At 38.6% G+C, this 144,179-nt stretch overlaps 1 protein-coding gene across 2 annotated transcripts; it reads right to left on the bottom strand.

The window, feature by feature from the left end:
• Nucleotides 1–30,942: 30,942 nt before the first annotated feature.
• Agtr1 (angiotensin II receptor type 1) lies at nt 30,943–74,180 on the bottom strand. Of its 2 annotated transcripts, none has more exons than XM_026406619.2 (3): nt 73,868–74,180; nt 64,685–64,769; nt 30,943–32,910 (listed from the first exon to the last, which is right to left on the bottom strand). In XM_026406619.2, the coding sequence occupies exon 3, from the start codon at nt 32,861–32,863 to the stop codon at nt 31,781–31,783; it is 1,083 nt and encodes a 360-aa protein (XP_026262404.1). In that variant the 5' UTR covers nt 32,864–32,910; nt 64,685–64,769; nt 73,868–74,180; the 3' UTR covers nt 30,943–31,780. The 2 variants fall into 2 exon arrangements, with proteins under 2 accessions (XP_026262404.1, XP_026262405.1); XM_026406620.2 differs by lacking the exon at nt 73,868–74,180 and adding an exon at nt 73,509–73,568.
• Nucleotides 74,181–144,179: the final 69,999 nt, after the last annotated feature.

Here is a 144,179-nt window from a genome sequence, read left to right as displayed (position 1 = left end):
GTGAGTGTGAGATGTACCAATGCTATGAGCAAGTGTCCTTCTTGTGGTTAAGTCAAGGTCATGGGCACTCTCAGTGTAGCACTTTATATATATCACATATATATTTTACAAAGTATATATTTTAAAAATACATTAAATTGTTTTTTAAATTTTTTGAAGAAGGAGAAGAAAACAGATTTGGCATAAGTTATGGGACAGCCACAACTGACGCTTTCTTATGTACGAGAGACATTGACAGTCAGCCCCATGTGGTTTAAGTAATTTGAGAATATAGCTTCAAAAATCGTATTACAGGCAGCAGTACTTAAGATCAATACAGAGGCCATTTACCTTTTTATTATGTATTTTATTAGCACTTACCAGCTTAATGTATAAAAAATACCTCTTGCATGTCAGAAGGGGAAGACTGCTATAATGAGTGACACAGGATGGTGACACCAAGGTCCTTTGTTTTAAGAGAGGAAGTCCTTGGAGGTTTTCTGCAGAGTGTGCCTTGCAGGTCCCAGGGAGGTGGTCTCCCAGGAAGGGCCACTTAGGAGGGTCAGAGAGGCCTTCCTTGGCAGGCGGTGGCTCTGGGAAGACCAGGAGAAGGAGTTTAGGAATGGGGTAGGAGGAAAGGGGCCCATCCAGACAGAGGGACCAGCTTCGGCAGAGGCCTTAAGCAAAGCGAGGCTGGCAGGTTGCAGATAAGCATAAGGGACAGTGTGGCCAGAGCCTCACGAACTGGGAGGAGCCTGGGGAAGACAGGAGACAAAGAGGTGTGTGGTTTCCTTCGTTGTATGAAAAAAATATGGTTCATTAAGCAAATCCTTACTTGTTAGGGAACTGAAAAGTTATTGTGTTCATAATAACATTATTGTTATTTTTATTTTAACAGAACAATCCCATTTCTGGAGACTCTGAGGATGCAGATTTATATATCTAGGCATGTTTTAATATCCTGTTGCTTTTCCTTTTCAAAGCAGACAGATTCAGTTTCATGGCTTCCCTCTTTGATCCACTCCCCTAAAAGACTGATCACGCTTTTGTTTTACTTACGGTTTCCCTTGTGAGTTTAGAGGATTTTGTTCTTTTTCTGTTTTGTGTTACTTTAAAATTTTTTTATGTGAATGCTTAAATCCTGAATTTGGATAGTACACTTGTCCTCCTCTTAAAATATATAAGGCTCTCAGAAATCCTTAACTTTAAAGTCTTCCACTTGTTTTCTTTGTTTTTATCCACCACTCAATTCTCTTTGTTTTAAACTAATTTTCTGTTGTAGGCTACAAATAATTAAATCAGCACTAGCTGTGACTGCTGTACGGTTGGCACTTTATTTTTAAAACTTTTTGGCTACATTCACAACCCTTTTCATTTTTTATTTCCAGACAGGGTCTCACTAAGTTGCTGAGGCTGAGCTCAACGTTTTGATCCTCCTGCTTCAGCCTCCCGAGTTCCTGGGATTACAGATGTGGGCTGCCTCACCTGGCCTAAGTTTTGTTTTTAGTATGAAATAATTTCAAACCCAGAAGAAAGCAGTAAGGATAGCATAAGGAACTTTTAGTTTCCCATCACCTTTGAAAGTTACTGGTTGAAATGATGCCCTGTCACTTTCAATGTCTCAGTGTGAATTCTTACAAACAAGGAGATTCTCCTACATTAAAATCAGGAGATTGACACTGGTACATGGCTGCCATAGAATCAGACTCCCTTCAGGCTTGGCCGGTTGTCTCCCATGTAGACAAGGATCTAGTGTGGAATCATGAGTGGCATGTAGGAACGTCTTCTTAGCCCTGTTGTTTGGAACTGTCGCTCTGACTCCCTTGACTCACATGTTGAAACTCAGAGTTGACAGAAATTTCAATCATGTCCTCCCTGAAACTCATAGGGTGGCACCTGATTCTGATTTGTCTCATTACTGATGATTATAACCATGATTAAAGTGATGGCTGTTAGGGTCTGTAAACAAGTCAGGATGGCGCCTGGCATTTTGCCAGAGGGAGTGGTTTGTGAAGTAACTCCAGCGAGCCATCAAGTGTGGAGATTCCTTATTGGTTGACTGCTGTATCTAGTTTATGTTAATTAAGATAAGCTGTGTGGAATGTATATATACCCCTCCTGTCCTACAATAAACAGCTCCCACTCCTGCTGTATCAATGTACACAAGTTGTTTGTCACCCCCCGGTTATTTTGCCCAGCCAGCCAGGCTGCTTCGGCAGATGGCCACTAAGTTTTTCCAATAGAAAGATATTCTTTATCCCATATCTGAAATTAATCAGGATTTTGTGGACAACTGCTTTGAATATACACAAAGATCTCACTCCCCATTAAATTTTCCCCAAGTAGCTTTAAAGTCAGTTGATGTCTCAAGGCAGAATGGATCATTACTCTCATCATTCGTAGTCTGCTGTAAGGAAAGTTTTTCTTTCCTCCACATTTAGATCTTCATTTATCAATTTATGTCAGCATGGACTCATGAAGTCCTATATTATTCAGTGGATCATAGTCTGTTGCTATGATTATTATTGACTTTTAAGACTTTCTATAGGTGCATGATAATCACATAGAATAACGAGTTCATTGTGCCATACTCCTACATGTTCATGACATAATTTGATCAGTTTCATTTCCTTGGACTCCTCTTGGCCTCCCCTCCTCTCTACCTTATCTCTTTCTTTCCTACTGGTCTCCCTTTTATTTTCATGAGATCCCCTTTACCCTTTTTTCCCTCTATGGCTCCTACATATGAGTGAACACATATAACCCTTGACTTTGAGTTTGGCTTATTTTGCTCAACATTATGGCCGCTGGTTCCATCCATTTTCCTGAAAATAACATAATTTCATTTTTCTTTATAGCTAAGTAATACTCCATTGTTTATATATACCACACTTTCTTTATTCATTCATCTGTTGGAGGGCTCCTAGGGTGATTTTCATAACTTGACTATTGTGAATGGTGTTTCTATAAACATGGGTATATATGCATGTGTCTCTATGGTATGCTCACTTCAATTCTTTTGAATAAATACTGATGAGTGTTATAGCTGCATCTTGTGGTGGTTCCATTTTTAATCCTTTAATTGATATTCATACAGATTAACTATTACATGAAAAAAGTATTCAACATCTCTAGTTATCATGGAAATACAAATCAAAACCACACTGAAATTTTATCTTGCTCCACTTTGAATAACAGTCATCAAGAATATAAATAATAAGTTCTGGTGAGGATGCAGGGAAAAGAAATGGCTGTACACTGTTGATGGAAATGTAAATTAATATAATTATTTATTTTGATGATCAAATTGTCCAAAATTTGGCTAGGAATCCCTTTACATTGCTATCTGTGATATTCTCTTATCATTCTTCCAGTGTTTTCTTACTTCCTGTTCCAAGATGATCTGGGTTCACATTATGTGTTCTGTGCTCCTGTCCTGAGAGCAGCTACTCTTCCACTTTTTAATGGAGGGTGGTTATTTAGAACATAAGATCTGACGTCAGGTGTAATCATTGCTATTGATCCCAGTCAGTCAGTCTGTCTATCTATCTATCTGTGTATCTATCTATCCATCTTTTCTTCCGGAACTGTGTATTGATACCCATGAGTGCCACCGATACCTCCAGTTCCAATCTATCTCCCCAGCAGTGGAGAACCTAGCTCCCATCATCCTCAGTGTATCTATTTATGGCACTAGTCCTAACTGTAGATTAATTTCTCACTTCAGTTATAGCTTCTACTCCTTGACCTCGAATAGTCACCCACCTTGCTTAGTTTCAACTAAAAACCTTTTGAACCAAATCAGCTTTAAAATTTTTATTTTAAAAAATTTTAAATAAAAAATAAATTTTTATTTCCAGAATTTTTCTCTCTTTTTAAAAAACCCCCATTTTTAACCTAATCTTCTGTTCTTGGCATGGTTTCTATTCTTTATTTCTTGGTCATTTGAAACGTGCTTTCCTATTTATTTGCAAGTTTCATTTCACTGTCTCTGGGTTCAAATAATCCCATTAGTTGCTTCTACTCACTCTGCTTCCGTGTGACTCATTTCTCTGCAGGGCTTATAATTTTTTGCTGGGAGTAACGCTTGTTTACTACAGAAGTCCTAGTGTCCTGGATTATGGACTTGTCCCTGTGGAGTCATTCCTGTGGAATGATTTTGTATTTGCCTCTGCCAAGGATTTCTGAGTCTTATTGGCTTAGACAAGCAACTCTGCTAATTTTTCATGTTGAGATTTCCACATCCAAGGAATAGGACCCTCGTAGCTCTGAATGGCACAAGGTTGGTGTTTAGCTTGCCTGTGGGTCATCCTTTTTAAATCCCAACCTTGCAAGCATGGCCCGCTTCCTTAGTTTCTCAGGTAGAAAGCAGAGCTCATAGAACAGGGTGTAAAGCCTTCCGTGGCTTCTGTTTTATGCAAAGCTTAGTGCTGACTCTCATGGGGATGACTTGTCTCCCAAGTCCTCTCTTCTGTTAAATCCAGCCTCCAGGCCCCATAAGCCTGTGGCAATTCGGATACCTCTGGTGAGAGGTTTCATCTTCTACTTAGCCTTAAGACTTTGAGTTATCTCTTTGCTTCCAGCACCTGAGAATTTCTCTGACTTGTTTTAAAATAGTTTTTTATTTTGATGTTTTTGATTATACTTCAGCGCACATTTTAATGTTTCAACCAGAGAAGTCTGTATTGTTTGTAACAATGAAATGCTATGAATTAAATGTTTAACAATAGTTGAATGTTGAGATAAATTATAATGTAGTTGTAAGATTAATAATATATAGCTACCATAAGTGATTTGGTTGAAATATAATAAAGTACATAGAAAACACTGTATAATAATATTAGGTTATGAAGCATGATACATAATTATAGGATGTTATAAAAATACAAATGTAGAGAAAAAAATCTGTAAGAATACACAAGAATGTTAAGCTCATTTGTCTTTGGTTTGTTTATTATTGAGTTAATTTTATTTTCTATAAAAATAAAAGAAAATGAATTTTGACAAATATTCTCAAATCATAGAGATCTTCAAAGATAATAATAACAATGTTGATGGTGGTTTATAACACCAATATTAGCTATTTGTTTGGTACTGGTTGAAATAAAATAAGGTTGGATTCTAGGGATAACTCAGAAATTAAGATTTGATTTGAGAAATAACTGATCTTATTTGGTTTTCAATTTTGATACTGTTTTAAAAACAATGAAAGTAAGGGAAAGAATATTCAATGAATGTGTATTTTCTAGTGACAGCTGAACTTCAAAAGTAAAAATACTTTCCAAGAGTTTAAATTGTAAGGTTTTTTCCCCTACTTTTGGGATTACAGAACATATTTTGAAAATGCAAATAAAATTTAAATTTGACAATAAAATTTTAATTTAAAATAATTATAAGCATTCACAAAAGGTTTTTATCACTAGAGTTCGAAGACTAATAAGAAAAACCTCATGTACTTATCTAAATTAAGTCTAAATAAATTCTCTGTAATTTAACCAACCTTTTCTTTTCCTTAGAGCCACAACAATTAGTGTTTAAATTTTATTCTCACCAAAAGAAGAATTACCACTAATGATCAGAACTTGGACTAATATTTGTTTTTGTATTCAAGCAAATTTTTATAGTAACCAATAATAAATATGTATTTTAAAAACCTGGTTCTGTAATTGAAAGCTTAAATAACTGTCCTGTTGGTGGTTTAGACTGAACATACACTGAAGGGAATGCAATTCCAAGTTTAAGGAAAAACAGCTTTAAGGAAAAACAAAAACAAAAAACAACGAAACCCAAACATTTATTTTCCTGTGCATTAGTATTTCTGAGATTTTGCCATCATTGGAGCACTTACCACAATTATTTGCCTGTTTTACTCTTAATGATATTATACCTGGAGATGCTCACCACAGTAACCTATATTTCTAATTATTATGTTCTTTTAAATAGACTGCATCTCCATCATCCTTTGAAACTAGGCTTTCAATGGCATTCTGCTCATCAGTTTGCACTCATTCTCAGGAGTCTTCCTTGTCTGTCCTCACAGACAGACTCTCTTGGTCCTTTCCATCTTTTTTCCTATGTGGAGAATCCTGTTTTTACAGGACGTGACAGGCAGGCGAGACTGCTTCTCCAGGGGCTTGAGCCCTGGGGGGACACGGTCTCGGATGCTGGCTCTTTTTTGGCACACTTGTTCCCTTGGCGGTGGCACGCTGGCTGGAAAACCTGGGGTTATTCCATCTTGCCCCTATTTTATTAGGATTTTGTTTACAGGATCTCAAAGTTCTCATAGGCATTCACCGTTTTTGCACTAAAACTTTAAAACTTTTCAATAAATGAATCTATGTTTAAAATTTCTAAGTTGTTTCAGTAATCAGACTGTCAAGTGCATTAGACCTCTTAAGAATGGTTACCAACTACATGTCACTTGTGCCCATTAATACTTCTAGCCCATTAAGTGAGTGTGGCTTCCCAGTGAGCTGTGGGGGATTGTGGCTCAGTGGCCTTGAGATATGAAGGGAACACGATCACCGGCTGAATCTTGAAGAAATTTCCTTAAATGCTTATAGACATGCACATATATTAAATGCTACTTTAATATGATTATATTTCCTTGTTCCTTCCTTCCACTCTCCTCTCCACCTCTTGCTTCTTTTCCCTTACCTTTCTCTCTTGTTAAGTTCAGTTTCTTGAGATATTAAGGTTATAAAGAATTGACCATAGGGTTGAGGGTATAGCTCTATGGCTGTGCTTACCCAGCCTGCAGGCATGCAGGAGGCCTGGCTTCCACCCAGCACTGACAAAAAAGAATTTGTCATTTATTTTGCTAAATCTTTCTTACACATCAGGAGTTATTTAGTTAATAAGGAAAGAAGCCATTCCAAGAACAACTCCCAGTTGAAAATAATTTCAAAACTGTGTTGTCTTAGAAAGGATGTTACCCTCTGGTCTGGAACTTGTGTGACAGATAAAAGAGGCTCTTTTGGGGAGGCAGGAAGAAGCAGTACCTACCCAGCCTTTCATACAGATATTCGCTCTTGCCGTTATTACATAACATGAGTTCAATCCTATACAAAAAAACATTTTCAGTTTTGCATTTTTTCTGCCAAGAAACCACAAATGGAACTGACCTCCTGATGTCTTCTGAGTTTTCTAATGGAATGTTCTTCCTTCCTTTATATGATTCTTATTTATCTTTCTAAATTTAAATGTTCTGGTTCATCTGTCTTCTTATCATATGTTCCTCCAAATTCTTTTTATGAATAAACAAGCTTGCATAAATGCGAGTTGGGATAAATAGATCTCAAAGGCAGCTTCAAACAAGGAATATTCTACTATTTAATCATGGGTGAGTATACATAGCCAATAGATATTCAAAGTTCCCTCCTCTCCTCTTTCCTATTGAGGGTGATTTGTCCAGTTGTATCTTATGACTTGAATCTTAATAAAAAATGCGTACAAATTTGCCTTCCTCTGAGACTGTTGCACTCTAAGTTAGAAAACATCTAATTTAAGGTTTTGGCTTCTATATGCATTTCACAAATTTCCAAATCTATAGGGGAATTTTTTTTCTGAGGGAAGATTATATACTTTATAACAATGATAAATTTAATTTGATTAAGGAAAAACTATGTAATGTTTTGAACAATTAATAATAAAAATAAAAAAATTAAAAAGTAAGACAAGAAAAAAAGGAAAAAATCATAGAAAAGATATAGTTTTTCAGGATACTTTTGTTCCATCTCAAAAACCCTTGTGCAAATTCCAGTTATGAAATAAAACGTTAGAAATCAAATTCTTTCTTTCTGGGTAAAACCAAGAAATTATAAAATAGTGGAGAGAACAGTAGGCTGAGGCCCAAGGGAATAATTTGAGGTAACTGAAATACATATTGGGCAAATAATCTGAGGTATAATCTTTGGAAACTGGAGTTTCAAATCCTGAAGTGTCAGGTAACAGCTTCAGGTAATTATACAACTCTTGGTTTCAGCTTTCTTCTCTATGAGAAGGAGACACTGGTTTTTACTTGGCTGGTTTGTTCGGAGATGTCAAGTACCTAGTTTAGTGCCTGGTACCTGGTGGGCTCCCCACAAACAGCAGCTGTTAATAATACCCAGTATCAACAATGCACAGTTTAAGTTCTGCTCTTGCTGTTGTGTGATCTTAGGAAATCACTTTGCTTCTTGATGAAGTTCATGAAGAAGGCAGTGAGCTGAACTGGAGCATCATGGCCTTTTTCAGTGTGTCCAACTCACGTGGTGATTAAGAGCACCAGGGATAAATCTTACTGCCTGTATTTGAATCTGAACTTTGACATTCACCAGGCATTTGACCTTGGGCAAGTTGCCTGACTTCTCAGATCACAGTTTCCACATTTGTCTTATGAGGATAATAATAGCACTGATCCTATAGGGTTGTTATATAAGAATCATAAAATTTAACATAGGAAAGTGGCGGGTATATCAGTGAATACCTAGTTCATATTCAGTACTAGTGATACTTGAGCCACTTTCAGGGAAATTATCAGTGCTTGTGTTAAAATTCAAGATAGTGGGGTACAGAGGAGGAGATATGGATCTTGACTTAAGACAGAGTAAGTCTCAAATATTTGCTGTTTCCCAGTCTTTTGAAGTTCAATTTCCTGTGTATTAAATGGCGGTTCTATTATAATGTTACCCTTATAGTGTTTGGTTGTGAAGGTTATGTGACTTCTTGACTTCTGGTCACAGTGGTGAGAAGCTTAGTAGGGGTAATTCTATTTTCTTGGTATTGGAAAAATATCAAGGAGAGAGTAACTTGGCTAGGAACTCACAGTCACTGTAACTGGAATATTTGTAATCTAAGATTCATATTTAAGATCTCTAAAACCACTCAGATGTGAATATTTTATTTCCTTACCCTCTACATTTGAGAAACCAGGAAGAGGCTCTCCTGCGTGAAACCTACAGTTATCATGAACAACACTAACATTTCCTAAGAGACTATATCAACCAAGAACTTCTCCAATACTTTGTGTCTCCCTATGTTTCCAATAATTCTGATGTTAAACAGTATCCTTAGTGATAGATAAGTAAACAGGGGCTTAGGGAGGAGAAGTGACTTGCTCAAGGTCACATGACTTATGGGTAATTGAACAAAGTCTTAAATGGCCCAATCCACTGCACCCCATGGGGCCTGTGCCCATCAGTTGCGATGTCAGAATACAAAAACAACACTTTGGCATTGACTTTATCTTGAAATAGGCAAACTTGCCTTCTAATTTGGAATCGGAGTGGACCAGGCTAAGCAGACTCTTTTTCAGGCAAGAGGACATTTAAATAAGATAGCAGATTTGCAGAGGCAGATCCCTGATCCCATAGCACTTTTTACCTGCATCTGCTTAATTCATTCCTCTGTGGCTCTGGAACAGACAGAGTCAATGGCAAAGGCACTCTCCAAATGGAGCTGCGTGCTTCCAAAGAAACCAGTGGCAGTCCAGAGAGTGACTAGAGGACTTTCATTCCAGATTTACATAGTGTGATGCCTTGGGTTTGCCTTCAGGACACTTCTGCCTGATGCTATCACTATGCACTTTTGATAACTGTTTACAATTATAAAAATTGCATTTTGTGCATGCGTATTGGGTAAATGAGTGCTTATTGTTTCAGTTTTCACGCCTGAGGCATTCTGACATTTTTATGTATGTCAGCCATGACTATCATGTTCAATAAGATTGAGGCAATTTTAGATATGGTTTTATGATAATACCACAAACTCTTTTGTCTGTGTGCAAAGTTTTGCAAATACTTAGCAGTGGAGGAAAAAAAATGTGATCTTTAATGGCTTATAATTGGTGGAGACATCTTTCATAGAAATACTAGAGTAGCATAATCGATGATTCATTTTATGTTGCATGAGCTGTAGTATCTCAACTTCAGACTTGCGACTTTAGTTCTAAATGAGACTCTAGGTCCTCTCACATGTACCAAGACAGGTTTGATGAAGATTCCATTCAGTATACAGGTTCACCATGTGTCACATTGCTGTACCCTTTGAGGTATCCTCTGCGTGTTTAAAAAATTATGTCTTTTTTTTGTGAATAATAGAATCACTGCCTTTTTTGATTCTTGTAAGAATTCACTTCCTGAATGAATGTACTGAATGACACTGAGCTTTTACTTTTAAAGGGTTAACTTTAGGTTTTGTGAGTTTTGCCTCAAATTAAAAATATCAATTGAGCAGAAAGAAGAGGTGGTACCAGGAATATTAGCAGGGAGAATATTTGAGGCCAGCAGCTACAGACAGAGTGACCGTGTGTATGAGGGTGGTGGCTAGCAGGGATGATGCTGGGGATGCTAAGGACACCAGCCCTGGTATCAAACTGCCAGATGTAAATCCCAGTCCTATCACTTCCTGTGGCCTTGGTAGGTCACCCAATACCTCCATACACCAGTCTTAGCCCCTGTAACCTGAGTTGTTAAAAGGCTTTAATAAATTAACTCCCATGAGGCACGTGGGGTAACATAGGTCATCACAAGCCTTTGATGATATTTCTTGTTGTTTTTGTCATTTTGTTCTGGTTGATTTTCCCCTCTGACCAAACCGTTCCAGGTTGAGCTATGTCAATGCGCTTTGTAATTTTATATCAATCCTTATTCTGCTGTTAAATGCAATCCTTGAATTAATTATGAATAACATCATCTTTTAAGTAAAGCTACCTCCAGATTCCATAAGAACCCTGAATTCCCTGGAACATTTTCCTTTCCCATTTCATTAGTTTTCTAAGACTGCATGACAAAGTGCCACAAACTAGTTGACTTAGAACAAAATAAATTTATCCCCTGACAGTTCTGGAGGCCGGAAGTCTGAAATGGAGGTATCAATGGGGCTATGTTCCCTCCAGACCTCTAGTGTAAGATCTCTCCCTGCCTCTTTAAATTTCTTGGAGACCCCAGTGTTTCCCAGAACCTTTCAGTCAAATTCTACTCTCTTGCTGTCACCTTCCTTCCATGCAGGTCAGCGTTTAAACTTCTCTCTTCTTGTAGGGGACATCATTATTGGATTAGGGGGACCCCTCCAGTATGACCTCATCTTACCTGATATCATTTGTAGTGATCCTATTTTCAAGTAAAGTACTGAGGTAGTGAAGATTAATATTTAACATGTCTCTTGGGGCCACACAATTCAGCCCAGAACACCAACCAGTCCCTATTTCCTTCCTAATATATTCATAAACTCCACTGATACATTTCTGTGGGTTTTTTTATAGGCCAACTAGCTGCTGGAACAAACTTGAGGGAACAGAAAATATCCCTTCTGGAGACACAGCTCAGTGTGATAAATGGTGCTCGGTACACATACTACCATGGTTTAGTTATATTTGGCTCCTCTGCAGATTGGGTAATCCCTACTGTTGCCTTCATTCTGCTGTTGAGCCTGTCACTGAGATGTTTATTTTGATTATTGCATTTTTTTTCAGTTCTAAACTTTCAACTCTGAACTTTGGTTTATCTTTATATCTTGTATTTCTTTGCTGAGAGACTTTCTATGTCTTTGCTGAGCCTATTTATTTATTTATTTCTTCTTTTTAGTTATACATGACAGTAGAATGTATTTTGACATATCCTATATACACAGAATTTAACTTCCTATTCTTGTGGTTGTACATGATGAGGCTTTTTATTTTGCACCTTAGATTATGAAACTCTGTATCTTATTCAAACCTTTTGTTTTATCTGGCTTTCCTCGACACTGCTACACAGGGGAAAGAAGGGTGCTAGCTTAGTGTTTCCAGGTACAGTTGGACAACCAGCTTCCCCACTCTGTCTCTTTGTAATCCTAAGTGAGGAAGCTGTTCCTTGCTGTTGGGCAGGAGGGTTCTGGCTACCATGGAGTCTCCACTGACACCCCAGTGGTTCCCCTAAGCTACAGCAAAACTATTGAATTTCTATTAGGAGAGATGCTCATTCCTGCTGGGGTAGGGCATGTGGAATTCCCAGCTCCTGTGGTCTATATGGACACCATGGGGGACCTTATTCCTTGCTAGTGGGGATGACAGTCACAGGTCCTTACTTGACTCCTTCTGACTCCACCCCAGAAAGACTGTTGGGGGGCCTTATGATTGATTGCCTCACAGGGTTGGGGGTGGTCAAAGTTTCTGCACTTGACTTTTGCAGGTGTGCATGAGGGAGAGGCCACAGGTCTGCCTGTCTTCTTCTTCTTCTTTTGTTTTTTCCTTCTTTCTTATTTTCTGTTGTATTTGGCTAGCAAAGAGCCTCCAAAGTGTTCTGTTTTTCAAGGTTTCCCCTTTTTGGTCCTTTGGCTAGATATTGCAAGTTTTTGATGGGCTTACTTTTGTCCACTGGTGTCTCGGGGCTGTTCTATTACTAAATTCCAAATCTGTTACACAAGAGGCAAAAAGAAAACCCAGGGACTTACCACAATGTCTTCCTAGGGTCCTGAGGTCCCTAGCTAGCTGGCTTGCTTCTCACCACCTTTCAGAGTCTTCTTGTTTTTATTTCCTATGTAATTTCCAGGATTTAAGTTGTGCTAAGTAAAAGGAATAGTAAAACATACCTTATTCCATCTTTCCAGAACAGAAATCAGCAAGACCTCTATTTTTATTATTATTTTTGGTAACTTTGTGCCAAATGCATATGTGCAGTGGCAAACATATAATGATTTTTAGGAAATAATATTTGATCTCTGTGATGCACTTATCAGTATTAACTAATTAATCCCTTCAAGAGGTAATTTTCTAGGTGTAGAGGATACCACAATGGCTTCCTAGCTGGTGATCTCTGTGTCTACCTAAGGTTTATTCTCCACATAGTAGCTAGAGTGAGACTTTTAAAAAATAAAGCAAATCATACCCCTAAAACACTAAAGAAACTCTTCTCTCTAACTTGATGCAGTGATTATCCATCATAATTTAGAATAAACCTAGAGTATTTGCCATGAATAATTCAAGTAAGAAAAAATATCAGTGTGAGGAGCCAGTAGGAGACCAGGAATGAGGCTCTAGAGCTCTGGATTCCAATCCTGGATCTGCTGCCAGGCTTCTAAGCCCTCAGGGGCTCCCTTCCTCTGCCTGTAAAAATAAGAGACCTTGGGGAGCCATTCCAAATATATCACTGTCCCTAATATTCTGTGAAGGTAATAGACATGAAGACTTATGTACCATATATATTGACTTATATTCTACTTACTTCACAAATCTATCCATTGTGTTATATTTTTTTTCTCCTTCTAAAAATTAATTTCTATGATGGTAGAAGTTTTCTGTTTTAAATATTTTTTAAATGCCATACACTCAACAATTTTAACAGTGCCAGGTGCTCAGAAATAACTTGGAATGAATGGGTGAATTTATGTTGAACTCTGTTGTCGAACCTCACCTTCTCCTTGCCAATGCCAAAGACAAAGCAAGGGGTGAAGGGCCCAGACCCCTCGCCAGCCTTCAACTTTATTTGCCTTCATCAGTGGTCTGACATGTTAAATCAGGTTTCTGAAGGTGCATTTTGTTTGACTATAGTACTAAATTAACAGAAAGAACCGGGTTCCAGTAGCACTTGGGTCACATGAGAATAGTATTTAGGAGAATAAAATTCCTAACACTATGTCTGTCTATGGTACCTACCAGGATTTTATATGTGGACATACAATCTCAGGCAAAATGAAAGCTCTCATTCACTCAGCATGAGAGTTGGTCTTCTGATCAACACTGGCTCCTTCATGTGGATATTTCAGCCTCCTGACTACTTTCAGTAGCTGTAGGTGTTTAGCCACTGGGGAGATGTGGAGTAGGCAGTGCAGAAAGCTCAGCATGGGCACACATGCATTTTCATGGACGCGTCCACCTAAGCTGCTGTCCCCTCTGCTCATAAGCATCGCCTTTGGGAACGAGTGGCTGATCCATGAGCCAAGAAGGACTCAAAGGGAGAGTGGAACTATTATAGTCTTGCTTTGAAGTGGCATTTGTCCCATTTTTAATAATACTAAAATGCCAAATGGAAAGGAGCATCATCTTTAAAAGAACAGATGACATAAATATTAAAGTTTTCAGTCTAGCAATGAATGTAGAATGTGGGGAACATGCAGCTTACGGATGTAAGAAAAAGGACTGCTTTGAAAGATCATAAATCTTGATTTCTTTTATGCCAATTTTTCTGGTGCGCTCCACCTTCACAGCTGGCAGTGCCTACCCAATGCTAGGTCTTATTATGAGACATTTGTAGAAAAATAAAGAAACTGAGGCCTGGAGGAGAATCTTCAATTTGCTTGGTGCCCACACTTATGGCTTCCTACTCTATTACTCTTAGTCTATATAGGCTTCTAGGAAGATTTTAGTAATGAGTGGGGCCTGACCTTTCCTCAGCCGATCCACGAGGTCAGTTTTCTTTCTTATGCAGCCTATTGGTCTAGTTTACCACCTAGTAAACCCCTGAGCAGAGAGCAAACTGCCCTGGACAGAGGCAGCTGCCCTGCTAATTTACGTTAGCACGTGAGTTGGGGTTGCAACATCTTCACTTTCTACAGGAACATAAACACTAAAAATAAAAAACCCCAAAGCCAAGAACTACCCCCACAAAAAGTCATCTTGCGCTTTCCCTCAGTCAGAAAGTAAAATTTTCTGCTTGGATTTGCCTCCTCTTGCAGGGCTTAGAAATTACCTTCTTTAATTCTATTGAGAACCAAAGCCTGTGGAAAATGCCATGCAAGAGGAGACAGGTTAGAAATGAAAGCCATCAGGCTCTGAAACATGAAATCCTGAGCCTGAAGCCTGGCTTAGAAATGTGTCCCCTTCTAGATAACCTGACTTGATTAAAATCCCACCAGTGAGAATCTCATGTACGACAGGGTGCGTTTATCACCTCTCAGGTCATTTTCTTTAGTTTCTTAAATGCATTTTTCAAACTGGTTTTAAGTTGATCCAACTGTCTCTAGCAGAGGACATTGAAAGTATAACTGCCCTAACTATGACAGATAGCTAGCAACAGCTGTTGAAAACCCAACCCAGCCCTGACTGGAACTGCCTCAACAAGGAAGTTATCCTTGCAAAAGCCACACACTCTGAGATCTTTGTGATAAGATTTCAACTGAAGTCGGTCCTGATAGTAACGTTGAGAAGGCCCAGCTTGCCATCTCCAATTTTTGAGCTATAAAGCTTTCTGAGAAGGGAGAGCAAACCAAGGATATCATATGTTTATTGATTCAGTTTCAATATTTCGACATTGACTCCACAGATAATTTTAGTTTTCTACACCATATGTCACAACATGACTCTTCGTTAGCCACTGATGACATATCCTGGGCTTCATTCATGACTTTTGTCCTGATGAACGTGTTATTTCTGTGTAGGTAGATGACCCGGCAATATATAATGATAAGTGGGTGTCTGGGAAGGAACAGACTTCATAACAATAATCTAATCCAGTGCAGTTATTTCGCAGCTTATCTCAGTGCTCTTTTAATCCAGGCTTTTTCTTAAATACTATATTTGCAATTTAAGCAGTGCCACATGCTGCCACCGCCGTTACAAAGATACATTAGATTGATAGAACGATGCTACATTCTTTATGACTGGAGATAATAATGACTTCCTCTGTTCTCTCTAATCATGTTTTTATGGTTTGTTTTCCAAAATACTGCATACTTGACCTTAAAAGGGGAAAAAGACTGCACATTTTCATTTAGTGAGTAATAAAAAGTTGTGCTCTCATTTTGCATTTAAACCTATGGGGAATGCATTTTACTATAAGATATTTTCATTATGATCCCCCGGTCTGAGGCGATTCTGGCTGACTCTGGCTGCTTGAGGACTGTATGTCTCTGTAATTGAAAATAGATGTAGTGCACTTTGACCCACTTCACTTTCCAAGTCTTCTAGCTGAAAACCGCTTTCCAGTCTTGCAGGAGTTAGAAAGCCACTGTTTCTAAATAGAAGGCAATGACAAGTTCCTGCTTCATTTTCCTCCTTCTTTACTAAGTTACCTTTTAATAGTTCTCCCATTACAAATCCTAGAATAATGGGTGATAATGACACTGTCCAATGCGCCTTGTTTAAAAGGTAGAAGACTTCTAATGAGCTCCTCTCAGAAAAGTGCATTATTGGAACAGTTCGCTGCTTTCCAGTGTGTGTTAAGGAAACTTGTCCTCTCCACATCTTTGGATCTCTTACATTAGGCAATTTGTGAGTCCAACATTATTAATATAAATGGAAATAACCCAAACAAAATGCCAAGGACTGTTAAAATAAAACTGTCTACAAATGTTATAAAAAGCACAATTGCTCTCTGTTCCTTTGGAAATGAAATAACAGTGTAGATAAGGCACAAACATATTTTGGAACTTGCCCTGTAGTTAGTTAATAACTTGGAATCTCCTAATTTTGGCTACATAGACCTTATTCCTAAGTTATGAAGTTGAGGGATAGAATAATTATTTTTTAAAGAGAGATTTACAAAATTTCTCACCAGTCAAACGTTTGGGCTGGTGGCTTTTAATAAAGCACATTACATTTGCCTAATGTAGTGTCAAAAGCCCTTCGAAAGTAATGTTGGCTAGCAGTGAACTGAAACCCTATAATTTAGAATTCCTACTTTTATTGTTTAAGATCATATAATATTCATCTTTAAGAAGTCTTACAGAATTTCGAGTAATATGCTTAAGAAAATGTATCTCTGAGAATCTGAATTCTTGATGAACTTCAACTTGCTGAATCTCTTTGTTTCTTTCATGGGCTGTGTGTAGGAGGGCATTCAGAGGTCTGTTACCCTCAGTGTGCTTCTTTGATCTTCAGGGAAGAATTGAGTGCATGTTCTTTAGCTTCTTTGCAGAATGAATTAGTTTCAATAAAACATGAAATAATCCTGATCCACCTAATACATTTCAGTGGAGAATTTGAAGTTCACATTGCTTTCCAACACAGTGTAGAAAAACATGCTTCACTTCTCATTGGGAGTTCATTGGCAAGTGTCAACTTATTTTCAAAATATTGAAATTGACCAACTTTAAAATGTAATTAGAAATAATTAGTGACTAAAGTGTTACTATAAATCTATACAGAATCAAGAAAATGTACTGCTGTTTTTTTTTTTTCCAATACTAGGAATGGAACCCTGGGACACTTCAGCATTGAGCCACAGTTCCAGCCCTTTTAATATTTTATGTTAAGACAGGGTCTCACTAAGTTGCTTAGGGTCTTGCTAAATTGCTGAGGCTGGCCTGGAAATTGTGCTCCTTCTGCCTCAGCCTCCTGAGTTGCTGAGCTTACAGGTGTGTGCCATCATGCCTGGCTTGTCCTGCTATTTGCTAAGTTAGTGTTTCAGTTCTCATCATGGGCATTCAATCACAGCTCACTCTACGAGGGAGGGCGAAGAGGGAAACACATGTGGAGGTTTGTGTGTAATGGAGGAATAAGAGTGAGAGGTGATTCTCTCCAGTGCCATGTGCTGAGCACTGATCCCAGTAAGCACACAGGTCTCCTTTTGCAATGTGAAGTCACACGTTTGCTAGGTACACCACTCCTCGACCGTCTCGACTTATGGCTACCTCTACTGTCACAGCTCTGATGGCTGTCTCCCTAGTTGCTGCTTACCGTAGGATGCCCAAGTAGGAAGCCATGGGGACTTTCTCATAAAGCAGTGGAAGGATTTACTTATAGCATCTTGGAGAGGCAAAGGATTTCAGAGCTCATCAGATCCAATCTCCTAATTTGATGAAAGAGGGAACTGAGACTCAGGAGGGTTAAGACACTTTCTCATGGACTCACTGCCACTAAAGGGCTCATCAGACTTTTGGACCCTTTCTAAGCATTCCAGGTGTTATTGGCATGGGTGTGTAGATTGTCTTTCCAGGGTCTGGGATCTTTGGATTAGGTGGATTTCCTTATCAGTTTTTATTGTTTTTAGGTATGCCCCCTTCTGCTTTCAGTACTTCTTGTTCCATTTCCTCTGGTGGGATCTGGATCTTTGCAAGTCTCTTGCTGCAGCTGTGTTCGGGCTGGGGGGGATGCTGAGAAATCAGACTAGAAGTTTGACATTCTGAGGCTCAAAAGAAAGTAAATTAGGATTTATCGAAACGTACACCAGGAAGCTCAACCACAATACTGATGGAAGGACTAAGCCCGAGTCCAGAGCTCTTCCTGTGCTGTTCACAGGCCATTCTTTCATGCCTGCATTACCTATTAAATTTCAGAAGCATTTTTATTCAAGCCAGAACCAGAAGAATGAAAAGTTTATGAAAGGATCAAAGCATCTGCTTCTCAATTTTCTTGAGCTCTGGCATGAATCCCTTTACATTGGTGAATTTATTCATAGAAGTACATGTTAGTCAGAGAAAAAGAAATCTCCCAGTCTCCTTTCCGTGAAACACTTAATTGTTTTTATCTGAGTTTGTGTGTGTGTGTGTGTATGTTTGTGCACACACGTGCGCATGAGTGTATTAGGGTGTGATGATGAATGATACCTTTCACAAATCTATATTTTATTTGGACTTGCTATGGCTTAACGCAGAACAAGACATCTTGAATTCAATATGAATATAACTTCCCCTGGACACTTTAACAACATTTTGTAATTTTTACTTCAATAACTATAGATATTGACAATATCTTGAGACAGTTTCCAGTTGAACAATTGGTATTAAGTTACAGTTAGATGGGTACAAGGAGCTCTAGTGTGCTATTGTATAGTAGAATGAATCTATGTAACAATAATAGACTATGCATTTAAAAAAAACTATAAGAAAGGATTTTTGGAATCTTTTACCACAAATAATTGATAAAATGTTTGAAAGCATAAATTTAACCTGATTTACACATTGCACAATGTATTGAAACATCATGTGGTATCTCATGAATACATGCAATTGTATGTACTTTCCTACAGATAAAAATAATTTAATTAGGAAAGAGACTGCCCCTTAAGATATTTGTTACAATGACTAAAAATAACCTTCTTGTCTTTTGACTTTCATCTTCATGAAGTTCACTTCTCTTGATGACAGCCGCAGGCACATTTGTGCCCTTTCTGGGTTTGAGTTTCTGTCATTATGTTACATAATAGGAGGGCTGCCCTCTGAAGCCTGTATGGGTACACTCAGTGCTGGTTTGGTTGACACAAATTAATTACAATTATAAATTATTACATAACTCTTCTATTCTTCATTGGGAGCTGTAGTTAAAGAGCTGGCACTGGCTAATTAACAGGCTTGATTCTGCCTTTTCTGTGAGGCTGGTCCATAAAGGATTGAATGCTTTCTTTCCTGAAACAAACACAAACAGCTTTGGAACTGTCAGAAATAACAGCAGCTCTTGAAGGCTAATCATTACCCCCTTTTGTCGTGTGGTTGTAATTGTTGCGTGAATTCCGCTTCAATCAGGGCAAAATATGCTTAAGTGCCAGTAAAAGTTTTTATGCTGCTATGAAATTTTGCAATTTATGGCTTTGTACAGATCAGCCTGTGTTACTAGGCAACACCCTATGTGTCGCTCACTCAAATTATTCCTTAATCCCCAGCATCGCTGTCAATTCCAGCTTAAAAGAATCCTAATGAACTATTAGAGGGTTAATTTCTGATGGAGAAAGTGAAACGGAAGTTGTGATGCTAAAAAAAGGAAGCAGTATTTTTTAAAAAATACACTTGATGGAAAACAATAAGAATATTTAGAGCTTAATTGTATTCACCTCAGGGGGAAAAAAAAAGAGAGAGAGAAAGAGAAGAAGAGAGTAGTTCCAAATGGATTTAATGATCATGTAGTTCTCTGATTGGCCATTAAGCGGCCAGGTTTTGGGTACTTAAGCAATCATCTTGGCGATGCTGGTTTTAATTAAGGAGTACACTGCAGGATGTTCAATGACCAGGGTAGTGTGGTATCGCTGCTTGCTTGCTGTGCGTCCATATGCATTCGAGAGAAGATAAAACCCTGAAAGAGAGAGAACAGCCCTCTCCATCCATCTTTAAATGTAGTCTGCCAGAGATGGCTGTACCCACCGAATTTTAGAATCTACTCCAAGCCTCGGCAATCTCATTTAAACGGGCAAGAAATTGTGACTTGTGTCTCCAAGCAAATACCAAATGAAAAGACAAGGGCAAGAACATGGACACATCAGGGGTGTCTGCTGACTCTGAACGATCAGAAAAACCCTAGAACCAGTGCTAGAATAGCGGTGGTAACCTTGGCTTGTGGCTTGGAAGTACTTTCTGGTTTGAATGCTTTTAGTGTTTTGAATTTCTGTTATTGCTCTTAAGCAGCTTAACTGATATTTTGAAAATAGCCACTAAGCCAAAAATAATACAAGTCATGTTTTGAGCGGAAGCTCCCCACATTTTATTTTAGTACAACTCTCCCATCTAGGAAATGCTTCCTAGGTGAGCGTGTAACAAGAGGGAGCTCTCCATCTGACCTGGCAGGAGGGGGGGAGATGTGAGTTCCAAAAAACTCTGCCTTGAAGTCTGACCTCAGGTACCAGATCTCATTACTCAAAGTGTGGACCAAGTAGCAGAGTTGAGAGGATCCCCTGGGGCTTGTGAGCCACACAGCCTCTAAAGCCCCACCCCAGATCCACCGCTCAGGCTCTCACCCCCATCTATTCTCAGGTGAAGCAACCTAATGCTTTTGGACTTTGGGGAGCAGTGTCCTAGCAGCACAGTGCCAAAGAGGGGGTGACTTCCTCCTGCCACAGGTCCTTTGCATTAGAGGCTCAGTGTCCCTCTGTCTGGGAGGTGTGATCCCTGGGGCTATGGAAGTTATCACTATGAAGAACTGAAAAGAACAAGCTGCTACTGAGCTGGGTTCAGCTTATCAGAGGAGCTCATACACGAAATCCCAGGCTCTCTCCTAATCACCTGCAAACCCACCTTCCCCTTTTCCCCTTGGCCATATCCCCGCGGGTCACTGTCATTTCTTCTAATTGCCTTTGCTATTCTCAGGGCTGGAGTACCATGTGAGTTTAAGAGCCCTAGAAATATCTTTGGCTCCAAATCTTTCTCCTTTGTCTGATTTTTAGAAATTGTGATTCGACCTCCAGTCGTTGCGGGGTGGGGTCCTGTGTTAAAACACAAAGACTCTGTCTTGGGCTTAGTTCACCTTTCGGAGCTCCAGAATGGTGGGGCCAGCTATGGGGGTGTGGGGGGGGGGTGAAGACTATGTCCTTTTCCTTTCCTAAAACTTATAATGTGTAAAACATTTTTTTAGAGCCTTTCAGAAGAAAGCCTGATTTGATAAGGAATGAAGGGTAGAGACTTATGCAGGTAAATTTTACCTTAAGTAAGAAGTAAGCCAAGTCCTGCCATTTTGGCTGGTGAAGAGGGTTGGGAATGTGGGGACAAAGGCTGCAGGAATGAAGGCCAGGGATTGGACTGAGATCATTAGAATCCCCCTCCCCCTCCTCTTCCTCCTCCCTTTCCTCCTCCTCTTCTTCCTCCTTCCTTGTCTTCTCCTCCTCTTCCCCCTCCTCCTCCTCTTCCTCCTCCTCCTTTTGTTTCCTGAGTCTGTAGGAAACAGGAAAACCACTCCACCTCTTTTAATTTCAACTGCTTTCTATTGTACCCTGTGTCCTGTGTTTTCTCGTGGACAGCCTGGTTTTCAAGTTTCAGAGAAGAATCAAAAGCCCAAGTTAAGCTGCTTAAGAGGGGACCTGGGGCTTCTGTGGGCATCCAGGATGGAGGTGAGAAGTATGGAGGGTGAGGGGAAAATTATAAAGAGGACCTTGTGCTCCAAGAAGTTTCAGTCCTTTTGTCCTTCTCGAACTGATTGAATGAAACAGAAAAAAAAGTGCTTCTGAATGAATTTCTTATGAAGGTAAGCTTTGTTTTGCCAAGGTGGAATAGAGCATGGATGCAGTTTGTGCTTAAGGAAGAGCCCAGGAGGAGCAGGGGGAATAGGAATGGGAAGAGGAGGAGGGAGGAAGGTGCCAAGCACTCCTTCCACCTGAGGAGGACACCAGGGAGCTCTGCCCAGACCCTTTCTTAAGGGCTGAGACCTAGTCCTCCAGGGCCTAGGATGCTTGGCTGTCAAAACCTCTCAGCTGAGTTTGTTGCTCTGGCCAGTGGTTCTTTGCTGCAGAGAGCCATCTAGGTCTTCCAGAGGACAGAGCACAACCAACAACTGGCCAGTGTGGGGCCTTAAAGGTCAGGTCTTTTGCCCCAGTTTGATGTAACTGTGCAAGGCTATTCGAGCTCCAGAACTCCCTGAGGGATTATCTGAGAGCTTCATTGAGACTGTATTTCTGCATCCCAACCTCCTCTTCTTCCCAGGCCTGCTTCTTTTCTTTCACATAATTCTGCAACTTGCTGTTTGGCTCCAGACAACATAAATGAGCTCCAAATGTATCTAGGTATTATATCCTACACTTATTCTGAATTTTCTGGTAGCGATATTCTGGAATCTTTAATAGACTCACCAGATTCCATAGTGCTGGGCTCAGATAGAAAAATTGCAGATTTTACTTGAAGTAAGTTATATCTTACATAATAAGATAACATTTTTACCTTCTGGAAAAAGTATTCAGAGGATGGTTTCATTTGATCCTGACTTAAAAAGTGGATTCTGAGCTCTTAGAATGGCAGAATGCAAATGATATCATAAAAACACCCTTTATGAATGTTTCTGGTTTTACTCTCTCGTATTAATATACTTGAGTTAAAAAAAACAGGGAAGGAGTTGCAACCTTGGCATAATTGTCCTGCCAAGGTCCAGATATGGCCCTTAATAATCAGAAGATTATGAAAGAACATAGAATTCAAGGGAGCAAAAATCAATCTCTAATTTCTGTAAAATTAGCCACCTGCTACCAATATTTTAAAGAGTATGAGGTTATATTAATAACACTGATAATTTCCATGCTTACGTGTAGGTCAATGGAGAAAATCATTCATTAAAACGGGTACTTCTATGTATTAGCTACATAATGATTTGCATTTTGAAAAAAAGGCATTGTTTTAATATGTTTAAAAATTCTGCAAAAATAGTGGAACACGAGAACTTCATAAAAGGTAAGCCCAATGATGTGTTACATGAATATAACAGGGAATAGGTGAGAAAGTGGCTGGACTTAGGCATCTGCTGGATGGATCCCTGAGTGTGCCTTCACAAGGGACTGCCCACACAGCTCAGACACTGTGACACAGGAAGAACTGGATGGTCCAGGGCAAGTGAGAACTGCGGAAACAACACATCAGACTAGCAGGAAAATCAGGAGCGCTCATGAAGCATGAATTTTGAAAAAATCAAATTATGAAGGTGCTCTCTACTCCATGGAGGAACTTCTGTGCTTCTCACCATTAGGACTGGACATTACTATTTGGTGAAGTGTGTGTTTTTTTTTTTTGGTGGTGCTGGACATTGAACTCAGACCCTTGTGCATGCAAGGCAAGCACTCTACCAGCTGAGCTATATCCCCAGCCCATGGACATTACTATCTGGGAAGCATGACTTGTCAGTGATAGAGGAACAATTCTTTACCTTAGCAGTATGGAATTTCTCCTGCAAAATTTCTCTAAGGAAAAAGCCTGACAATCTGCTTGGGGGAGAAAATGGATCTCTGCATGGTTGACATTCAACAAGGGCCACTCCTGGGATGAAAGGCTGGGATGCATTGTGTGAGAAACTGAATACAGGATTTGCTTCCCTAAGAGAAGTGGTGATTAAGGAAGAATGTGGGTAAAGAGGATGATGTATGAGATGGGAGTGCAGTTTGGTACTTCCATGAGGTCTCCAGGAGAATTGTCCAGAAGGACACAGGACTTTTTGAATCAAGGGTGTCTCTTCATGACACAGCATGCCATGTGCTGTGTCTGCCTGTTTGTGTGTGTGTGTGCAGGTGTGTCCAACATGGAGGTGACCCCTGTCTGTGTCACATAGAACAGGGGTGTCTTATAGCCTGTTTGGAAGGATGAGGTCATCTCTAAACTGAACAGAAGGCAGATGGTTGAAACTAGGAGAGATCAAAGTAACATCAGCTCCTCAGGCTTCTGCAATGATTATCAGAGATCTTGGGCTTTCTCAGGGAATCTGAGCAGATCTCATCTAAGGTTTCAGTAGACTCAGAGGTTCCCACTCACAAAATAATGACATCATTACCCCTGTGAAGTGCTCTGCAGGATGACTCATGCCATCGTACTGGATGTCCTTCCATCTTGGTGTCACGTTCTTGTCATTTACAGAAGAATATTGCAAAAGAACCACACCTGAATCTGGTCTAAATGAAAAATGATGCTTAAAATTATCCATTATGTGACTCTCTGTCTCCATCCTCAATACCATGTGGGAAAGTTCATAGGGAGTTCCGTGCTGAGCCCATGGTTGGGGGCCCTGGTCTGCTCTTGCTTTGATAAAAAAGGGTCGTGAATTTAGCGACGCCATCTTTTCATCGTAGCTACAAGAAGCCTAGAATACAGTGTTTTTCTCCATCACAGCAACTATTTCTCCCAAGCAGCCAGTGGTTGTGCTTCTCCTTTCTATGGTTCTTTGGTCAGATTTGTTTTGTATCTCCCTGCTTTAAGGGGCTCGTCACAGAAAGCCACTCCAATCACCTATGGAAGCATTGGGAGTAAAAATAAAACCACCTTTGATTTTGTTCAATAAAAGTTTTCATTAGAATCATGTAGATGCTAAGATACTGCAAAGTGCCCGGTGGAGCTGCCAGCAGCACCACAGGCTCAAGTGTCCTTTCTGCACTTGGCATCTTGTCTTCTCTGAGGATTAGCTGCTCACTGGGAGCTGCACCTTCCTTTTTTTTTGACCCCCATGGGAATGGGGATTTATCCATGGAGCTTTACGTCATGCTGCCAGCTGCCTTTCCCCTAATATTTGCAAGTGACTTTGTAATCTATCACTCTGCACAAGTTTAATAGATCTGCCTACTTAGCCCCAGGAATAACACTGTTTGTTTTTCTGCCATTTTTCCCACAGAGTAGGCTATGTGGACAGGGTTTACATGCAATACAGTTTGAGAAGGTGAGAGAACAGAGACAGGTAAGAGAAGCAGGAGGTGCATTAGGGGTTATAAAAGTTGAGGGACCAACATTTCATTATTTGCCACAATACACTCCAGCTAATCCATGTAGCGTAAGTCTATCTTTCCTTCTTCTTCTGGCCTAGGGATTCTCAACCTTACCATGATTGACATTTTGGACCAGATAGTCTTTTGTTGGGTGGGACTGTTCTGTGCATTGTGGGATATTTAGCAGCATCCCTTGGCCTGTACCCACGGCATGCCTGTATATCCTCCCCTAAACGGAGACAAGCCAATATGTTCAAACATTGCCAAATCCCCCTGGGAACGCACAATTGCTTCCGGTTGAGAATCACTGTTCCACCCATCTCCAAGCCACATCCCTGCTGGCAGATGCTTTGTGGCTGCTGAGCTTGAGTCATGTTGTGGTTCTTCCCTCAACCTGCTGCTGGATGGCCTTGCTTTAAATATTTTATGAGCAATGCTTTTTTCTGCATATTTTACAACCAGGAAGAAAAAAAGCCAAACAGCATGTTCTGCCTGTTGCAACTCTTCTTGCCTGTACTGTCTTGAACAGCATCCACTTTGGGGAGGTTCTCAATGATGCTGCTAGAACTATCCTCAGGCCTCAGCAGCTGATCTAACCACCTCCATCCTCCAGGCCTCTGCGTTGAAATAAATCTCATGTACGTTTTAATTATTCCCCTTCTTCAGCTAAATCTACTGCCAAATCTGAACTGTATCTCTTAAAAGGAAAACTCAGAATATAATTTGTCTTTCTTCAATATAATTTTTCAAAAGAACATCATTTCACTGGGCTGTAAGAAGGTAAAATTTTGACATGAAAATTAATTTAGGAATTTCCTTCCTGCTCTCATTTAGTAAATGCTATCCAAATTCTTGGCTGCAGAAAAGACCAGAGCATTTAACTAATCACTGTGACAGTGAACAGTTGTAGCCTGCTTATTTGCTAGACCCAATATGAACTCATCCAAAATCAAATTACAATAAATGTAAAATCTAGTACAATGGTGTTTAAGGTCAATTGGTGTTTTCCATTAGTGAGCTCTTTTCAAGGACAAAGACTATAGAAATCCTAGCTTGAAATCCAGTAAATGTGGCCTAAGACAAAGTTAAATATTATATTGATTTCAAATAGATAGGTACAAACTATATTTTGGGGGGTACTGACATGATTCATAACTCATGATGCCACTTTTGGGGCAGGGAGGGTGTGGAATATGGCAATATAATTTATCATGGAATTTGCAAGTAAATGGATAAAGCTGGAGAATACAATGCTAAGTGAAATTAGCCAATCCCCCCAAACCAAATGCCGAATGATTTCTCTGGATGCTGATACATAATATACTGTGTGTGGTGGGGGGATGGGAGGATTGAAGGAACTCTAGATAGGGCAAAAAGGAAAAGGGGAGGGAGGGGAAGGGAGGGGGAATGGCGGTTGGAAAGATGGTGGAACGCTATGGTCATCATTACCCTAAGTACATGTAAGAACACATGAAGGCTGTGATTCTACTTTGTGTACAACCAGAGATATGAAAAATTGTGCTGTATATGTGTAATATGAATTGTAATGCATTTTGTTGTCATATATAACAAATAAAAATAAAAAATAGCAATTAAGAGCACAAATTCTAGAGACACAGTCAAATTTCAACTCTTACATCTACCATTCACGTTCTGTTGAACAGATTATGCATAATTTCTAAGCTTCTTTTTGTCTCATTGAATAACAACTGAATGGACATGACGGGTTGTCGTGAGGACTGAATAATAGAATGCATTTAGGCAGAGACTTCTATGCCTGTTCTATGGTAGGAATTTGGTGAAGGATAGCTATCATAAATTCAAAGAAAATTGGGTTTGGGTGGGTAATTTTGATAGGAAACCCATGCTCAACTGCACTAAAAGTAAGCACCCATGTGGAAATATGGGGGCATTTCTAAGAGAAGATGGAACAGGACCACTCAAGGAATAGCTGTAAGGTGATGTCAGTGGAAAAGTCTTTCCCCCTATTTTCCACTTACTATATGAACAAGAAAGAATTGCAGTGGCATGGTAAGAGAATAGCCTGAATAGCCTCTGGCTAATGCACTCTGCTTCATGTTCATGGGTACTGCTCAGAAGCTTCTCTGCAGCAGCAGTGGCCATGGGTCAGAATGGGACCTCCACTGGGGGTCTTGTGTCATTCAGAGCTGGCTGACCCCCAGCTGGTCTGCTCAGCAGTCAGTGTGGGGGATGCTCTGCTCTGGTGACCTCTGGCACTGCTTCTCCCTGTTGCCTAACACCATCCTGCTTTCCATCTGCCATTTGGAGGATTGAACCTTATTTGTTTATTTCTGGAAAATTATCTTTTAGCAACAGTATGTGCCCATATGGCATAGCAGAGCTTTATCAGGCATGGCAAAGAAGTCCCACGAGATATATCCCAATTCATTTGGAGGTTCAGCCCAAATCTCTATTTTTTCATCTTGTTTAGTTTTTCAAAATAAGCTCTATAGGACTTGGAAAGAATCAGGACCTAGGCCTCAGGGTACACATGTCTCATCATCATTTAGATTCTTGAAGCAAAGTAATCACAATAGCAAACTAGCTTTTAATAGTTTGAAATTAACATCATTTATTCACCAAATTTATATCTCTTGTGTGTATAGATAAATATTTTTTTTTTATCACGCTGCTTGGAGGGTAAATCTTAAGGTCTTTAAACTCTTAGAGGCATATTTATTCAATGCTTCCTTGTGTATGAATGATTTAAAATGAACTATTATTAGAACTAAATTGTCTCATTTTAAGCTACTGTCTTTTGGGAAAAAAAAGGTGGTAGGGAGCACTAACAGGATTTCCGATTCTGATTCATTTTGATTATGAAAATTGTTTTAACCTCAGTTGTTTCATTTCCTAAGCAAGGGGGTTTGGCTTAATGAATGGATGGCTTTTTCCATTGAATTTGGCAAGGTAGAATGCTATGCTTGCTGGTTCTATGAGATCCAGAGAACTCCCAGAACCCTGTCTAGTGAGGAGGGTCCAGGAAGCAAGGTGTGTGGTACTCATTTTCTCTATTTTATGACTTCATAGTCTAAATCATTTTTACTATAATATGCAGGCAACAAAATAGTATTTCACTAAGGGGGAGATAATAGTAGGTATTGTAGTAACTTCAGTCCCAGCTGGGTATGTGTCCTTCTACATCACCACACCCCTTCCCCTGTAACACACACACTATGAGATATCCTGGCTTTTACTCTTTTACAAGGAGACATACGAAAAAGGGGTAGTCCACCTGATCCTTATTTGGGTAGAGATGGAGAAGTTTTGGGACTTAGACAATGTAACTCCTCCTGTATAGCCAATGAATGATGTGCTGCACACTAGAAAATGTGAATTCTTATAAATCATAAGCAGAAAGAAATACCTGCAGATCTTAGCTGTGGATCCCTCAGTTAAAGATGTGGAGGTTGGGTCCAAAGTAGGGGGTAGCTAGGGATACATAAGGGCATCAGGGCTCTTCTACCTTTTCTGTTCACTTCCCTCTCAATGCAGATTGCTTCTTCCATGCATGGGAGACATGGCTGCTAATACAACCTCTGGTTGGTTTGGGTTCAGACCCAACATAGCCCCAGGGCCCTGCAGCTCTCCCACGTGGTCTGAACCCTGGGAGACCTCCTGTTCACTCCTCAGTCTCTGTCTCACTTTCTCCTGATTTACCTTTTTTCTACCCTAGGGAATCTCATCTCCAAATATCTCAGGGTGGTTATTTTCTTTCATTTACCACTTTTATGACCTCCTTAAATTGGTTTTCTCTTCTCTGGATCTCCAGGTTGGCATGCATCCGTTGGAGAAAAACTACAGCAATATGCAGAGTAATGAAACTGAAAATCTGTGTTATCAAACTGTGCCAGTCTTTCCTTAGCTTGGCAATAAAGTACTTGTCACTTGGCTCTCTTTCATTTTGCCTGCTGCAGCTGATTGAAAGGCCTTGCACACATTATATGCTATGTGTGACACAACTCTATTCCCCCAGCACAAAGTAGGAAACCATATAAAAGTGATTGAACTTATGAATGATTCTATTGACTGAAAAGATGGATTTAGGATATACCACTTGAATCCTGCTGGGCATCTATCTAGATCTTTATGGAACATAGCCTTTTCTGCATAAACTTCAAGAATATTCCACAAATAAGAACTGTACCTAAACTCTACACATGTTCATGAAGAATGAATCATGTCCTCCTCTCCTGACAGTTTGGTAAGTGAATCTCAACTTCAATGTTAGGTGGTATTACTGAAAAAGCAAGAATAATCTTCAAGGTTATAAATATTTCACAAAAAGAGATGGGGGTAAAATGACAATATAATTTGATGAAATTAAAACAAAAATGAGATAAGCAATGTGAAATTCATATCAGTTACTAAATACATGAGCTGGAGGATATCTGAATACAACTACCTTTCAGAAATTGCTTCAGCTATAACCTATCAAATGGTTCAGCAAGTTTAAAGTACTTGCACCCCCTTGGATTCAAATAATTGTTGAAAAAAGGGTAAACTGTTAGGAAGCTGACCTGAAGGGATTTCAAATAGGACAAGCTTATACTATAATTTGGGATGAGCTGAAATTTAATTTTGGGAGTTAATCTCTTTATGAAAATAAAGAAAACTTGGAATGAGTGGCAGGCATTATGTTAGTGAAATTAAAAAATAATAGGCCTCTCTGAATGACCTCTTCACCCGGGGCCTCCGCCAGCTGTTTTATGGTCACCTGAATCCTTTGGCTGCAATTTATAGAACAGAATGAGAACACCAGCTTACCCCTGCCCCTGACCCCATGGGCCACACAGGAGCAGAGAGACAGGTGGAGAAGGTGGCAGCCACCCATGGCAAACTTATGTGACCAGGGCTTCTTCAGGCCCGGTTCCATCCCTACCCTTGTGGCCCACACCTGGATCCTTCCAGTAAATTTCTTGTTTTTGCTTAAACTTAGCACCCCTTGGTGCTGAGGCTGTGGTGAGATCCATTCACACACAGTTGGTGGCATTATAAATTATTACAAGTTTCTGGGAAATATTTGGCAATGTGTATTAAGAATATGAAAATGTTCAGAGTGTCTACTCAGTTGGGCCACGTTGAGGAGGGTGAGGAATTATCAGATTCATCGCTCAAGGGCTCATCTCAGTGTGATTTATGACACTGAAAAATAGTCTGAAAAAAGCTAAATGTTCCAATTTGGTGACTAGCTAACTACATCAGGGTGTGTCTGTATTTTGTAACATTGTGAAAATACTAAAGTGTTTTAGCAAATATTTAATGGGTTAGGAAACTACCATGCTATCATGTTAATCCAAAAAAAAAATTTGTACACAAAATTCTGTATGCATTATGACTCCAGTGTCATAATTATATATGTATATGTGTATGAATACAAAAAAGTAGAAGGAAGTAGGCAAAAACATTAAAATGATCATTTTTGAGTTGGGAAACTAAAAGATGACTTTTTTTATGCTTTTCTATGTCTTCTAAATTTCCCACAATGATCACATATGTAATTAGAAAAATCCCACTTAAAATTCATGAATAAAATTATGTATTATTATTATTATTTTGTGTGTTTATGGCTGGGGATTGAACCCAGGGCCTTGTGCATGCAAGGCAGGCACTTTACCAATTGAGCTATATCCCCAGCCCCAAATAATGTATTATTTAAATTTTATAAGAAATAAGAATTATTTTTGCTATTGTATGGAAAACTAAATTTCAACACAGTGTGTTTATTCCATGTTGTTCAGTAAGGGAACAATTTTCTTTGTCTTTTCAATGGTGGGATACAAAAATTGATACCTAGCGGAATTAAGCTATCAGTTGAGTGAAACTTTAAATGAAAATACAATCATTCTTATCCACATTTATCCTATTTTAAAAATAAATAAGCATCTCTATTAAGTAGTGAACACTAGATACATTACAATAAAATTATTTTATTTCAAGGTAAATATAACTTTTCCAGCTTTTAATCAAATAACAGCAGTTTAGAGATGCACATATATATGTAGAATATATACTTTTTAAAAAACAGTAAGGCATACTTTATGACATATAATCTTTTAACCATAAACTATACACATTTCTCAGATATGAAACAGAACTAACAGGACTAGGAAGACAGAGCCACCATGGATCTGGATAACAGCTTTACAAATAGTTTTAACTTTTATGCAATGACTTAAGTGACAACATTGTACAACGAAGCCATCTGGCTGGCACAGTTTTGGTAGTGTGGATCTCTAAGACACTGACTGAATTTCACGAAAGGTACTGAAACTTGATAACTACTGCTTAGCTAATCCTTGTTCCAAATGCGTAATAGCAGGAAGGAGTGACCACCGTTGCTAATGGCTAAACAGGCACCAAAGCTTCACTGCCCTTCGGAAACTGGGCAGAGCAACTTTGAACTCCCAGGGATCTTCTGTTGCTCTTCTGAAGGTTGAACATATTCTAAGTACCTTTATGTGGAAATAAAAAAAAAAAAATGACAGAACAAGAGGAGATGGGAGATTGCATTTCTGCCGGTAAAATCTTCCTAATTAACACATCCATCCAGTTTGTGATATTGTTCTGGGAGCAGCGGTGATCTGTTTAAGGCAAACCATGGAAAAGCGTGGCTTTGCTTCATTTTGTGGCAAAGGGAAAGAAAAGCTTTTGTTCAGAGCTTTAGAATAGGAGCATCAGTGCACTTAATTAGCGATCTGCTTACATTCGGAAAAGAGGCGAGTGCTCATTCGGTAGAGCAGTGCTATAGAGGAATGTTTCCCTGGCTCTTCCTTTCACAGGACTGCTTCACAGACTTGTCACTCGATCTCAAAAGGCGGTGGTGCTGACTTCTTGGTGGAGGAGCTTAAATTATCGGAGTGGCGGTAGGAGAGCGTGCTCATTTTGGTTGATAGATTTGAGTGGGTCTTGGGCTTTGGGGGAATGTATTTCAGAAGCTGGAGAAAATATTTTTTAAATTTCTTTCCCAGAAAGCCATAGAAAAGAGGATTGAGGCAATTGTTAAAATAAGCAATGCAAATGGTGATGGGCATGGCTGTGTCCACAATATCTGAGATTTTACAGTTGCGTATGACGCCCAGCTGAATCAACACATCCAGGAAGGTGAAGATTTGGTGGGGAACCCAGGAGAAGAAAAAGAAAAGCACAATTGCCATGATGATCTTAAAGATATCATCATTTCTCGGCTTGTTCTTCTGGATGGCATAAGCCTTCTTGAGGGCTTTCCAAATCAGAGTGTAACTTGTCAGAATAATCAGAAAAGGAAAGATGAAACCCAGGACGTTTTTGGTCAGGCCCATCCCGACGGGGACAATTGAGTTGTTGGCCTCATAATGGAAAGCACAAACCGTGACATTGGTGTTCTCGATGAAAAAGACATTTCGGTGGATGACAGATGGCAAACTGGCCAAGCCGGCCAGCAGCCATATAATGATGCAGGTGACTTTGGCCACAAGCATTGTGCGTCGGAGGCGAGATTTCATGGGGTGGACGATGGCCAGGTAGCGGTCGATACTGAGACACGTGAGCAGAAACACACTGGCATAAAGGTTGAAACTGACGCTGGCCGAAGCAATCTTACACAGGTAGTTGCCAAAGGGCCAGCGGTATTCCATAGCAGTGTAGACAGCCCACAGCGGCAATGTCAGCAAAAAGCAGAGGTCAGCCAACGCTAAATTCAAAAGGAAAACACTGGCCACGGTCTTCATTTTCATGTAAAAGTAAATGACGATCACCACCAAGCTGTTTCCAAATATTCCCACCACGAAGATGATGCTGTACAGAGTAGGAATCATGATAAATATGTAATTGTGCCTGCCAGCTTTGGGGCAGTCGTCTTGGATTCTTTTAATACCATCATCTATGGAAGAGTTGAGGTTCATTTTGATTTCTTGAGTTGAAACAGTGTCAGATGCTATATCAAATGCTCCTGGGGGGAAAAAACAGAAATAACAAAGGAAAATATTTTAACTTCTCATTGTCAGCGGTTTTACTTTTCAATCATACTCAAACTGAGTCTTATAATACATGTTAAATCACATTTTCCTGAAGAAAGACTGTGAACTGATAAAGGTCTAGGATTGCATCTTTAACTGTAGAATATTCTGCTTTTGCAGGAATTCATAAGCATCCTCCAGAGACATGGAAGTGAGAGTCCAATGTGACTAAAACTGCCTAAAGATTTTGCTTTTATATTTTTCCTACAAGTAAGTAATTCCTAGCTTCTAAGTGAACTGAAAACAATCTAAATCTTAGAAAACACTGCTGAATTAATCTAGTTATTCAGAACAACTTGAAAGTTTCTCCTGAGGTAAGTAAGACTAATTAACTTATCTTTAACCCCAGAAGTATGGCACAGCTGTATCATATTCTTCAAACCATGTATTTCATGTCACAATCTTTACTTAGGTATAAAAATTTCCCTTAAGTGGTCAGAATATCTGCTTTTAAGTTACTGAGAAACTGGTCATTGTGAGAATATATTTGAAGAGAGGTTGGAGGGAGGGCTCAGCTCTTGGGAAGAGCATTTTTTTCCCCTGGTTTTACAAGCTGCTACTGGCTATAATTACTTATTCTGTAATTTCCAACTTAGATATTCCAAAACATCCCGAATCTTCCCACATTCATTCCTGCTAGCTGTTTCTGGAGCTAGAGATGGCAGCAGTTTTGTAGGATCTTAGGAAGACTCAGATTCTCGGGAAGAGCACCATGCTAACACTTTCTGTGTTAAACCACCAGAAAGTCCTGCCAAAGAGGCTGAAGGTGACCTCACAGGGTGTGCTACAGGTGAGCTCTGAGGGGAAGGGCAGCACTGGACACAGGTAAGGACAAGCAGGCAGGCTGGTGGTGCTGGCACATAGATCCTATGTCTAAATGGAGCAGATCCCTAGATGTGAGTGGCTGTGCATCCCCCATAGCAACGTGCCCTGGGGAAGAAGAAGAAGAAGATCAAGACATCCATGGTCTGCCTAGCATGGCTCTTCTTGGCATCCAGAAGAGCTGGACATACACTCTTAGGGGAGTGTTCATCCTGGTACAAAGGAGTGAGGCAAAGGATAAGACCCAGTTGCTGGTTTTTAAGAAATAATGCATGATTTGAAGTGTAAGAAAGTATCATTATCTGGAACACTGACAATAGACACCCCTTTTTATTTTGTAATATGATACCTCAAAAAATATCATTTTGTACCTCTGCCTTTCTTCAAAGTATACAAAGAAAATGTTCAAATTCCATGGGAAAAATAACAACAAATAACAAAGGAGATAATGCATGAGAAGAAGAGTTCCCAAGTAGCCTTTTACCTTCTTCCCTCAGTAGGTGAAGTTCTCTCCAACTATTTGTTTCTATGTCCTCAACATTTCTTCTTTTGCATTTGGTTTTGTACAACCTAAATCTTTCTTTTTGTCTCCTTTCACTCATTAGCAGCCACACACTAGCACTATCTACCCCTCATCACATCACATGCAGCCTTCCCAACATTTCCAAGTTTCTTTGGAACTCTGGATACAGGTGGGACACTTGAGTCATCCTGACATCTCTGTCTTCCCAGTGGCCGGTCAGCTGTGGGAGAGGGGCCTGCTTGAATCATCCTGTCTACTACTACAGGTTCTGGTATATTCCAGGAGTAGATGATAAAGGAACCATGGAAACGGAACGAGTGACTAGCTGAAACTTGATGCTGTGAGCACAGAGTGAGGAGAACAGTTTCTACTGGGCTTCTGAAGCCAGTTTACATACTGCTCCTCATAGTATCACAGAAAGCACCCGGTGTCAACCTGAGCCTCATGAGGGACAAGCAAACAAAAACAAACTTTCAAAAGACCCCTGGCACCATGTGGAGGAAACAGAAGATACAAAGAAGGAGTAATTTCATAGAGGCCAACCAGGCTTTTAGGAGGTATGACTAGTTCTTCCTTACTTGCTTTCTTTCCATTCCTTTCAATATAGTTATTGAATTCATGCCAATTTAGAAGTATAATTTCCTTGGATAATTATTCTTTATTAAGAGTTAATTACTTCACCAAAGTCTTATGGGCTAGTAGTCACTTATGCCTCAATAGGGATTAATTTAACCATTTGCTTTTCTCTTAACTTCTAGTTGTGACCAGCTGGGTTTTACCTGGGGAGGGGGGATTACAAATATCAAAGAATGTCAAAGGTTGAAAAGGGCCTGGTCAAACTGAAAATATGGTCAGAGGTAAATATTTGGCTCAGCTTGGACTTAAAGGCACACTCGCACCCTGACCCTCCCCCACCAAATACAGAATACATGGGACGCGTTGTGTGAGAATCCACTGGGTACCTGAGCTGCTAGAGCAAGGAGGACATTCTCCCCTCTATTTTGACCCTACTTTGAGGGCACATAAATCAGATTGCATCCATTATATTTGGAGGACATAAAATTTTATTGCCTAGCCTGAAACATATAATGGAATAGGAAGGGATCAAGTTTGCATTTGAGAACCAATTTAAAATTTAAAAGCAGAGTTTTTGGATTCCAGCTTCTTCCCAAGCAGGGCTGAGCCTCTTCCACAGTCCATGCTAATTCACACTCACTACTACGTCACGTGTTGGAATCTACTCTGAAACTTCAGTGATGTATTTATCATTGTAATGAGCATATCACTCAAGGTACTCTGCCCGAAGAACTGAATATATTAATTAGAAGGACATTTTACATAATAATTTGTAGAATGACCAAGATTCCCTAACTAATAAGGAAATACATTTCCTCCTATCTGAGAGTGCAGGAAAGGGAGAGGGGAATTTTAGGGGTTGTCACCAGAGCAAAACCAAGAAAGCACAAATGTAATTAGTGCATTCAGCAGGCATTGACCATTCATCATACAGTCACTGAACACCTACTATGTGTGGGTGTCCAGGATGCAAAATGAATCAAGTCACAGTCCTTCTCCTCCTTGGCAGTGTTCAAGTCTGGCTGGGGGGACAGAAGCCTTAGAGACACTTCCTCTCTCCAGTGTTGAACGCTATACCATACCCCCGAGGCATGTGGGATGCTCTGACCAGCTTGGTGGGAAAGGGAAAAGAATTGAGAGAGCACTTTGACTCTGGAGAGCATATAGAGAGTTGAGGTGAGGTGATGACTGAAAAGCACCCAGCCAGCTGTTCAGATGGAGTCGAGACTGTCACTCCTTGAACTTTCACCTCCACAGCAATGTCTGCAGTGTCACCTAGGGAAACTGCTTTTGAAATGTACAAATCTCGCGTCACCCTCCTGGAACTGTTGGGTGTGAGCATGGCCTGGGCCTTTCTGGATGGAAAGGTGACACGGGCCAGTCTGCAGTGTGCACTGCTGCCACTGATGAGCTTCCCCAGAGGAACCAGTCCTCAGGAAAGTGGGAAAAGTGGAACTGCTGAGATTGGTAGCTGTCTGAGATTGGGGACAAGTGAGTGACAAGGCGTGGGGCTCATTCCCACTTGAAGCTGAAAGGATGCTGTTTTGGTGAGAGCTGCAGGAGGAGAGATGTGGTCTGTTAGGAACACTGCAATTGTGAGTCCCAGAAAACAAAGACCCCCTGCTTCTCTTCCTAACAACAGGGCTGTGAACAGGCAGAACACTGACGGAAAACACAGGAGTCAGTGGTACCAAGTTACAGTCAGGTAGGAGAGAGCAGTTCTGGGGTGCTGCTGCACGGTGGGGTGATTAGATAATGATCACGTACATCTCAGAAAGCTAAAAGGATTCTGAATGTTTTTGTCAGGAAAAAAAAAGAGAAATCTTTGGGGAGATGGATATATTTAACCTGATCTCAGCATTACACCATAGAAACATATGCTGAAACATCACATGGTACCCCGTGAATGTGTACGATTTTAATGTATCAGTTAAAAATTAAAATCTAACCATGATTTAAAAATCCACAAAGGAGTGACCTCTTCCTATTTATCCTATACCAGATCTTGCTATAGCTTTTATCCAGGCTCTGTGGGTGTACATGGATTCCATAGCAATCTTTTGCCCCTACGGGGAAAAATATGTATTTGGAGTTAAGAGATCGTAATGGAATCATCCTGTGTCATTTACAAACCCATGTAGCTCTGGGTAAGTCACTTCATTTCACTGTGAGCCTCAGTTTCCTCATCTGTCAGATTAGAATGGTGACTCTTATTGCATATGATTATTGTGGGAATTAAATGAGATAATGTGAAAGTACTGGGAATATGTTTCAAATAGTGTTTAATACATGTTTTATTTGAATCTTTACTATTATTTTCGAAAGCAAGGCAAACACTGACTCAGAATAGCCAATGGTAGAGAAAGCATGAGAGAGTAAAAAAAGTTTTTCACTGGTAAGTTCTTTATGTTAGCAATAAAAGGCTAAAAATTCCAGGCTGCTATTCTTCTGAAGGATGGGTAAAAATAATCTTAAGCAGCTGAGCAAATTTTCCACGAGTCGGGTGAGAACCTTCAGCCTGTGGCAAACACAGAGGCTCATTCACTGTGCCCAAAGCACATCCATGCACTCATTGCTTGCTTTTGGAGGAGTTGTTTTATATTCCTTGACAGTTTCCTGGGTTCTCGAACACAAGCTTGAGAAAGAAGATTTTCTGTCTGTCTTTCTTTATTATTCTAATACTATTTCCCTAAGACTTTTGATTAGAATATTAATCCCTTCTTGTGCTTTTAGGCAAGCCAAAGCCAATCTAATTGAATTGTTCATTATAAGCATCTTTTCTAATGAGTTTGCAATCTAAAGGAAAAAAAAAACACACTCCATGGGTTCTTATGATAATAAAGAGAGAATGGAAAGACCAACTAATTATATTTTCAAATCATCTTCTATCAAAGTCTCTCTCTCTCAAATATCAAAAAGAGCAGGCCAGTGTTCATAAGTCACTGGCTTGCAGGGTTGGACAGCTCAATAAACCATCCTGTTCAAAAACCATTCTCTTTATTGCATTTATTTTATAATTCAGATTTTAAAAAGCATCTGTTTCTCTTCCTATGTCCCGCCCCCCCTCAACCCTCAGAAATGCTGTTAGTAAGTCATCCACTTGCAAATTCATCAACTCATAGATATTGGCACTGAAATTTGTAAAGTTTCTACTTGTTTCTTTTAGAAATCTATTTGTCCTTATTTCTTAGCATTCTGTGTTTTATGGACTGTATATTTTCCTTCATCTCCTCACATATTTGGAATTTCTGTTTGCTAAGAGCCCCTACCAAATTGCTCCATTACTTGCAGCTCCTCAGATATAAATTCTATGTGTCACATCTTTGGATCTACTTTCTTGGAATTTGCCTTCCTCTAGGATTAGTAATCTTGGACTATGAATTCATCTTGGGAGCCTGTGAAATTTCTGCTTGGGTGCACAGGGTGTAGAAGTCAGGGACCCTAGACCCACATACTGAAAGCAATTGAAAGTGGGTTTTTAGGTAAAATCATTAGAACTTAATCTAGCTGTGTACACTGTATTAGTCCTTCTCTGGTCCTGTGGTCTTAACTCAAACAGAGCCATGGTCCAATATTTTGTGTTTGGAACAGGAAGAAGCATTTCCATGCCTGTTGAGTCCATCACCTTCATCTGGACTGATGTTGCCCTAATATTCTTTGTACCTAACACTTAAGATACTTGAACACCATAAGCTATGGATTACAAAGCTTATTAGTTTTGGGCTGCAGTTGCATCCATGTTGGTAATTCTGGCTGTCATGGAGAGAGGAGCATGGCAGATCACCTGGCACCATGGGGACAGTGTCTAGAACTGATTCCATGTCAGATGCACAGGAGAATGCCACATAGTCCTTTGTTTTTTTTTTTTTTTTTTTTTTTTTGGTACCAGGGATTGAACTCAGGGGCACTTGACCCCTGAGCCACATCCCCAGCCCTATTTTATATTTTATTTAGAGACTGGATTTCACTGAGTTGCTTAGTACCTTGCAGTTGCCAAGGCTGGCTTTGAACTTGTGATCCTCCTGCCTCAGACTCCTGAACTGCTGGGATTACAGGCATGTGCCACTGTGCCCAAATGTCACATTCTTGGCTAGCAATGACAGTCCAACTTCTCTCACTAAATGCTTTCCCTGTGGATGATTTTCTTTATCTTTGTTAATTCCTGAGTGATTATTTTCCTCCATCCAAAACATATTTTATTAAAATTATTAATAGCATACTAAGTAAGTATTTAAGATCCAACCTCCTCAAACTTAATGAATGGCTCTGTGATATGTCTAAGTGGTAAGTAGTGGGTCCACTTCCATCAGCCACTGTGGTCTGACCTCACAGAAAACGCAAACAGGGCCCCAGCTTTCTGCATTCTGCAAGGATATGTCATCAAGGTGATGGTGGTTAAATCTTCCATCATTCCCAATCATCCCTGTTAAAAGTAACCCACAAACCCAAAGCTCCCAGCTTTATCAAGAAAAATCCAGAAGTTCCTTTCAATGAATTTCAGTGAAAGCAATATGTTAATCCTATACTTTAGCTTCTTGGGAATTAATCAAGACAGGTATCTAATAATGGAACACCATGCTATAATAAAACTTCACTCTAGAAATCCCAACTGATTATAAATTACAGTCACAGCCACTCAGCCACAATGGATGTCCCACGACCCTTATGTCCCCCACTATTCCAAACTCCTGACTGCTGTCTCCCCCAACCCCCAATGAAAAGAGAAACAAGTAGGGATGAAAGATATGTGATCAAGTCTAATTCATGTGCTTTAAAAATTCTCCTTGGGGGCTGGGGATGTGGCTCAAGCGGTAGCGTGCTCTCCTGGCATGCGTGCGGCCCGGGTTCGATCCTCAGCACCACATACCAACAAAGATGTTGTGTCCGCCTAGAACTAAAAAATAAATATTTAAAAATTCTCCTTGGATGTGCTGGTGTTAGTGAGAATTCTTCTTATGTTGAAATAGGAAGGGTCGTGGAAGGCTGTCTGGGGAGCCTGGAGAGAGGAGGGATCCAGAGACTGACCAGGAGAAGAAGGATCCAAGAACTAGCTGGGAAGGAGGCGTGGACTTAAATGAACCCCTGTGCTCTTACACTCTCAAATTCTCTCAACTTAGAACTTAGGGAATTGCTCCACCGGACTCATCACTGATTTCAGCTGATCAGCTTCTTGGCTAACAGGGAGGAGACATCATCTTAGAAATGTGGCTCGTGGTGGAGACTCTCACAGCCTTCCCGTCTCCACCCATGTGGGATTCCGGTCAGTGGGACAGCTGCTTTCTTTAATTCGTGAACAAAGCCCCAACATTCTTACGTGGAACCACTCCATTTTTACTTTTTTGAAACTCTAGTTCAGCAAAAGAAACTGTTTCATTTCTAATTCCACTTTAAGGGGCATAAGGAAAGTGATTGGGTGGGAAAGGAAGTACTAATTTGAATTCCTAAGAAACTATAACAACATTTAGAATTTATATGTATTATGAGTTTTATGCTAGAGCTTATTGCCTGCATGGCAATTTATTTCAGATGAAAGTTTTTAACATACAAACCACATCACTTAAATTTTAAATGAGGCTAGTGAGTATTCAATATACTGTGAATGTTTCTCCAAATCGCTAAACATTCTGATTGCACTAGGAATGTTTGAACGACAGCCTGTGAGTCAGCCCTGGACGATGTGGAAGGAGCCTGTGATTCTCATTTTGACTTCCTCGATCTGTAGCTGGGTGACTGTGAACCAGTCACTGGGCTTCCCCAGACTTCTGTATTCTACAGGGAGTTAGTTACACACACACACACACACACACACACACACACACACACACACACACCCCTCAATGCCCTGCAACTTCCAGATCTTTCTTCTAAATGGGTGTGCCTCTTTTGAAGGCAATGACAACTTGACAAACAGAAGTGACCTATCACATATCATTAAATAGTTATGTGTCTATATTAATCTGTACAGACAGTTTTAGTCCCACACTCATTTAATTAGAGTCTATATTGAACACCAGAACTCTTTATATTAAAAACAACAAAATGAAAAAAATTTTGCCTTTTGCTCAAGATGAATAAAAAACTCCATGTACGATTATTATAGTCATAGGTCTTTTTCTTTCTTTCTAAAAGTTAACTAGCACACAAAGAAACTCTTCCCATGTAACCTGGCTGTAGCCCCAGGAAAATGAAGTCAAGGTCATGGGTCTGGGCCCTATCTAGACTAGCTTGCTCCATTCCATTTGTGGCCATGGGCTGAGACTCTCAGGCATCTCTGCTTTGCTCACTGTCACTACAAGGTGGAAAGGTACAGACAAATTGGTTCATGGTTGGAAAGCAAAATTAAAAGCATGCCCTGAAGTTAAGGAGTCAGGATGACACCATCCTCTCAAATGCAATATTGTTAAAATAACTCATACAAAAGGAACCTAGCCTCTGATTCTTTGTGACAAAATACAACTTGTTAAAGTTTAGCAATTAGTTAATATGGTTCAGTTGCCCAGGTGAAAACACAGTGGCAGGGACATTATTAGAAAAGAAACCCGCAGCAATGTATCACGCAATAGTTAGAATATGACAAAGTTAAGAGATTTCTGTCCTCTGGAAGCAAATGCTTTGAGGGTGATGCTTATTTGATGTTGTCATAGTTATATTTTTCAAACTACAGTCTTGTGTGCGTTATTATTTATTTGTTGCCTTTTTAACCTTAAAATGCTGTTAAATCAGGGGACAGCAAACCATCTGGCAGAGGCACAGGACTGGACTCCTGGCATAGAGGCTGCCCTGTCACTCACCAGCCGGAAACTTAATCTCTTACCTTGATATTCCTTAAATATTACAAAATATTTGCAATGGGAATACCCACACCTGTTCTCAACTCTACTTTACAGGTCAATATAGGTAAAAAGCAAAGTCTTTGGAAGACATAAAAACACTTGGAAAATACCTTTTTATAACACAAGGGTAGGTGAAATGAATTTAGGTGAAAAAGCTCAGATCTTCAAAAGATATTATAGATATTAATAGTTCTATCAAGATTTTAATTTCTATTAAGAATTTTTAATTCAGAAATTCAGAAGAAATAGCTACCATTATTATCATCCAAGCCTTGATTTTAAACACTATAACAAGGCACTTGTTTAATGCTGATGGAAAGGCAAAATTCTAGATACCGAATTGCTTCTACATTTAATACTTGTGACCGCAAGTGTTTGGCTACAAATTGAGGCCTTTAGGCCAAATCTGACCAACAGGCATATTTTCTTTGGGCCCCAAAGTGTTTAGAGATTTTGGAATTTGAATCCTCTGTGGTTTACTAATCCTTACCACTCTCTATTTTCTGATTCTTTAGGTCAGTGTAGTCCAAAAGAGATACACATGTCATTAAATTTTCTAGTAGCCACATTATAAAAGTAAACAAAACAGGTGAAATTAAGTTTGATAATATGTTTGATTTAACCCAATATACCCAAACTATTATTTCAACCTGTAATTGATATGAAAAATATTAAGATATTGTATTTTTTTGAGCCATTTCTTCAAAATCCAGAGTATAATTCATGCTCTCAGCACCTCCCGGTGGAGAGGGCTGCATCTGACGTGCTCCTGCCCATAGGGCTGGCTGCTGCTGTTTGCTGTAGGTGCTTCCCTCACCCAAGTGCCCTCCCTGTCCCTCTGGCAATGGGTCTGAGTGCTGGTCCCTAAACAAAGCAGCAGTATCACTCAGGAACTTTTTAACTTTTGTTAAAAGTGCAAATCTTAGGCTCCACCTCAGACCTACTGAACCAGAAAGTCATGTGTAGGAAGACCTCCAGGAGATCAGGTACATGTTAATATTGGATCTGTGGGCCATTTAATCTGCAACTCTGGCTTAAATGATGATAATCATGATTAACAGGCAAGATCAAATCCAATGAACAACTCAATTGCCCTCAGCTAAAATGTGTTCAGTGGGTCTTTGTGAGGCTTCACTGATCAAGTAAAAGAGACTCCTAAATATGGTTTAAGAATTATGCATTTAGCTGGGTGTGGGGGCACATGCCTCTATTCTCAGTGGCTTGGAAGGCTGAGGCAGGAGGATTGCAAATTCAAAGCCAGACTCAGCAACTTAGGAAGGTTCGAAACAACTCAAGTGAGGCCCTGTCTCTAAATCAAATATAAAAAAGGGCTGGGCAGGTGGCTCAGTGGTAGAGCACCCCTGGATTCATTCCCTGGTCAAAAAAAAAAAAAATACTCATTAAACTCTGTTTCCTTTACATATTCCGGACTGGCTTAGGGTGTGCCCAGCATGACACTGTCTAGTCAAATGATCCTTGAGCTGTGGGTGGGGTAGAGCTCCACCTCCACATCATCATTAGAACAAAGATCTACCTGGGGAGGGAAAACCTGACTCAAGTTAGTGACAGAAAAGAGCAAAGGATCTGAATCCAGTACATGCTTTACTTCAGAGGTGCTGCAGAGTCTGGCTTTTCATATAACCTTTGTCTCCTTTTCTCTATCTAGAAAATGATATCGTGATATTTGTGATGGATGATGATGAATTAGTAATATCTGTTCAGTTGGCCTCACAGTACAATTGAGAAGATCAAATGAGATCACAGAAGTGGAGAGTCTAAGAGGTGCTAGACTGTAGGACTTTTGTTGGTGTTAAATTCACACTATCGTGTATATGGCTCATATTTACCCTGCAAGCAAATGTGGATAAGAGAGATTGGGAAATTGCACGCGGTGTTGGAAGTGAAAGAAGCTAAGGTACAAGAAGCAAGGGACGGACTTGGGGGAGGTGCGCTGAGAGACACTGCTAAGAATCTGCTTGGATTGGACAGTTTTGCCAGCTTTGAAAAGTCCTCTTTGAATTCTATATCATTTTAATACATAAATTACTACTGACTGTCATTAAAAAATCTAGAATGATCTATCTTCTATTATTTACTGCTCCACCCCTTCTCTGTGTTGGCTACTTGAGCTTCCTAACTAAACAGCCTGTGATTAGAGCCACAGAGGCTGGGCCAATGAAAGGTAAACAACACTTTGCCAACTGGAAAATAAGATGCCGGGTGACTTCTGCTTCCTGTGAACACGTCATTAGCAATAAATGAGTCACCAGATGTCACACATCAGACTCAAAATTAAGATCTATTCCAAGTATTTGTGTGCAGTCTGAGTAGGAGTTGAAAAGGAACTCTTCCCAAGAGAGCAGCCTAAGATAACACGCCATTTTTGCCTTCTGATAGTTTGACCCTTTCCTAAATGTAAAATGCAATGCATTCCTTGGTTTGCAAAATGAAAAAAAAAAAAAAACAAAAACGCATTTCTTCTTAGGGCTGAGGAACAAGCAGCGTGTCATCCTGCAGGCCCAACTGCATAAGGCCAAGGAGGAGACTTTTGAACGTTCTGTGCCACACCAAGACCACCAGCCCCTCTGGTTTTTAACTCTGCTATACCAATTTCATCTTTTCTCACCTTCACACCTTCATGTTCAGTAGGTGATCTCTGCTTTTACCACCAGCAACAAAATTGTTCAAGTCAGCAACTGTCAGCATCAATGCCACTCTTCCTGAACTCTGCCATGACAGCAACTTGGGAGTGCTCGCCTTTCCCCACCAGGTATGACAACTCTCCTCTCGTTCCTCCAGCTAGCTAAACCCAACGCTGCTCTGTCCTCGAGGTTACCAGTCTCCAATCTGAAGGCAATTGTGGTCGGGGAGGGAAGCCCACAGTAGGAAACAGAAGAGCACAATTCCACTCGAGCCAGCAGAAATTTCAGATGATAAGCTGGAATGATGGAAATATCTAACACTCTCTAGTTTTTATAAACAAACATTTTTTTGGCTGAACTTCTCCGGCCTAGTTCCTCTGCAATTTCAAAATCTTTACAGTTGCTCAGTTCCAGCTGAGGATCGTGGCTGTTTGAAATCATTTATTTTTTTTTCTCCCCAATTAATTTTGGCTCTTATCTCCCCTAAGATAGGTGAAGCTTATAAAGCAAATTTAAAGAGTGAAAGTGTATTATCATTCTCAAGCCTCCTCTTAGAGAACTATTTACACAGAACTTCTCTACACATAGAAACCCTCCAAAGCACTTTAAAGTTTATTTCTGGATCATTAGCTACTCATCAGATGTTAGAGATGCAGGAGATACTGCCCTTTGACCTTCACATAAAGGAAGACAGAGCATCATTGATTAGTTATGTCAAGGAGGAAAAATATCAATTTAATCCCTTCAGCTGCAAAACTTTAGCACAAAGTGATATACAAAGCTCCAGCTAAATTTATTTAATGTACAGCTATTTTATTCTCTATTTTTGCTGGTCTCTGATTCACAGAATTGACAAATAATAGCTCAAGGTATATCATTTATGATTAAGTGAATATTTGCTATGTGCCAAGTATGGTGTTGTTTCAGTCTTTAAAGAGCACTAGGAGAGACGACATTATCATTCCTATTTTTTAGCTGAGGAAGCAGGCTCAGAGAACAGGTCCTTACATTTTTGATGTTCTAGGAGGGTATTGAGGCTCCATTATTTTGAATGATTGATAATGTTATCTGTCCAGTGCTTCTCTACCAGGGGATGTTTTGCTTTCTAGGGTCATCTGGCAGTGTCTACACACATTCTTCATTTGTACAGCTGGGGCAGGGGTAGGATGGGGGGGGTATCAGTATGCTGACCATTTTACCAATCACGAGACAGACACCCCCCCCCCCCCCCCCCCCCCGACAAAGAACCATCTGGTCTAAGATGTCAACAGTGTTGCTATAGGGAAACCCTCTTCCGGCCTTACATTTTTTTTCTTAACTTTGTTAATTTTTATCTCTTTTATGAAATGTTAACTATATGTTGCATTTTATAGGTGGCTTTGGTTTTCTGTATTTTATTTTCCCAGGAAAGCTATCAATTTCTCAAAAAGATAAAAACCCTCTCCAGTTATCCCTGAGCAGTCCTGGGTGGTGGTGGGTGCTCAGCAGGAGCTCTGAACCTGGAAACTGACTGAACACCTGCCGTGTGAGGTCATTTTAGAAATTACCCTCTCTAAGCATTTTATGGGAGTACAGGATTCTGCACAGATACACTAGAAGAGTGCATTCTTCATATGAGCTTCAAGAGTTGATGGCTGTTTTCTGGCCCCAGGTCCCCACTTCCAGGAGGAGGCCACCCAGTCGGGAAGTCAAACCCTGCCCTCTGGTGGCACTGCCATCATAGGCAAGGCAGGCATGACTGAGGGCCAGAGGGCATCCATTGCACCCTTAGGGTCTGAACTGATTCTGCAATATTTGAAATACAGCTTTGCATTCACCTAGGCCTTTCTTCCATGAGGAACAGCACAGGAAATATTACATGTCACCAAAGCTCTCATTAGAATTAAGCCAAGGAGGGAAAGTGAGAGAGAAAGAAGATGAACATTTAGGAATAAAGGAGCCTTTCTGGAGATTTGGCATCTGAAGAGTTTAGTTCATTAGCCTCATTTTTCTGTTGCTTGCCTTCTCTACAAAACTGTTGATCTGCCCCATGAGGGCATAGGATATTTGTTTTTATAGCAGAGAAGAGCTCTATATAAAAAGCAATATGAAGAGACTTCTAAGGCCAAAATTCTCTGGCCACATACTAATGGATACCAATTCCTGAGGCATTTTCCTTTTAAATTTCTCATAGACTAGTTCAAGAAGAAAAGCACCATGAAGTTTGAAAGACCAGCTAAATCAGAGGGAATTATACTTCTCCCTCTTTCCCATTAAGAAGTCTATTCTTTTGCTATGAAACCCCCACTGAACGTCTTATCAGAGAGAGCAGCCTTTTCTGTATACTGCTGCCAAATGGGTAACATTTTAGTGGGGCATTTGAAGTCATGATATACAACTCCCTGGGAGACAAATAAGGTCACTCCCAAGGTCTCTTCATTGAGAACATCAGAGCTTTCCAAAGATGTACACAGCCTTTCCTGGATAATCAGGGTAAAACAGAAATGAAGAAAAAGCCTATAAAGTCCAAAAATAAAGAAACAATCAGATGGAAACACTCAAAATTGGGAGTGAAAAGATATGGCGAATGCTGACGCTGAATCTTAATATATAAAACCAAAAGCACAGAGGAAAAAAGCAACGTAATCTAAGAAGTTGAGAGGGAATCAGTGGACTGTAGGATTAGCAGGGATAAAAAGACCTAGAACAAACACTGGCCTAGAATTAGGAGTGGGGGGGTCTTGGGGCTTTTGCTTTTCCCCTCTAGAAACTGAGACCTCAGGCCAGTCATTAAACCACCCTTGAACTTTGACCATACAAGTAGGAATGGAACTGTGGATCCTCTACCCTGCCCTGGAAAGAATGTTATAAGAGGAAGTGTCTAAACCGATTTCTTCATAAGACAGTATATACTACACATTCCATATAGAGAGATTAGGTAACAATAAAAACCAGTTTAATAAACGGCTGGAGTGGAAAGCTAATTTCCATACCAAGAGCCATATATTCAGCACTTCAAATCTTAAAGGGAACACACATTTTTGTTAGCAGAGAGTGTGTTGCTGGAAACGGACCAACCATAAACTGAGCAGTTAAAAAGTCAGGGTCAGGGTTACTGGCTCCATTTCTGACTTATCACACAATTAGCTCATCTCATTCTCTTTTGGTCTCAGTCTTTTTTCCTTCTAAAATGGAAAAATAAAACAAAACAAAACAAAAAACCTCAATGCTGTCAAGATAAGGTTAAATGAAGCAGTCGAAAATGATTATGATATATTACACGCTCAATAGATATTATCTATTATTACTATCATATATATTATCAATATCACCTATATACTAAATTGCCCCATAAACTTTACCTTATATGTAAATTGGTCACCTTACTTACGGACAAGAAATCAATTGGAATTGGGTTAGAAGCCCTTTTAATATAATAAGATGTGATGATATAATCTGTTAGTAATCCCATAAAGCAACTTAAAGAATCAATTTTCAAATTGAAAGAAATGAATTTAAAGAATCAGTTTTCAAAAAAAAAGAATGAACATCTACAGTATAGATGATTTTAAGATTATTTTAAGGTAGAGCATCAAAAAATACTATACCATAGACCTTTGCTTGGTGGACCATAATTCAACTAATTAAATGATAAAGATCTCCTTAAAAATGTAGGATTAAGAAAAAAACAAATTTCTTTGCCTGCAGCTTCCCTTGTATTCATGTAGGACTCTTCCTTGAATTATCTGACTTAACATGTGGTAGTTGTTGTTTCTTAATATGACTTCACGAGTTCACTTTCTAACAATTATACAACACTGCAATGTATCTGGTAATAACATTTTGGGTATTATTTTATTATTATGTAAAATAATGAAAACCATATTAGGCTAAATATTTTTTTTACTCAGAATAGGGAAGGCATATTTGTACAGTTCATTAGATCTTTGTGAGAAGAATGTAACATGCTAATAATTTTGGATATCTTCATGTGAAGAGATTCCAATTCAGAGAAAATATGTTCTAAAAATCAGTCAATTCCAATAGTCCCTCTTGGATACATATGTAATTCAGTGATCATCTTAAAGTTATTAACTAAATAAATTATATGATTTCTTTATGTTAAACCAAAAATGAAAGTGCTGTTTTTACATGAAAAGCCATTTTGCAACTTGGGGATTTTCAATTTAGGCTTAGAGAGTAGTTTATGTGGATCAGGAAGTCGCAGAAATTTCTGTGATACAAGGAAATTCACGAATCAAATGTATTGTTCTTCTTCAAAGACATCCAAGAATAAATTTGTATGCCCTTTGTCCCTGGAAACAGACACAATTTCTATTTTATCAGTGGTGTTAGTTATCAGGTTATTCAAGTGAAGTCTATTTTACTTTATAATGTAGTACAACTATTATTCTTTAATCTTCTGTTATCCTTGAAATAACTTAAGACCGAGAACCACAGAATTTTATTGTTGGAATGGACACTAGAGATTATATGTGTCAGCATTCACATGCTCAAATACTTCAGGGACTGGGAGGAACAGAGATGAGGGAAGTGGCCTGGTGGTGAAGGGAGGGCCTCCCCTTTCTTCTAGAAGGTCGAGGAATAGAGGAATATATTCCCTAGCTTTAGTCAATTGTGATCATGGTGATCAGAGTGGGATACAGCTGATTTTTAAAGATAAGTTAGAAATTTAAAATCTTATGTGAGAATACAAATGGAAGAAATAATTTACAGTAGAAGGGGTAGAGAGAGAAAAGGGGAGGGGAGGGGAGGGGAGGGGAGGGGGGGTAGTAGACAATAGGACAGACAGCAGAATACATCAGACACTAGAAAGGCAATATGTCAATCAATGGAAGGGTAACTGATGTGATACAGCAATTTGTATACGGGGTAAAAGCGGGAGTTCATAATCCACTTGAATCAAACCGTGTAATATGATGTATTAAGAACTATGTAATGTTATGAACGACCAATAAAAAAAAAATAAAATAAAATCTTATGTGAAATAACTCATTCTGAGAAGTTTTCAATTAATGCAAATGAAAAATACAGCACCAGGGAACTGAACAGAACTCTTCTGCAGTTCAGATTTGGTCTTAGTCCTGCAAATTTGCAACTTAGGATCCAAGCCAACCCCCTAATTTTTCAACTGAGAAAACAGACTCCTAGCCCTGCATGATGCTGCAGACCACATTCCAATGTGTCTATGAGACACTAAAGACTTGTAGTATACCTCTGCTAGTCAGACATCTCCTCTCCTATTTCCACATGAAGCAGCAATTGTGGAGTTAGAGGCAGGGGAGACACAGATCCCGTGATGGCAGGAGGTATAGCTCCTGCCAGCAACTTATTTTTCCCTTTTTATTTTTCTGTATCATAAAGGATGTTATTATGTGTCTTAGAGCTACATTCCATTAACGTGAAGTCTCCATGTGGTTGTATACAGCATAGAACCTATGATATCTGGGTGTTCTTACATAGTTAACACTTATTCAACAAATATCACCCCATGGTAAAAAGATCCTGGGACTGAGATGGAGTGCTGCTATTTCACAGAGCCACGAGGATTTGTGGGGCCTGGTTACATAACTGATGAGAAGGTGAAATTTAAAAAAATTTAGATAAACACTAAAATATTTATTTTTGAATGTTTCACAACCAAGAAAAGTGTTTCTAAAGTGAATTTTGATGCTCCAAGCATGAAATTACCTATGCATTTATGTTACACCAGGTGTGTTATTCAGCTTTTCATTACTGGGACCAAGATACCTGACAAGAACCACTTAGAGGAGAGAAAATTTATTGTGGCTCACAGTTTAAGACATTTAGTCCCCAGTTGGTTGACTCCACTGCTCTGAACCCAGATGAGGCACCACATCATGGCGGAAGGGCATGGCAGAGAAAAAGCTTCTCAGCTCATGGCATCCAGGAAGCAGAAAGAGGGAAATTTTCCTTAGGGAAAATGAACTTGCCAAGGGATTACCCTAGGGATACCCATCTCATTCAACCTAGCCCTCCTGCTACAGTTACCACCCAGCACAGCAGTCCTTTCAAATTAGGATGACCGATTAGCTCACAGATGTCACAATTGACCTCTGAATACTGCTGCACTAACACAGGAGATTTTTGGGGACACCTAATATCTTAACCATAACAACTAGTCTATCTTTGTGCTTTTAATAGTAACATATTTTCTAGATTCATTCACTGCTGGCTCAAGAATACAAATCAAAAAAAGGTCAGAGAGAAGATACCTGCTATGGATGAGGCAGACACACTGAGGAGTTATACAGAATTGCTACTGGGTATATATGGAGTGCTTCTGACTATAGTGACACTTGACTAGAATATACATTGTTTAGGATTCTAGCCCTAATAAAACTTCCTAAACAGTAAAGTTGATTTTTCCCCTTTGTTAGAAAAAGAAAAAAAGTGTATGTATTATTAGTATATTTTAAATTCCATAAAAAGAATATGGTGTTATTTAGTTCATAGCTTGATTTCATTCACAGTGCCTTGGATGACATGGCTGGGGGCTGCAGAGGTGCTCATGTCTACATTAATTGCATTTCATGTAAACACGACTTTGTATGCTTTTTAAAACTAGGGTTTCCAGTGTGAGACAGAAAACTCAGATGGAAAGTGGTGGCCTGATGACATGAACTTTCTTCTAACTGATTCAGACAGCACCATGTTGAGGGCTGTGAGTGCCTCTTTCCTGGGGAGTCTCCTCTGGAGGTAAGGAGCACCAGTCTGTGGAAGGTGGTAGAACTGCTCCGAGAGCCTCAGACAGGCCAGGAGGGCCACACTTAGAAGGAAATATGGGCCTCCGTAGGGACTACACCCCTGTTGAAAAGGAAACTTTTACCTGAGAGTTTCAGTATTAAGCTAATATTATGTATTAGGCTGCTGGGGACAAACTTGGCATCTAGCGAAGAATATTTGGGGAGGATTAGAACAAAAAGTTTGATCTTGGCATCTGAAGTCCCATTTGAGTGTTTATTTCAGACACTGTAGTTTTCACCTCTAGAAATTCAATTTCAATCCTTTTTATATCTTCCATGCCTCACTTAATATGTTCAAACTTTTGTCTCGTTCCTTAAACACATGAAATATAGTTACAATAACCAATAACTACTAAGCCTCATCCTCATAAGCCAATTTATGTCCTTGTATAAAAATCTTATTATCTGAATATCTCATTATTAGGTCTGTTTCTATTGATAATTTTTCTTTTTATGGATTGGTAATTTCCTGCTTCTTTGCATGCCTGGTAGTTTTAAATGTTCAACACTGTGAATTTTACTTTGTTGGACATTTGATTTTTTTTTTTTTTTTTTTTTAAATAAAAACCCTCCCTATTTGTCCTGGGGACAGCTGAGTTAAATGCAGAATTTCCCTCTTTGGTTTTTTTTTTTTTTTTTTTTTTTTTTAGGTGGGATAAGAGCAGCATTTAATCTAGGAGTGACTTTTTTTTTTTCTATTCCTGAGGCAAACACTTCTGAATATGCTACCAGATGCCCATGAAATATGAGATTTTCTGCTTTGGCTGGTGTGAACAGCCTCTGTTTTCTGGTCAAGCTAATCTCTGGGGCTCATTTCTTCTAATCCTTTTGGGCAATTTCTCACCCAGGGGACCCTTTGCAGATACCCAGGACCTTTGATAGGGGCACTCTCTCCTCTTTGGTAGTCTGTGAACTCTAGCCTCCTTGGACTCTACTGACTCCCAGTTCCTTCTCCTCAAATCAGGAGGCTGTTGGGCTTCACCAGCATCTGCCTGCCCTGGGCTGCTGCTGGAGGTTTCTTCCAGACAGTAAACTGGGGTGATTCTGGGGTTCCCCTCACTAGTTTCCTATCCTTTGGAGATCACTGCCCTTTGTTATCTGCTGTCCATTGTCTTGAAAAACCTTCGTTTCATACATACGTCCAGTCTTTAGTCGTTTTGGGTGGGCAGGGAGCTCCAGTTCTTGGTGCTCCACTTTGGCTGGAAGCAGAAGTCCTGGAATTTGAGATTTGATCTTATCTGCTATTTGATTTTGGAAGAACTACTAAACCTCATCCTCATAAGCCAATTTATGAAGTGGGGAATAATTTAGTCAGTGGAATTCTGCATGGGAAAACATGCTAGAATCTATAAGAACACCCAAATTCAAAAATGGGCTTTGAAGAATAAGACTGAGCTTAATGAACTCTTCTTTCCTTGATGGGAATCACTCAAGTCCTTTTCTCTTACCCCAAGGGAGGTGCTTTCCATATTTATTGCCCTCTTGCCAACTGACAACCTTGCCCTTGGCCTTTGAATCTGCTGGTAAAGGGCCTCTAAGCCAAAGAGAAAATTTGTCTCTGTCCAGAACCCATAGGGCAAAAAACAAGAAATATTTTCAAATATTTTGCCAAAGCTACACCAACACAGCATTGTGGACCCCATCAACAGGGCCTCTGTGATTTTATAGCAATAAAAATCCCATTTTTCTTATTTATACCTTAATTTAAAATAATCATTTTTCTCTAAACCATGAAGTAGAAAGGATGCATAAAACTATTAATGGGGAACATCTGCCCACTATCGTAAATCCATGGAACTCACTCAGTTTCTAAGCAGTACGTTAACATTTGAAAAGAAAATGAATTTTTTTTTTATCAAAGGAAAGATATCTTCTTTCTGATGTATAAAAATTCCAACTTACTAATGTAGAAACGTGAGTGAAAAAATAATAAAATCCTATGGCTTTTTTTTATTGCATGTTTATTTAGGCCAAACCAGTATGAGGCGGCTAGATTAATTACTTTTATACTGTTAAGTACTGTACATAGTTAATTATTTCATCTAAGTCGTGTCTGAGCCAAACCTGTGAATTGCTATTCACACAGGGCAACCACGATAATTTATGTACTCCCTCCATGCTACAGCCTGTTAATATATTATTTTTGATTCAAAACTAGATGTTAAAAGTTTGCAAGAGGCTTTTAAGGACTACCCCATGACATAAGTTCTGAAATTATGGATTTTGAAATTAAGGTTGACAACATGCTATGATAGCAAGTTATTTCAACAATGGAATTATAATAGATATGATCTGAAATACATATTCTCCTATGGTGTATTCTGGTCTATTGACTTTTAAGGTTTCAGCTTATGCTTTTTAAATTCTGCTTGATTTTCTGATATATATATATATCCTTTGGGTCCTCAGTAATTTTTCTATACACCTATGACATGTACAAAATCTGATCTTACTCATTTTTCCCAACTAGCTAATCAGATTCTTAATTGTGGCTATAAGTGCCCAGTAACTTCAAGCACTTACAGAGGCGCTATAATTAATTAATTAATTAATTAATGCTGCTCCCAAGGTGGCCCTGCATGACCAGCCTTAGAATCATCTGGGACTTTACTAGCAAAGTACTCTCAGACCCCATGTCATATCTACTGAATCTGAATCTGCATTTTAGTAAGATTCTCCAGGCGATCTGGATGTCCCTTAAAATTTGAGAAGCACTGTCTAGAGGTTGTCACTTACACTCGTACTTGGACCAAATAGTTTTCCCTTCAGTAGCTGAAGAGCCCACAGCCCACGCCACCAGAGAGTGGCTGCCAGGCAAGAGAACTGAGGTTGGGGCAGGCAAAGTAGAGCTGCTGGAGATACCGCTTTCAGGAGGAGCTTGTGGAATAGTGAGGAAACAAGGCTCCAAATAAGGCAAAGGGGAAAAAAAATGTATGTCACGTAAAGCCGCCATTTGTCAACTCTATTCATATAATTTTCAGAGGAAAAATAATACAGGCCCAGACTTCTTTGCTGGGTGTTAGGTCAGAGGGTCTTTGATTGTTTTAGAGGAAACAGCATCTAAAAGGGTGGTCACACCTGTCCTTAAAGCACTTTTTTTTTTTCATTTTTACTTTTTCTCTCTAGGAACCATGTGAATTTTTCCACGTAAATAATTCTAACTAACAGATGTTCCACTTACAATGCAGCCACCTTCTACATTATTGCCTTTTCTTACAGGGACTTTCAAACTGTTCGACCACTAGAGGTCTGTATTACCTATTTTTAAAAATTATAACTCACTGGCTAAGACTTTCGCCTCTCCATTTAAATACCTATTTCTATGTTTTCAGACTTAAAAATCTGTTCATGACCTAACACCAGAAGATAAAAATCATGACACTTTAAGAAAGGAAGAAAACATAACACACAGCCTTCCATTTGGAAAGAGACCAAGTCTCCCCTGCTATTTCTGGTGGACAGAGAGCATACCTTCAAACAGATCAGTGGCCAGTTGCAAATCAGGGGAACATTTATTTTCTGCAAAATGCCTATGCCAAAATAGTCCTTGTGGATACATAAGATCTGTTTTAATTTTAAAATTTAAAAAGCATTTATTTTCTATTGCAATGAAAGAAAATTAAGTAATCAAATTCTCATTTAGATCCATTAGGACACCAACTTGACAAATTTTATGGGAGTTTTTAAATATAAACTTTGTTTTATTTTTCATACTACATCAGTTTAAAAATTAATGTCCTTTCAGGCTTGTTTTATAAGGCTTTGCTACAGTTTTATAAACCAATGTATGAGCCTGAGTTTTCCTGGTTCAAGTTATTATAGAAGCATTGCTTGCAGGTCTACCTACTGCAAAGAGACCCCCCGCAAGTTTTCACTGTGCTCCCCGACCATGTGGACATTTCAATAGAGTAGCCCATTTGGGTCTATTTTCTGCCAGCATCAGCACAGGGTCTGAGCCTTCCAGAAGACTGAAAAAGAAGTTTCCTATTTACAGGACTATCCTGAATAGAAATGATGATTCCGCCCCCCCCCCCCCAATAGCATATGGAGCAGGCCTCCTAAAGCCTCACACACTCATATTTAAACGAAATGGTTGAAAATATCACAGACCATAAAAGCTACAATTTACTGAGCACTGCACCAGGGGTTTGGATTCTGATGCTAGATTTTCACAGATTCTAATTTTGCCTGCTTTGGAGATAAGTGGCTACATTTGTTGCCAGGCACAAGGCTAAGAGGTTCCCCTCTCTTCCAGGCATTATTGCATAATGTTCCTGGTCCACAATGCCTCCAGAAGCGTACACAGGTCTAGTGTGGCTTCCCTCTCACACTGTCACTCGATTAAAACACAATAATTTGCAAGTGTTATTTGGCAGATCAGCCAAGTTCCTTTCAAAGGCTAATATTTAACAGAGGGAGAAAACCACCAATCCAAACCCGTTTAAAAAGTGTTTTTTATGTATTTGCAGGCAAATTGCCTCGTGTTTTTAGATAGACCTCAAAGCTACATTCAAGAATAATTTTAGTAAGGTCTTGCACCACTCATCTATGTAACCCAGCAGAAGGGAACTAATTCATAGTGCCATAATTTGTACTACAGACCACATCATTTAAAGTAGTTAAGTTTTTTCTTCATTTCCTGTTGCATTTCTGCCTACGGCTGGTGGCATATGAATTAGCAATTTTCCTCACTGAAATGTGACAGAAAAAATATCTGCTTTACTCTATTCTGAAGATCTCTTTCAAAGCTCATGACTCTTCTATTATTCAAATGATGCTCACTTATACTTGTACCCAATATCAGTATAAACCTGTAATTAAATACTAGCACAGTGTTCACTTGCATTAAAAAAAAAAAAAAACGCTGCTATTGTAGCAGTTAAACAACAACAGCAGGATCTCAGGCATTGACAAACTTGGTGGGTTATTTCTGGGAGAGCAATGGTTAGAAGCAGAACACTGGAGTCTCAAATCCGGGACCTGATGTTGACACTGGTTAGCAATGAGGCTAATTTCCACTTGGTTTCTTTTGGGTCCAAGTAAAGCCAATAAGAGAACTTAGTCTAGATGTTTAATTTTTGTTGTTGGACTTAAAAAAAAGGAGGGGGGTGTTGAGTTAGAGTAAAGGACGCAGTGCCCAATACCAGGAAATATCCAGTTAGCATTTACTACTGCTTTCTCTATCCTTCCTGTCTTCATTTATAAGCAGCAATACACTGGGATGGTCCCAGTCATGTGACCTCCTGGCACTGGAATGAGAAACATAAGACAATCTGAAACACTGTCTGGCCCCAGCTGCTCCCCCCAACTCTTCTCCAAAAGTTTGCACCCTTAAAACTAGATCACCCGTTGGGAGAGTTTCAAAGATGATTCATTCCTGGACTGGAGATTTTTCTTCTTCTTCTTCTTCTTCTTTTTTTTTTTTTTTTTTTTTTTAATACGGTGACCTTTAGATTACTTTACGTCTCACTTATTGTTTTCTGATCTGGATGATGATTTACATTAGTGCCTCTGTGCCGACAAAAGCTTGCATTGATAAAGAGCTAACTAGAGACAGGAACCATTTTCCAAGACTCAAGAATCTGTTCAAATTCAGGAAATGGAAAGAAAAAGAAAATGAGTCTGCTTAGAAGGCTGGTTTCAGCCCTTCCTTATTCCACCTCTGGTCATTTAGAGAAGTTTGTTTTCTCTAGAAGGCTTTATAGCATCTTCTTTTTCAGAAGAGAAATCTGTGGGAGAGGCAATTGGAGGAAGTTGGGACTCACTGGCCTTTTCCTGCGGCCGGAATCCTGCCTGAGGGTTAGGCATTCTTTTAACTCACCTGGTCTTCCCAGTGCTGCTGGCATTTCAAGTTAGAATTGCCTTATTTTGCAATGAGCACTGAAGAGAACAGGTCCTGACGTACAACTAAAAGGGTTTTTATTCAGAGGAAAAGGACTAGACTTTGGCAGTTTGGCCTTTGAGCACCAATTTCCAAGGACACACAGGAGTTACAAAAGAGGCACATGGCCCCTGAAATCAGAAGCGCTCACTCTCCCGCGTAGAAGTTCAGGTCCATTTGAACCAGTTGTCATGCCTTTGTGCAAGGAGAGGGAAACTCCTGGTTGAGGTGATGTATCGTATGTTCTCTTAATGTCCCAGCGCTCGCTCGCGGCTGCTTTCAAGGCATGTCAGTCATACTGGCAGGGCTGGGAAACAAATTCCTGAATAGTTATAAATAAATAACCACTTTGTACTATTAACTGGCCCGAGGACCTGGAAAAATACCAGGAAGGTTCTTTTTGGATTATATTCTAGCGTAAAGAGCCAGCCACTCTCCAGCTGTTTGAACCCCACATTGTCCTGTTAACTCAGCACCATTTCTGTAGCTTCCTTTTTAATTCTCTGAGACCAGTGAGTAGGATTCCACTGTGGCCACAGGGAGGAGACCAAAGAGGGCACCACTGCGTGACTCTAGAGAAGAAGACTAGGGCTAGGACGGAGCTCTACCAGGGATGTGGCCCTGCTGGATTCTGCCTCTCCAGCTTTGCTTAGTCCAGAGGGCTCTCCGACCACATCTCGGTTGATTTCCTGGAAGAGCATTGGACAGTGCAGTAGAGGTTAAGAGCCATCACTGCACAGAGACACAGCGTGGACTTGATCCAGGCTTTAAAAGTTCTGAATTCAAATTAGCATAATAGTCCTGTGAACTCTTTCCATGTCATCACAGACATTCTAAGGCTCAGAGATGTGTGCACACTCAATTAAATAAGCCATCAGACATAAAAAGAGTGGGAAAAAGCACAGCTTTTCATTTAGCAACTATTTTAGTGGGAAGGACAGGTACATATGGCAAATTCAAGGGTCAACTAGAAAACTATGGCTTAATTTTTCTGACATTAAAATACTTCCTAATAATAGTATTTAGTTATTGATTTATCCAAGCTTAGAACAATTTGAAATATATCTTTCTGATTAAAATAGTGAGCATTTCTTAAAATAAGTAAGAATAATGGCACTTATTGGATCAGAAATCACATTATTTTCAAAACCTTTGGGGTCCCAGCACTTCTCAGCCATTGAGCCGCTGCTTTCCTCTGGGGTATGAGGTTATATTTCTATTTTCTCCCTCTTGGGGAAGTCCCTAGTGAGGTCCTGCAATGGCAAACCACAGATGCGTGCCTTTTCCTTGGCCTCATCTGCTGGAAAGAGTAACTAACTCCTGTGCCCAAGCTGGTAGGAGAGGAGCCATAGAGAATCAAATTAGCAGAAGAGGAGTGATTCGTCTTCATTTTCTTGTTTCCAACCTGCAAACACAGATTGTTAAATACCCTTGTTCCCTAATCCTCATTAGGAAATCTTGAAGAATAGCAGGACAGGAAAAAGACACAAGGATCTGAAAAAAGACAATGCCAATAAGATAGGGACCAAGTCGAATCTTTTCTTCTCACTCAGAGACTCTATAATTTTTTGTTAGCAGATTTGAAATTCTCCACTACATAATTTTATTTCTACTTATGTGGATGGGTTGATGCACCCCCAATCCCAAATGTATCAGTCTATGAAATTATTCCATGTACAGTGGTATCCCTTTACTGAGCTCATTGGTGTTTGTGTCTATAAAGGCAAAGTCTTCATTAAAAGTAATCTAGTGGCAATAGCATGCAGCTCTAACTCCATCACTTAAGAGATAGAGGAACACAGAGCAGGATCGCCAGTAAATTGCCAAGCAAGAGACATAAGTGTGCGGGAGGACAAGTGTTTAAAGATCAGTAGAATTGCTGCCACAAACTTAGCCGAGTTGTAGACCTCACCTCTCTTAAATTTTTATCCAGTTTGGGGAAGATCTCACCATCTTTCAAAGCATTTTAAGTTTTAAAACCACCTGGGTATTTAAATTCCATTCATTTCCTTTTTTGTGTCTATTCTAAATATGCTTCTAGTTTGTCAGTTCATATCCTTCAATATATTGTCACTTGTTACTTGCTCTTCCCTTGAGGTTCCTAAGTATACTGGCCTACCTGCTGAGCCTTGGAGATGTCCATAATTTCATGCCTTAGGGCCTTTGCATCTGCTCCTCTGCCTAGAGCAATCTTCTGGATGTCCAAAGTTGTTTTTTTTTTTTTTCTTACTAAGGAGACTTTCTCTAAACTCCCTTTTAAAATGGCAGCATGCCCTCCTACTGTTTCTACACAGTATTCCCACTCCTTATGTCATTCAACATATTAAACATTTTACTTGCTTTTTTTTTTTCTCTCTTCATGTACCAGACTGTAAATTCTATGAGGACAGCGATACTTGCTTTATTTACAACTTTGTGCTCAGAGCTGACAACAGTAACTGGCAAGCCAAGGTCCAAAAGTACTGACTGTCGGATCTATTTCAGGATGTAGTCCTATCAAGGAAAATATTGTGTTTAACAACACCTTCATTCAGAAGGAGTCTTACTGTCATGCCATTTCCTGGATAACTCCTACTTTGAAAGGAAACTTTGGGGCTGCTTCACATCTATTCAGTAGTTAATGACTGGGTCATAAGAGTGGAAAACTGAAATGCCACTTGGAGTTGAGCAGCTAAATAATGTGTGAAACGTTGGGCATGAGGCATTAGGGAGTGGAGGAGTCTGTGGCAAGCAGAGAGTCCACATCCTGCCCTGCTTAAAGGCATTTGGATTTGACAAAGCAACTTAAAACAGCCTCTCTGAAGAAAACCCATCTATCTCCAGCTTCAAAGGCTCTCTGTAGTGGCCAGCTATGGCTAACAGGACCAAGAAGCCATTTTCTAAGTCACAGTGTTTTTTCTGACTTCTTTTCCAACTGTATGCTCAGGCTTGGGTATGTGCCTAACGCCACATCAGGACAGGAATACTCAACTGATCAAATCTAATTACATTTGCTTCCCGACTAAATTGTATATCACCTTCCCCTCTTGTGAGAGAAATGGCCCCTCTTGGGTCCTCAGCATCTGATTATTGCAAACCTAATTGATTTGCGACATTTCATTAATAAAGTTAACTAAAACTAATTATCCATATTGAATAAAAGTTTCCTCTGAAATGAATTTTTCTATTTAGCTTAAGGGTTCTTAATTGTTAGAATGAATTGCTCAGAAAGATCACAGAATTCCTCTCTCTTGGGAAATTGAGATATACATTTTTCCCCCAACTAATTTGGATTGATGGACAGTGATATCACAAAAGCTTGAAAAAAAATTGATTAAATGTGAAAGTTGAAGGAATTGAAGCATCTTTCTCCGAAGACAAAATAGATCACGTGGATCTCTTTATGGATCTTCTTCACGTTAAATTAGGTCTATTAAATTGGTCACATTACCTGAAGGAACCTAAATTAAAAATTTATTTTCATTCATTGTTTTATTCATAGTGCAGATTTCCTTTCATTTCACTGGTACGTACATGTTGTATTTTTCACTCTTTAATTCAGATGGTTTGTTTTGTCTGATTCATCCATCTAATTAAATCTCAGTTTTGGCGGAAGTCCAGGGGGAGTCTCCTATGCCTTCAATAGCTGGTACACTGCAGGCCAATTTCCAAAGGATGCTTTGCAATGTTCTTTGTGTGTTAGGCTGTGTATAAACACACTCTATGCAAAACAAAGACTGGTATTCCTTACTGGCAAGCGTTAAGTAGGACGTGGCTGGCCCTCTGATGGTGTACAAAGATGCTGTCCATCACACGAGCCTTTGTGGCCATCTATCATGAATGACCGACATGGGCCTTGTTTTCACTTTGCCCAAGCAGAGTCCTTGCTTGCATTGTTAAGGAAGACATCCCCCTTTCACCTGTTCTGCATGCTAACCCCCTTGGAGGGACCCGGAGGCAGCAAAATGCCTGCCTATTCCTCTTTGACTTGGGAGCATCACTGAGTAGCAAACTACAGACTCTAGATCAAAAGACAGCTCTTACACTCTGGTGCATTTTATCTACCATGGCCCCACTGTGCCTGGAGCCCATGCTGTGTGCAGAAGCATCCTGCCTTGCCTGAACTTGAGGAGGAAGAACCCTGCTTCTGGTTGGATTTGGGGCTTGCACATCACATTGTTCCAGGTGATCCAGGGCTCCCTGGGTGAGTCTAACACATATTTACATTCAGGAAAGACATCAAAGGACTACTTCCAGATAACCGGTTTCCTCCCACCAGGTTTTAATTGTACAATTACATTTGTAAGATATTTTAGACTTTTCTAGAATTTTTTTAAAAAAATGACTCCTGTAAATCTTCTAAACTTTAAGTCTTCAAGGGAAGGCCTAAGAAGTAGGAGGGAGAGGATGACCTCACTGCTGGTACCAGCTAACTGTCCTTCCTGCCAGCAAATCACAGCCTTTACACTCAGAGGCTCATTGCTCTGAGTCTACTAATTGTTAAAAAGTAGTAATTGCAATCTGTCTGGAAGTGGTATCTCCTAGCCACATTATTTAAGCAAAAGAACAATTTTACCATAGATAAACTGTGTGGAATAGTTTATTTAGAGTAAACTTGTTTATCCTTAAAACAAATTATATTTTTGTTTATTAAACACAAATGGCTAACCTTTACCTTGCTTCCCCTGCCCTCCCCCATCATTGGTAAGATTCTGGTACTCATATTTTAAAACCCTAAGCTGTGCCCAAACTTCTACCATTTATGTTTTCATTGAAAAGGAAATAAAAGGAAATGGATACAGGGAATATTGGCTGGATATTTATATTCCTTTCTCACAGCTAGCTCTATAGTTATTTCAAACCCTCGTATGCATCAAAAACTCAAAGACAAATGTGTTTCTAATTTTTTTGCCTTGTGTAACCATTAGTCTAGGAAACAAACTTAACTGATTTGCTGGGTCTAAGTAACTGGAAAGAGTCTGACATTGCTGTTTCACGAATGGGATCACGTTAGTGGGAAGACGATGACTATGAACTTCAAGATAGACCATAATAGAAGGTGATTACAGTAATTAGAATTTGTAACACTACTGTTGGATCTGTCATCCATCCATCCATCCATTCGCCTATCTATCCATCTCTCTCTATTCCACATAAAAACAGACTTCTAATTTCATGTACATGTCCATCAAACAAAGAAGTGTTACGTACTTATTTTTTTGGCTCTCCAAACTGTTTAAAAAACACACTTTATTTAAGTTGATACAATTGAGACCCATCTGTCATTGTAGGAAAACCAATTTTCTGGAAGCTCTGCTTACTTGGAGGTGATAGGGACATAGATAAACAAGGTAACTGCCATGTACCCCAGTCCTCAGCTCCCTGTAACTGTAGGTGCCTCTTTTCAAATATTGAAGAAATGGAGGACTTTAGAAGAGTACATAAAATACTAACTCCCTTATATTTAAATATGCAAACAGATAAGAAAAGGTAAAAGGCCTGGGAGAATTATGTCCTAGGTAATAAATACAACACCTAGGAAATCAGAATTTCAGAACTCTTTTAAAATTTCCAAGTAAGTTAATACTAGTATGCAACTTTCCCACCAAGTGGCAGCGAGAAAGTCTACCATGTTATTAAATCTGCTTAGAGCAGTCCTTGCAACAGAGCTTTCTAGGCGGACAGAAAAAGTTCTACTTCTCCACTGTCCACTAGCTCCCAGTGTCTACTGGGCATTTGAGATGTGGTTAGTGCAACTGAAGAACTGAATTTCTAACTTTATTTAATTGTAACTAATTGATATTTACACTTAAATAACCACCTATGGCTAAATGGCTCCCATACCAGAAGGTACAAATGCATAGATGTTAAGCCATCAAGTATGGTTCTTATTCTTTTAAATGTAGTAGTCAGGTTTTCTCCATTTACTGTAACTAGATTTCAACATAAATTCTTTGGACCTATAAAACAAGGTCTGAAATGCTGTTTGCACATCCCTGGCTTAAATCAATGAGAGATCAGAGTTCGGTACTCATAAACTGGTGAAAGTTTTAAAGGGATGTCACAGAGCTCAGCACAGCTTTCCACTAACACTGTTTCAGTACAGGGGATGGGGCCTTGGAGAGTACGTCACAGGAAGCGGAGGACACAGTTGCTATTTAGTGGTAGGATTGGTATAACAACGGTTTTTAAGCAAACAAAAATCCAGCTTTTTAGAATGAAGTATGTTTTGCTTACTCATCTGAAACTCAAAGGTTTGAAGAAGTTAAAAAATTTGAAGTATGTTTTCTTCAGTGTTTTGTTTTTCTTAAGCAAAACATCATGATATTTTTTGGAGGTTTTGCCACAAATGTGTGACTTGGAAACAGAAGACTTTGGAAATATAGGAGAAGGGAGGTAGGACCAAGAATCACTCCCTGGATTAACCCTCTGGCTTCTATGACAATAGGGCTGATCAGGTGTCTTGTAGAAAAAGCTACTTCTGTCCAGTACTGTTAAGAACAGGTTGTCTTACAATTTCCCCAATAATGTAGTTTTACTGCGCTGTTTCTAGAACTGAATTTTGTCTGAAAAAAGACAGCCCAAACCTCAAGCTTATTAAAAAAAAAAAAAAAAAAAAAAGCACACACCTGCACACAAACACACCACAAAAACCTAAAGATACCCAGTGATGGAACTGTGTAGAATGTGACTATTTTTATCTCCAAGATTAAAGCAGTCCTAAATAGTTTCCTAACACTACTACCATGGAGTGCCTTCCAAAAAGTGTTTCCTACATGCCAACCTGGCAAAGAATACAGCCACTTCTAATATTTATCTACCCAACTTCTATTTTGATGAAACAGAATCACAGCATATTCAGAATGGTACAAGCTACTTTTTCAATTTCCCTATAGACGGGGGTGGGGAAGCTGAAAGCTTGCTCTTTGAGTTGAGGGTTTTGGGCTCCCCCACCCCATGACTTGGATAAATTAAGGATTCCTTTTGGGAAAAACACCAGACAGGTCCATGAGACAGGAGTTGGGCAGAAAAGGGCAGACCTAGCCAACTGAGCTAGTAGTCTCTGTGCAAATTCTGAGAAATCTGCCTTCTGCTATGGGACCCCATATTATCCCTGCCTGTCGCAGAGTGGGGCTCAATAGCAGGGGGCTTAAGGAGGGCCCTCCAACTCCAATTTCATATCCTCCCCCTGCCCGGCCCCACATCCTCTCATTGGAGTAAGAGAGAAGTTTGTAAGAATGAGACTTTGAAACATGAGATTTTGCTGAAGGTGAACAGGCTTAAGCAGGTCACATCTTTAGACTTCTGGACGTGAGGACTGGTGCATTCCAGCACAGATACTCCACTAGGCAGCTGATAAGAGAGCACAATCATTTTCCTGCTGGCCCTTGGAGTTCTAACCAGCAAGGACACTACTGATCCAAATAATTACCTGTGGCCATAAAGTGTCTTTGCCAAGGAGTTGCAAATCTCTCACATGATTTATCAGCACATGTGGAAATACCTTGGTAATTCAGACTGTTTACATTTAAAGTCATATAAATACATATAATCTTAATCTGTATGTTGGAAGGGATGCAAGAAGACTTTCTCTTATTTCTTTCACAGAACCATGGTGTGTGGATTCTTGTTAATTTCTTAAGAAACCTACTGATGATACAAGCTGTAGATGCCGGATGCTTACCTGATGGCCTCTTTCTTGGGATGGTTTCAGTGACTTATTCAGATAAAATCCCATTCATTTGGGACCAATCTCTCTTGTATTAAATCTGGAAAGAAAAGAAAAAGATTAAAGTGATTTATGAATGTGGTCAGGTTTTTATTTTTTAATTCACAAAGTAAGTATTAACACTGCATATTAAGAATGTTTTGGAAGGGAATGGAATCATCTGTTCCACCTCAAGAACATTTTTTTCTTTATTTAGAGTCAGGTGGTACCAGGCAGCTATCAGGGGATCCCATTTTTCTGTCTGCTCATGGTCAACAGCAGCTTTCTCAATTTCTCATGGACACACACCAGAGAAAGAAAAACAGAATACTTTCTGGTAAAATAATGTAATCTTATTCTAAGATGGTGCTATAGACACGACTACTAAATAAAAACTCTATGATGGTTTTGATTTTTGCTTATGAACCTAGAGTTAAGCTTACCTATGTGATTTTTCTAGTACAAAGTTTATACAAGTGTTATTTCACCATAATTAAAAAAAATACCCTTGTAAAAGATCTTTTGTTCTGTTTTTCTTTTTCACAGATAGAATATTCGTCTGTAGTTTAAATGTTGAGTTATAGAAGAATATAAAATAAAAGTAATCATCTATCTCCTTATCCTCTCTAATTTTGTCTCTGGAATCACCTCCTAGAGATAAGGACAACTAGGAAATTGTGTATCCTTTAGGACTGTAAAAATGAATGTATACACATGTAAATGTGTATATTTATGTTGTTTCTTTTTATGCATTTTACTCTGCTTTTTGCTGTCTTCATTTGTTAATTTTGCTTAATACTATGGCTAACAGAACTTCCTATATTAGCATTTATAAATCTACCTCATTCATTTGATGACTATAGTATTTCATTTGTTGCAGCGCTACATGATACTTTATTTAGCTATTCTGTTATTAATGAGCCTTAAAGGCTTTTTTTCCCCCTCAATTTTCCTTTTGGCTGCTAAAAAATATTTTTTTTTTGTTTTCAGCAACTATGTATTCAAACTTTAGTATGGTAAGATTGATGAATTTTGGCATGAGAAGGACCTACTAGCAAAAGGCATTGTCTGTACGGTGGCTTCTTCCATAAAATACTAAGATGTTATAAAAACTACAGGCTGTTCTGTGGAACCAAGAAAAAAATAATGCTAAGTGAAGTTAGCCATTCCCCCCAAAAACAAATGGCGATTGTTTTCTTTGATATAAGAAGGCTGATTCCTAGTGGGATAGGGAGGGGGAGCATGGGACGAATAGATGAACTCTAGATAGGGCAGAGGGGTTAGAGGGGAAGGGAGGGGGCATGGGGTTATTAATGGTGGCAGAATGTGATGATCATTATTACCCAAAGTACAGTTATGAAGACATGAATTGGTCCCTGAATATATACTGTGTACACAATCAGAGATACGTAAAATTGTGCTCTATATATTAAATAAGAATTGTAATGCATTTTGCTGTCATATATTACAAAAAAATAAAAAAGAATATAAAAAAAGTAAAAACAACTATGGGCTGTTTGGTAAGACTATAATATACCTTACGAAAAAAATTACAGAAAGGGTCAGATTTACAGTACCATTCTCCAGAGAATTAATGATGAAATCCAGAGTGAGTTATAAGGAAAGTAACAGAAATTATAAGACACATAGTGAGAAGTATGAAGTAAAAGGGATTCCTTATAGAAAATTCAGAAGTCATGTGGAAAAAAAAAGGAAGAAAGAAGGAGATCTAACCTAAAATTAATAACCCTCAACCATTTTTAAGATTTACTGTATATTTTCCTAATCTTTCTTTTCTGCTCCACAAATATGCAGGCATTATATATATATATATATATATATATATTTGTTGTTGTTGTTATATATATAACAAAATTACTTTCATTATGACACTGAGAACCCATATATTAGACTTTTTTTTTTGTGGGTGGGCCTGTACTGGGGATTGAACACTCAGGGACACTCAGCTATTGAACCACATCCCAGCCCTATGTTTTATTTTATTTAGAGACAGGGTCTCACTGAGTTGCTTAACACCTCACTTTAGCTGAGGCTGCCTTTGAATTCCTGATCCTCCTGCCTTAGCCTCTGGAGCTGCTGAGATTAGAGGTGTGTGCCATCACACCTGTCTCCATGTCAGACTTTAAAGACAACTTGACAAGAACCTACACACACACACACACACACACACACACACGGTAATACTTATGATTTATGTTCTGTACATTGCTTTGTTTACTTATATTTAACTTTGTCACTAAATATTATTAAATTCATAAAATATTACATACTTATGCAGAATGTACTTATATAAAATATAGGCTGACTGTATAATTTTCTACCATGTGGCTCAAAAACGTGGCTGCTTAGTCCTGTTGGTGTACTTTTTCTGTCAGCACATCAAAGGGCAAAAGAATCATCACAGATTCTCCCCATCCTGATAAAATGGCAGTGACAAGACATGTGAAGGTTATGGGCTGGGAGACATCACTGTGCAATGTGTTGTACGTGAAGTGACATCATTCGAATGGAAAGAGTTTATTACATTTGGGCTAATGGAGCATTCTTGTTCTAGAGGCTACTGTGCAGATTTAGAAGCATATCAAAATGCATGGGAATCAGAAAAAAAAGAAGAATTTGGGTCAAAATGTAGGGAAAATGATTAGTGATAAGATTGCAAATGTATGAAATTTACTAGAAGAAATTCTATGAGATTTTTCAGTCCGTTTAGGAAAAAACACTGGTGCAGATTATATGAAGCCACAACCACAAATGTTTGGGCTTGGTGAAACCAGTGGGATTCTAAATGGCCATTGGGAATGACCATTTGTACTTTTCCTTTGTCAGCACTATGAAACTCTGTAAGATATCTCCTGGGCACCATTTCCCCTCTGCAGCCCTGACCATAGGGCATGAGAGCAGCCCTGGGTTGATTTTGCCCTAACCTGTAACTTAAAATTTAGACATTACGGTTAATGCCATTCAAATGTCTAGGGTTCTAGATCCAAGCAGCTGGTGAGATTCTGTCTCCCAGAGATGTGCCTTCATCATTGAGAAAGCCATAGCTCCTATTGGCACCCCTCTAAACTCAAACTCAGTCTTAGGGAACCCAGACTTAGTTTAGTCTTCTGACAAACAGCAATGAGCCCCTGTCAAAACAAGAGACATTTGGTGGAACCTATCTGACAACTGTCAATCTGCATACACTGGGATCTATAGTTTAGGGTCTGACTAAATTATGTGGAGAGTCACTGGTTTCAAATAAGTTCCCACTTGCCTGGGGATAGTTTGCTTCAAAGCTATAGTCAACTCTGGTTTTATAAACCATGCTTGTGGTAAATAAGCATTTATATCAAAGACTGAAAAAGTAATACATATTTGAGTTGGAATCCTGAACAGTATATCTAACTGGTTCAAAAGATAACATTTTTTTTTCCTAACATCAAAACACCAAAAGTTCAAAAGTGAATTCTGGGAAAATAGAAATATATCAAGAGTTAATTTTTGACATTATGTTATCTACTCCCTCCTTTCCCTCCTCCTCCCTCCTTCCGCCTCTTTCTTCCTTAAGCCATCAGGGTCTTGCTAGGCTACTCAGGCTGGCCCTATACTCCTGGACTCAAAAGATCTCCTCCCTTACCCTCCCAAGTTGATGGGACAACAGTTACAGCACCAAGCACAGCTATCATTCTTTTTTAAAAAGCTTGATTGAAGTAAATGATATATAACCCCCTCTCCGCTCACACACCACATTAAGTGCATATATTTTGACAACCTTGGGTGGGCTCTCATAGTTTTAGTATTTTTTTTGGCCACCTAAAATAGGAGTTTCTAGAATTCTTCATTATCACACTTAAGTACAATTGATCTTAGTTTTCAGATAAAGAAAATGGGACTGGATTTCAAATTATAACTTTGAATATAACTTTGAATAAAATTTCAAATAATTCAAAAGTAGGCAGCATAGTGTTTAGCAGCGTGGGCAGCAGCAAGGTTAGGGGCTTTGGGATCACAATGCCAAATCTCAGTTCTCTCAGTTACCACATCTGGGTGAGCTAGTTTCCCCAGCATTACCCAGTACCACGACCTATAAAATGGGGATACAGTAGTGATTCTCTCATAGGATTGTTATGAAGATTAAGTCAAAGACCACATTCTAAAACTGGACACTGCATTTGATACACGATATGAGCTCAAGAAATGTTAGCTTTATTAACATGTGGGTCGAGTACAAGGCCAAGAAAATTACTTGTAGGTAATCATTTTAAACAAGCCTGTGTATGGGGCTTCTCTAACTTTCATGTGTTTTTGAATCTCTTGGGGCTCTTGAAAAATGCAGATTCTTATTCAGGGGGTCTGGGTGACATCTGAGAGTCAGCATTTCTAACAAGCTCTCAGGTGATTCTGAGGATGCCACTCTGTGGACTGCAATACCTGAGGTCACTGTGGCTGGTTGCTCCTCATTTGCCATCATGGGACTCCACAAGGAGAAAGGAGGAGGGGTAAGAAGGAAGGTGTGGAAGGGGTACATAGCTTTAATATGCTTCCTAGGTGTGTCTGGTGGTCTTTCTTTACTAAAAGCCTCTCCACAACTACAGAACCACTGGTTTGGCATTTCAATCTTTTATTCTTTTTTAATGTTTCCTTTTCTTAGTCTTTACTTTCTTCTTGACACTGCTGCTTTAGATTGAAAAAAATGGTATCAGCACCCGGTTCCCCAGTTAGTAAGTCTGAAGCATAGACTTTAATTTTATTGTAAGTAAGAGGACAATACATCTAGACAAGATTAGACAATAGCCTCTAACATTTCTCTTCTAAAATGTAGGGATCTGAAAATACCTTTAACATTTTCTTTAGTATTAACTGAAAACATCAACCAACCAGCAAGGAAGCAACTTGTGAAGTGTTAACTAACAGAACTTAAGAACACACTGGATGTGCTCCGAGCTGTTAAAGAGCCAATAGTTACACTACAGGAATGACTGGAACCCAATGAAGCAACCATGTTAGCCATTCCTCCTGGTTTGGGAGGCAGGACAAAAGGAGGGGCCATTTTTAAATGTCTGGCCTTTCTAAATACCTGCTCAGCTTCACCAACACTTCTCTCTCTGGCAAAGACCATTTTGATACTTTATGTGTCCTTAGGGCCTAGTAGTTCAGGTTGGTAGAATTCCCTCTGCAAGAAGCTGCTACTGTTGTTGATACATTTCACAGACATAAATTTTCACTTTCCAAAGCAGATAAGAAGAGCTTTGATTAATATAAGATGAGAAAATATCGCAAGAAACGGAGGGAGTGAATTAAGCCATCAGAAATTCTCTTTAAGAGCACACAGCCATAGATGCATTTTCCAATATTCTTCCTCTGCATTTAACCAGAGGACTTAGATCTATTGATCTAAATAAGATTTTATACCATTTGGCAAAGATCAAGGCAATTTATATGCATATAAAATTAATAAGAAACCACTTAGAAGTTGATCCAAATCAAAGGGTTATTAATTTCATGATTTAAAATTTTAAGCACATCTAGAGCTCGAACTTGAAATAGGAAAGAACCTCATGATCATGAAAAACAAAGCAAACTCATTGCTGACCCATTTTCTAAACTTTTATATGTCAGAAAAGTAATCAATTATGAGAATAGCAACACAATAGAAAAATATCGGGTATGAGAAGGACACTCTGACAATCACTAACAGATTCTAGACATTAATTTCTACTAAAGATGTTCAGATGATACACCTATTGAGGAACCAAACAAATCAAATAAAACCAAAAGCAAACCCTTCCCAATTGATCTGGAAGAATAATGTCAAACGAAGCAATCATGCAGTATTTGCACTATATAATCAATTCTCTGTTAGCAAAATATTTTGAAAGACAGTTTTAGTTTTCATATGCAAGGAAGTTTTCTCCCTCATGAACATCTGCTATGAAAAGAAATTAAACTTGGATAGCAAATCTTTAATGTTAAAGGTAGCAATTACATTCACTTATCATTTCCATGACCAATCTAAACAGATACTTAGTTTTCCATTGCCATTAGACTTAGAACTAGCTAATAAGATGTGGAAAATGTATAGCTCTTTAGAATATATATAGGCTGTGATTGAAACACTGTGTTTTAGAACTCTACTAGGATAATGATAGTTACTTGCCAAATCAGTTAAATATTACTTCAAATCTCTATAGGTACTCCCTGATTTAAGATGATTTTACATGTTAAGTGATAGTTTTTTGGAAGCTAAAAATCATTATCACGAATAAGATAAAAAGTGATGGCTAAACTTAGGATATAAATTGAACATAATTTATCAGAGAGAGAGAGCATATTACTTGAATAAGCACCTACATGAAATGAAATGCAAGTCATGTGAATCCAATTACTTGGGGTAATTTGGAAAGAAAACTCTTAGAACTTTTTGAAGGAAAATCATATCACTTTTCTGTGGTGATGCATTGAAACAAATCAAACTTCTCCAGTTTGATAAAGAACATAAGAAAAAGGTGTTCCTAATCTGGGCTTGGATACTTCTTCACATCTGCTGTTCCAGGCCCACATTTGACTATTGCCATAGGGTACCCTTGAAGTAGCTGCTTAATCTTTACATTGGATATACATTTCTAAGCAAAATTCTTAATTTACTAGCCTGCTTGGGAGCATCTTTGGAGTTCCCCATTTATGACTGGGTAGGAAAAGGAGTAGATAAACCCCAAGGGTGAAGCATAGGCAGCTGACACATGTAGATGTAATGGGACTCTGTTCCTGGAACAGATTTGACAGCAAAATACAACTCTCAGTTATCTGCTTGAATCGGGCACTCTGACAGCAAAGAAGAGCTATGTATCATGTATCACGCATTTAAACTGTGAGTTTCAAATTCCTCCTCAATTAGGTATTTTACCTGGGCTTCAATTAAGGAGCAGATTATACTTTCCTCATTTCCCTTCTAGAATAGGGCAGGATATTCATTGCTATTAATTAGCCATAGTGACAACAGTAATAAGTTGCAACAACAGCAATCTAAAACAAAAATTTAAACGCATACTCACACAATTCCATTCTAAACCAGGAAGAGGCAAAGAAAATTGAGAAACCTGAACAGTCCACAATTGGTACTTTTTTGAACATGACCCAGGGGAATAGAGAGAGAGGGAAGATTTAAGCTCAAGCTAAGGGAAGGGGAGCTATTCCAGAGCAACAGTGACCAAGAGAAAATCTGTTATCTGTTTTCTTCCAAGTAGGATGATGGGCAGTTGATTCTGTTTATGGTCAAAGAAGAGCAAAACAGAATTTAAGGCCTCAAGGATGAGAACAGAGAATAATGAAGTCAAGGGCAGGGGGAAGGAATAAAAGGACCCAGAATAGTAACAGTTTTCAAACTAATTATTACAAAATTTTAGCAAGTGAGGCTCCTCCCTGAACCCTAAGCTACGTTATAGGAACTGCCAACCATAATTTAGGAAATGGACACTTGGACCCATCACCGGACACTTAATGTTTGTCCAGATCAGAAAATTTAGCAGAGTAATTTTTTCAGACTTTTATTTTTTAAGCAACAACCAAGAAACTAAAAGACTCAAGAACTTTTATCACTGGAGGGGAACTTATGGGCAGAGACCTAATGTTCACAGTTGTTAAATGGCACTTAGCTAGTAGAACAGTGAGTGACCAGCTAGTTCCTAGTCCCTTCTCCCTGTGCTTCTCTGTCCTGCACTGCTGCCAGGAAGAGTGGTGGAGAGAAAGAGGGTCCCAGACCAACATCAAGAGGCATCCATCACAGCCCAAGGGGGGATTATCTACATGGGGACTTTAGCTAGGGAAACACTACAGAAGATATATATATATATATATATATATATATATATATATATATATATATATATATATATATATAGTTGTTGTTTTTTTAATCCAGGGTACATACTAGGCAAGCAGTCAGTCTACCACTGAGCTATACTCCCAGATCCTGAGGTTTCAGTTTTAGAGAAGATCATAAAAGGGTTAAAGCTTGTGCTAAAATAAACACCTGGGGCCATAGACCCCTCTGGTGGTAATTGCCAAGAGAATATTGTTAAGGGTTGAGGAAGCACCTTCAAGAAGACACAAGTTGCTCAATATTTATAAACAAGAACCCTAGGGTGTGGGGCTTCTCGCCTCCCTCCCTGTTACTCTCTCTTCCCAGAATGACACAGGAAATAAATGTAGCCAAGTTCCAAAAGTGACCCCAGGGGAAAGCAAGCACCCAAACTTACACTGAGAAGCAAGTAGAGTTTTGATACTTAATGAGGTCATTAGCGAACAAAGATTAGGTAAAGAGATGGCCCCCAGGGAAGAGTCAATGGCCAGGTCTCTCTAAAGGCTGCCCAAAGAAAATGTGAGAGAGACACTCTGGGTTAGATTTGTTGAGCTCTTTGAAGACCATAGCAGGCTGACCACAGAAGGCTGCAGAAGTGGACATTGAGAATTGGAAAACGGGGTGTTAGATAAGTGGAGCATAGGACCCCGCAATAGGCCCTGTTCGGTCCTAGACACAGAAATCCGTCTTTCACTAAAATCCAGCCTTAGTTACAAAAGCGCACAGGTCAGGGTTGTGGGGGCATGGAGAAGCCCTGCTCCCTCGCTCCCTATTTGATGAAGACTCTCCTGAGAGCACCAGCGGGTTGGCACCGGTGGGGACTGTGTCCAGGGACACTTACCCATGGTAGGGATTGCAGGGACAGGGGGAAGGCCAAATGAGCGGTGCGGGGACATTGCCTGGGAAGAAGAGGGTTAGGTAGAGAACACTTAACTTTACCTTAACAGCGCACAACTTTCAAAAGGATCGCCCGCGGGGTCACGCAGGCCTGCCACTCAGCTCTCAGTTAACGACTAATCTAAACGCCTCCAAGAAAGTTGACTCCGTTGCTTCCCGTTTCTGCTGAATTCTAGCCTGTACTCGCCAAAGCTAGGTCAAAACCAAATGAAATTCTTTTGGAAAGCGCGAGGCAAATGAGCCGGTGCTGTGACCTCCGTTGCCAGAAGCCCCTCACCTGACCTGGGGACCCGCAGCTGGCGCCAGGGTGCGCGCTGAAAGGAAGTGTGGTGGCTCTCCTGGGTCTCTGGGAGCCTCCCAGCACGGCATCCGGAATTAACCCAGGGTGACATGAAACTTACCACTCCCGCCCCTGCAGTCCCCAAGCAGGCCAGGAGGTCAGGGGCACTCGCAGTCCGGGGCGCTGCGCCAAGTCCCGCGCGAGCTGGCTGCGAAGGTGCGGGGCTCCCACCGCCTCTGCGTCCGGACTGTGCGCCTTCACTCGCTGCGACAGCCGATGGCCATCGATGGATCCTCACCACGGCCGGGCAGAGCTGCCAGCTATGTACCCGTCCAGGCGTCTTGTCGCTGGCTACTGCTTGGGGTCCAGCTGTTTGGCTCTCTAATCAGCTGCGAAGAGTCCGCTCCAAATTTATAGCTAGGGGTGTTGTTGCTGTGTGGGTTCCAGAGACCAGACTGTTTTGCCTTCCCTCCTCCGCCCCGCCCCAGGAGACCCTCCCGGGCCAACCCCGCCCTCTCCAGATTCTGACGGCATCGGGGATGATGCCACAGGCGTCCCCTGTCATCTACCGCGATCAAGATCCCCGATCCGCTGGCGCACCTGCCCTGGAATCCAGGGTCTCAGGGTGAGGGGTCTCCAAGGGCTGGGGGTAAACTCGGTTTCCACGGAGATAAATATTCATTCTCTCTCTGTCTGTCTGTCTCTCTCTCTCTCTCTCTCTCTCTTTCTCTCCCATCTTGGAAAATTGTTAAGGAAGAATTAGGGAACTTCCTTGTCTTTCCTGTGAGTAACTCAAAATTTGACAATACTGGTGTGGATCATGGATCACAGAGATTTATTTCAGAGTTATAAAATGAAACGGTGGATTTTCATTTCCTCATTGGACACACTCCCTGAGTAGCATGTTTTAATATAAAAATGGACAAAGTTATTAAATGAAATATCACCAAATATTTGCCAACAAGTTAATATCAAGTCTTCACAAAGTCTTACAAAAAAAATAAATAAATAAAAAAGAAGAGTAAGGAATATATCCTATTGTATGTCATGAGGGCAGTACTACTCTTGGACCCAAACCAGATAAAGACATCACAACAAATAAATGCTACAGGCTCTTATCTTTTATGGATACAAACTTAAAAATCCTCTATGAAATACTGAGAATTAGAATTCAGTAATATTATACCAAGTGAGATTTATTCCAGGAAAGAAAGATTAGTTTACCAAAAATGAATTAGTATGATAAACCATATCAATCAATAAAGGACAAAACCGGTATCATCATATCAATAAGATAAAATAAGAAAGCACTTTTGCTTAGTGCCTTGCTGCTGCTGAGGCTGACTTTGAACTCAATCCTCCTGCCTCAGCCTCCCGCAGCATTGCTGGGATTACAGGCATGTGCTATGATAAGCAGAGTGGTTAGGCAAAAAAAAAAAAAAAAAAAAAAAAAAGACATGAAAGGCATTCAGATAAGAAAGAAAGCAAAATTATTTGTGTTTGTACATGACATGATGTTGCAATTAGAAAACTCTAAGCAACCAAGAAAACAAAACAAAACAGAAAAATAGCCATGACTTTAGAGCTAATAAATAAGCAAGGTTTCAGAATATAAGATCAATACAGAAAAATCAGTGGTATTTCTATACACTAGCAATGAACAATCAAAAATGAAATAAAGGAAACAATCCCATTTATAATAGACCAAGAGAATAAAAGTGCTTAGGAATAAATTTAACAAAAAGGATAGAAATAGCTGGGGATATAGCTCAGTGGTACATAGTGAACTTACATACACATTGAACATAGGCAAGGGCCTAAATTCAGTCCCAATTCTGAACAACAACAACAACAATAACACACAATGTACAAAATATGTACCTCATACCATGTATGAAAAGCATTGTTGAAACAGATAATATTAGATCTAAATAAATGGAAATGACATTCCATTTTCACATATTGGAAGATTTAATATTATAAAAGGGTGGTTACCTCAAGTAATCTACACAATCCAAAACAAAATTTTTAGTTTTTCATTTTTTAATTTTTTTTACAGAAATTAGCAAGGTTGTCCTAAAATTCATGGGATAGTGCAAGCCACACAGAAAAGTGAAAATAATTCTGAATAAAGAACAAATTTAGAGGACTCACACTTCCCAGCTTCAGAGTTCACTACAAAGCTACAATAACCAACCAGTGTTGGTACTGACATTGGGATCTAGACATTAAAAAAAATATATAGAATCGAGCACATAAACTAACATTAAATAGCAGAATTTAAAAAATAGTGGTATCAGAACAACTGAAAGAATGAAATTCTTTGAAAGAATGAAGGTAGATCTCTTGCAACATACACAAAAATGAATTCAAAGTGGATCATAGACCTAAATGTAAGAACTAAAATTATAAACTCTTAATAGAAAGCATAGGAATAAATCTTTGTGACCTTGGATTATGCTAGTCTTTTCAGATATACAGCAAAAACTATATCTTGATTTAATGATGGTTGAGAAGTAAGTGTAAGAAACAGAAGGAAAATAGGCGCTGGGTTTCATCAATACTAAAAGCTTCTGTACTTCAATAGTTAATAACAAAGTTCAAAGGAAAAACCCACAGAATATAAGAAAATATTTGCAAATAATACATCTGATAAGAACTTGCATTCAGAACATACAAAAATTTTTTCAACTCAATAGTAGCAACAACATAAATAATCAGTAGAAAGATGTGTAAAAACCTGATTAGACATTTCTCCAAAGAAGAAGGATAAAAGGACAACGAGCACATGAAAAGACTCAATATCATTAGCCATCAGAACAATGAGATCAAAACTACAATGAGATACCACTTCGTGCCAACTGGGATGGCTAAAGATAATAATGAGTACTTGGCAGGATGTGGAGAAATTGGAGCTCACATATACTGTTGGCGGGAATCAAAAATGGTGTAGCCGCTTTGGAAAACACTTTGACAATCTCTCAAAGTTTAAGCACAGAGTTGCCGTATTGCTCAGCAATTCCATTACGACAGAAATACCCATGAGAAATGAAATTGTAAGCCTTCACAAAAACATACATATGAAAATTCATAGCACCATTCTTCATAATAGCCCCAAGGCAGAAACTAATCAGAATAGACAAAATGTGAAATGTCCATACAACAGAATTTTACTTGGCGATAAAAGATGTAAGTACTTGTTAGGACCTGGATGAACCTTGAAAACATCACCCTAAATCAAAGAAACCGGTCACAAAAGACTACCATGTGAATGATTCCATGTAGGTGAAATGTCCAGGAAAGGCATTTTGTAGAATGGAAATGATTTTAATGCATGTGTAGATTAGAATTTTGTTTGCCTAGGACTGAGGATGAGAGGGAAGGAGGGAATGGTGATGACTGCTAGTGAGTTCAGGGTTTCTTCTTGAGGTGATGAAAATATGTTAGGTTTTGTGGTGGATGCACAATTTAACAAATAGACTAAAACCCTTTGAACTGTACACTTTGAATGGCTGGATTGTATGTGGACTACACATGAACAAAAATTTTTACAAATGTAAACTATGAAATCTGTGTAGAGAAGTCAAGGCATGGATTTCTGACTTTGGTATCTTGCTTCCAAGTTTCTGCAGACAGCAGGGGAGCTTAGTCCCAGCCACCACTCCTTCTCTGCAATGGCAGACAACTCTAATGATTGAACATATAATGAACACAGATTTCTGCAGTAAGACTGGGTCATAATGCAAAGCTGAGGAAGTCATAATCCCTGGGCCCTAGCGGTGCTGAACCAGGAAGGGACAGCATTATCTTCTCCACTAGACTGAGCCTCTGGGACAGGGCTGGGCTTGAACAGTTTATTCCTTTGGCATCTAGCACAGTGTAAGACTACCTCACCCCCAGGGCATGGTAAGGCAAGGGACTTTCAGAGAGAGCAGTTTTAAGATAAAAGAGAAAGGGTAAGGTACAGTGAGATTCTAGAACTTTTTGTAGGATTCTGGCTACTTTTCTTCTTCTTTCCTTCAGCCCCGATTCCCAAGCTTGAGCAGCTCCTGTTTTAAATCGACAACACTGCCTTGGAGGTGACACCCCGTGCCTATCAGCAGTCAAAAATGTGTATGGCTGATAATAATTTTTTATGTTATGTAACACCTTCCTGTGACTAACAGCTTTCTCTTGCCTCTCCTGACATATTTATTTAGCAAATGTTTATTGAACTTCTTTGTATTTGCTGCTCTGCTAAGTGATGGGAAAACAGATAAAAACTTCGGTTTTATCTTCCCCTTGCAGGAGGAGTGGGCTGGAGGAGGAAGCCTGGGAACCCCTGGTTGGGTGGTTCATGTACCAGACTGTGGGTGGAGAGAAAAGACCCTGAATATCTACCTCTTCTGTTTGGTGTCAAGCTTCTCCTAAGTATGCATTTATTGTTCTGCTCAAGGCTCACAGACCCTCTTGGAGACTTACCTCAGAGCATCAGAGATGTTTGGGACGGTTTACCAATACGGCTTTTGTAGAAAAGCCAGAAGTGGATGACAAGCAGCATTCAGTGTCTGAGGATGTAAATAGGAAATGTCTCTGTGGTCATGGTCTAAGTTCCAGGAGTGGTTGTATTTTTGAATCTATTTAATTCTGTGAATCATTAACCATAGTCACTCCTGCACTAAATTCCAACTTAGTTTGAGAACTGATTATAGTTTTGAGAGCTGGAGATTTCTTAGAGAGTTAGTGCTGCATTGGAGGAATCTTCCAAAAGGGTGGGGTTTGTTCCCAGGGATATTATGGCAACAAAAGGAAACAGATGAGAAAGAAAAGCTTCCAAGAAATCAGTAGAGTAGCATCATCATTACTGTGATGAATTGGCCCAAACAAAGCTGTAGCTAAAACTCTGGGTTTTTCTATGGTAAGTCAAGCATATCTAATCTGAAAATCCAGAATCTGAAATGCTCCAAAATCTGATACTTTTTGATGTGATAATACATGGAATTTCCTCAACATGAAACTTTCATGTGCAAAAGGTATAAAAATCTTGTCTAGAATTATGTTCTAGCTAGGTGAGGTGCATATGAGATATAAATGAATTTCCTGTTCAGATTTGAGTCTCATCCCCAAGATATTTCATTATGAATATAAAATATTCCAAAATTCAAACATTGGAAACACTTCTGGTCCAAACATTTCAGATAAGGGACACTCAAGCTATATAATTATAGATCAATTCTTTGGTAAAAAGATACTTAGAGTTGTGACCAGAGACAGAGGTATGAACCCCAATTCTGCTACTTATTAGTCTTGGATACTTGATATTGATTTTTAACACTTAGAGTGATAATATTCCTTAAATTTTGCCAGTGTTAAGAAAATGAGTATAAGCAAAAGTTCCAGATACTATGCTTTGTACACAGTAAGTGCTTAATGGATCACAGCTATTTTTAGTTAGAAGCATGTAGTTTTTCATGCTGTTCAGGGACATACTGGCTTGTTGATTGTTTTAGTCAATTTTTTTTTTTTTTTTTTTTTTGCTGCTGTGACTAAAAGACCTGTCCAGAACAATTTTACAGGAGGAAAAGTTTATTGGGGGGCTCACGGTTTCAGAGGTCTCAGTCCATAGACAGCTGGCTCCATTCCTTGGGGCTCAAAGTGAGTATGAACATCATGGGGGAAAGAGTGTGGCAGAGGGAAGCTGCTCATGTGATGATCAGGAAGCAGAGAGAGGTTCCACAGCCCAGATACAAATATATACCCCAAAGCCACGCCTCCAATGGAGTCACTCCCCACCTGCCTCTAGTCACCAATCAATTAAGCCCATCAGGGATTAATTCACTGATTGGGCTAAGGCTCTCACAATCCAAACACTTCCCCTCTGAACCCATTGTCTCACATGTGAGCTTTTGGGGGGACACCTCACATCCAAACCATAACATTGATGCTATTACAAAATGAATAAAACTTGAAATCTTTCTGATTAATGTGTTTCTAGTATTTAAATTTTGAAATTCTGATATAAACAGAGTCCAGTTAATCTCGCTCCTTCTCTCTTTGCTTTCTGGCTGTGCCCTGTGAGTTGGAATCCAGTGGCACGGTCACTATTTAGCTGGAAGTGTGAACCCAACTAAAGAAGAAACCTGCCCTAGAAATGCTAAAGGTGTAAAGGCATTCCCAGACCCTACTTGTGCTGAGGCCAGGGCTGTGGTCAGACTCTGGGTCATCTGCAAGTGACTCAACAGGACGTGCAAAAGAAGTAATGCAATGCCTAATAAACATGAAAAAAAAGTTTAGTCTTTCCAACAATAAAAATGTAATCTAAAGCATGCTTTGTTACCTATAAAGTTAGCAAAGATGAAAAAGATGATCACCTCAGAGTTGAGTTTTTGCTGGGATGGGAGGAAGTCAGCTCTCTCATATATATTGTTGTTGGTCCTCATCAATTGGGAAAAAGGCAATCATAGATATATACAAAGATTTACACACAAGGATATTATACATACTGTTATACATAATAGAACAAAATTGAAATAGACTTTAATGTCTCTGCCATGGAGTTTTGTTTAAATAAGTCATGCTACTTCCAGAATAGACTTTAGCCATTAAAAATAAGGTGAAAAGACATAATGATGTGGAAAATGCTTATGATATGTTAATTAATGAAAAATTAGCTAATGAGGGCTGGGGTTATGGCCCAGAGGTAGAGTGCTTGCCTACCATGCATGAGGCACTGGGTTTGGTTACCAGCACCATATAAAAATAAAGATATTGGGGCTGGGGATGTGGCTCAAGCGGTAGCGCGCTCGCCTGGCATGCGTGCGACCCGGGTTCGATCCTCAGCACCACATACCAACAAAGATGTTGTGTCCGCCGAGAACTAAAAAAAAAAAAAAAAAAAAAAAAAAAAAAAAAAAAAAAAAAATAAAGATATTGGGTCCACCTATAACTAAAAAAAAATAAATATTAAAAAAAGAAAATTTAGCTAATGGAACAATATGTACAGTATTATCCAAATTATGTATAACATATATATGTGTGTGTTTATACCCATACACATATGTACAGAAGAAGACTAAATGCGCTAAAATGCTAAAAGTTGCTCTTTCTGAATATATGTTTCTTTTTCTGTTAATCTATATTGCCCAGAATTTTTTTTTAAAGAGAGAGAATTTTTTAATATCTATTTTCAGTTTTCGGTGGACACAACATCTTTATTTTATGTTTATGTGGTGCTGAGGATCGAACCCAGTGCCCTGGGCATGCCAGGCGAGCGCGTTACCGCTTGAGCCACATCCCCAGCCCTGCCCAGAATTTTTTTAAAGACAATTGTGTCACTATAGAAAATGAGCAGGATGAACAAGAAGGCAGGGGTTAGGAAGGAGCTGCTTGGAAAACAGGTCATTGGCTGGAGTTTTGTGGACAGTTTTGGTTAACACTACATCTGAAGGCCCTATGGCTTCAGCCCTGAGAGGTGGCACTCGTGTGTATTTTAGGGCATTTGTCTGATTTCAAATGTATGATTGGCTCTCCCATATTTTATGGCCTCTCTGCAGCTGGTATTGGCTTGATGAAGGATGGTAAAACATGTGTAAGAGTTCACCGAGTTCAGGAAAGTTCCTAAATGGAAGTCCATCCTCCTGAGGAGATGCTGAGAGAATCGAGCTTGACTTTTGAGCTGTGTCCTCTGGCAGACATTGATCTAGTCTACCCCTACATGGATTTTAGTTTACTGTCTCAGAGAGAGCACTGGGCTCGCCGGATCACATTAGTGTATCCCAGGCAGCTTCTGGTGAGCTCACTGCACAGCTACTGGAGATCACAAAATGGAACACATCTAGGAGCCACTTAGTAATTACTAACACAAAGAAAAAAAAATAGAGGACTTTTCCATATTTCCCTTGCCCTGAATTTATTTTCCTCAAAAAAATATTCTTAAGGTTTATCAACTTTAAATTTACAAGAACAGCCTCATTTTTATTTGAGTTTCTTTCACCTGTGCTGCTTTGACACATTCCTCTCATGTCACCAGGTTCCTTCTCTGTGCTTCCTGGGTCTCTTCAGCTTTCCACTGTGATCCATTGTCCATGCTGACCCTCTTGCAGATACCTTCCAATCTTTGCTATGTGAAATCTTGCCTGTCCTCAGAGACTCAGATCAAATTCCAGTTTCTTGATTTTTCTTTTCTTATTTGCCCAATGTTACTACTTTCTCTTTTGAACATTATGCTCTGTTTTTGAAAATACAAGAATAGCATGAGTTCATGTTAACCAGGAGGCCAGAGACCTAGTATCCATTTCCCTTCTGTCAAGAGACACCAGTATAGTTTGGCCAAGCCTGCTGGTGTCTTGATAGTTTCTGTCACTTAAAATAAGAATTTCCTAAATCCTGTTTGCTAGGTGTGTGAACTTGGGCAACTTATTTAAACTTTTCTTCAGTTATCAGTAAAATGTGAGTAATAATAGCATTTAGTGTGAATGAGGATTAAATGAATTAATACAGGTAAAACAAAAATATAAGTGTGCCTGGTCTTTAGTTAAGGATAAATAAATATTAGCTATTTTCAAATTAACTCTTGTGATTTTACACAGACATGTCATCCAAATTCAAATAGTCACTAAGAAATCTTTTTGATCAGATAGAAATCCACTTAATAACATTACTAAAATTCATATCTCTGCTTTAAGTTGTTTCACAGAAATGTGGAGAAAGAGAGGAATTTGACCAAAACCCAGAATTACTGAATATTCTTGAAAGGAGTAATGTAGCAAGCCTCATTAATATAGCTGAGTTTTACATATTGTATGTATGAGGAAAGTTTACTTACCAAGTGATTTACTTCAATTATTAATACAGTGTACTATCAAAAAGGATTATGTAGGATGAGCAAATGAAAGCTTTATCCTTCTTTTTTTTTACCTTTTAAAATATAGACTTTCTTAAAAATTATAAACTTCAGAGATCATTGATCAGATAGGATTACTATTTCTTATCAGCTTTATTTATAGAGATATGGAATGAACATTTGTAAGGTTCTGTAATTCACCAGAACATGAGACTATTTTAACTATTATCCAATATCCTGGTAAAGGGAGAGGATATATAGAATCTTAGGAAAAAAGTTCTTAAGAGTAAAATGTTTTTGTCTAAGTTATATGTTGTAAAAAATGAGTTAACTGTCTTAAAATTATTTAAATGTTCATGAGGAAAGAGGAGAAATCTAATAGAAATGAAACTATTTTAACTTTAAAAGAAAACATAAAATATAGTAAAAGATGGATCACTTTAGTACTGAATTACTTTCAATTTCTAAAAATGTCATGGTCACTATATTCCCCAATTAAAATGTTGATAGATGATAGGAAAGAATGAAAAAAATATGATATAAATAAAATTCCCTGCAGAATTGTTACATGTGAATGTTTTAAGACTATGAGCATCATTACTGATAATCACTGAATAAATGCATTATACTCTGCACAGAGGAACTGACGTTTATCAGAGTTGTATCAATTACGGAAACACTTAACTATAAAAGAAGAAAGTCTTACATAGGAAGAGAAGGTATTGAAAAATGAAGTACAGGGAAGAATAAGCTACAAATTTAGGATGGTGATGCATATACATTTTGACTCATGTAAAAAAATCAGACTTTCAGATGAAAAATTCTGAAAAATGAGTGACATTTGTAGAATTGTGCTTGAATTTAGTTGGCCGAGGAAAGGTAGGAGGGCAGCCTGTCCCAGTTTTAGTTATATTTCCACTGTGTCTTCATGATACAATCCAGGCATTTTCCACCACATTTCTGTCTTTGGTTCAGTTTTGGTGGGCAGTGCTTCTGTACTGTCTAATAGTTTGTCCAGACAATAGTGTTGGCCGTCCTTTACCCATTCTGGAGGTCATGTTATCAGACTGTCCGCTTGGGCGACAGTACTTTGGCATCTGGCCACCTTGAGAGTGCCCCAGTTGGCCAGAGCACACTTACGTTCCCACTGGTTGGGTTTCCCAGTCTTCCTCCCAGCAGAAGTTCATCAGGATCCGTGGAGAGCAGGTCTCTCTAGAGAAGAGCTCTTGTGGCTGGCCTGCGCACTGCTAGGTTTTTATAATCTGCTGTTTTTAGATAGACATGACAGTAGGGTGTATTTTGACATACATACATACATGGGGTGCGTTCTATTACCATTTGGATCCCATTTTTATAGTTGTACCTGTACTGGTCGTGTATTCGTATGTGAACACAGGAAAGTTATGTCTGAGTCATTTTACTATCTTTCCTATCCCACCCCCCTTCTCCTCATCCCCCTTTGTCCAACACAATGAACTTCTGTACATCCCCTCTCCAGCCTCCCGTGTTATAGGTTAGCATCCACATATCAGAGACAATATTCTACCTTTGGTTTTTTGGAAAGAGCTTACTTCACTTAGCATGATGTTTTCCAGTTTTATTCATTTAACAGCAAATGCCAGCATTTCATTCTTCTGACCATTTCAAATTTTCAACTTGACTCCAGAGTCAAGTTTAAAGTCTTTTCTTTGCTTTGAAACCTTACACACAGACAAGTCTTCTTTAGAGGAGTAAAACTCAGGATACTCATCTGTGGCCCTGGTGGCGAACAGCTGCCATGTTTTCGGGGCTTCACCCAGTCTAGTTTTCACCACAGAGATGGTCTGGGTGGCTGGCCTGAAAACCTACTCCATAGCAGGATTGGAGCACCTATCAGTGGGGAGAGGGGTTGAGATATTCAACACTCACACCCGCTACTTGGAGTCCCATGAAGGAGGCCTAACTGGATTCAAGGTGTCTTCTAAAGAGCCGCGTGTTGCCAAAGGACTGTTTCTTCTAGTGTATTAGCCGAGAGTTAATTTAATCTTTATCCTCTCAGGACTATTTTAATTCCTGACACTTTTTCACCTTGCCATTGGTATAATTTAAAATAGACAAACTCATGTTCCTGTGGCTTACACTCCTAGTACTCACCCTTCCTGACTGGTTTGGATTCCACAATCTATGTGAACTCATGCTGCTAACTGCTCATTAAATTGTTCTTGCCTAAGTACTTCCTGATCACTTCTATTATTATTTGTTCTTATTCTTACCTAGTATTGATGTTTGTTGCTTGGTAATTTCCTGGATCTTCCCTTTGGCATATTGTGAAGATTGGAATAGTTATCATAATAATTATTTTCTCTTTTTTGCACCCCATCCTATATTCTTTATTTTTTGCATTGTGTATGACTTTAATATCTAGAAGATGTAAACATATTATTCATATAAATAAAATATTTTATTTGTTTATTTTTAGTTGTAGGTTGACACATTATTTATTTTTATGTGGTGCTGAGGATTATTTAAACTCAGTGTCTCATGCATGCTAGGCAAACACTCTACCCACTAAACTGCTACCCCAGCCCCTCAAATATTTTATTTTGAGGACATTATTCTTGGTATTTATTAGCAAAGAAATTTTTTTGTCACTAAGGTATACTTTGAGTATGCTAAAATTAAAAAAAGAAATTATTGCCTAAAAATTGTGCTTTAATAGCTCAATAAGCCTTTTAGGTAAATCACATGTTTTTTTGTGAATAAAATGAGAAAAGTCATGATATTAAAATTAGTTGCTTAAAAATGCAAATTACTAAAGGATATGTTCTTCATGTTAGTATCCAAGAGCAGCTTGTTATCTCTTTAAGTATCTCTTTACTATTTTCTTTTATCAACCACTTGTTATTATCATAGTATGGATATGAATCAATTTTTGACCTTGAGTCACAGAAAATACACAATTAATTAGTTAATTAAACAAACAGTAGTTTTTACTGGGTTAGTCATGGGGGCATCAGTAAGACACAGCACCTGGATATAAGAAAGTCATAATCCATGTGGCAAGTAAGTGAGAGTTTATGATGCTGTTGGAATAAGAGGGATGAGGAGGGAGGGTGGAACCAACCATGGCAGACATGAGTTGGGGCAGCCTCCCACACTAGAGGAGGAAGGATTTGGGCCATGCCTGGAAGGGGAGGGTCCTCCAGAAAGAGGCTACTACATTGGCAGATGACACAGTGAAAATCTACCTTTGCCATGTGCGTGGAATGATCCTTAATGTTGGCTGCTTGGTAATTTCCTGGACCTCCCTTTTGGCATATTGGGAAGATTAGAATACTTACTTTTCTGACTTTTTCTGCACCCCATCCTTCATTCTCTACTTTCTGCATTATCTATGACTTCAGTATGGATCACCTCTGATGGGCTGGAATCCCCATAGAAGAGACAATGTGCTGTTCTTCTTCACTGCTCCACTCATCCTCGGGCACAATGCTGAGCATAGAATACATGCTCAATAAACACTGGCTGAGGGAATGAATGGGTTTGGAAAGGGTGGGTTCCAGAGGTTGGACCATATCCTGCGGGCAGTGAGAATCACGGGGGGGGGGGCATTGAAAGAGTTCTGTGATCCCACTTGTTATATAGGCAGGTGGCAGCGGCTCTGGAGGAAACACGGAGGATAGATTGAAAAACCATCAGACTGCTGCCAGAAAGATGAGTTAGCTATTCTAGAAGGCAAATGCAGAGGGCTTCAAGGGGTGGCTCTATGGATGGTGGGACAGCATCAGAAGTGACGTAGAAATGATTCCTGGACTGGTTGGCTGTGAAGGGTGAAGGAGAGAGAAAGGAAGTGGGTGTGGGACTGGGGTTGTGAGGTTGCCTAGATGAGAGTGCTGTTCACTGAGCTCAGCGATGCAAAATACAGCACTTTTGGGTGTGCTATTTGTTTTTCCCTGAAGGACATTGAAACGAGGCAGAATCTGAACTAGGATACGTGACTTTGGGAGATCTCAGCAAGCAGTGGATGCTGGAGGGTATTGCAGGGATTGAGATTAGAGTGTGAGGGAAGACAAGAACTGGAGAGAAGGAGGGACCCCTGGGGATCACACACGCCCAAGAGGTGGGCAGCTGCGGAGAAGTCGAGATGCTGGTGAACATGGATTCACATGTGAACTGGGACACAGATCCTGCCTGGGGGGCTTCGCACATGTGACATTCTTTCATCCTCACAGCAAGAGAAGTAGGAACTTTTACAGAAAAGGCATCCCCAAACCCAGCTGGAGGGAGTCTAAGTTGGAAGTGGTACACACTTTCTGCAAAGGCCCAGACAGTCAATCGTTCAGACTTTGTGACTTTCCTGTCGCTGTGGCAGCCACTCAACTGTGCCTGCGGGGTGTACCATCGAGGGACAAATTGGGTTCCAATCCAGCTTCATTTGTGGGCACTGAAATTGAATTCATATCATTTTCATATGTCATAAAGTATTATTATTTTTTCTTTTTTGATCCAGGGGATTGAACCCTGTGGTCCTTAACCACTGAGCTACATCCAGTATTATTATTATTTTTTATTGCTTTAACCATTTAAAAAGGTGAAAACTAATCTAATCTCCTGGGCCATACAAAATCAGGAAGTGGGCTGTGGCTTGCTTCTGGCTTTAAATAGGGCTGTTATGTGTCCGATTCAAACATATGAGCCTCCCAAAATATTGCTTGTTTCTTGCAAATAGTTGGTGACCCAGAAAAAGTGGTTTCAGTAAGGCGGAGGGGCAGATGCCCCATGGTAATCAGAGAGTAATTAGGGGGTTAGCAGAATAAATATACTTTCTGAAGTTTAACAGTGAAGGAAAAAGAGAGAATTAAGGAAACAATTGAAGGGAAAGGGCTTTTTGTTTATTCAAACAAATTAATCCTATTTATTGAGGATTAAGGCCAATTATTATTATTATTATTTTAGCTAAAGGAGCTTCTTTTTTTAATTTGGTGTTTTAAGATATACATGATAGCAGGGTATATTTTGATATATTATACATACATGGAGTGCAACCCATTCCAATTTGGATCCCATTTTTGTGGTTGTACATGTTGTAGAGTTACACTGGTTAGTGTATTCGTATATGAGCATAGGAAAGTTAAGTCTGTGTCATTTTACTGCCTTTCCTAATCCCATTCCTCCTCCTTTCCCTTCATTCCCCTTCCTCTAATCCAAGGAACTTCTATATTTCCCCTCCCTACTTTTCCTTTGTTATGGGTTAGCATCCATATATCAGAGAGAACATTCAGCCCTTGATTATTTGGAACTGATTTCTTTCACTTAGCACGATATTCTCTAGTTCCATCCATTAAGTGGCAAATGCCATAATTTCATTCTTCTTTATGGCTGAGTAATATTCCATTGTGTATATATACCACATTTTTTCTTTAACCATTCATCTGTTGAAGGGCACCTTGGTTGGTTCCATAACTTGGCTATTGTGAATTGAGCTGCTATAAACATTGATGTGGCTGTGTCACAGTAGTATGCTGATCTTAAATCCTTTTTTATAAGCTGAGAGTGGGATAGGAGGGTCAAATGATAGTTCTACTCCAAGTTTTCTAAGGAACCTCCAGACTGCTTTCCATAACCATGACACCAATTTGCAGTCCTACCAGCAATGTATGAGTGTACCTTTTTCCCCCACGTCCTTGCTAACATTTATTGTTACTTGTATTCTTGATAATTGCCATTCTGACTAGAGTGAGATGGAATCTCCATGTAGTTTTAATTTGCATTTCTCTAATTGCTAGTGATTTTCTAACATATTTTTTTTTTTTACCATTCATATTTCTTCTCCTGTGAAGTGTCTGTTCAGTTTCTTTGCCTATTTAATTATTGGGTTATTTGGTTTTTTGTTTTTTTTAAATTCTTTATATATCCTGGAGATTAATGCTCCACCTGAGGTGCAGGTGGTAAAGATTTTCTCCCATCTGTATGCTGTCTTTTCATGTTCTTCTTTGTTGTGAAGAAGCTTTTTAGTTTCATGCCATCCCACTTACTGATTCTTGATTTTTACTTTTTGTACTTTAGGAGTCTTGTTGAGGAATTTGGTTCCTAAGCCAATGTGATGGAAAATTGGGCTTACATTTTCTTCTAGTAGGTACGGGATCTCTGGTCAAATGCCTAGGTCCTTAATCCACTTTGACTTGAGTTTTGTACAGGGTGAGAGATAGGGGTTCAATGTCAACCTACTACGTATGGATATCCAGTTATCCCAGCACCATTTGTTAAAGAGGCTATCTTTTCTCCAATGTATATTTGTGGCACCTTTGTCTAGTGAGATAACTGTATTTATGTGGGTATGTCTCTAAGTCTTGTATTCTGTTCCATTGTCTTCATATCTTTTTTTGATGCTAATACCATGCCATTTTTGTTACTATAGCTCTGTAGTATAATTTAAGTTCAGATACTGTGAAGCCTCCTGCATTACTTTTGGGTCTTCTGGACTTCTTATTTTTCCAAACGAATTTCATGACTTTTTTTTTTGTTTGTTTCTATTTCCATGAAGAACATTATTGGAATTTTAATGGGAATTAAAATTAATCTTCTCAGAAGGTTAAGAGGAATTCAATTGGATCCTTACAATCATCCTGCCTGACAGAAGAGTTTCAAGTTGAAAATTAAATTCCATCTCTTAGCCACTCCCTGGGTTTAGGTTAATTCCTACTTATGCATACACGAGGACCTGCTTTGGTGATATTATTTGTAAGACCAGTGTCTTGACTCGGCTAGCCCTTTCTAGCTCCCAAGCTGCTTTGGCCAATGGAATAGTCCTGAGAGTGTAAAAAAAACAAAACAAAATCAAACAAACAAACAAAAAAAAAACTTGCCTGTGAGTTAGGAATGTTGCAAGTAGTTGAAGTATAACGAAGAGAGCTTTTTAAAATCCATGCTGAAAGATTTGTTAATATTAACCACACCAAGTATTCTTTTTCCCCTCTATTTGCAAAACCATTGAACACTGTCATAGAGAAATAATCCCAAATTAATAAGGGAATACAAGCCATAGTGTTGAAAACTAAATTCTACCTGCAGTTTGAATAGGGCATCCATCAATCAGTGCAGTTTGGAGAGTTTGCCTAATGTGCCAAGAAGCAAGTGACCCTTGCATCCTTCACTGAGCTACCCTAACCCCTCAGTGCAACAATGACTAAGCCCTTCAAGGGCATGGGCCCTTTTGTGAGCTAACAAGAAAAGGTGAGCAGGTATAAAAACAATGCATGTGCAAACATTTTTAGGTCATAAGAAAAGTGTTGGGGGAAGGAAACCTTAGCAGAGTTTCAGAGTGCATTCTGTCTAACAATAAAAAGTTAAGGCAAGTGACAGAGAAGGATTTCACTCGAGATCGATAAATTATTATCGAAATTTCTTATTACCCTTTAATGGTAAGTCACCTCTCTAATATGCTTAGTTATAAAGGAAAGTTAATGTCAAGATGTAATAGCACTTTTCCAGATTTCAAGGACTAGGAGTCAAATATGTTGTATGAAGAATACTTTATTCTGTGAATAAATTATTTCACAGCTTTAATTAGGCTTCTAATCCAATTCACATTTAATTTTGGTAAGACTTTTTCCTCTTGCCCTGGACTGGCTTTCTCACAGAGATCCCCAAGGCTGCTTGCTCCCATCGTTAACCTTGATCCTACTCTTCCCCCTAAATCTGGAGTCACCCAGAAGCCAGTTTTATATCTATCTTGAACAAACTGATATTGTTTTAATTATCATTTAATGATATTTTCATACTATAATTCCCTTCTGAGATCAGATCATCAGTTGTGTTTTTGATTGTTTCCTCTTCTTTAAAAAACAAATGTGTGGCATGAGTGAATCGGGGACACATTGTCTTTTCGGTGGCAGTACACCTAAGATGAACGTTTTGGAGACTGCAGAAACACAATGTTTTGAATTTTTTTCCTAATTCATTGGATCTGATGAATGTTATAATTAAAGATTAGAAAGGAAAGGAAATCATTTCAAAGTATAAAGTTTCCTGGAAAGGGATTATCTATTTAATTACCAAGAAGGATTCTCATTATAAAATTCAAAATTTTCGAACAACAGAGACTCGGGTAATAATTTTAAGCCATTTTTATTGTGAAATATTGCATGCATATAGAAGAGTAGATAAAATACACACAGCATTAAATACTTATAAAACAAGTGTCCATGTAAACACCATCCAAGTTAAAAAAAAAAAATCATTGCCCTATCTGATGCCTCCCAAATACCTGTTTTCTATAACTCCTGCCCTGCATTCCAAATAGAGATGCCTTTATGCTTGCTTTTCTGGTTTTTCTATTTTTTTCTATCTATGGATATATCCAAGCAGTATAGTTTTTAAACATCATATGCAAAGAGCAAACTGTTAACATCTATCTCCATCTAACTTCTTCTGCTCAACATAACATTGGTAAGACTTTTCCATGATGCTGAGAATAGTTCTCATCTTCTAGTTTTCACTGATAGGGTATTTTATAGTATGACTATTCCTGGTACTTACATGCCATTGTAGCAGGCATCTGGACTGCCATTTTGGCTATTACCACTATTCTTGGAATGGACATCCTTGAATCTTCTCCATTATTCTCAAAGATTATCTATTAGGGATGGACTACCTGGGTCATAGGGTGTGCTGAAATACCAATTTTCAAGTCTAAATTATTTTAAGAGATGTAACTTCTACACTTAGATTCTAGACTTTTTATTCTTTACCCCAAAAGACAGAGTCATACCTTTGTAGACAAAAAGCCCAAATAATAGGAATACAGGCTTTCAATCAGTCAATGTATAACAGTTTGAATACTTTTACTTTTCATGCTGTTGCTCAGTGAAGTCCCCAAAGCACATTGTTTATATGTACAATTTGTGTCTTAAATCTAAAGGGCTGGTTAAGTATACTAATTAATTGCCATTTGTACCTGAAAACTGCCTTCCACATCCACATTGTCCTCCTCTGTCTTTGTTCCTTGGGAAGTTGACCCTTCTGAGGACAGTTCCTGGTCTTCTTGCTGGTCAACTTCTGGTTGAATTTGGCCACTGGGAGGTTGGATTGGCTTCTAGTTCTGGTATCTCATGGATGTGGCTACTAGGATGCACAGCAGGTCTGGGGGACAGGAGGTTTTATCAATGGCTCCCTCTCTGCTTTGGCATTGGGTCTCTGCCTGCATTTCTACATTCCATGTCTCTAGTTTCCCCCCCCCCAAGGCTCCTTCTGCATAATGCTGCTCTTGCTGGGTTCCAGGGCTGCCATGTCTTCCTGTCATTTCTTCCCACATGGTCACAGCTTCCCACTACTATTAGTGTCTAAGCACTTGTCACTTATTTGTTCCCTTTTCTTGCTCCACAGTTCTGTAAGGCTTTTTAAAAGTCTTAAAAATCTTTGTTGATCCATTTGGGGTAAAATTCTGTTTCCTGCTGGGATCATACCTGATATCCATTTTTAGAAATTGCAAAGCTTTCTCTATTTCTATATCTATCAAATATAATGTCTATTCAAATTTTCTGAATAGTTGTCACATTTGCTTTTAGGTCTAAGTGGAAAAGCACTATTACAAATGAAGACAGCTATACAAATATAAAAAGAGACTCAATATAATTGACTATTAGATGATGAGTGAAAAAGCAAATTGGAATATGCATCCTATAAATTAATCAAGGCTCACAAACAGGATCCCATTGCCTTTTCTACACACTGGAGAATAGTAAAATTCACTATGGTTTTTTCAATCACTGATTCTCACAGTTCTCTTAGTCATCCTACTTTTGTAAGTGTGTTCCAGAGGTTCTTCTTTCAGGCCAACAAAATTGTCCCCCTGAACTTATCTGAGTTCTTTTTGTTCTGATTTTTTTTCTTGAAAAGAGAACATCACATTCTGCATGTGTGAACAAGGCCAAAGATCCAGTCCAAGTACCTGAAAGAACAGGAATTTCATATTTTAACTGACCATAGTTCTATTGCAATTTTAAGATATTTCTAATTAGAAGAGGAAAATATCCATACAACCTGTGCAGGATTCCTGTTCTATTAAGCTCAGAACAACGTTTAATACCACCTTAGCTGTGAACATCAATGTGGCAGTACCCCTGTAGTACGCTCTTTTTAAGATCTTCAGGGAATAGTCCGAGGATGGGAGGGGAGGGGAGGGAGGATAGTAGAGGATAGGAAACGTAGCAGAATACAACAGTTACTAATATGGCATTATGTAAAAATGTGGATGTGTAACCGATGTGATTCTGCAATCTATATTTGGGGTAAAAATGGGAGTTCATAACCCACTTGAATCTAATGTATAAAATATGATATGTCAAGAGCTTTGTAATGTTTTGAACAACCAATAAAAAAAAATACCACCTTAGCTGTTGCAGGCATTGCTGCTATGGATCACTATGAATTGATGTGCATCCCCAAACTTACATCAATTTAGGAATTAATGGAAACACTTATTTTTGTTAATCTACTTCTGTCTAGAGTGCTTGGATTTTATCAAATTCTAGACCAAAGGAGTTTTTTTTTTTTTAACCAGCAGTATTTTAATTTGAATGTAATGTAGCAGTCTCTCTCTAGCATCATTTGAGTTACTTCTCTGTAAGGATGACATATTTAAGCACTTGACAAAAATCTCATCTCTACAGAGAAGAAAAACAACAAAAAAAATAAACATGAGTGTATTGAGCTGACCCCAGAGACCCCTCTATGTTACTTCATGATATAGATCATGAAGATTTTGTCAAAAGTTTAATTGGACCCCTTTGAACACACAAATCTTGCTATGTATCTGAAATACATACTAAATCTTGCTCTTGATGTCTCATTTCTGAGATAAAGGACGGTGTGGTATTGCCCAAGATGTTCATGTCCAATGGAATCATGTCTGGCATGTGGCAAATACTCAATAAGGCCATGTGTCATTGAGAAAGCCAGACATCAATCATTCATTGAGTCACTCTGATTCTTTATACTGGCCAAATATTTATTATTATTTGAACTTCATTTGGTATTCTGATAATTCTCTTGTTTATAGCTTTGGTGTTGGACATGCAGCAAGAAACAGCTTGTAAGGATAGGATCTATTCCTATGGAATGGGCTGTGTTTGGGGCTAATTCCCAGCACCAAGCTGCTGTTTGTATTGCCTAATAGATTCTGAAACCAGTATGAGACTAACGTATAGTTAATAATTTTACAACTGTCCTTTTCTAACACAAAAAATATAAAGCATTTAAGTAAAAAGGAAAATTTAAATATAATTTGTTCAACACATTACAGTGACATTTATCCCTACGGAAAAGACAAAGGTTGTAATGGGTTTTAACGCATATTGCAGTACAAATAGATACACAGAAATATCATCTTTTAGAGCATTCAGAAATAATTATTTTTCCTATTCTATTTCTACATTTCAATTGGTGAAAGTTCTTCAATTAGTGAAATTTCTGAGGCTTTGGATGAAATCTGTTGTGTGTGTACATACACATATGCACACACATGCACACACAGGCATGCTTATGTACATATTCATATATATATATAATTTTCTAGAAGTTATATAATTACTGAATCTGGCTTCTGTAATACCTCCCTGGCTTCTAATCCTTGGCTCTGTTTTAATTGAATGTGTTCAATACTTGGAAAAATACAAGGTGGAAAACAGTTAACATCATGGAAAAAAACAGTACAAAGGTGCCAAAGACAGAAGGGACCCTGAGGTGGGCTGGCAGTAGAAAAAGCAGGCTTAGCAGGACCAATTGACATTTCCAGGGAAGTAGATTGAAGTTCCCAGGAGTTCTTTTGAGTTTTGTAAGAGGAAAGTGTGAGTATGAAAACATAGTGTATGGTGTCTAGAGCCTAGTCAGAGCTCCCGCATTAACAGCAACCTACCATTTCATTTCCCCTCTCCTAGGGAATATTTTGTAATTCATCCATTCATTCTGTTTTTATTTTATTTTATTTTTTTATTGGTTGTTCACAACATTACAAAGCTCTTGACATATCATATTTCATACTTTAGATTGAAGTGGGTTATGAACTCCCAATTTTACCCCCAAACCGACTTGATTCTGCAATCCATTCATTCTTTAACATTTCAACGTGGTATAAAATCTGTATGTTTTACTTGCCAGGGACTCAGTACAGTACACAAGTCACTCCCTAGACTGTGGAGCCAACTTGAAGGTCCTTCTCATAGTGTGGAAGAGGGAATTGAAACCTAGAGCAGTTGATTGACTCACCCAGATTCACCTGTGACTGAAAAAAAAACAAGACCAAAAGTCAGTCAGCCATTTCTCATCCTGTGCGCTGTTATTCAGCCCACATTCAAATGATGAATTACATTAATATAAAATTCTGATAAATCAGAAAAATACTATTGTCATAACATAGGTATAATTTCCGAACTGACATTTGTATGCATTCTTAACATACAATCATTTCCACACACAAAAATGGGCTAAATGGAACGAATTCTGAATGTTTAAATAAAACAGTAGACTTTGACAAGCAAACAAGAATTTTTACTATTACAAAGCAATTCTCAGTCTGATATTTTTAACATTATTTAAAAGTGTGAAAATTTATATAAAAAAAGAATACAGATCAGGAGAAAATGGGCTCTTGTCCTGGAATTATGTCAGTTGTTAGACTTTGGCAAGATTATTTAATTTTTCTAAGTCTCACCCCTTCAGTTTTTTGAAAAATTAATGTATTTCTGTGTTAGTCAACTTTTTGTTACTGTGACAAAATACCTGAGATGATCAACTTGTATACAGCAAAGATTTATTTTATTTTGACTCATGGTTTCATTCCGTGGTCATTTGGCCTGTCTGAAATGGAACACCATGGTGAGCAGTGTGTGGTAGGGCAGATCTGCTTACTGCATGGTGGCCTGGAGGGAAGAGTGGAGTTCATTGAACAGAAGAGATTGAACAGAGCTAATTTAAAAAGCAGACTCAGAATTCTTCTCAGCTCTTGGCTTACTGGGCATTACAAAAACTTATTTGTCTTAATGATAAGTCCTCAATTTAATCCCAGCTATGGGGAACATTGCAGAGTTATGGAGGAAAAACCTGGCATATTTTGGTCTGATCCCAGTGTTCAGAAAGTACAATTAAACATACGAAGAGTAACAGACTAGTTTTATATGTAAAAAGGGAGGAAATTAGCATCAATATGCAACAAGAAAATAGGATTTTAATATTATAATTTTTTTTTTTTTGAGAGAGAGAGAGAAAGAGAGAGAGAGAGAGAGAATCTTTTTTTGTAGATGGACACAACACAATGCCTTTATTTTTATGTGGTGCTGAGAATCAAACCCCGGTCTCGAGCTATGCGAGCGCTCCACCGCTGAGCCACAATCCCAGCCCAATAATATTACAAAATTTTTCTCACTGGGTAAATCTGTCTCTAAAATTCAACACGGTGACACTTAAGTTTTCCATAAAAAGCATATTTTTGAATGGAGAAAAAAGATTCATTTTTCAGAAAATAATCAAAATTTCAGATTGTAAAAAGTCTCAATTGATAAAGGTATAGATATTTTAAATTGGGGAAATTATATAATTGCTTGCATTCTTTTTCAGTAGTCATGTTTTCCTTAATAAACTCTTGGGAAAATTTTTAAAATTAACTTTTAAAATTTATTCTAATTTATTATATATGACAGCAGAATACATTTCAATTCATATTACACATATAGAGCACAATTTTTCAAAATGTCTCTGGTTGTACACAAAGTAGATTTACACCATTCGTGTCTTCATACATGTACTTAGGGTAATGATGTCTATATCATTCCACCATCTTTCCTACTCCCATGCCCCCTCCTTTCCCCTCTCTCCCCTTTGCCCTATCTAGAGTTCATTTCCATTCTCCCTCCTATCCCTATTATGACTCAGCATCCTTATATCAGAGAAAACACTTAGCATTGGGTTTCTTGGGATTGGCTTACTTCATTTAGCATCATATCCTCTAACTCCATCTATTTATCTGTAAATGCCATGATTATATTCTCTTTTAATGCTAAGTAATATTTCATTGTATATCTATACCGCATTTTCTTTATCCTTTCATCTACTGAAGGGCATCTATGTTGGTTCCACAATTTAGCTATTGTGAATTGTGCTGCTATAAACATTGATGTGGCTGTGTCCCTGTAGTATGCTGTTTTTAGTCCTTTGGGTATAAACCAAGGAGAGGAATAGCTGGGTAAAATGGTAGTTCCATTCCCAGTTTTCCAAGGAATCTCCATACTGTTGTCCATTTTGGCTGCACCAATTTGCAGTCCCACCAGCAATGTGTGGGTATAACTTTTACCCCACATCCTCACGAAGACTTACTGTTGTTTGTGTTCTTAATAGCTGCCACTCTGACTAGAGTGAGATAAAATCTTAGAGTGGTTTTGATTTGCATTTCTCTAATTGCTAGAAATGTTGAACATTATTTCACGTACTTGTTGATTAATTGTATATCATCTTCTGAGAAGTGTCTGTTCAGTTCCTTGGTCCATTTACTGATTCTGTTGTTTTTTTCTTTTTTTTTTTTTTTTTGGTGTTAATTACAGTTATCTCATACCAGACAAAGGCACCAAAAACATACAATGGAGAAAATATAGCCTCTTCAACAAATGGTGCTGGGAAAACTGGAAATCCATATGCAACAAAATGAAATTAAGCCCCTATATCTCGCCATGCACAAAACTCAACTCAAAGTGGATCAAGGACCTAGGAATTAAACCAGAGACCCTGCACCTAATAGAAGAAAAACTAGCCTCAAACTCCATCATGTAGGATTAGGCTCCGACTTCCTTAATAAGACTCCTATAGGGCAAGAATTAAAAGCAAGAATTGATGAATGGGATAGATTCAATCTAAAAGCTTCTTCTCAGTGAAATCAGTTTCTCAATGGCCTCATTTTGGTTTACTAATTTTGAAAGCATATACTTTCAGACTGTTGGGCAAACAAGGAGAAGTGAGCCGAGCACACACATCAGACCTTAGAGAGGAGCAATATTTGAGAGAACATGCAGTGTTGGGACTGTCACAGGTGTACTGTCCCTGACTCTGAGGCTACACCCAGCAATCCAGCAGTATGGTATGCTGGTGAAAGACTCTAAAAGAGGGAATTCTTGGGAATAATGATTGGGAGACATCACCCTGCCAGGGTCAGGAGTTGGATGAACATCTCTCAAAGGTGGACCTTTTGCACTCTTTTCATTTGCACATGAGGTTGTTATAGCATCTTGGCCAGAAGCATGACTTTGCTCTTGTTTTTACTTGGAAACTAAATATGGTTTAAAGGTGTCATGAGTACCATATTGACAGTGGGTAGACTGTGGTGGCTTTATAATATGTCACCTAGTCTAGGCTCAGCTTCCTTTCTTAGAATTCTCTTCACTATAGCTCTCCCATTGGGGTGGGCCACAAGATAGATTTTTGTGAGACTTGGAGGATGGCTGCAAAGCACCACTCCATTGTTTTTAGAATAGAAAGTTGGTGCAAGTGCTGTTGACAGCGCCACACTGTGTTTGGTGCTGGTATGAAACACTAGCCAAGCCAGTGATTGCTCTACCTTCCTCTGACTCCTCCTTTAGCCTCCTTGACCCCTGCCTGGTCCAGGTGTTTTAGTTCCTGGTCCAAGAGCACCAACTTGTGGCAAGCTGATCTCATCACTGAAGTCAGAGATAGGGAAGATCTGTTTGGGTTCCAGCCTATCCTGGTGGATTTCACCTTAGAATTTTCTCTTTCCTCCATTTTCTACCTGTCTTCCCTTCTTGACCTCTTGCTTTGTAGAATTTAAACTTTAATATCAGTTGCAAAGATAACAACTTTGCAGAATATTTTATGCTGACTTTTGCAATTACCTAAACTCAAGCTATGCATAAGTTCTGTATATTTCCTGGCCTTCCCACTTCTCCTCTTGAATGCTGATTCAAGAAGAATCTTGGTGCCAAGAGTTGAAACACAATTTGGTACCAAGAAATGAGTTATTCTGTAGGGCTAAGAAATGGTTGGATGGGGGCAAGAATGAAATGAGTCATAAATGATGATCAGCAATGTTAAGAGTGAGATGATAACTTGGGTGGGATCCAGATGATCCTTGCTGAGGGCAACACCAGAGCTGTCCCCATACTATTTGAACTTGGAAGTATATGACCAGGGGAGTGTATCTTCCAACAGAGGGAATAGTGTAAGTAATACCATAAAATAGTTCCTACTTTTTCTCTTATATTAACTAGTATTTATTTAAAAATTTTTTTAGTTGTAGATAAACACAATACCATTATTTCATTTATTTATTTTTATGTGGTGCTGAGGATCAAACCTTAGTATGCCTCACACATACTAAGCAAGCGCTCTAACACTGAGCCACAATCCCAGCCCCTTAGTACTATCTCTTACTCATCTAACCAGTGGTTTTCTGATTCCTATTCTCTCTTATTTTCCATATTTCAATTGTCTATTCATGAGTAACAAACTACCCCCCAGTAAGCCTTTGTTTCTCATGAGTTTGTGAATCAACTGGTACGTTCTTGGGGTTGTGTCACACATCTGTCAGCTTTGGCTCTGCTGCCTGGTTTGCTATAATCGGGTCTAGAATTGCTTCAGATGGGAAAGACCCTGTGGTAATGGGCCACCCCATCCACCAGCAGCTCCTGTGGGCTTCTTCTCACGAAGGTGGCAGGATTCCAAGAGAAGAGCTGGGAATATTCCAGTGGTTTTATAAGTCTCTGTGTGACAAACCTTCCTAACTCCCACTGGTCAAATCAAGCCAGATGACTGGTCCCAGAAGGGAGGGAGCTATACAGTCACAGATCGGAGGGATGGATGGGTGCAGGAGAATCACAACTGCAGCCATAACTACAGCCACATAACCACTAAGCCACTAAGCTCCAGTGATGAGAACTTTGTACAAACTCTTGAGACTATTTCCTTCTTTTTGGTTTCTCTGCCACTAACTGCTTTTTTTTATCCCCTTAGACTTTTTATTGTTGTTTTTACATAATGCATACAAAGTGAAGAGAGGAGACATGATCTCGAATATACGATTGAGAGTCTTCGGTATGACACTGAGGCCATTGGATGTAATGGATAAAGGAAAGGGCCCTGGTCCCAGATGGTTTGGGGTTCAAAATCTCATATCCTTCACTTCTAGTTGCAATAATGCACAACATTCTTCTTCCTTTTTTTTTTTCTTATTAAAGTCCTCCCTCGTCTATGGGATAAATAGCTAAGGCCCTAGCCCCTGTACTATGTTAAGTAATGTTCCTATTAAATTCATGTTCACCTAATGTGATGGTTAATCTGAATTGTCAACTTGAGTGGATTCAGAGATGCCTATGACTAAGAGGCTTTCCTGGGTGTATCGATGATTAGATGTTTCTCGAAATGATTGGCTCGTGAGATAGGAAACTGAGGGAGACCCACCCTAAATTGTGGGCAACAAGGTTTTCTAGGTTGGGGGCCAGAATGGAATATAAGGTGGAAGAAGGAAGCTGCAGTAGAGCAAGCTGGATTCTTCTTGAGTGGGTGCTTTGATTCCTGCTGCAATCAGCTGAGGGCATCAGACTCCAGCTCCTCCATGCTTCCAAAGCTGACTCTGACCAGCAACTTTCAGAGAGCCTCCAGGCCTTCAGTCCTGGACTGGGGCTGCATCATTGATCCCTCCTGTTCTGAGGCTCCAGCTTCTTGGAGTGAGCAGCTACTGGTTCCTCCACTCTCCTGGCTGCAGACAGCCATTATGGGGCCATCCAGCTTGTGGTCATGTAAATTAATCTGATAAATCTCCTTTTGTATTCATACATATGTATATATTTCCTATTGCTTGGGTTCCTCTAGAGGACCCTGACAAATACACCTAGAAACTGATACACAGAAAGATTACAAATACATAGGAAGAAGGCCACATGAAGAAGAGAATAAGAGAATAGAATTAGGCATGTGCAAACCAAAGGCACGGAATTGCTGGCAACCACAGAAAGCTAGGAATGTCCTATGCTGGAGTCTTTGAGAGAGCAGACTCAATACCTCTATTCTGAACTCTTATCCCCCATACAGGTGTGAGAATATATTTCTGTTGTCTTAAGCCTTCTAGTTTGTGATAATTTGTTAGGACAGTCCTAGGAGACTACACAATTTCTAAACTAGTTTCCTTCCCTCCCCTTCCATCCCTATAATAAATGAGAATTCATCTTTGCATTACCTGAAAGGGAACTTTCCAAAATATAAATCTTTCCATGAGATTCTTCTACTTTAACATTTCCTGGGAGACTTTGGAGTAAACTTAATATTTTCAGAATGGTATGGAAAGATCTGCATCATCTAGTTCCTCTGTAAACCTCTCCAGCTACAACTCTCTCCCCTCCCACACAAACACTGCAAGGCATAGCCTTGAGTAAAATTAACGGTTCATCACAGGATCTCACTTGCTAATCAAGTTTTAAACTCACCTCAGGAACCCATTGTTGATTTTTTTTTCTGACCACTTAGAATTGGTCAGGATCTTTATGTCTTCCTTGTGGAACATTTCATATAGGGCTTTAATTGTTCAGCTATTTATGTCTCCTACACCAGATGTTAGGCTTTTGGGCAACTGATATTCCTTGGATATAGTATGAGTTCAATAAATAATTTTTTGTTTGAAGGTACAAAAACAGATGGATGGGATAACAGAGGAAATGGAGCATAGCTTGGTTTGGCTGAGAAATCTGAAAAGTCTTTCTTGGAAACCATCTTCCTAGCTACCTCTTTATTCCCTGGAAGGAGTTAAAATTTATATATAAATTTTCCAATTTTTCTATAAGTCCCAAAGGACCTTGAATTCATTCTTATTTCTAAAAGGAATACTTCCCCTTCTTTTGAAACTTGTTAAAATGTTGAAATGGGTGTTTTCTGAGTTCTACAGTGTGCTTCTCATAACATTCAGGAGTTAGCCAAGCAAAGATTTGCCATTTTTTCTTCCCATTAGAAAAAATGCTCCGTGGGAGCAGGGACTTAGCTTGCTTGTTTACTGGTGTGTCCCCAGCACAGAAAGCTGCAGCTGACATGTATGAACATTCACTGAGTATTTATGGAATGATAACTTTGTTCACAAAGCTATTTTGACTATCTCAATGTGACTGCCTCAATTTTTTTTTAAAGAAGGATTTAATTTCACTTGTAGTGTTTTAGGGTTTTTAAAGATCACTTAGTTTTTTTTTAAATTTTAATAACTTTTGGGCCCTTTGAAGACATTTTCTTGTTTCTGACTGCTTTTACGCAATAGAGATGTACAGGCATGCTGTTTGGTAGCCCGAGGGTTGAAGCGGGTTCACTCTCTGACCTCACACAGTATTTTGAATCACAATAACAAGTACACTGTTTTAGAAAAGTGAACTCTGTATATTCCATCATTTAATTTTTCTTTGGCTTCTTTGTGGGCCTATCTATGAGTGTGTGCAGGTGTATCTGTGAGTGTGTGTGTTTGTGAGTGTGTGTGGCAGGAGGGAGAGACTTGGTAAGGCCTAGCAGCTAGCTGTGGTGTAAATTACTTCACAGTGAGCTCAGATTTTTCCTGAGTCATCCTGTCACCTTATCAAATCCAGAAACTTAATAATGTGCACTAGGTCATCTTTACAATTTTAAGGAATAAAGAATTGTAAAACTCCTTCATGGAAATAAATGTGATAATATGACCATAAATGATGCATGAAATTTCTTTTTTTAAAATTCCTTGATTCATTTTTGCTAATTCATGTTGTTTATTCTCCCTGTGTTCTATGGATCTGTAAATTAGATAAGCAGTGTTTCCATAGAATTAGGCTGTGACTGTAAATAAATTAACAGTAAAACAATGATACCTACGATTCTAGTCAATGGGTTTAATTTATTCATAAAATGTGTTACGTCTTTGTGTTTTTGTGTAAAATTTCAGACATAAGCGATTCTCTCCAATTTTCCAGGATATAGAAAATTTCTTGTTCTGCAGCAATTAAGCCCTGGGTTGGCCAGGAAAAATTAATGGAAGACATTCCAGAAATAAAAGATATTTATTGAAAATGTCTCCCTTGTTGGTTTCTAAGGATTCCCTACCATGATATAAGCACTCTAGACATGTAGATCATATGTTGATTCACAAAGGCAAAGATTGGCTGGGGAAATATAAAGACTGTTTTGCTCCATCCATCCGTCCATCCATCCTTCCATCCATTCATCCATTTTCCTTACCTACTAGCAGTGTTTATTAGGTACCTGCAATGCTGGAATGATACTAGGGGCTTCACTACCCTTGTATCATTTAACATGTATAAAAACCTTCTTGACCATCTTATTTTTACAGACAAGGAAATTGAGACTCAAGGTGGTCAAGTAATTTGTCCAAGAAACTCATTTGCAAAATGGAGCTGGGCTAAAATTCAGGTATGCCCAAGTACAGGCATAAACACAGTTGCCTCTTTTGGTGGTTCTTCTCTAGAATGGAAGGGGCAGAGGAAAGGGAAAGTGAGGAAGTTCAGTAGTTGGTTTGACAGGCTCAACTTGCCTTAAAATGTTCTGTATTTGAGGGGCTGGGGAAAGGACTGCTCATAGTTTGCATTATGTCTTTGTCTGAACGATGAAAAGGCATCTCATTTCCCAAGCCAGACCCTGAGCTGGATTCTAGCCCTACTTATCTCCTTGTTGGTGTCCTAATGCCAAGTCTCACAGGAGTGGAGGTCAGGAGACCCACTTCTGCCCAATCTGCCACTCTCACCCCCACTCCTCAGCTTCATTTATAAAAGGAGACTGGAAGTGTGATATTACAGATGTATAGTTAAAAAGTAGCCTATTTCCACCATTCTGGAAGCAAGGGAAGCACTTAGTTCAGAATCCTTGGCTAGACCTGCAGTCTGTCTGCAAACCCTGTTCCTCGTGTGTCTCAGCGTGACTTCTGCTCCACACCAGCTGAAGTATCTCAGGGTATTTTACATCAAGCAAGGTTAAGAAGGTTTGTACAAACAATAAATGTAAAAAATGATATAAAGGTTAATAAAACAATAAAAAATCTAGCAGATTAAAATAGCATGTTCCAAGTTAAATATTGGAACACAGTAAAAGTAGAGTTTTTATTTTTATTTATTTTTGCTACGTGGGTGCTATGGTGACACGATGTCAAGGGAGTTGAGAAGGTGGGCAAGTGATTATGGAAGAGCTGAGCTATTGTGGTTTATCCTGAACAGGAAATGCAGATGGAGCAGAGATTGGTAGGTAGGAATGAAGTGGAGGTGTGGGACTGGAGGCCTCAGGGGTGGAGGAGCAGGAGCAAGAGTGATTGAGCAGACGCTGTGTGCCCAGGTGGGACACCTGAAGAAAGTTGGAGAGGGGCACCTATTTGGAGACGAGGGTGGTTGAAGGGGAACTAGATATAGGGTCTCTGGCAATGGAAAGATCAAGGAGGTCAGGGTATTGAAGTGAGCTGTTGAAATTCCCTGGGTGAAATCAGGTCTTGGGAGGAGAAATTATGCAATAAGAAGGGGCTAATGTCACCTAAGACAGATGGTGACATGAGGGAATGGAAGCCTTGAAAGAGAAACACCTGCCACACAGGTTGCAAAGAGGCACTGGGACATGGTCTGGCATGATCTCCAAGGGGAAGACAGGGAATGTGTTGTCTCAGGAGAAAAGCTGGTTTCCATAGGAGAGCTTGGGAAATGCACAGTCAAGCAGTTGAAGACACAGGAAAATCTGTTTAGGATTCCACGGAGGATTCAGAGGGCTTGGCAGAGAGATCTGAGAGGTAGGTGAGTCCGTGGGCACGTGCATCCTGGAGTATAAACCCAGAGCAGCAAGGGAGTTGGCTCAGGAAGGATGTGGGGCATGAGGGCTATTGCTCACTAGAGATTCCCATGCTGGTATTCTCAGCAGTCTCTTGGTGTCTGGTGAGAGGAGAGAAATAGCAGCATCTCAGGAGGCCCCAGCTGCTTCTGAAATTAACTACTTTTCCTGCAAACTTTTGGTAGAGGACATCAAGTTGATCCCAAGTGATTGCTGCTTCTTATATACAGTAATTAAAGTGTTTCAAGATTTGTACTAGGAATGTGGACTTTTTACTGGAGGGTGTTGTGGGAGATTAAGCAGGATACACAGAAAAGCAAAGTAGCTAATGCCGTGTTTCTTGATTTGTAAGAATGAATTGCAACCACATGTTATTTCTTATAATGTCATTATGGTGGAGTTTTTTGGGTCTTCTAAATATAGAGTCACATCATCAGCAAATAGTGATAGTTTGAGTTTTTGTTTCCTACTTGTATCTTTTTAATTTTTTTCTTCTAAGTGCTCTGGCTAGAGTTTCCAGGACTCTGTTGAGACAGGAAAACAGAAGAAGTGGTGAAAGAGGGCATCCCTATTTATTCCAGTTTTTAGAGGGAAGGCTTTCAATTTTTCTCTATTTATAATGATGTTGGCCTTGGGTTTAGCATATATAATTTTTATAATATTGAGATTCGTTCCTAATATCCTTAGTTTTGAGTTCAGCAAAGTAGCAGAGTGTAAAATTAACATCCACAAGTCAATTGTGTTCCTATACATCAGCGATAAATCAACTGAAAGAGAAATTAGGAAAACTATCCCTTTCACAATAGTGTCAAAGAAAATAAAATATCTGGGAATCAATCCAACAAAAGAGGTGAGAGACCTCTACAATGAAAACCACAGATTACTACAGAAAAAAGTTGAAGAAGATCTTAGAAGATGGAAAGATAGATCTCCCATGTTCTTGGATAGGCAGAATTAATACCGTCAAAATGGGCATACTACTAAAACTGCTATACAGATTTAATGAAATTCCTATTAAAATCCCAATAACATTCTTCATAGAACTAGAAAAAGCAATCACGAAATTCATTTGGAAAAATAAGAAGCCCAGAATAGCCAAAGTAATCCTTAGCAAGAAAAGTGAAGCAGGAGGTGTCATAACACCAGACCTTAGACTATAGAGCTGTAGTAACAACAACAGCATGGTATTGGCACCAAAACAGACATGTAGACCAATGTAATAGAATAGAAAACCCAGAGACAAACTCACACAAATACACTTATCTGATACTAGAAAAAGGCACCATAAACATACATTGGAGAAAATATAGCCTTTTCAACAAATGGTGCTGAGATAACTTCAAATCCACATGTAACAAAATGAAATTAGATCTCTGACTCTCACCCTGCAAAGTCAAAGTGGATCAAGGACTTTGACATTGGCCAGAGACCCTGCACCTACTAAAAGAAATTGTAGTCCAACTCTTTATCATGCCTGCTTAGGAACCAAATTCCTCAACAAGACTCCTAAAGCATAAGAAATAAATCAAGAATCAATAAATGGAATGGCATTAAACTAAAAAGCTTCTTTGTAGCAAAGGAAACAATCAAGAACATGAATAGAGAGACTACAGAATGGGAGAAAAATCTTTGCCACTTGTACAACTCAGACAGAGCATTAATCTCCAGGATATATAAAGAACTAAAAAAACACTAAGAAAACAACCCAATTAATAAATGGGTAAAGGTACTGAATGGACACTTCACAGAAGAAGAAATACGAATAGTCAAAAATATAAGAGAAAATGCTCAACATCTCTAGCAATTAGAGAAATGTAAATTAAAACTGCATGGAGATATCATCTTACTCCAGTCAGAATGGCAATTATTGGGCTGGGGATGCAATTCAGAGGTAGACACTTGCCCAGCACATGTGAGGCACTGAATTTGACCCCCAGTACCACATAAAAATAAATAAATAAAATAAAGGTATCATGTCCATCTGCAACTAAAAAATTCAGGACAAAAAAGAATGGCAATCATCAAGAATATACAAGTAACAATATGTTGGCAAGAATGTGGGGGGAAAGGGTACACTTATTCATTGCTGGTATAACTGCAAATCGGTGCAACCACTCTGGAAAGTAGTTATGGAGATTGCTCAGAAAACTTGGGGAATGAAACCACCATTTGACCCAGTTATCACACTCTCTGGCATATACCCAAAAGACTTAAGATGAGCATACTGCAGTGATGCAGCCACATCGATGTTTATAGTAGCTCAATTCACAATCGATAAGCTACGAAACCAACCAAGGTGCCCTTCAACAGATGAATGTATTAAGGAAATGTGGCATATGTACACAATGGAATATTACTTATCCATAATGAAATTATGGCATTTGCCAATAAATGGATGGAACTAGAGGCTATTAGGCTAAGTGAAATAAGCCAATCCCCAAAAAAACAAAGGCCAGATATTCTCTCTGACATGCAGATGCTAACTCACAATAGGCAGAGGGGAGGAAGGAGTGGAGGTTAGCCAGATTGGGAGAGGGGAAAATTGGGGGAAGGAAGGAGGGTTGGGAATGGGAAAGACAGTAGAATGAGTCAGACATAACTTTCCTATGTTCATATATGAATGCATGACCAGTGTAACTCCACATCATGTACAACCACAAGAATGGGAAGTTATACTCCATGTATATATAATATTTCAAAATATATTCTACTGTCATATATAACTAAAAAGAACAAATAAAAAAATTGCAAAAACATTAGGTTTTTAATTTAATGTTGGACTAGCATGAATGGAAAACCACCTGGGCATTGGGAAGGTGGTAATCCCCTTCTTTGAGCACTTATATCTTATGGTGGAGGAAGTGAGCATGTGCAGGTCTGAGACGATGTGGAGGAAGGGCAAGAGTGTGGAGCCCGTGTGAAATCTGCAGAGAAGAGGTGGGTACCTCTGAGCGGGAGAGGTGAGTCAGAGTGTTTGCCTACGAGCTTCTTCCTGAGAGTCTGAGCTGAGGATGATTTGTGGAGGGGGCTATGCCACCAGCCCTATTAATTAAAAACAGAATGACTGGGAATAAAAACTTCTGAAACTTCAGTGTCTTACCCACAAATAGACTTGTATCTCTGAGATCATAGGAGATATAGGACATGGGCATTCGGTTATTGTCCTAGTTCATATGATAGAGACAGTGGTTAAGGCCATTCCATCAACAGAAGGGTTGTGTAGTTCCACTCAGGTGAAACGCCATGGGTATATTGGGAAGAGCATGACTATGTTGGAGGTAAGAGCCAAGGACAATGGTTGGCAGCCCAAGTGGGAGTCTAGTCCAGGGTCTGAACATCACCAGCAAACTGCATGCCTGTGCTTTATAAAGAATCCTGGTGGTAAGCAGTGTAGTCATTTATACACCTACAGGGTTGGCAGGATTCTGGCTCTTGGGAATAGAAACAGAGCATGGGAAACCATCCCAACATTCTCAAGTGATGAGTTAGCCACATTTATCTCCCCAGACCCATAGAGTTTCTTAGACTAATTGCTTCTACAGATGAAATTGTTGGTTGTCCTGATAGTTTCAACATACTTCTGCTATGCAGGCAGAGAGGAGTGTTGTTACGGGCATTTCATAATCTGTCAAGACCTTTCATGGGAAGCCTAAAAAGCCAACTGAGAGGAGTCCATAAAACATTGCTGTCCATGGTATGGAGGGCATTATAGATAACATTGACTTAAGTAGATTGTATTAGAAAATAATTTTATCTCCTTCCCAAGCAAAGAAAGGAGATAATTTTTATTCATGTGGAAATGAGAATACTTTGGAAATTTGGGGTGTGAACATTTCCCTTTGAAAATCTGAAGAAAGGCACAACGTATTTGCAAAATCTCTTTCAATATCCACTACAATCTTCTTATAGAAATGGATAGTGTCAATGATGTTTTTGCAGAAATCAAGCACAGTGGTCATTAGTCAATATTTATTAGTTGAACTAATTGAATTAGAGAAAAGTATAGTGGCAAATTCTATTAAATAAAGCATATTAGATCCTGTTGTGCCTAGTATTATGGAAATATCAAAAACACACCAGTTAATTCTCAAAGAAATCCATTATTTCCTTCCCATGTGAATATTCTATTTCTCTCTTCTTTGTGTGTTTGTGATGTTGCAACATACCCTTAGGGCTCAGAACTTAGGCTAAAAAGCCTCTGATAGATTTGATACTGACTATAAAGTTTTAAAATTATTCATGGTGGGGTGTGTGGGGGGTGGTGGTGATGGTGGATGGTAGGCCCAACAGAGCCCACTGCACTGGTAAAGTAGACTCTGGTGAAGTGACAACTTCACACCTTATAATTTTTAAATTTATAATATTAGACATAGCATTGTCCCCGCCTACGAAAACCAACTCAGATTTTACCTTTTCTAAATCTTTTCGAGCTGACTTCTCTGGAGATGAAAGGACATTCAAATAATAGATGTTAAGAAAGAGTGATCTGAACCCTTCTCTGAATGCATCTCCATAGTTTGAGACAAGAGTTTGTAAAAAGGATCATTTAACCATCTTTCTGCTTGGTCATTTATCTTGGATCTTAGGGTTACAAAATTACTCACTGTCCTCAATCCATGTCATAGTCTCTACTTCAATCCCCACAGTGCCTGGTTTTTCATTTGCTTTTTCTCTTTATACTCATTCACCATTGGAACATGATTCTAAGGTGTTTGGTGTGTCTCCTTTATGTGCGTTTTTGAAAGCATGCATTGTTGCTGATGTACATGCAAATTTTGTATAAATGGTATATCCTATGTTGGATTCCTGGAAGCACAGATGGAGACAGGGAGTCTGGTGAGTGATTTACTGAGGAAATATTTACAGAAGAAGAGGAGCTAGGCAAAAAGGACAGATGAGGGTAGGGAAATAAGCAGGAATGTGACCTCAGAGAAAGGTGTCAGTCTGATCACACAGGGAAGCATGAGTTTCACATCAGAGCTAGTTGACTTTGAAGCAAGGGACTAGCATAACTGTTTACCCTGTAAGTCAGCCACTGGCTGAGTATCTTCCCTCCTGGATGTGAGTAGTGCTAGGTCCCGGGGCAAGGAGGCTCCCAGGGGCAGGCAGCGTGAGCTACTGGCAATCAACCTCACCACATGGCTGGGAGAGAGGTGGACCCGCCAAAGGGAATCTAGTCTGGTCACCAACAGTGTCTCTACAGAAGCCCTTGTGTTTTAGAGCACTTTTACTCTACCCAGGCACAGCTTCTCCAGGACTCTCTTTGGTTTCAACCTCTGAAAACATACATCTCTGAAAATGTATAAGAAGAGCGTTAGTTAGACGGCAGCCCCTATTGCTGTAGTGGGTCCCAAGGTTTTAACAGATCTTTTTCATCTTCCTCTTCCACCATTCAGTCTATATTCCCTCCCCTTTGGTTAGCATTTCTGCCAGACTAGCTTTAGGTTTCATAGGGATCTTCCCTCTGGTGGAAGCCTCCATGCACTGGACCCAAGGACTTCTAATCTGCTACTGGCTAAAGTCGTAGGGACAGGAAGCACAAATTCCCCTGCTGGGTAGTTGGGAATGATGGCAAGCAGTTCTCCTCTGACTTTTTGCTTGTGGTTTCAAGAGCCATGTATTTTACCAGTGGAGGACACAGCACAATTTAATAGCTTTGGTTTAGTATGCCTGTCCCACTGGGAAAGACAGTCCTTCACCTTCACAGGGATCATATCTAAGCTGACATCTGGCTTTGCTGGATCAGATGGGCAGCTTTTTTTTTTTTTACATTTGGGGGTTATTCCACATTCCTCAGACTACTGGATCCCTAAAAACTTACTCATATTAAATTCTGTGATTTATAGAACTTTTCTCCCATTGTCTAAAGTTTTTGGTTTCTACCAAGGCATCTAGAGTATTTGCCCTTTCTCATCTATCAGGTCTGATTGGCATGTTTCATTAGAATAGTGAACCAAGGTGATATTCATCAGGATTGTCAGGTCAAACGCATCCCCTTTAACTATATTATGACAGACAACAGGAGAATTAATACAAATATGGGGCAAAACATGAATTTGTCCAGTTATGCATTCTAAACGAATGCATACTTCTTTGATCATGTTTTCTAAAAGGTATGAAAACTGCATTTGTCATATCTGAAGCCTTGTGCCATATACCTGAGACTCTGCTGGTCTCTTCTAGAATCAGAGACCACATTTCAGCATAGCACAATCTCACGTGGAGCTACAACTTTGTTAAATGAGTGACTGTTCACTGTCATCCTCCAAGATACCTCTAGTTTCTTCACATGCCAGAGAAATGAATTACATGATGATATTGTGGCAATAGCAATCCCCATTTCTTTTAAAACCTCGAAGATGTTATTAACCTTGTCATTCTTCCAAATTGTGATATTGTTTAGGATCAGCTGTGTTGGTGAAGGTGGTCTCAAGAGCTTCCCCATGATGTCTCTTACTGTAGTAATTCTGATTCTGTAGGTCAAAGAATCAGTGGGAGCCATCTACCCAATCCTTAGTATATTCATTAGCATTATTTATTTGCAGGGTAATGAAATGACCACAAGATGAATCCTGGGACTCTGTGAAATAGACGTGGGCCAGGATTCTATGTATTAGCTGATCGACACTCCCTATACTCCTGCTTTAACAGAGGGGGCGCCATGGGGCTTAAGGTGCCTGAGTGGACGTGAAGTTGGTTCCTGTGTTCCTTTCCCCAGTGTGTAGCTACCTAGGCAAATGGCTCTAGTCTCTTTGGGGAGAACATGGATAATGGGTACCGCCCCGTTTGCATGCTGCTGAAGGATCCTTGAGGGCTGGGGTTGTGGCTCATAGATCCTTTGTAGTGGGAGTTTGGCCTCTCTTTGACTTGATGTGTTCAGTTCATTAGTCATCTAATTTGTGCTAATTCCCCAAAAGCTATTTCTCAAGTTAAAAACATTCAGTAACCTGCATGAATCGACAAATTCAAAAATGGATAATATGGATTTTCCCAGAGGAGCGATCATCTCTGAAGTGGTATCCAGCATGGTAATTCCTGCCCTCAAGGAGTTCACAATTCATTTACAAAATCAATATCTATACACTGGCAAGGTTGGTGAAGTCTGTGAAGCATATGACCTATTGCAGTTCATCATGAAAATTTTTTTTTCAGTATTTTTATCTCACCTAACAATGTCATGTTCAGAGAAATGGGATTTTTTGAAATCTGTGTGCACAAGATTAATGCTATTCCTCGCATGGGGTTCCACCTATAAAACTGAAATCCTCTTGCAGATTTAGCTCCTCTGATAAAATGTAAATTATTTACTCCTTCAATTTAGGGATTTCTAATTAGAAAAGCCACATATAATCACTTTCTAGGAATTGGGATAAATGCAAAATGCATACAACTCCTGAAATTGAGTGGGTTAAATTGAGAAAAGAAGAAACAGACCTCTTCTGTTAACAAGTAAATATTATACAATCAGCAAAGAATACCCCATGGAAATACAAACTAAATTTTCTCTGTAGATTAAGGTTATGCTTCCCCAATATTAGTCATATCTTTTTGGGTTCCCAGGAGATGCTAATTTCAGGAAAATATCTAGAGAAATCTATAGGAGGTAATTTTCATTTGGTTCAAATGATGCACCAGGGATTTCTTAAATCTAAGCTTAAATAGATTAAATTTACTTTTATTTACAGTCTCTTCAAATAACTTTCTTTAAAGCCATCATTCTTTTAAATAAAGAGTCTTGGCTCACCCCAAGTTCTCCCTTAATTACAAAAAACTAAGTACAATGCTTCCAAATTAAAAAAAAGTTTTCTTAATAATTTTAATGATCATTTTGTAAAAGGGAAACCTGATTTGTTGCTCCTTTTTCTTTTTTGACTTTCACAATCGATTAGATGCCTAAAAGTATTTATGCAGGAAATACAAAAATACCTCTCTATAGATAACAGTAAGCTTTCTTTTGTCACAGGGGCATTAGAAAGATCATACCACGTTCCCATCCTTAAATTATATGTACTTAAAAACAAATCATGTTTAATAAATGTGTTGAAGAATTGATAGTGAAGATGCGATTTCTAAAGACAATGTCCCTAAGTGCTGTTAAAAAAAAGAAATTAAAAAGAAAAAGAAGTTTGAGCAATATAGGAAGAGCTTCAATCTGCCTTGCATACCATGGTCCTGCAAAACTTGGCTAACTTTATCCCACTTCTCTTCTTGCCACTGGTTCCTGTGTATGACACATTCCTGAAATCCAGTCCAATTACCCTGCCATACAAGCAAGGTCTTTCTGATACTCACACTCACACTTCCCTCTTTGAGTCCCTGGTGTGATGACTTGTGGCTTTTTACATCAGATTGTGGTCTCTAGACTTGCAAGGGCCCTCTGTCCAGGGCTCTGCCAACTAGAGAGAAATCTCTGAATCCATTGCGTAGTGTTTAATGAAATTCATTGGCTTAAGTAGCTCTTAAGTATTCTTGTTTTTTGAGGTTGAACAAATATTGCTCATCACTTGGTAAAGATATTTGGAATGTATATATTTTAAAATATACTGGACCCCCAGCTCAAAGCATATGGAAGCTTAAGAAAACACCATGAACATCTCCAGGATTTGTTTTCCCCTTTGAGAATTATTCTCTTTTGAAATTTAGCAAACTAATAGCTCTGTTTTTCCTTAAGCTGTGTTCATGAAATGTTGTGTTTAACACAGATATTTTTCTGAGTTAGAGACATTCTGTACAAGTTCATCCATTTATGCACAAAACACTTGACCCTCATTTCATTTGAGTCTTCTTCTAATCAATTTAAATGTTCCATCAGCCTCATTCTCACATATTTCAATATTCATTCCACTCCTTCAACCGCCCCTTCCCCTCAAATAAAACCCTCAGAGGAAGAGCAATTATTTGAGAAAATGAAATCAAGTAAATAAGCTCTATTAAAAGAGAAACCAAGTAGTCAGCCATATTAACGATATCCAGGGTTTGTGTGTCTGGGTGAAACTACAATAAATATTTATTGTGATGCTTTTTTTATTGAGCATTTCAGGGCCCATCTGTGGTATTAATGGCTTATCAAGGAAACCTATGCATTAAGAGAAACTGTTTTCATTTAGATAAATGGAAGCAGAGGCAAAGGAAAATGATGCAAGGTTCACCTTGTAAAAGTCACAAATTAGATACAAAACACCGCCACAGGCAAATCTGAATTCAATAGAATAAAGCTGGCAGCCATGAACATGAGGTAATAGGCTTATCAAATGAGGTTTTGTATTCTTTTATAATGTACGTTTTATGGGGGCCAGTGTAAAACTAGTCAGTAGAAAAAAATAATTTAAAAAGAAAAATTCAATGAGAGATTCATTTTTTCCAAATTGAAAAACAACCAGTTTCAAATCTGCAACAAATTAAAGGGCCTGGAGAATTTGTAAATGAGCTCCCTCACCTCCTAATGCCTTATGGATGCACCCACAGAATTTCATGTTCTACTCCCATCTGCCATTTTCCATCCCTCCCTCAAGAAAGGATGAAAAGGATGAAAAACCTGTGTCAACACTAATGACATTAAACACATGGGTACCATTTAAAAAACAGCTATAATGATGAGGTCATTGGCATTATTCTTGGGTGCATTTACCCAACACCCTCTTCTTGGTGCTTTATATATATATATATATATTATTTCATTGGATATTCACAATTCTCCAGGAAGAAAAAATAAACCATATCCTTTAAAACAAAATCTGTTTATATTTAAATATAAACACTCAGGCTGGGGATGGAGCTCAGTGGTACAGCACTTGCCTAACATGCAAGGCCCAGGGTTCAATTCCCAGTCTCACAAAAAATAAATAAGAAAAGTCTATGTAGTTATATATAGACACTACATGCCATAAAGGTCTTATGCTGAATCATTGGTCTAAACCTAGGGAATCAGACCTTATTCCTATATCAAGATTGGAGTTTCCTTTGAACTTCTGCCAAAACTATAAATGCACAGAAGTGCGTGTGCTTTTCTTATATTATTTGCAAACTCACCTTGCTCAAATTCAGGAGTAAACAGCACACACCTGGATTCCCATCCTTTCTTGTTGTCTCCTTCTTGACATCTTTAACAGCTTCCCACTCTCTCATCCTGCATGGATCACCATCACTTCACAAAATCCTAACATGTTAGGAAACTGGACTTCATTCATAAACCATCTCTCATGTACCAGTGCTCTGCAAGGAGCTTTAGAAGGTGGAAACATGACGGATGTGTATGTTGCGAGGATACCTATTTATAAGCAGAGGATACCAAAATACTGTGATGTGCAAAAGTGGAATTATATGCAAAGTAGGGCAGTGTGTGTGGTGGGAATGAAGCCTATTGGAGGAGCAGTGCTTCATGCTAGCTTAAGACCCGGGTTCTGGAGGAGTCATAGGACTTGGTAAAGGTGACAGAGACAGAGTGTAAAAAGAATAGGCAGAAGAAATTAGGTATTACAAGCAGAGGACTGGCCTGTGTTAATACCTGGGGGCCTGGAACTGAGTGGTTGATTTGGCAGTGGTGCCTTGGTTGTTCTACTGGAGCACAGAGTGCTGGGGGGTAGGAGGGCATGTGTTAGCCCACTCCCATCTTGCTGCTGTCATACAGAGACCCTGAAATTCAGTGGCTTGATAGGATACAAGTTATTTCCTGTTCATGTGGGAGAACAATGTGTGTTCTTGATGGTGATTGCTTTTCTTCTTTACCCATGTGGTGATTCCAGGGTCCAACTGCCTTTCATCCTCTGGTTCTGCCGTCCCCCCTCAAACTGTTCCTCTAGTCTCAGTTGACTAAAAGGGCAGGAGGAGAAGGCACACCAGAAATGACATGTCTCCCTTCTGTTGATAATCCTTGGGCAAGAGCTGGTCAGTTGATCCATCTTAGACATGAACAGAGACCAAAAAATGCACATTGGATTGCTACTACTTCTCAATAGCAAGAGAAAGAGGTGTGCAGGTCAGTGAGTTCTCTCAACCTCCAATGATTGACCCTTCAATCATTTTGGCTTCTCACTCATCAGCTCAGTTAGAGGCTAAAACTAGAGCTGAAGAAGTGTGTGGGCAGGTTGGCCGGCAGAGGGAGCATGCATGGAAGGATAGTTATCCTCTCGACCCTTCCTGAAGCCCCTAATTTTTCCAACACAAGTGCAAATCCATTAAAGAAAGGATGAACTTAGAAAGTATACAGATGTGACCTCTCAGAGAGGGGAGATTTAGCTGTTGGGTAGATGTTTAAAATTTCAGATTGTCTGAAAAACTTGCATTTATTCATACATTGATTCATTTATTTGACAATATGTCCTGGGCACTTATGTATCAGTGTGGTGCTCAAAGAGGAACAGAGCCATAAGTATACCTCTGGGTAGGTGGGATCTATAGGGTAGTTATTAACCTTTTTCCCACATTCTTAAGGGTGGCCACATATTCATAGTCAACAACAGTGATTCATGGAGATAATCATTTTTAACCTGTAGGACTTTCTCTCCCAGCCCCAAGGAAGTCAAGACCAAGTCTACACCAATGTACATGACAGAGTACTCTAGGTGATTCCATTCTTTGGCAGACCATGTCTGTATCCTGTGTCCCACTGATAATAATTACGGATTATAATATTTGTATTAGAACTGAACAGGTTTCATAGGATTAAGCAGAGATTTCATTAGTTAAAGTCCAGGGGCCCTAGGAAGGAGAAAATATAGTAGGACATATTCACAGTATCGAACACAGACAGCCATATCCTTTTAAAGACTTGTTTAAAATTATTGCATATCTACTCTAGCTAAACCATAAAACTGTCTAATCACTAAAAAGCTTTTAGACAGACATCATCTATGTGATGTTTCCGTACCAGAAACCCCAAAGGGAAAAAAAAAAGTGCAATTTGCAAATTCAAGATAAAAATACAAGGAGAAGTTTTCAGAATGCAATGTTCTTATGCAGTTTAAAAACGCTAATGCAACTGAGCTACTGAGGCTCAGTTATACTGGGTGTTGAAAATATTCACCGAAATATTCACAGGTCTCTACTGTGTCTTAGGTCCTTGGAAAAAATGTGTATTATGAAATCACTAAGAATTGTTTGCCAAATCAAGTACTTACTTGTTTTGCTTATACTTTGCTATATAAAACATCATATCATTGCATGAATTAATAACCACTGCAATTTCTAACTTTGCAAGAAGCAGGGTCTCTGTCTTGAATTTCTATAGAGGGAAGTAATCTGCTATGATACTAGATGGATATCAGTTGTCAACTTAGGTTCCATAGACTGGAATAGTTTTTTACCTTCTGTCACTCTGGGGTCAGTTTCTTATTATGAATAAGAAGTTGCCTTTGCCCTTCAAGAAAATGGAATAAAATATAGGATCACCTTTGGGCCTTCACGGCCTGCTCTCCCAGCCTAGTATTTCAGCATTGGAAGAGTTTATTTTGGGATGTCATTAACTATAGCTAGTGATCCCTTAAATGAAATGGATTAAATGGCAAATGGCTCACCGTCTTCTACCCTTCAGTTTAGTCACCTGAAACAATTCACAATTCAAAATATGATTTATGAAATCACCCTCGCTCATCTCTATTTCTGTTATAGAAAAGCATTTCATTGGTGATGAAGGTGCAATGTATGTTGATGTCAGCATCTGTCATCAATATCTTCTGGTGGTAGAAAAGAGGCTTTGCTTTCCACTTGCTTTAGGTTTGGAAGCTCCAATAATTTTCTGGAAAAAAAATATAATATGTCCTCAAGATATTTTTGGCCAGTGGGAAGTTTTATCCATTTAGGAATTTTCATAGATGTGTATTTTGAGCTACTTAGTTGTTTCCTCTCATAATTTCTTACAAATAGTTCTGTCCTCAAAAGTTATGAATGCACTGCAGTTCTGGCTACTTCCTAAGTGATGTGCGCTCACACATACAAACACACACACCCTTGATGAAATAATCTGAACACATTTTATGATGTCTTTTTAGAATTGTATAACATTACCTAAACCATACTCTTTGTTTAGATCTAAAGCCTTGTTTACTTATTTTGTGTAATGATATTTTGAAAAAATTGATCAGACACATAAGCAAATTTAGACTTAAATGTCATTGGAGGGAAATTTGGATAAAATACCAGAAAAAGTTTCCACCTCTAAGAAAACTTGTTTAATTATAATTTTTTTTGCATTTAAGATATATATAATATTATACATCAGTCTAGAAGGGGTGTCATGAGGCGTAAATCTCCAGGGCCTTGGTTCCTCAGCAGTGACCATTTAGGATTAGATGTGATTATGGGTTCCATAGACTGGAATAGTTGTTTATTACATTCCTGTAATTTATATGAAAAATATCAGCTTGGAATAACTGCAGTCCTTTCCCTCTGTCAGAGCTACTAGAATAATCTGGCATGCATAGAAACTAACATGACCCACATGCTCAGGAACCTTTCCCACAAAGGACAATAAAATGTAAACCAAATTTCTCACGTAAAGTAAATAATCCAAGAGGTCTGTGGTAACAATACCATTCACGGTATGATTTAAATTAAGGGGGTTAACTTTCTTCATTAATTTTCTTCAGTTATATGGGAAGGTTCATAGAAAGAATAGAAGTGCAGCCAGGAAATGTGGCAAAATGTATTTTTGTATTATTATTAATAAAAAATGAATAGATTGAAAATCCCCTAATGATGCTTTAGAAACTATAATGTAAGTATTATAACGAAGGCAACTTGTCAGAGAAATACTGACTTATCTGAGGATAGGATTGCCCACCTCTGCCTCTCCCTCGCCAATGATCAACATTAACGTTTCACTTCTCTTTTCCAAATCAATGAAACATGAATAGAATGACCAGGAGAGAGGAGGTGGAGGCCGGTGGGTGCAACAGATGCTCCCAGGCTCTGGCAGTAGAAGCCTGCACTAAAAGCTCTTTCCATGGTACTTTAGTGATATGAATCAAGAACCTGAAAAATACCCTTTCACCCAGCAAATTGCTGCTAGTAACTTATTCTAAGAAGAAGAAATTCAGAAGAATGTACAAAGATAAGTAGATAAAAAATAGCTATTCATCATAAGACTTTTGTAATAGTGAAAAATGCCCCCAAACCGAGAAGTATTTAATCAGAGATAAAAAGTCAAATGAAAAGTAAATGAAACTAGTAAGGCTGGGTCTGTGTAGGACAGTAACTATGGTGGACAAAGCATGTGTGGGTAGCTCTGGCAGATGGCAGCTGTAGGCTGTATTGGGCCAGGGTGGCTAGTTTTGGATTAATCAAAAGAAACTGGATGGAATATTACTCAGCTTTAAAAAGAGTGAAATTGTGGCATTTGCCAGTAAATGGTTGGAGTTGGAGAATATCATGCTAAATGAAATAAGCCGAATGTTTTCTCTAATATGCAGATGCTAATTCACAATAAGGTGGGGGACACTAGAGAAGAATAATTTTACCTTAGGTTAGGTAGAGGGAAGTGATGGGAGGGGAATGAAGGGGATGTGGGGATAGGAAAAATAGTAGAATGAAACAGACATGATTACTGTATGTATATATGTGACTAATAGCCAATATGATTCTGCAACATGTACACTCAGAAAAATGAGAAATTATATCCTATCTATGTATGATATATCAAAGTGCATAAATGCATTCTACTTTCATGTATAACTAATTAAAACAAAAAAAATTTTAAAAAGAAACTGGAAATCTTAATACTTTTGGTAAGATATGATCTAATTTTTACAATTGCATGCAGCAAAATCCAACTGTACTTTTGGGCCCTGAGACATGGGCTGGTAGTGTAGAACATTCTTCAAAATAAATTGTAATCATAAATCACATGCATCATGCCTATCAGGTCAATGACAGATGGTATACGTGACAGTGATCTCATGAGATTAAAATGGAGCTGAAGAAATCCCTAGCCTGTTGATGTCACAGCCATCACCTCATCATAGCACAACACATTACTTGTGTGTTTTTGGTGGTGTGACCAAACTACTGAGCCACCAGTCATATAAATGCTTAGCACATGCAATTATGTACAGTAAATATGCTTGATAATAAGAAATGGCTGATACTGATTTATTTACTTCCTATAATACACTTGTGATTACTTTAAAGTGTACACCTTCTAATTATAAAGAAATTTACTATAATAGTGTGCCATATTGCTCTAGATCAACTCAGTACACCTATTGCTTACCCCATTTCCATTGTATCTTTTCCTTTCATGCTTGATTTAACCTCATGTTGTTTTGTTCATCATAGCCCTAGGAACAATAGAGTATTCTTTCTCTCTCTCTCACTGGTGTGTGTGTGTGTTTGTGTGTGTGTTTGTAGGTATGTGTATGCATTTTATCCCACAAACCTAGATATAGATATAGCTTTGTGTAAATATGCTCTGATGTTCATGCATTGAGGAATTACTCGGCAATGCCCTTTCTAGAACATACCCTGTAATTAAGTGACATGCAACAGTGTATGATAATGTATAGTGGAGCACAATGCCATTACTAAAAATGATGCTGTGGTTGTATTTTTGTTGGTGTTTCGAAATCGCATTTGTAATATGATCCAGTTTTTGAGAATACAGATCACATACATTTGTTTGCATTTGTATGCAGAAGCAAAAAGACTTGTATTATATGAACTAAAAGATTCATTATGATGACTTCTGGATGAGGAATTCAGGGATGTTTTGATTATGTAATTTTTAATTGTTTGATTTTAAATGTGTTTTAAATTATAAAATTTGATGAAAATAGCAAAATATGTTTGATTCTACCATGAAGAATGCAGGTAGAGCACGTGGCAGGAGAACAGATGAGAACTTGAAGGTAGCAGTGAATTTAAAAGGAAATTTAGAACACACCAAAGCTTCTCCGGTAAAATTAACGAATTTAAAAGTTAAATTGACAAACCTATTTATATTACAAGCAGGACTATTTTTCCAAAAGGGTCCCAGAATTATACAAAACAAAACAAACAAACAAAAAGATACAAATAAGAACCCAACCAAATAAGACAGGGGTTCTTCCTTCAGGAGTCCGGAATCTAACACAGACCTCCCATATTTCTTTTTAACTGTAGAACACAGAAATGTAATCACAGAACAAAATGCAGACATAAGACCAGTGGGAGTTCATGACCAGAAAGACTGTAATTTTGTGCTGGGATTGTGGCTCAGTGGTAGAGTGCTCGCCTTGCACGGGCGAGACCCAGGTTCCATCCTCAGTACCACAAAAAAAAAAAATAAAAAGGCATTGTGTTGTGTCTATCTACATCTAAAAAATAAATTTAAAAAAAGACTATAATTTTGCTTTAGCAACCTGACTTAAAATGTCAAGTTGATAAGTCTCAGAAATCAATGTTATGGAATTAATGTAACCGGGAAAAAACCCTAACATCATCTAGAACTATTTTAAAATACAGGGGGGAAAAGGAATACTAATAATTTTATAAGAAAATTCTGCTCAAAATGTTACAAGTGAGTATTTAACTTGTTTCTTGGTGTTCCAAACATAAGTAGATAAATGCGTTTGAAATACAGCTGCTACTCCCTTTTTCCAAGGTTGAATTGTGTATAGAGCAGAAGTGTTGTGGTCAAAAGTTAGAAGAGGATTAGTTACCAGAAATGTTCTTCATCATTAAAAGATGCTAACAGAGTCACAGATCCCTAAGATAAGGAACTCTCAGAAGAATTTGTTGCATTTTTTTTTTACCAGAATGAAAAAAAAAACAGAGAATTTTATAAAACTGAAAATTTCAGTTTGTTAGAATTTTAATTTAATATGGGCATCTTGAAGAATCGAGTAAGAAACATTAAAGAATTAAAATATATAAGTAGAGAGATCACTTGCAAAATGCAGTATGAATCTACGTGATGAAACATGAATATGGTGGTGAGGATGTTAAGCAGAAATAATGCAGAAAGAGAGGAAACTGACTAGAAGGTGCATATGTAATACATATGAAGACATATGTATTCATATGTGGCATATGTAATTCAATATATAGAAGTGTAAGGTAATAATTCCAGAAAACTAAATTCAAAAGAAATGTGCTGTTAGCAGCCATATGCTGCAAGTACTTAAGAGGAAAAGAATCTCTGAGTTCTGGAAGAAAACCATGTAAAAGTTTCTGCATAGGTTTTTATAGCAATGACCTTTCTGGACAATTCCAAGACATCCTAATGAAAACATCAGGTGTAACTAGGGTAAGTACAGGAATTATGATTTTTTTTCTTTCTTTCTCTCCTCCTTCTCCTCCTCCTTCTTTAATTTTAGGGAGAAAGGTCACTACTTTAAATGTTTTTATGTTGATTTTTGTATTCCACCAAATTATTAAATTTGTTGATTAGTTTCAATAATTTTTTTGTTGTTGTTTTTGGAGTTGTTTGGATTTTTATATATAAAAATAATGTCAGTTGTAAACACAAGAAAGTTGACCTCCTTCTTTCATATTCGATGCCCTTTGTTCTTTGTCTTGTCTTAGTGCTCTAAGACTTCCAATGTGTCCACAGATTTATCCATTTCTTTAGCATACGGTTATTCATAATAGACCTTTTTCATACTTTGCATTTCTGTGGTTTCAAATGTCATGTCATGGTTTTTATCTCTGTTTTTATTTATTTGGGTCTTGTCTCTTTTTATCTTGGTTGGTCTTGCTCAATTTTTGCCAGTTTTCTTTAGGTTTTCAAAAAGCTAACTCTTCATTTCAGTGAAGAAATACAAAAAAATACAAAAAAATGAATTTTTGTATTTTTTCTATTTCATTTGTTTCTATTATTTTGTCGTTTCTTATACTAATTTGGGGTTTGTTTTCTTCTTTCTTTTTGAATTCATAAAGTTGTATAATTTAATTGTTTGTTTGAAATCCCCTTCATTCCTTCCCTTTTTCGTTCCTTTTTTTCTTTTGATGTAGGAACGTATTGCTTTGAATTTCCTTTCAGGATTGCTTTTCCTATATTCCATAGATTTTAATATGTTGTGTTTTCATTTTTTATTTGTTTCTAGATAAAAGATTCTTTTGATTTCTTCATTGGCCCATTGGATGTGGAGAATGGTATTTAATTTCCATGTGTTTGCATAATTTATAAAGTTCCTCTTGTTGATTTCTAGTTTTATTCCATTGTTGTCAGAGAAGACAGCTTACATGCTATGATTTCAATATTTAATATTTATTTTTGAAATTTTTTGTGTCCTAATGTACATTCTATCCTGGAGACTGTTCCATTTGCTGATAAAAAGAAATATGTATTCTGCAGTTGTTGGATGGAATATTCTGGACATGTCTGTTAGATTCATTTAGATGATAGCAGAGTTTAACTCCAATGTTTATGTGTTGATTTTTTTTTGTCTGTATGATCTGTCCATTGATGAAAATTGGATAAGGGAGTCCAAAACTATTATTATATCAGAGTCTATCTCTCTTTTTATGTTTTATAATATTTGCTTTATATGATTGGTTCCCCAGTATTCATATTTACTTAAAATTTTTACTTTCCCCTGTTGAATTGATTCCTTTATCATTACATAGCAAGCTTCTTTCTCTTTTTAAAAGTTTTTAATTTAAATTCTATTTTATCTGATATAAACATAACTCCTTCTAGATTTTGTTTCCTTTGCATTATATACATATTTCACATAGCTTAACTCTCAGGCTTTATGTATCTTTACTGGTGAAATGAGTTTCTTGTAGGCAGCATATCGTTGGGAGTTTGTTTGTTTTTCTTTTTTATTAATCCATTCATCCAGTCTCTGTCTTTTAATTGGGAAACTTTATCTCTTTGTTCAAGGTTATTGCTTGTAAAGCAATGATATGTAAAGATATGCTCCTGTCATTTTAAAATTTTTTTTCTGGTTTTATGTGTGCTTTCTTCCTCTCTTGGTGTTCATCTTTGTGGTTTGGTGGTTTTCACACTGAAAGTTTTTGATTTTCTTTACATTGTCTTTTGTGAATCTGATTTATTAGTGAGTCTTATATTTTCACGTGTTTTCATGATGGCTATTGTCATTCCTTCACTTCTAGTGTAGGTGGCCATAGCATTTCTTAGAGTGCCAGTGTATTGATGAATTCCTCCAATTTCTGCTTATCTAAAAAAGATTTTATTTCTTCTTCAATTCTTAAGGATAGCTATTCTGGGTATAGTATTCTTGGTTGGCATGAATTTATTAAAAATGTCTCTGGGATTATTTGTAAAAACTCACATATAAAAAAACCCAAAAACACATGTGCTTCTTATTTTATTTCAAAAACTGAGAGGTGATAAAGCATGGAAAAACTGAGTGCAACAAAAATGACAAAAATGTAAGATTATTAAAAATAAAAAAGTGAGATACATCCCCCAAAAGACTACCAGCCACAATCCAGGCTCAAATAAAAAATTCAGGTCACAATTTTGTATTTTTCTGGGGGATACCTGCTTTTACAGATCACATTTTTGAACTTTTATTACTCTCACAAATACTCTTTTTTAATTAAAAATGTATTTATTTATTTTTTACTCTCCAGAAATTATGCTTTTGTTTTTTTTATTTTAATTAGTTACACATGACAGTACAATGACCTTGACAATCATACATTTGTCACAAATACTCTTTCTTCTGTGTCTTTAGTCTAATAATTTGACACTGAATAAAGAAAATCTTAAAACTTTAACCTTCAAATATTGATGTGGTTGTGTTACTGTAGTATGTTGATTTGAAGTTCTTTGAGTATAGACCAAGGAGTGGGATAGCTGGGTCACATGGTAGTTCCATTCAAAGTTTTCTAAGGAATCTCCATACTGCTTTCCAGATTGGTTGCACCAGTTTGTAGTCTCATCAGCAATCTGTGTGTGCATTTCCCCCTACATCCTTGTCAACACTTATTGTTGCTTGTATTCTTAATAACTGTCATTCTGAGTGAGATGAAATCTTAGAGTAGTTTTGATTTGAATTTCTCTAATTGCTAGAGATCTGAACATTTTTCCATATATTTGTTGATTGATTATATATCTTCTTCTGAGAAGTATCTGTTCTTAGCAGCTCAATTCACAATAGCAAAACCAAGGAAGCAACCTAGATGCCTTTCAATAGATGAATGCATAAAGAAACTGTGGTATGTATACACAATGGAATATTACTCAGCATTAAAAGAGAATAAAATTATGGTATTTGCAGGTAAATGGATGGAGTTGAGAATATCATGCTAAACTAAGTAAGCCAATCCCAGAAAACCAAAGGCAAATTGTTCTCTCTGATAAGTGGATGCTGACGCAAAATGGTGGGTGGGCATGGGAAAAAATGGAGGAACTTTGATTGGGAGGGAGTGGTGGGGAGGTGGGATGGGGGCAGGAAAGATGGTGGAATGAGATGGACATCATTACCCTAGGTACATGTATGACTGCACATACGGTGTGACACTACATCGTGTACAACCAGAAAAATGAAAAGTTATGTGGCAATTGTGTACAATGAATCAAAATGAATTCTACTGTCATATATACCTAATTAGAATAAACACATAAATTAAAAATACTTTATCCTTCAAGACTGTACTTGGTGCTGCTGAATATATGTTTATCATCTGGTTGCCTAATTTTCTCATTAACTTCCTCATCAGCCTTGGATTTCTGATTATGTTGACTTGCAGCTCACTGGACAGACAGAGCTCTGGGTGAGAGCCCAGGCCGAGCCAAGTTAGGTCTCAGGGCCCAAACTTTTTTCTTTCCTCTGATGAGCTCCTTCCTCCATGGGAAATCCATGTATAGTCTAAGTTTCTTTGGCAATTCCATGGGGCTAAGAATAGGGTGCTTAGAATAGGTGCTAAAAATAGTTTGAGAGGACTCCTGGAATTTTAATCATGATAATTTGAAATATTTGACTTAACATATTAATAATTTTTTTCTGTCATTACAAATGAGAAATCAAGTGACATCTCTATGTAATTTTTCTGACACCTTTCTCTACTAACCCAAGAACTCATGTGTTTTTGTAGATCACATTTTTGAACTTTCATTACTTTATGGTTTCTCTCATATTTGTAATATAAAGAATCTGATTTCATAGGATTAGAGAGTAGAAAATTAGTTAATAGAGGGTGGGGAGAGTAGTGGGAGGGAAGAATGGAGAAAGATTGGTGAATGGGTACAAAGTTACAGTGAGAAGAGAGGAATAGATATATATATACACATGTGAACTAGCTACTTGAGAACTTAAAATTTTCCCAAATAAGAAGATATTTTGAAAATATGGATTTGTTTATTTGTTTATTTATTGGTATAAGAGAATTAATCCAGGGATGCTTAACCACTGAGTCACATTCCCAGGTCTTTTTTATATTTTGTTTTTGAGACAGGTCTTGCTAACTTGCTTAGGGCCTCTCTGTATTGCTGAGGCTGGCCTCAAACTTGTGATCCTCTTGCCTCAGTTTCTAGGGATTACAGGTGTGTGCCACCATGCTTAGTGTATGCTCCAGTATTCTATTAAACAGTGAAGTGATTATGGTTACTAATATCATATTTGATATTTCACAATACTTAAAAGGGATAATTTTGAAGGTTCTCACCATAAAAAATAAATGTATGAGGTTATAGGCTATGTACCTGACTTGATTATCTGCAACATATACATATGTTACATATATTGAAGTATCACACTGTACTCCAAAAATATGTACTGTGTGTCAGTTAAAAATTTTTAAAAATGTAAAGGAATTTAAAAAATAGGCTTTTATCCATACTCCAAATTAAAATCAAACCAACATCAAGACTTGTATAATTTCAATGCTGGCAAGTCCTGCAGCAAATTGCAAACTGTGCTATTCCTATTGCTGGTAAACAGAAATACCTACTCACTATGTCACAGGCTTGCACAAATGGTCTCTTCTTGGGGAAAACATTTGGGTCACTAGTTTGTAAACTAGTTATTTTAAACTTAGTGGCTATTATATGTCGCGACCCCTCGCCGGCAAGGGAAACACGACACAGGATTCTTCTTTCAGCAGTTTACTCAGGACCTTTGAATCATGATGAGAAAACAGGAACAAGAGAAGAAAGCGTGCGCGGTCTGCCCTAGCTTAAGTACCCAGCCTCGCCAATGAACCAGCACTACGTGGAAGAGTCTAATAGGTGCAGCACAGCGGAAGCAGGCCAGAGCCCAGCCCACAGCCTTACAAGGAGTTGTTTACTTCTAACAGCTCCAACTGCTAATTAAGCAGAAGCAGGAAACCAGCGCCATTTTCAGGGTGCGGTCGCCGGCTCCCAACAATTATACATCAAGATCTTTAAAAATATAAGCTAACAATATCATGATCATTCACCAAATAGCAGGGCTAGACTAGTGCTGACAAATTCACTTGAAAGTCAGTAACTTTGAAACCAAAGTTAGATGTCATAAAACTCAAGGAAGAAGGCCAAATTACTGCCATGCCAATAGAACAGACTGTGGAGCAGAAATACACTGTAAAGACTGTAAGTTTATGCAGGACAAAATGTAAGTCCCGTAGTTTTTATTTATAAAATTGAGAAAATTAATCCTGAATAAAACCAGGTTTTAATTATGGGAGAACCTTAAGGAAACAATGCTTCCACTGTATAAAACCCAGCCGCTCTGTCATCCTGGGACTGTCAGGATGGCAGTTTTAACTGTAGCTCAAGTGCCCCCATTGTACCCATTCTTCTGCAGGCTGGGAGCACTTGAGCTTCCTTGAGATCTGAGCTCCCATAACTAAGACAACGGACAACACCCACTCTGGAAAACCAGAAGTACCAAAAATCTGCCTGCAGCTCCTCTTGTTTCACCCCTGTCCGAGTGTGCTGCCAGCACACTTAGACCAATTTCTGTGATCATAGAAGACCAATATGCTTGATTGCATTGTTTAAGAATCTTTCTTTTCTTTCTAGCTTGAATTGTCTGCCTAGAACTTTATTATTTATTTATTTATCCAGCTTGTGTAGATTGTGGTTGGTGTTCCTAGTTCACTCCGGAACTTGTAGGGAGGGCAACCTTACCTGTTGTGCTGTAAATTCCCTGTTTCTCAGCTCCTGCCTGATTGGTGCTTGGTCAGTGCTTGTGGAGCTGATGGATAGTACGAAATCAGCTCAGCGGTCTTGCCTACTAACTGCCTAAACAGCATCCATACCATCTCATCTCATAACTAAGTTACCAAGTGCATAGTTAGGACTTGTTTTGTTGACTTAAATGAAAGATGGTTTGTAAACAATAAATCAAGAACCATGACTACAAAACCCTGGTGTCCATAGATGAACTGCAGTTCGAAGACAAAAAATTGCCATTATCTCTTAGGCAGCAGGTCCCCTTTTGGTCAAGCTATGATGACTGTTTAAACATCTTCATCTTCAAGAAAAGGGTCCATTCTTTTTGGCTGTAATCATCTTGGCTCAAGAGACCTAGGCATTTTTTTTTCTTGCAGAGGCCTTATGATTCATCATAAGAAACCAGAAACTGGCCAAAATAAATGGTACATAGATTCCTCTGAGAAAAGAGCTACATAAGAAATGGAAGATTTGATTTTGCAGTCAGTGATCTTTCTGTAAGTTAACTCTGCCCTTCCAAAAACCACCTCCTCCAAATAGGCTGAAACCAGAACCCCCCAACTTTTACTTAAGGCATTGTGTTCTAAAGAGATTTGCATCTTTAATAAAGCACACTTATAGTCACCTCAATGCTAGACTAACAATACCCAGAAAGTCTATGAAATTGGTGCCCCTAAAAGAACATGTCTCATCACAGTCCTAGTTCCTGGTTTCACATCAGCTCGGAAATATGCACACATCTAAGGATTATTGCACCATTTATAGAATCACTAGATTCATAAGAGATTTCATAGATCAGTATCTAAGAATTGTGTGAAAGAAAATTGTGACCTGAATATGCCACCAAGGTCTTCTGGTTTTATTTAGCAAGACTAAAAATGGAGGGTGATTTGCAAGTGGGTTGATGTTTGTAGCTCATGAATTAAATTCAAATTGTCATGTTCCCTTTTTTAAAAAAAATATAGAAATCTCAGGTAGAACTTTAAAAATTTATAAGAAGAGCTTGTACATGGAGTGCAAGCTAACACGGAAGATGTTAATAGTGCCGTTAGCCTGGGTGATTTCTATCATTATCAGCCATTATTCTAAGAGTGATAAGTGGCAGATAAAGAGCTCTTAGGAAATTTCCATCTTTTTTGGAGACGCTGTGTAAAATGCATATACTTTGTCTCTAAATTGTTGCCCTTTTCTTACAAATTACTCATTATATTTGCTTAGATTTGTGAAATGGCGACTATTTTACTAAAGGCAGGAAACACTGAATAAAAACCTGTGACTATTTCTAGAATATGTATTTTAAATTTTTTGATTTTTGAAAGAGTTCAAAATGGTTCAATAGAAGCTAGAAATTGTCCTGGCACCTGAGGAAGAAAAGAAGGAAGGAAGGATGTAAGGAAGAGAGGGAGGAGGATGAAAGGAAGGAAAAATTGAACAGGAATTAATGTGATCCGGGAAGGAGCTTTTTTTTTTTTCTTGTTTGTTTAATTAAAAGTTCTTCTGAAAGCCTCATTTGAAAGAGGCCTCAATGACAGTTTAAAATCATGTGTAATGGTGAGTCACTTGATATATTCATAAATGTACATAGGAAAATTAGGTGAAAGTCATTCTATTGTTTTTCCTAAGATGGGTAGAGTCTAGTGAAGGGAACAGGGGGAGGGAGGAGGGGAGGGGAAGGGGAGGTTCCGGGGACTGAACTGAAGCAAATTATATTCTATGCCTTTATAATTATGTCAAAATAAATCCTTATGTTACCTATAAGGAAAAAGAACCAATAAAATTGATTTTAAAATAAGTGTGTAAGTGGCTTACTTTGATAGGGAAGTTTGCTGGGTCACATTTGTGCATATAAATGAATATAATGGGACATATAATAGCTATGTGTCACAATGAAAGATTCAAAAGCAGATAGAATATTCTAGAATGTAGTCTATTTTAAAGACTGGAAGAAAAAAAGGAAGTGATGAGAAAACATAGGATGTATATGATTCTCTTTAGGAGAGAACATGGCAAAATTTAGTTCTAGGATAATATAATGTAGTCTTTAGCATTAAGCTTTGTTCTCTTTTTTAAATTTTTTTTATTAGTTGCTCAAAACATTACAATGATCTTGACATATCATACATTTGATTCAAATGGGGTACATAATCTTATTTTTCCACGTGTACAGATTGCAGGATCACATTGGTTATACAGCCACATTTATACATAGGGCCATACTAGTGTCTATTGTATTGTGCTGCCCTTCTTATCCCCCCTCCCCTCCCCTCCCCTCCCATCACCTCTTTCTACCCAACCTTGTGGTGCTCTATCTTGCATGTCTAAATTGGGACACCAGTTTGATGTTCAAAAGCTAGAAGAAGATTGTTTATTCATCTGTGTTGCAGAATTTGAATTTATGTTAAGTTTTCCTTTAAGCAGAATTCAAAACAGTTCATACTCTGCAAAATACTCAGGATACAGGATTTAAAACCATAGCCTAACTACTGCCAGACTTTCAAAGGAGTTTTGAAACATTATCATAAAAAAATTAGTTCCAGAGTGCACAACAGTTTGACTAGAGTTGAATTCTATAAAAATTTCTAATATGTACATATTACAGATAAAATCAACGAATCAAAAAAATTGTGGACCACCATTCTGAATGCATTAGAATTTACTGAATGATGTTATGCTCTTTAAAAATGCTACTTAAATAAAGCAAAATGTTTCATGAATAAAAAAGCTTTTATCAAATAAAGGGCGTTATTATAAATGCTATTTTTAATTTTTAAGTATTAGAAGTACTATAAAAATATCTGGAGTTTGACATCCACCATTTCAAGCCAGCACATTCAAACATCACATCCACAGCGTATGCAGTTTCTAATATATGCCTTTTAATCATTCTTCTTGCTTCCTCAAGCAAAAACAACTTACACTCATCGACATTAAATGACAGAAATCAGTTAGTAATTCTGGTTGAAGTCTTTTGTTAATACCTCATATTTATCAAAAAAATTCCCTGTTCTAGGTTATAATGTATACTGCAGTTGAAAAACACAAATGGTACCAGAGAGCATACGGTTTTTTAATTTCCTTAAAAATAAAAAGCTAGGGAATTAAATGCCTGCTAATGAAGTGTTACATTTCTTAGTTTTCTGCAACTCATTTTAATTGAAAAAAAAAAACTCCCTTAAAGTGTCTCCCATTTTCCTATTCTCAGAAGAGAAATAAGAATGATCTATAAAAGAATAGGCAGTTCAATGACTTAAAAACAGAAGCAAAAAGGGGCATTCTTTTTAAAAATCCTGTGTTGCTTTTATGTATGGGAGAAGAGGTTCAGGGTTCAGATGTTCAAAGACTCATTTTTTAACAGATTTTTCAAACATTCAGATATTTCAGTAGTATAATTTCAGTAGTTTATGGGAGTAATAAATGAACATTTTAGGCTCACCTGACCCCCAGCGGCACTGAACTAAATTACCTTTCCTGCAAACAGAGCCCTCTATACATCTCTCTCTTCCTTGAAATGTCGATTAAAACAGCAAGAGGCTGATGAAAAATACGTTGTGTGGACACAGGGATAAAACAATAATGGGCATTTGTGAAATTGTAGTGAGGCTCTAGGCCCAGGCACAGCCTTGGACTGGGAGACTTAAGGAGTGTGGCTGGGGCTCTTCCAACTACAGGGAGGGCCCTGGCTGTGGCCTGTGAACCCTAGACAGGCAGAGTCCAGGGAGGCAGGCAAGCCAGTCTGGGGTCCCCAGCTGACCAGGAGACCTGAGTTCTTCTCTTTGCTCTGCTTTTGTTTCAAGGCAATAATACCGTTATTCATGAGAGGGTGTGCACCAACAGCATCCTTGGTTTTGGGGAAGAGGAATTAGCCATAGAAAGAGGGTAAGAAGTTCACAGCGTGTTCCCATTAGTTAAAGTGCTGCCTCCACAGCCCTCTTTGGAAGTTAAAGAGGGAGAAGATAAAATAGGAAGGCGAGGAAGGAGAAGCACGCCCACAGGGAAAGCAGGGAGCAGAACAGGAAAAGGAAGGGAGAGAAGCGGGAGAGACAATGTGGGAAAGAATGCGGAGCAAGCAAAGAGGCCTGCAGAGAGCTGATGTCTGTCTTTCCAGGTGAGGCATGAGGGCTAGCATCCCAGGCATGAGAGGGTGCAGTGGTAACAGGGTTGGCCCTGGCTATCTGTGGGGATTGGATCTGGAACATCAAGGGTATCAAAATTTGTGGATGTTCAGGTCCTTTATGTAAAATAACATAGTGTCTGCATATAACCTACGTGATCGTCCTGTTTACATTAAATCATCTTTAGATTACTTATAATACCTAATACCATGTATACGCTATATAAACATTTGTTACAGTGAATCATAAATGGAATAATGCCATATAAAATGAGTCTGTACCTATTCACGAATTTTTTCAAGTACTTTTCAAGCCAGAATTGAATTGAAAAATCCTATATTAATCCATAGAGACAGAACCCATGTATTTGGGAGGAGATGTAACTGTTGATACAATAAAATACTCTGTGTGTGCACACCCATGCAGACCCGAGGCTTTGCCTGAGCTCCCAAGAAGCTGTGCATGGAATCTCTGCTTAGATATTTTAGTCCTCAACTTTCTTTCAAATGTTGAATGGCCTCAGGGTGGCTGGGGCCTCGATGGCACCATAGATTGGACTCTATGTTCTCTGTAAAGAGAATGGACAGGTCCATCAGTCTTGTGGGCTGGGCCACACATGCAGGATGAAGAATATCTTTTCCCATTCCCCCAAGCTCTCTGATCAGTAGCTGTTCAGCCATCAAAAATCTGAAGATGCCTGTAACATATTTTTAACTCTGTTATAAAGGAATTTCAGTCCCAAGAAATCTTGGTAGACAATAGTTTGATATAGCTGCTTTATTTACCTAGTTCCTGCTTTTTCCTGGAAGGATACTGTTTTTCTTAGCCAGAGCAAGAAAAATGATTGTATCTGCTTCCAAAGCATGAAAATTAATAGGGATTATAACTGAATGGACTTATCTTTCGATAGAAATGTGCTCTTTTTGAAAATATGAAACATTTACAACACACTACTTTTACACATTTCCCCAGGGTAAAAGTCTCTTTTATTCATTTATGTACCTCTTTTTGCCTGTTTGGCATTCACAGCAGCAGTAGAGATTGTATACATGAGGCTGTCATTTCAGAAAAGGCCTCATAAAAATAGTTGAGCCTAAAACAAATAAGGGGTGAAGAGTCCTTTAGTAGCTATTCCCTTTGTAAATCAGTTCATCAAGGAAATCTTTTAGAGTCAAGCTGCTTGCATGAGATGATCATTGATTTATTTGGCACAGATGAAGGAAACATGAAATTTAAAGTTAAAATTTAGGCACCTGAGGTGGATGCAGATCAATTACAGTAAGAGTAGGGGAGGGAAGAAGAATTCCATTTCGCATACATTCTCCCCTTCCAACCTCCCAGCAGAATTCTGAGACCTTCTTGGGGAGATATGTTACAAATAATGAGGCAAGTTCTCCAGTGGTTTCTTTGCATAGGGGCTGAGAATTGACCTTGGAAAGCTCTTCCCCCAAAGAGAAAGGTACCTGGACCAAGATATGGAATAAGACTGAGGAAGTCTTTCTGAGAGGAACCCAGGGATTGGCCTCAGGTTTAAATTCTGTTTCAATCATTCTTTCTCACAAATCATAGGTGACTCTCATGTAGCTTTGAGTAGGATCCAAAACCTTCTCAAATTAATGTCACAAAAAAGCACAGCTGTGGAGAAGCCTTAATAGATCTGAGAGGGAGTGGGGGATAGGCTTTCACTCTCCTAAGGATCCTGACCATGGAGGTGCTGCAGGACCCTGTGAGCACTCTAGTGCCAGGGGAGGATGCCTACTTGAACATCAGGGACCTCAGTGGGCAAATTTAGTCCTTGAGAAAAAAATGGAAGAATAGAATCACAGCATATTACTCCTCTTTGTGAGATGCTCCTTAGAGGTTCCCACAAATGCTTGGACATTTTATAGGGCGCTGAGGGTTTTGAATCTTTTGTCAGGGCCTGGAGTCAGTGAATTGAGAATGACCTTTTTTTTTTTGGCTGTGATCCCATTCTTTCATGAAGTTAGAAATACCGTTGGAATGGAAATTTCTATCGTGGGATAAGATGAGATGGAAATCTGGCCTGCCTTGAAATCTTTGTGGACTTAGGACAATAGTATGGGCTTGTAGGCTTTTGGGAAGATCTTGATGGTGGTGAAGAGACTCCTGGTTTGAACACCAGAAACTGTAAGAGTGGCCTAGCACTTTAGGGGGATGGGACTTCAAGTTTTGCTCTTGCCAATAGAAACTATAATAAAGCAACTATAATCTCACAGTTAATCTTAAAGCATGCTGTTCTATGAACTTCTCTCAAGTGTGTCTTGTGGGGTGTTTCTACACAAGCTGGTCACCATGGTCTCGAAATCCACCTGGCATCTCAGCTATCTAGAACCTTCTGTGAAATCCCTGGTTAGTGCATCTCAACCATGTTTATCCACCGTAACGTTCTACTTGACCAGAGGTCAGACTCCCAGCACCCTCTGTTCCCTGGAATGCAAACTCAAGAAATAAGCAAAAAAGGCCTTGGTGTACCCAAAATAGCTACCATGTCCCCGGACTGAAGCCACGGACTTTCCTTCTTACAGGCTGATGTGCTTTCACTTAGAGATTGTTTATTCTTACTTAACCCAGGTCATAATTGTGGCTTTTCTGGTTTCCTGGCTCAAAGCAGATTTAAAGCAACAAATCAGAAAGGAGCAGGGAACGTCAGAAGTGAGCAAACTGGCAACAGCGAGGTGATGGTTGCGAGATAAAGATAGAAGCAGAAAACCAAGTAAACCCATTCAGCACTGTGTGCGTTTTACAGAATAACTCAGTGACAGCGATTCATAATGACCGCACAGTTATCACAAAGCCCAAATTATGTTCGCAGTTGCTATTTTAGAAAGACGGGAGAGAGTTTAATACAGTTTTCAAAAATTACACAAAGTGATATAAAAAATAGGCTCTCACGTCCAGTAGGAAAAGTCTGAACTGCCCAGATGAGATGCGTGGCCTGTCTCTCTCCGAGTGTGATTGCTGCATTTGAATTCTCAGAGCACTCTATTTGCACCTTTCTAATGACACTCCCTGTTTTCATCATTGTATTACAGTCATTTGAGTTCATACTAAATGCTGTTCAGCTCACTTGGAGGCATGGGGGAAGCTGCCAGGATATATGTGACTTTGATGATCGCTTTCTATGTGCATTTGCACTCTTATTTGCAAGATATGGGATTTGGAACCAATGAATGCGAGGTCCTTCCATTTGTGAATTTTATGCATTTATTTAGTAAGTGGTAAACATAGGAAAGCGGCATAGGTATATATGGATCCCAGCTTGCTTAAAGATGTCTGTAGTCACAACCCAATCAATCATTTGTCCACCTATTATCTGATAAATGTCCATCCCTTACCACATACATAAAGGAAATGCTATTAATATTATTGCAAAGTTAAGTCGGGCATCTGTTATTCTTACTTGCTTAGCAACCATTATCTCTCCTGATATTCTTTTGGTAAAGACTTCACAATGATCTCAGTCCATGTGACTCTGGTTGGCTTATCTGTTGGCTCTGGAATACTCAAATGACCCAGGCCTGACCAATCAGCATGTGCTATTCCTGTGGGCAGAATGATTGGTTCAGAAGCAGACACGTGACCTGTGTCTAATCCTAGGACTAAGCTAATCCTAGGACTGCTCAACAATATTATTTACATATTATTATTATTATTTTTTTAATATTTATTTTTTTTAGTTCTCGGCGGACACAACATCTTTGTTGGTATGTGGTGCTGAGGATCGAACCCGGGCCGCACACATGCCAGACGAGCGCGCTACCGCTTGAGCCACATCCCCAGCCCCTATTTACATATTATTGATGCTATTTCTTTCTTTTCTTTTTGGCATGAGTCTGTCCCCTTCTAACTAATGCCCTAAATCAGGCCATGATTTGAAACAGAAGAAGACATTAAATTCTTTTAGTGACTTCCCCATTCAAGTGAAGTTCTTTAGATAGGCAATTTTATGTGGGTGCCAGTGATTCCCAGGTGACTGGTGCCTTCTCTCTTCTGCTTGGTGGCAATGCCATTGGTGCCACCTGCCCTGAGCTCTGCTCATCTCCCAGCCGGTGCTGAGCAACTACAGAGTTGCAGAGGAGCATTCTACTATCCCTCCTGCTGCCTCCCTGCTGACACCTCCGTCTACTGGTCCAACTTCTGGGTTTAACTAATGTCTCCGTGACTGCCACTGGGTAACAGCACTGACATTAAAAATTATAGTTTTAATAATCCATGCAATTTATTGACCGGTGGAGAACTACTAAATATTTTAGTAACCTGCCATGGAAGGCCCACCGTCTGGAGGTTGCAAGTTTGGGTCCTTGACTGGCTGCTGCCCTCAATTAGTCTTCTCATCTTTAATGCGGTCATAAATGGTATCCAGCAAGGGTTTATAATGACGGCACGTCTGTTGAAGCATTGGAGGATCCTCTATGGTATAGTGGAAGGAAGACTGAATTTTGTGGATTTTCTCCCTTGTTCTAATCCTGGCAATGATGATTCTGTTACAGTTTGATATTCGTCACTGTTCTCGTTGGTGTTATAAATATAAAACTAAAATAAATAAAGTTTATGTTTGGAACACTGATGAATTTTCTCCTAAGACATCAGCCCAAAGCCATGTATGACTTTATTTGTGTCATATAATAGTTTTTAACATCCTAATCATGACAATAATAACTTCTGAAGTGTGCCATAATCTTCTGTAAGGGGACTCTGCCACCCCTCACATCTCTATTAAAGATAGCTATGGGTGGCCACTGTCAGTACTGAATGAGAACCATCCTCTTCCTGATCAGCGATGATTGGAGCAGCGCTGGGCAACTGACCCAAGGGACAGATGAAGCCCAAGGACTCAAGATCTACTGTGGCATAAAGAGATAAGCTGGACAAACAGATTTCTTTTCTTGAGAAATTAAAATTATTAAACTAACAAAGATGGAACAAAGGGATCCGTGATGGATGCTTAGAGTAAACAGAGGTGACCAGGTTACCAACAAGCCTAATTTATATGCCAAGCACAAATGACATGAGACATACCTGGGTGGGGGCAGGGCGGGTCAGACTGGGTCAGTTGGAATCAGGCCAGGAGAAGCATCCACCAGAGAATAATGTATCAGCATTACTGCTGGAAGACTGGAGGAAAGTTCCAGAAACTCCTAGCTGCTGGCCGCTGGCCCTCTCTCAGGCCCTCCCCAGGGCTGGCTCTCTGAGGTCCAGCTGCCTGATGGCTTCTTACTTCATGCCCATGTTCCATTAACAATTCTGCTTGTTCAAGTGAGGATCCTCTCCTTGGAGCATGAAGACACTGAACACAGACTGGCCACTGACCAGGCGTATCACCTCTCTCAGCTTTCAATTTTACATTTCTGAAACAAGAAAGTGGATGAGATCTTTGGGGACGGGTCTCCAAGGCTCATCTCGTGCTAGGATTTCACACTAATTGATGACTCTGCAGATAGTTTTCATCATTGGAGTGTTTGGAGAATTCATTATTATTCATTATTCTCACAAGCCCCGTGGTATGGTGTACTGCCAAAATAAACTAATTTTGCCGGCAGTAAGGGAACTTTGAGGTAACCAAATTGAAAATTAAGTATGATTTGTCATTACTCATGCCAATCAGTACTGCTGGAGTTGCTATTAGTCACTGTTCTCTTTGGTGTTATAATTTGAGTAATAAAATTAAATAAAAATAAAGGCTATGTTGGGAACACTGAGGAATTGTCTCCTAAGGCATCAACCAAATGTGATGTACTCTTCATATTTGTCAGATAGTTTTTAATCTCTTCAATAACTGTTCTACCAAACTAGACTTTTATTTCATCTACTTTGTCCTGTACCTATCAGGAATATCAACTTCTTCTTCTTCTTCTTCTTCTTTTTTTTTTTTTTTTTAAACTTAACATAAAGTGCAATACGATGTGGCAGGATAAGATGTTAGAGAAAAGCCATGATAAAGTGGTGTTCTCTGGATGAAACCTTCCAATGAAAGTATCAGGGACATAAGCAATTACATTAAAATGACATGGGGAAAAAGAGACCTTGTAAGGACAGCAAAGCTAATCTGAGGTGATGATTCCATGAAATAAGGGAACACCATCTTCGACTACTAGGAAACCACAGCTCATAAGGTGAGCAGCCTTTGTGGACTGAGTTCCCAGTCTTTGCTGAATGGCAAGGAGAGAAAAGACAGCATCCTGTCTAGTGACTTTTGTCCCTGACCTTCCTTCAGCTCGTCACTGTGTACTTCTTATTGAGCATTTGCTATCTGCCAGGCTCTGTGCGAGGAAATCCTGTTCTAAGGAATTTCTGGTTCAAATCAGTTAATTGTTGTAGTTCTCCTTAATAATGAACTTGATTTCTTTTCTTCTTGGTATTAGAATTCTCATATTTAGCCCTGCCATATGGCCACTCTGAAAAATAAAATAGTTTACTCTCTCTGTCTTCACCCTTTAGCTGGATGGGACCATGTGGTTAAGACATGATGGGTGTAAGTGAGCCCTCAGTTTACCTTTCTTATGAGACTCAGGACACTGCCTTTGTGCCTTTGTCTTTATCTGTCTTGCTGCTTGGGAGCTGGCTGTGCTGGCTGAAGCCCCTTCTTGGAAGGTGAGGGCCACTTAGGAATGGGGGAGTGGAAACCAGATTCCAGACCACTGCAGATTGCCCACACCACCCTCCAACTCTGCACTTTTTATGGATGAGAGAAATTTCTACATTAACCAAGTCACTCTTTTTAATCTTTGTTACTTATAGCCAAACCTAATCCTAATGCATTGGTGTTCTTTTCTTTCTCTGTCCTTAGGTATAATTTATATGCAATAAGGTCCGTGCATTTAAAATGCACAGTTGGGTTAGCTTTGACAAATGTATTCACACATCTCATCACCACCACAGGCAAGATGTAGAACATTTCCAGCACTCAGCGAGGTTCTCTTTAGCCCTTTCCTAGTAACTTTTGTCCCTGACCTTCTTTTCCAAGTGACCATTGATCTACTCTCCATCAGTAAAGATTTGGATTGTAGACCTTCACACAAAAGGAATTATATAACATGTTCTCTTTTTTTATGGTGTCTTTCACTTAGCATAATGCTTTCAAGACAACAGGCATTGTATGTATTACTGATTCGTCTTGTTAAATTGCTGAGTTGTACTTTGTGTTAGGGTTCTCTGGAGAAATAAACCCCATCTGTTTGTCTGTCTATCTATCTATCTATCTATCTATCTATCTATCTATCTATCTATCTATCATCTATCTATCTGTCATCTTTCATTATCTCTCTCTCTCTCTGTATTCTGTGCATTTGGAGGAGAAATTTATTTTAAGGCCTTGGCTCATGTGACCATGAGGGCTGACCAGTCCAAAGTTTGCAGGATGGCCTGGCAAGCTGAAGACCCAGGGGACAGCGGATGCTGAAGGCCATCATCTGCTGGCAGAATTCCTACTTCTTCAGGGGATCGGTCTTTTCCTGTTCGTCTTTAAACTGATCCAGTGAGGCCTGGAAGATAATCTATTTTAAGTCTACTGATATACATGTTAAGATCATCTAAAAAATACCTTAGAGAAATATCTAGATCAATGTTTATCCAAACATCTAGCCACACTGACACATAAAATTAGCCATGACATATATTAACGTATGCACAGATCACAATTTGTTTATCTATTTACCTGGCAATGAAAATTTGAATTCTTTATAGTGTTGGCTATTACAATTAAAACCCCATGGTCAATTTGGTACAATTCCTTGAATAAATACATGCTTTCATTCCTACTGAGGAAATATCTAAGAGTGGGCTTGTTGGGTCGTACAGTAAAAGTGTAGTTCAAGTTTGTCAGAAACTGCCACACCAGTTCCCAAAGAGGCTGTAGCACTTTAGCTCTGAATACAACATATGAAGTTTTGGGTGCTTCACAGCCTTGTTTGGTATAATGGCTCTCTCTTTTTTTTTTTAATAATTTAGCCATTTCAGTGTACAATAGCATCAGATTGTGATTTTCATTTGCTTTTTTCTGTTGTCTGATGTTAAAGGTGTTTTCATATGTTTATCTGCCCACTTTCTACTTGAATTGCTTTTTTTTTTCACTGTTTTAAGAATTCTTTACATATGATGTAGATGTTAGCCATTTATCAGATAGATATATGTACCATGAATATTTTCTACTAGTTTGGGCTTAATTTTAATTTTTTTGATAGTGTCTTTAGAACAGCAAAAGTTTTTAATTTTGGGCAAGTCCAGTTCATTAGTTTCTTTCTTTTATGGTTGTATCTCAGTCCTAAGACTATTTTTTTTATACTTCAAAATTATGGACATTTTCTCTTATGTTTTCTTCTAACAGTTTTATCATTTTAGGTTTTCATATGTAGATGCATAATTGAATTTGGATTGATTTTTATGTTTTAAGGTGAGCATCAAAGTTTATTCTTATTGTTATCTTCTTCTTCTAGCCAGAATAGAATTAGAATATAATTTTTCTATTGGAATTCCTTGGAACCTATGTTAAAGTGAGTATGTATGTATATTTCACTTCTTTAGTTTCATCTGTTCCATTAGTCTATATGTCTTTCCATATGGTACTATCACACCATCTTGATTACTTTAAATTTATCTCTAGATTTTTAAATTGTAGGACTCATGCTTCTATTTTTGCATTTAATACACATTTTTATGCTTTTTTATATTGTTAGTATATTATTATATTATCTAATACTAATATTATTTGCATATTATTGAATTACTAATTTCACTATCCATTGTGTTTATTGTGTATTCCTAGTTAGGAAGAAAAAAGTCCTTTATGATTTAATAAATGCAAATCCTGTTACCACTTGACAAACTGAGACTCTCACCCTCATATTCAAGCAAAATTCTGTTTTAATGAAAGTAGGAAGGTAGAACTATTATAGAAGAAAACAAAAGAAATTGTTGAGAAGTTTCTAGACTATGAAATATGAAACAGCCTTCCTACTTTTTAACAGGAGAATAGAGTGTCTTATAGCTTAACTTATCTAAATCATTCCATGTTTTAAAAACAGCCTGAGATGTAAAAAGCATAACATAAAATTCACTCATCTAAATTGTACAACTCAATGGTTTTTAGTGTGTTCACAGCTTGTACTACCATCATCACAATCTAATTTTAGAATATTTCCATCATCTCCAAAGAAAGCCCACATCCCTGAGCAGCCATCTTTCATTTCTTCTCCAGCTACACTGCCCCTCTCTCCTCCGTGCACCTGCCACTGGCTCAAAACAAAGCATTGATCTACCTTCCATCAATTTGCCATTCTGGATGTTTTATATAAATGGAATCATGTAAGATGTGGTCTTTTTGGCTGACTTATTTCACTTAGCGCAGTGCTTTCAAAGTTCCTCAGTGTTGAAGCATGTGAAGGCACTTTATTTCTCCTTGGTGATGAATAATATTCCATTGTATGAACATGCTAGAATTTTATTTAATCATTCATTGTTCAATGAAAAATTGTTTCCATTTTGCAAATATAGGTAATACTATTATAAATATTTGTGCACAATTTGTGTGGACATGGTTTTCATTTGCTTTGAGTAACTGTCTAGCCCTGGAATTGCTCTATCTTATGGACTCAGATCTTGAATTCATGTCTTTAAAACTGAGCCCTTTTCTCCTCTTTTCCATTACCTGACACTGATTTTTTATATATTTATTTTTATAGAGTGATTGTCTATAGAAGCTGTAACTTCAACTTTGTCTTGCCTCTATGGGAGATTCAATGAATAAGTAATTTTCACCCTCTGTCCTTCCTTTTACTCAACATACCATCCTCGGAATTCAATGTTGACAATTTGTTCTGGAACTACTTGTCCCAAGGGAAATTAAAGCTGCATTGTGTTTCAGAGATAGTGAGCAAGCCCTATGCAAGCTATTTGGGGAGATAAGAAGAATTGGAAGGATGGGGGTTAGGAGATTGGTGGATTTCTGTGAGATGTCAGAGCCATATTCTCTAAGGGTAGGTTGCAGTTGTGCACATTTATTTGAAAGATGCTGGAGAACAGGTGGTTGTAGATGCCTGCAAAGGACATCTTTGTGACCTGTTTGGAATATACAGAGAGGGACTGGCAGTAACAATGTCACTGAAGTTTAAGAAGGACTGTATTAAAAGTGATGACCACCAAGGATCAGGCACATTCCCTCTTTTCTTGGAAGCACATGTATTTCCAGAATCTGGGAATAATCTTGAAGTTGAGAGCCTCAGTAATGACCAGAGCTGGACCAAATCCTGCCAATGCTGGTGGGTGCAGTTGTAGTGACTTAGATAAAAAGGTGACAAGTTCTAAAAGGGAACTATTGCACATTTGTTTTAAGTTTATGAAAGATGTTAGGTTAGATATCAATCTTTTAAGATACATAATACATCAAGATCTTAAACAGTGACACTATTATTGCTTATATAATTTTCCTTATTTTAAATATATCACAACAAAGAGGGAAATCTCTCTGAGCTAGAGAGAAAATAATTTTTGTAATAAGGTCCATTTGGCATTGTATAATGTCCAAATGTGAAAATGGCCTCCTTAGTGTCATTACTCTTCCCCTTATCCATTGGAGAACCACTCCTAAAACACGAAATGGTGCTGGAAGTTGTCCAGTCATAGACACTGAACAAGTTGTGTTGAAATGACCACAACTTTCAATGACTTGTTCATCTTCAAAGGTTTATTTTGGTTTTGCTGGTTTTCACACATCTAAATATAGCTGCATATGTGTGTACATAACAAGGTTGGAGAAAGCAATAGTGGCTAGCCACTAAATGTTTGCCTACTGGCTCTCCAGTCTTCCTATCTATTTAGCATAAATTATCTATTCTCACTTACACATGAAAGCTTTTGTTTATGTTATTTTCATTCTTTCATTGATGAAAAGCAGACGTTCAAGATCGGGGCCAAAGAAGATATCTCTACCTGTCTATCTACCTACTTATTGAACACCTATTAGGTGCCAGGGGTTAGTGTCAGGGATAGGGTGATTCTGAACTGAGCTCTCCCATGATGTCCTTTACACTTTAATTGTCACCTAACATTTTCCTCTTGGTGACCTGTTTCTCTCTTTTTGTCTCCCTGTCTATATCCTCTCAGCACCAGCACCGTTTTAATCCTGAGGGTCCACTTTCTGCTCAAGATACTCTGGCAAAAGGAGTTTCAGATGACATAAAGCAAGGAAAGAGAAACATCACAGAAGCAGTGAAAATTGAGCATTGCATTCACCAGGCTTCCTGGGAACAGCTCAATGGGAATGTTGGCCATGAGTTGAAGGGTGAAGGGGGTCTAAGGAGTGAAATGGATTTTAAAATAAAGCAAAAATAATTAATAATTCACAATGTTAAGGAGCGTACGGGACATTTTCATGCCACAACCAACCCAAACTTATTAATAAGATCTTTAAACCACAGACTTCATATAAAAGAATCCAGTTGCAGAAATACACTCAAAACAACTTGATGATAGATTTAACAGTTTCAAAGTGCCAGGATCAGCCCAAGCTCAGTCTACTCCAAATCTTCCAAATATGGTAACGGAAGAAACTACTTGATTTTAGTAAAATATACACAGCTAGGATAAATCAACCAAAAAAAAAATGGGAGTAGAATACTAGTTCTCATCAGGCTGAACTTCTATTTCTAATCTTTATATGTACAAAAAATAAATAAAAGCAAGTCAAAACAAAAAACCCTCAAATACCAAAAATAAAACAAAATGAGTCACCAAGTAAAGTATTTCTTTCTTCTACCCTACATGTTTCTGGGGGGGGGGGGTACATCAGTTTAAAGGAATCCAAATTCTGTTTTAATTCTTTTACCATTTACGTGTCCTGCTTCAGGGATTTATACCTCGCTTGACCTCACACAAAAATCTTGAAAATAGTCTTTGGCGAATACGCTCTACTTAGAGGTATGAGAAATACTAAATTCCAGACTGAGGCCAAATGTGCTGAATGTGTCGGCAGAAAAAGGAAAATTATGTTTGAACTTGTTTTTTTTTTATTGTGGGGGGAGTAATTAAATTTTATCTTGTGTCATTTGTACACTAGGAATAAAAGTAAAGCAGTTGCTCAAACCCCTCAGTTTCAATGGCTTTGCTGTCACCTGCTCTCATACTCTGTCACTTTTTTTTTTTTACTGTCCCTTTTTCTTTAGTGGACACATTTTATATAATAGCAGAACTGCAAAATCACCTCATTTTCATATAGTTTCCCTAAATGTGCAACTGTTCTTCATTGTTTTATTTCTTATATATATTTTCCATCCTGGTAGCTTTCTAAAGTAAAAAAAAAAAAAGAAATGTATTGAAATGATCCAAGTCTATGTAAGAGGTTAGTACATATTTTTGCCTGCCCATGTGTAGAATATCACATTCATTCCTCCCCGAAAGTTGATTCACTAAGGTGTTTTAGGGATAACAAGACTGAGGTGCATTATGTCTGTTTGCCAATATCTTAACACACTTTAGATTTTATTTCTTTTACACTTTTGTTCCTATCATTCTAAGTTAACATTTAATATGTAAATGCTGTTTTTAATCTTGAGGACCTTGAGAGTGTATAGACCCTGTGATGGTTTCAGAACACTTACTGAAAACACGCTAGGAAAAAACAAAATCATTTGAAATTGCAAGTACTCTTAAA

Source organism: Urocitellus parryii, chromosome 2 (genome assembly GCF_045843805.1).
Source record: "Urocitellus parryii isolate mUroPar1 chromosome 2, mUroPar1.hap1, whole genome shotgun sequence".
Taxonomy (NCBI): Eukaryota; Metazoa; Chordata; class Mammalia; order Rodentia; family Sciuridae; genus Urocitellus; species Urocitellus parryii.
This window is presented reverse-complemented; position numbering and strand designations above follow the sequence as displayed.

Coding starts and splice junctions, on each gene's coding strand:
- Agtr1 (XM_026406619.2), bottom strand. CDS start 32,863: ATGAACCTCAACTCTTCCATAGATGATGGTATTAAAAGAATCCAAGAC.